General features: G+C 39.4%; 5 protein-coding genes across 6 annotated transcripts; 2 read left to right on the top strand and 3 right to left on the bottom strand.

The window, feature by feature from the left end:
- Positions 1 to 26,275: 26,275 nt before the first annotated feature.
- mrpl19 (mitochondrial ribosomal protein L19) lies at positions 26,276 to 29,241 on the bottom strand. Its single transcript, XM_014991846.2, has 6 exons — positions 29,118 to 29,241; positions 28,827 to 28,941; positions 28,600 to 28,718; positions 27,953 to 28,087; positions 27,120 to 27,301; positions 26,276 to 26,791 (listed from the first exon to the last, which is right to left on the bottom strand). The coding sequence occupies exons 1-6, from the start codon at positions 29,194 to 29,196 to the stop codon at positions 26,570 to 26,572; spliced, it is 852 nt and encodes a 283-aa protein (XP_014847332.1). The 5' UTR covers positions 29,197 to 29,241; the 3' UTR covers positions 26,276 to 26,569.
- Positions 29,242 to 30,511: 1,270 nt separating this feature from the next.
- On the top strand, positions 30,512 to 100,589 carry eva1aa (eva-1 homolog A, regulator of programmed cell death a). Its single transcript, XM_014991842.2, has 8 exons — positions 30,512 to 30,900; positions 51,754 to 51,977; positions 53,194 to 53,317; positions 55,222 to 55,374; positions 63,789 to 63,932; positions 94,966 to 95,094; positions 96,687 to 96,842; positions 97,972 to 100,589. Exons 1-8 carry the CDS (start codon positions 30,789 to 30,791, stop codon positions 98,349 to 98,351), a joined length of 1,422 nt encoding a protein of 473 aa, XP_014847328.2. The 5' UTR covers positions 30,512 to 30,788; the 3' UTR covers positions 98,352 to 100,589.
- Positions 100,590 to 101,218: 629 nt separating this feature from the next.
- efhc1 (EF-hand domain (C-terminal) containing 1) lies at positions 101,219 to 105,832 on the top strand. Its single transcript, XM_088002269.1, has 9 exons — positions 101,219 to 101,281; positions 101,915 to 102,127; positions 102,212 to 102,499; positions 102,613 to 102,771; positions 103,690 to 103,876; positions 104,042 to 104,259; positions 105,136 to 105,349; positions 105,504 to 105,656; positions 105,819 to 105,832. The coding sequence occupies exons 1-9, from the start codon at positions 101,219 to 101,221 to the stop codon at positions 105,830 to 105,832; spliced, it is 1,509 nt and encodes a 502-aa protein (XP_087858395.1).
- Positions 105,833 to 106,120: 288 nt separating this feature from the next.
- tram2 (translocation associated membrane protein 2) lies at positions 106,121 to 114,071 on the bottom strand. Its single transcript, XM_014991840.2, has 11 exons — positions 113,865 to 114,071; positions 111,779 to 111,842; positions 111,482 to 111,591; positions 110,505 to 110,621; positions 110,314 to 110,372; positions 109,291 to 109,375; positions 109,045 to 109,115; positions 108,752 to 108,856; positions 108,490 to 108,633; positions 107,013 to 107,170; positions 106,121 to 106,910 (listed from the first exon to the last, which is right to left on the bottom strand). Exons 1-11 carry the CDS (start codon positions 113,982 to 113,984, stop codon positions 106,834 to 106,836), a joined length of 1,110 nt encoding a protein of 369 aa, XP_014847326.1. The 5' UTR covers positions 113,985 to 114,071; the 3' UTR covers positions 106,121 to 106,833.
- A 395-nt stretch (positions 114,072 to 114,466) lies between these two features.
- Positions 114,467 to 121,206, bottom strand: xkr5a (XK related 5a). Of its 2 annotated transcripts, XM_014991838.2 has the most exons (7): positions 120,771 to 121,206; positions 119,471 to 119,654; positions 119,119 to 119,303; positions 118,822 to 119,034; positions 118,530 to 118,699; positions 118,213 to 118,324; positions 114,467 to 117,041 (listed from the first exon to the last, which is right to left on the bottom strand). In XM_014991838.2, the coding sequence occupies exons 1-7, from the start codon at positions 120,904 to 120,906 to the stop codon at positions 116,095 to 116,097; spliced, it is 1,947 nt and encodes a 648-aa protein (XP_014847324.1). In that variant the 5' UTR covers positions 120,907 to 121,206; the 3' UTR covers positions 114,467 to 116,094. The 2 variants fall into 2 exon arrangements, with proteins under 2 accessions (XP_014847324.1, XP_087857916.1); XM_088001790.1 differs by having other exon boundaries at positions 119,471 to 120,913.
- Between the last annotated feature and the right edge of the window lie 690 nt (positions 121,207 to 121,896).

Below are 121,896 nucleotides of genomic sequence, written 5' to 3' on the forward strand. Positions count from 1 at the left end.
CGGTCCAATTTAGCTGAGTTTGATGTATTTTTTCTATTTCCGCAAAGCTGGCAGAGACATACCCAAAAGTTTTTACTTAGGAGAGTTGAACACAAATTTGTGTTACTTATTTGCAAAAAAAAGAAAGAAAGAAAGAAAGAAAGAAAGAAAGAAAGAAAGAAAGAAAGAAAGAAACTTAGAAAAAAAAACCCTGAAAAATCATTGTCATTGCATTTTGTTATTGCAACTATGCACTACTTTGTGTTGGTCTAGCTAAAAACTCATTAAAATGCATTGAAGTTTGTGGCTGCAATGTGACAAAGCAAGAAAAACTCCAGGGGTATGAATATCTTTACAAGGCACTCTATGAGAACCTTTTTTATTTTTTTTTTTTCAAATTAAAAAGAAACATCGAGCGGCTCTCATTTGTGCAAATAAAACGTGATGTAAGGAGTATTTACTGAGTATTCTTCAGCACACAAACTGTCCAAATGTATTCCAGTTGCTACAGCAGCAAAGTAAAACCCTGACTGTGTGAAAGCATCTTTTGTGTGTTTCTCACTCCCGCGCTCTGCTACACCCTCTTTCTTTCTTTGAGTGTGTTGTGGCTCCTGTAGCGTGTTCTCCTGCTCTTTACGCAACATGCAGCGTCACAACACGACCTTGTGCCAGTTTCATCCACGTTTTGCCAGCCTCTCGCTCGGGCGGCCGTTCCAAACCCCAGTCTGCGCCGCACACACGCATCCTGTTCCTGACGGAACAGGCCTACGTGTGCGCCGATCACACCCACATAATCTTGGATAAAGACAGATAAACAAAAGCAATTATATATTTCCACATCCACACATTTTTTTTTGTCAGTTATTCTCCCAGACACACCTCTGTATACACAGACACACACACACACACACACACACACGCACGCACACGTGCAAACACACACGCAAGCACATCTCAGTGTACTCAGTGTACTACTTAGCCAGAAACAAGTCCCCTCTTTTACGACCTCTGCAATATGTTTATAAATAAGTGAGTTTATAGATTTGAGGGCATCATAAAAATGAGTGAGTATGGGAGCCGAATGCCAGACCTCAGGCTCAGTGTCTCTTAATTGAAAGTCTCACAGGCACACAACTTGTTTTCTCTGGGAATCAGCTGGGGAGAGGCTCTGGGGTGTTGCTGGCTCAGCAGCTGCATGCAGAAGCTTGCGCAAAAAGCCACCAATTATGGAAAAATTGTTGCGTTTTCATTTGGTTTTGATTCAGAACTCTCACTTAAGTCTCCCAGTAATACTGAACTATAAAAAAAAAGGCCTGAATAAAATGCATAATAGTACATTGTTAATAAAGTTGGTCCTCACGTGTAAGCTTGAGGTTTGTGGCACCATGCAGAATTTGCTAGTTCAAGTCAATTACAAAATCTACCCAATTTTTTGTTGTCTGTGATCAGATTAAACCGCTTGGGAAAACAGAGTCAACCGTGTGTGTAAATTAAAGAGATATGATAATCTCCGACTGGTAAACAGGCAGGTTTTCCCCTGGCATAGTTGACTATGGCACACATTCCCATGTTATCCACAAGAAGTCGTGACCTGTGATAATAAATGAGTGGAGTTTTCTAATTTGGCTTGGATTCTGTCAAGGGTCAGGGAGCACCACCTCTGTGCCTTTGAGCTCTTTCTTTGTGGGGGGTCAATAGAGGTGAGGGAATAGCCACAGGCGAGCTCACTCAAATGCAAACACACATTCATGAACTCACACAATATCTATATGTCTACAGACTTCCAGGAAGGTCAACAAAAGGAGGTTTTAGTGCTTTCCAGAGGTTTGGATTCATGCGTTCTTGGTCTCCAGAGGTCACACTCAGGGTCAGATGTAATTTTTCTAACTAGACACTGCATGGCACTGTACCCAGGGTCAGACACAGGGATGAGCTGAGCCACATCAAAGTTGTTCATCGTAGACCTAATGCACTTTGGGGCTTTTCATAACTCCTCACTTAAAGAGTGCGCCCCTATTGGGCCCCTCTGACCTCTGTGATCTGTGCGTGTACGGAACCAAGGCGGAACTAAACGGGTGGCTCCGGCGGCGTCATGAGAAGAGTCCTTCGTCATCTGTGCAGAATGTGTGTCAGGAGATTGGGTAACTCTGCCATGGGAGGAAAAGACAGGCAGCCCACACAGCACACTTTGTTGAAACAGAAGACATCTCACTTACAAGGGACATGTCTGTAGTGTGTGTGGAGGGGCCTGTGTTGAGGCATGAAGGAGCGTTTGTGTGTATGTTTGCATGTGATTGTATTGTATGAAGAAAATGTTCAGTTCCTTGCAAAAGTATTCATTGTTTTGCAACAGGAAGTTTGTCTTGGCTGTGAATAACTATTAATAAATGCTGGGGGCAATTATTAATAAGATGTGATTTAATCAAAATTAACAAGTCAGGGCACCACTTGATTATCAGGAAATAATAGCTTACAGCTCTCAGTCTCTGTCAGATTTTTTTTTTTTTCCCCCTGAATACCTGAATGGTGAGGTGAGGTATTTCAGAACAGTAAATCAGAGAACAAATTTCAGCACTGGTGTTCTCAAACAACAAGCTCTTCACACAGGATTAAACAACTTCTTTCCAAAATATGAAAATGTATTAAGAAAATATTTAAACTTAACTTCCAGTTAAGATACTTCAGGCAAGAATCTCTTTAACGAGGCACGTAAACATTCAGCTGAGATAAAATAAAAAGAATAAGGAGTCTATGTGGGAAAAAAAAATGTAGAAGTAAAAGATGAGAATAAAACTGAAACTGATCACCAAGAAATGATACAGTGATGTCACAGTGAGTTTATAGGACTCAAAACAAGGTTTGTGTTGAGACTCTCATTACTGAGAGTCCCAAAACGAATTAGAGTGAGATCAAATTAGCTCTGAAAGCTAATAAAGAACAACAGTTTCTAGGGGTTAAGAAGCAGTTCACAATGCAAAGCAGAATGAAAATAAAGCAATACTTTCACAAAATAATGTTAAAAAATATATACATTTTGGATAATTGATTCTTAATGTGCTAACTACCCATCAAAGTAACTGACTGAATGAAGTGAAGGACCACCAAGATGGTGATAAAAAGCAGATATGGACTCGTATTTTCCCAGACAGAGAGCAGGAGTGGTTATGTCACATCCAGAATTAGCGGCTCAGCTAACAACACAGAAAATAGCAGCAGCTGTGCCATTTAGCAACCTCTCTAAATATCACATGTACCTTTAAGTACCACTAATACAAATATTATTGTGTGTATGAGCGCTGGCAGTGTGTCACAGCCAGAATAGAACAGGCTGTCTAGTAGACACAGCAGAACTAATGGTGTCTAGTAAGCTAGGAGAGCTTTAGCTATAGTAGCTCAGATGTCAGGTACACTTCAGCACGTTCATAAGGATGGTGTGGACATGAAGGGAAAACCCACCACCTTTCCAGGGTGAAAACATGGAACAGCAGGCGAAGGTGATGGAGACACAGTAATTAATGGAGAAAAGAGATTCTTTATTCGATTCACAGACGTGAGAGAATTGTGCCAGCAGTGAATCCGGGAGGTTTAACAGGAGACAGGTTAAGGGAATGCATGAGAAGTCAGGGATCAAATTATTTATACAACAGTTAAGCAAAAATCAGAGGTCAGAGCAAATGAAACCAGGTCAATCCAGAGATCAGAAGCTTGGTAGAAGTCAGACAAGAGTAAGGCAAGGCATGCGAATTCAGGCAACAGAAACGAAGGTGAGGAAAAAAACCATTGGACATCTATTAGGAGCTTTCGATAGTCTTGCAAAAACTGGAAAGCTGGAGAGTGGTTTAATGGAGCACATCACAAGTGAGTGAAATCGCATTAGAGGGGTTGGAATGGCAGAGTGGAGACATCAAATCATAACCATGTTCCTGGAGAACATGATTATTTTTGGCTGCTAAACTGATAACTCAACATCACAGTTAACATTAATATTTACCCTGTAGATGACCAATACCTAAATTTCCTACAACTGCCACCAAATTGCTTCTCAGAAACCTGAGAACTACAATTACTGAGCAGTTCCTCTGAGATTGGCTGCATGTGTGTGTCCAAGCATGTGTGCATCATTTATCACCAAAACTTTGTGTTTACCTGCAGCCCTATCTGATGAGGCCACAGAGGAGGTCAAAGTCATAACGGTGTTCTGTTCGGTCCATCAGAAGGACAGTCCTGAAAAATAGGCATTACCTGTTGACTGCAAAGCAGTTGACAAAGCTAGAAAGCAAAAAAAATATATATATATATACATGTCCAAACCATTACTCTGATAGGTTTAGGGAGAGGTTTTCATTTGGTAACTGGATCTGGTCGTGATGGATTTGGTTTCATCCATCCACAGTCTCCCTTACTTGTTTGTCCAGGCTGGAATTACTGTTGACTGTCCCAGCGTAGTAGTGGCAGCTTGTCCTCAATTACTGCCCCTTAAGCACTACACTTTCTACAACCTGCCCCACTGAAACACACTTGATTGATTTTGATGTTAATGTTAGATGTATGTCTCATAACCAAGATACAGAGGAACTTTTTTTCTGTTGTGCAAATGCTGACATAAAAATAGGTTTTCATTTGTAGCCCTGCTTCGACTTAGAAGATTTTAGCAAAATGTTATGTTTGGTTAGTTTTTTTTTTTTACAAGGTCATCAATCCCTGCAATATTTGCTATAAAAAGTCAAAAGAGTTGTTTTTTTTTCAGTCCACATAAAAACAAAATATATAGCATGACACCTTTTATATTTCCAGTTGTCCCTCTATTTAAACTTAATTTTTACTCCTAACATTTTGAGAAAATACATGAATGAAAAGTTTTCTTCAAGAAGATCATTACATATAGGTAATAAAAGCAAACAATTGTCACAAATGGCAAATATTTATTCTTAAACTAAATGACAATAAATAATAATACAATGTAAAAATGTTCGAATTGAATTTCACAAGACCCACATTTTGAATTTCTATTTTTGTAAAGAGAGATTTGTCATATCTAATCAAAACTGTGGGTAAAACCACTAAAAGGGTAGCGACTTAATACGTCAAAGAGTTGTTTTACAACAGTTATGCCTATTTCTAGGAAAGCAGGCAAAAGTCTGTTGAGAATTAATACTTCTATACCTGAACATTTAAAATCTTAGACAAATGAAACAAACAGGAAGTGATCACATATCTCACTGCTGTTATGAAAGTTTGGAGTTTCAACACATGATTAAAAAAATACTGATGGTTTTGCAAAAGGAATTTGCCTATGACAGCACTTTTGACAAATTCAAGAATATTCTTTATTCCTGATTTTTTTGTTTTTTGTTTTCAGTGATGGGTCAGTACCTAAGCAAATATCTTTCCCATCTGTTACCAGGTCATTTTAAAAATGTTCACCATTTGCATTCTCATCATCATCGTCACTACTGATATCATCACTGCTGCCACCACCTTTAGCCATATCCGTTTACTCTGTTCCTCTCCATGCTAAAAGACAACGCGCATCCTGCCGGCACTTTCAGAAAAACCCCCATTATGGATTTCCTGCATCACATTCCAACCAAACGACCCAGCCGACTGATGCCCTGTGCGGTGTCGTTCTCACACTTAAGATAGCCGTGATTAGAAAACATCCGGGACCATATTGGATGCCCAGCGGAACACCGCCTGCCGCGGCGACTCCTCACGTCTCTGAGCCAGCTGGCTCACATAATCAGGAGCTTTGAGCAGGCACTCAGGAATAACATCAGTCCCTTGGATATCATTCGCATTCTCGTCAGAGCTGCTGTCAACATGAGTAAAAGGGGCTCAGGTTCAGCAGCAGCCGCGGTAATGGGATGGACAGATGTTTAGACGTGAGGGGAGCCGTCTCCCTTTGGGGCGCCTGCAGCAGCCTGACAGAAAGCAATAAGCTTGATGTGGAGGAAAAGAATACAGTACAGTACATTCACAAAAAAAAAAAGCTGCAACGTGAGCCAGGAGAGGGAGATTTAGATAAAGGGTCTGATGGGGGGGGGGGGGGGAGAAAATAAAGAGAAAGTGGAAACGGTTGAGGTACACAGTGCTAAAACAGCTGGTTCAAGAACTAGAAGCGATAAGTTCAGTAAATAAATCCAAAAATAGTTTCTACAGGATTTTGACTTGAAATATAAGTTAAACTTCCCTTTTCTGACATCTGAATTTGACTGTGCGAATATCCATGAAGGGGAAGAGAAAATAAAAGGAAGAAAAGGAGGTCCTGCCAGAAAAATTTATGATGTTGGCTGGACAAAAGATGAAAACAGCTGAGAGACTTTTGAGGGGCGTCCCCTGCTCTGGTCGCACTTTTATTTTGGTTGAGGAAAACTCGAACTCACTCGCTTGTCCCACCAACAAACATTCGTTCTCTTTCTGTCTCTCACCCCCCACTCCAGCGCTTGTCTGTCCTTGCCAAGTATTTTATCCTGGGAGGTGAAGTGAGTGTTTCCACATGTGGTAGGCCAGTGCTACCAGTTTGGCTTGTTACACTGATTCAACACAAAGACCCCTTATGGAAGCACAAAGACAAACAGTGAAGAGGCCACAATTACCTCATAGTGCTTACTTTTTTTTTTTTTTTTTTTTTGCTTGATTGCCCTGACTAAAAAGTTGGAGAAGGAGAGAAGGAAATAAAATTATAAACAATTATATCAACTGAAAATATCAACTTTGCTTAGCTTTTTACATTTTCTAGATTTGCAGTGAAATATGGAATAGGGAGACTATTGCTTGCCACGATCAAATGGGGATATGGACATCAAACATATTAGTGGTTATCAGTAATTTAAAATACAGAACAAATATCCTAAAAGCATGTTTAATGTGAGATTTAAAGGAAAAATCCTTCTCGAAAGAATCACCAAAGGTTCTTTACCTAAGTAGAAGAGGCAAAATGAATATTTTAGATGAATATAGTTGAGTGTCATCTGCATGTGCAAAGCTATGGTGCCGGTGGGTGCAACATGCAACATTACCAAACATTGTATTTTTAATAAGTATAGATGCTAGCAAAATTTTGTAACAACAGAAATGTTTTTTTTTTTGTTTTTTTTTACCTGCTTTTAGATCAACATCTACATCTGTACAGACTTTGGATTTCTGACAGGAGCAAGATCAGCATTGACAAAGTTTAAACTTAAAAACCTCTACAGCATGGCTCAAGCAGTGCTGGGATAATAAAGTTGAATGTAGTAGCATAAACCTTCTTGAAAAAGGTAATTTTGAAAAGAAAAGTATGTAGATAGACATATAATGTCTAAGTAATTCATTTCCTGAATCTTATTCAGATGTATCAGTGGTTGTGGATCTGTTACGTTTTGTAATGGTTGTGACTATTATGCTTCTAAAATTTTCTATTTTAGATAATCTGTACTTACACTACACCTCAGTTTTTATTTGAGATCTTTGACTATGCAAGTTGTGATAACTTCCTCATCCAAGATTCAAACTATATTTTGAAAATAAGCAAGATGGAATTTGCATTATTGTTAGGAAAATCTATGATCAGCATATCTGAAGTATTTTGTGAATGGCTGCTTGTGCTTTTCATGTATGTTCACACAGGAACTCCCAGGACATTCTGGGGTGAGAACTAAGGGTTGCTGAGTGTGATGGAAGCTGAGCTCGATAGAAATGGGGCAGCAGGCATGGAAGAGGGTGGTGATGAAAGAAAGTGAGAGCACACACACACACACACACACACACACACACACACACACTCTCTTTTCTCTGCCGTCCGTTACTGCCTGCCACCATCACAGTGGGGGGGCCGTGGCCTTTGCAAAGCCTAAGAATGCTAAAGGCTAATCCTACAGGAATGCTCCTGGAATGTGAAAGTTGAGTCAGGGATCGAACAAGAGAGGGGTGGAGAAGAAATGGTTGGGGAGGCAGAGAGAAAAAAGGGGGGCTTATAGAAAGGGGTTGCATTCAGATATAAATGAAATGAAAGAGGAAAAAAGAAAAGGGGAGTACTATGGGGGGGTTCAAAAAGAGAGGTGGAGGGCCATAAAAAAGAAAGCAGGGAAAAGGAACAAAAGCAGAGAACGAGGGCAAGTGAGAAACAGATTGGCTGGAGGGCTGATTGCAGAGTGTCTTGTTATAAGATAAACGGTGGGATGCGTTCGTTTCTTGAAGAGTAATTTTAAAAATTATTCTAGAAGCTGAGCCAAAACCTTGCAAATTCTTTTGTAAGACTCTGGTTCTGCAGGTACACAGAGATAACTCTGATGGTATCGCTAGGATATTGTGTGAGCTTGTCTTGTCATGAAACAAGAAACGAACTTTGTGCAGACTTTCGTAACAATGGCAGTTAGGCGTCCACCGTTGCAGCTAAGCTGTCAGAATGAGTTTGTACTTGTCCTTGCTTCCTTGTTCCTTTTACAAATATGGTTGTTCCACTTTATTAATGTACTGTGACGTACACAGATAGGCACAGAATGAAATGTTCCTTAGAGATGGTTGGATCAGTAACTTTTTTTTTAACAAAACACAGTGCTACTAAATCACGTTTGACACTAAAGCATAAATCTAATGACAGCTTAGTAGTTTCTGCTTCCATTGGCAAACGTGGAAAGAATAACTGATAAAACTTCGATGGCAGAGCTTTTCCTCATATCCTGATACCTGAGGGGCAGGTGTTCCCTGTGTGTGCCTGAATACCAGCTAGCGTTAAAACACACACACGTGGGAAAAGGATCTGTCTCCAAAGTTGTTATGTGTTTTTCTTAGGCTGGTTGTCGTTGAGCAACAGTAATTACAGCCACTGTTGCACTTTCAGTTAAACCTGCTGACAAAACTTGAAAGATGCAACTGCTCCATGATCCTTACTAATATTGTTTTGTACATGTCAGTGGAAATATGTGTGGGCCGAAAAAGAAACAAGAAATTACCAATGTGAGATGAAGAAACTTTTTGAAATACAACAGTTTTTTTACGAGGAACTGTGGTATTTCAATAGTCGTCTTACATCAGGGATGAACAGATCTCCATGAGGTTTCCAAGTCTTTGTCTCTCTTATCTCTCTTGAAGGGATTCTGCTATGTATTTTTCAGGCAATGTGCTACTTTACCACTGTGTTACTTTCAGTTGTTATGAAAATGCTCAATATATAAAGAGGACCTTAAAAGAAATTTTATTTTGCATCATAGTAATATCTGATGCCTTGAAAATGGCATCAGAATTGAAAGAAAAACCTTCTCTGACAAATGACAAAGTAAAAATGAATTTCTTTGAATTTCTAGAGAATCTAGAAAAAAATGCGCACTTTTATAGTGTAAACAGCTCATGACTCAATTATAGAAAGCTACTTGCTTGTAAAAGCAATCATCAAACATATGATTACAGATGGCCCAAAGCCTTCAAGGGTGCAAAATAGGTCAAGCGTGAAATGACAAGCGCAAGACAAAAATGTCACGACAATGCCTATGAAATGCTTATCAGTATAACACTGGGACTTTTTTGACCATTTAAATTACAGCCCAAATAAACACAGTGAGAGTAAACCAAGAAGAAGTGTAGATGTCATCTCTTTAAATACCACAGCACAACAGGAAAATCAAGAAAGGATGCAGGGTAACAATGACTCAGATGATTTGGCATATTGTGACGCCAGTTGTTCATGCCATCAAGCTGTCGTACAATCAAACTAATAATGTATCACAAATGATACAATGGATCTCCAAAGTGTACTGTTGTAATATCAAGTTTTGGTGCCTTAATAAAAAAAGAAAACCAATTTCAACCAAAACAAGCGTTTGACTCTAGTGTTAGTGGAAAAATGGCTAGTAGTCTTTTGCCAAAGTCAAAAGATAAATGTATATCTACTAAAACGTAAACCGACTCCTTTTTTTTTTTTTTTTTTTTTACTCTCACCGTGTGTCTTCTTCAGAGGTCTTTGTGTCATTTCCTCCAGTGGTTCTTGGTGCGGTGATGGCGACTCGCAAACCAAACCTTTGTCTGGTTTTGCTTGACACGGTGCAGTGTGAAAGCAACCCGCACCGGCTGAAAAGGTAACAAATGTAGGTCCCCAAACAAATCAAGTTTGGCAGACTATCAGGTGTGAAAACTCCCTTATTTGCCAAAACATTCAGATGTCTGCGAGAAAGCTGGAAATTAAGCGGTTTATTCTTTTTCAGCAATACTATTTGTCAAAACATGCATGCAATTCAACAAACAAAAATACTGAAAGTAATTAAAAATTTCAAAGTAATCTAGCATACATTCAGAATTAAATCTGATGAAAAAAATCTGTTGGTCTATGGGCAAGAGTTGTTCTCACAACCTGATAGGTTAGGAGAACTTTTGCATAGTATAATGGATGAATCCATCAAAATCATCACGAGAGACACACCACTACTGATATCAAATAAAATTATCAGTGTGACTGGGAGAACTAGTGATACATAGCAAACATTTGAACCCAAATGAGTCTGAGTGGGAGAGGAAGAGAGCAGATGGAAACTGAGGAGTGATGAGAGATTTTAAGAGGGTGGGATATGTGAAGAGACAATAGGACAGACGGTGACATGTAGAGTCATACAGTTTGGAGGAAGTCCCCTAATAAAAGCTTTCCTGTCTTGCTGAGAGTCCCTAGTCTCTGATGGCTTTTTACTGAGACCTATTTGACACCAATTAAACCCGCTTTGGATCTAAGTGAACCTTTCCCCTCAGGACACAGCTAAAGCGCAGACATGTGCGTGATGGATGGGTATGCAAGAGGACTTCCTATGCGGACATACAATGCACGGATGGACACAAGAGTATATGCAAACAGCCTCCACCAAGCAGACACACAGTGCCTCAATTAATACCAAAATAACTGGAAAAATGTCTTGTTCAGATGAGATAAGGTTCTAAAGTCAAGAAAATGTTTCTCATCTTTAAGCGATCCAAAAACGTTTACATGTACGTTAATGATAAGAAAAATAATAAACTATTGCAGATTGATGGCAAAGGATATTACACAGTATTAGCACCATTCAAATGAAATAAGAAAGAGAAAGTTGCTTTTGTGATATTGTGACATCCTGAATAGCTAAAATCCAGAAATACTTCAGACCTCTTCTGACAAAGTTTTAATAATTCAATCAACAAATATACCTTAATACAAGTTAATGAAGGAAGTGGAATCTGTCTTAGTACTACTGCAGAAGCTAACATCTGCTGTCTTCTGATTTTTGGAGTTCATCCTATCAGCAACAAGTATTATACATGTCACTCCTGGATTGCAAGTGATAGATTATTAATGAAGTTACTAAATTCTGTGTCTGACTATAAACAAGCAATATGTTTATTTAGTAAGAATTGATGAGCTTGCCAGTGCAGTGGTTTTGTCAAAAATCACATTTAACATTAATGCGGATTGTTTTCTCACTGAGTGACCATACTTACATCAAAGGTCTTCTTATTTTTTTTCTAAATTTTTCAGCGTGAGATAATGCCAGTTCAAAAACAGATTTATTTATTCAAAGCTTTTTTTGTTCTTAAGGGACAAATTAAATATAGATAGGTTTGTTTCCCGCTTTAGGATGTGGAGTAATTTGCCCTATGCAATTCAGCACTTGGATGCGCAGGAACCTGCTACTTTTGGACACAGTTATGCAAATTGTTCCTCTTTTCAAATTGATAAATATTCAAGAAGCCATATTGATCTGGAATGGTGACTCCCTTATATCATCCCATTTTTCTGTTTCTTTATTTATATTAAATAATCTACAGCTCTTGCAGCCTTTTTCACAATTGCCAGGTGCATTTGTGAAATAGAAAATTGAAAACCTACTTAAGAGGTTTCCATTTTTGGAAACTGTTCAACAAATGTAAAATTGGACTAAAATCGATTAACGGAGAGAAAATGTCTCCCTTTCTCAAAGTTAAGAAATGGACTCTTTTGACTAGCCTGAAATCTTACATAAGACACTGACCTTTCAAAATTCTCTGTCTGTGTGGCCCATAAATTTCAGGAGGACCCAGGATGATGCAGCTCAGGATAAAGGATTGAGACAGAGGATTACCGAAAGGGAGTAGGCTGGGTGAATTCAGGGGTTAGACGAATTAGAAATTGGGCCCAAATCCTGGGCACAGCATGCCACGCTCCAGGCTCCATCCAGCCTTGCTTCAAAGAGCCTAAAATCTCTCCAGAGCCACTCAGACAAATTATAGTAATAAACAACAAGTAACCCTCCCACATACACACACACACACAAAACACACACACATAGCAAACACGTCTCCCAGGGGGAAAACTAACAGGCTTGGAATCCCGTCGCCCTGGTGGCTCAACCTAACAAGGCTGCCCTGCTGCTGACTGCCTGTTTCCAACTTTGTTTGTTTGTTTACTCAAACACACCAGAGACAGCAGCAGAAGCGAGGAATGTTATCTTCACAGAGCTCTGGCTGAAAGAAGTTTGGGGGAAAAAAAAAAAAAAAACTTCAATTACATGTGATTTTGTGGGGTTGGTGTATTTGATTACAAAAGATAAGCTGGACTGTGAGAGGGCAATAATGATCCACTGACCTACGGGAAAGCTGGGTGTGCTTTGTTTAATTTTCCTTTTACTGTAAATGTCTGCAAAACAGATGATTGGATTGCTGCTTTACAGAACCTGGAATTATAAACCAAAGAAAAGGGTGTGTCATTTTATTCTCTTGTATATTGTTGAAAAATATAAAGAAAAGCTTATGGCTACCATCTTTGTTGAGTGAGGTGTAGGTCCCAGCTTAATCTATTAGCGGCTAATTGCTGTAAGAGCTCTGTTGTGGAAATCCAGGATCCCTGTGCTTATGTCCAACTCACTGAAAAGACTTTTCAGAGAATACGGTTAACATGTTTTCTGCATGTTAAGATTCTCACATTTTCTATCCAGAGTAGCTGCAAAACCTTAATTAAATCAAAAGAAATATAAAACCATCGGCTCATAGACAGCACAGGTAGACGTCTTTACCTGCCCTCCAAGGGCAGCCGCACTCACAAGGTGTGGAATTTGACAAGGCGATAATTCGCAGCTCTTTACTGTAGTTCACATGAAATTGTTAACAGAAAATCCCAGAAGACTCTGGGAGAAGGGTGGGAGATCTGTCACAACTCTCTTCTTTTATCTGGTTTAGCTAAGAGGAAGGATAGATAAACACTCTCTTGTGTCGTTCCTCCCAGGTCAATCCCTGTGTGAGTCTGAAGCCTCACCGAATATCTATGAGACAATTAGGTGACGGAGAAGTAAAGAACACGATGCATCACCAGAAAAAAACAGAGCAGATAGTCTAAAAGAAACAGAACCAAACATAAATGTTTAAGCTTAGGGGCTGAGTGGGTGTACTCCTCCCAGAACCTTTCTCTGGCTTATCAATCTTGGCGATATCAGACAGTGATGGGAGGAATGTCAACAGCACTCACCTCTAACCCTACGTGTGAAGGCACTAGCGGAACTGTGACCCCCTGTTTCTCCTCCCGACGACCTCCAGGCAGCCCCTCTCTAATGGAGATTTTATGGATGGTGTTTCACTTTATGGAGACTTTGGGCATGACTAGATGTCTCTGTGAGCCAGATGTGTTGCCTAGACAAAGGAGGTAAATTACTTAAGCACTACTTTTTTCAGGTACAAGCACTAAAATGTCAGTTGGATTTCACAGTCAATGGAAGGTGCTAAACAAATTTGATGCATCTGCTGCAGAATCAACAGCGTGGTGGTCAAAATATTTCTAAAAATATGGATCCCAAAGATGTATTTGCAGATGTTCTGATAATGTTCCTTTGAAAGTCCTGCACTCAGTAATATGGCACGTTTTTAATTTGCAGATCTAGACCAGCTCTCCAACCAAACCGAGTATTCAAATAATGCAATTTTCAAATAATGATTATATTGTTTTAAGAGAAAAAAGCCATTCAAACCAAACTGGCCCAATGTCGAAATGTAATTGTCCCCCTAAACCTAAAAATGGGTGGCGTCACCCTTGGTGAAAACAACTGTCATCAAGAGTGGACTTTGTCTAAGTCTAAGTCACACAGAGATGGACTAGCTAAAGCTTTGGATCACTTTTCGTTCTACATAACCCAAATACACTGGAGCTTAAGGTTAATGATGGTTGGATTATTTTCAAGAGCAGAATTGACAGATCCATCAATTATCTAACGAGCAATCCATGTTCTGAAGCAGCAAAGTAGTTTTTTGGGTTTTTTTCCCAAAAAAAAGTCTTGGGTGTCCTCCAGATGATTTTTGACAGATCTAAGGCCTTTGTGTTCATTTTGGTTAGCTGTAACTTTCAGGCCATTTTTGCCCACTCTCTCTTTGTTTTTGTTAAATCATGAACGATGACTGTTCTCAGTATCTTAACTGAGAAAAGTGGGGCCTATGGTGTCTTAGATGTTCTGGGTTCTTTAGTTACATAATCAAAGACTTGTTAATACCTTCTTTGTAAAGGGTAATGTACATTTTGGACCCAGAACTCACACTACGGCCCAGAAAAGATTATATTAATGACCAAACTTGGAATGGGCATGGACAAAAACTTCTTCTTTAGATCGGATTTCTGGACAGACTCTGTGAAATGGACAGAGTTGGAACTCAACAAACCCAAATCCTCAGAGATGGAGTGGAAAATGTCCTTTTACCAGTGATTATTTCACTGGTAAAAAGACCAGTACCGTATAGAACGGAACATTTTACAACATACAAGCTGAGAACAGTGACATCATGGAAAGTGGAAACTTGGTAGCAGGGTTGATCACACAGTCCAATCCGATGTTAAGGTTTGACCATGGGAAAGTGAGGGGTTACTTTGTCTGTAACCCACAGCTCAATGGTTGGGTGAAACAGTCCAGGTCAGCAACATGGCGGTCAGGGAACAGGCAGGGCAATAGTCAGAAGGCATAAAATAAGTCAGAAATTCAGATGTGGAATGCTCAAAGGGTGTGACAAGGATGACAAAAGTTGATCTTGCATTGAGTGAGTGAGGATCAGGAGTGTATATAGGCAGCGGCATCCATGGGAGCAATCAGCAGCCAACAGGTTTGGGAGGGGCAGATCAGTGAAGCAGCATGAAACATGATAGGAATAATTTGTTGATTCTACAGGCCTAGCAGCAATTAAACCAAGGTGTAGATATGGAAATCTTGTTAAGCACAACTAAATAATCATTTGAAAATAGACTCAAGATGATTTTGCATTATTGAGTGTAATCATTGTTAAAAAAAAAAAAAAAAATTGTATTCAAAATATATCAAGACACAACCCTACAGAGAATACCTTTTTATCATTTGAGAAAGCTAAACAGATAGCAAGGGTGAAATAGTGAAATGAATGATGGAGCAAGACAGACAGAGAGTTAGTAAGTAAAAAGAGAGAGAGAGAGAGAAAGAGAGAGAGAGAGAGATAAAAGGACAAAAAGGAGGCAGAGAGGGAGAGAAGAGAGATCAAGTGTCAAGTCCACTGTGGTCCATTTTGCCCGGAGACAGCTGCAGCCACAACTGACAAATCCAGAGGGGCCCCTTCCTCTATAGGCACCGGGAAAGCACCGGGAATTATCCAGAGTCTCAGCTCCCCTCTCCTTAGGGAAGTGCTCTCTCTGTCTTTCTTTAGTCAGCAGGGAAGACGAGGAGGAGAGGAGTGTCACATCCTGTCCCACATCCAGTGCCCCGGTGCCACCACCAAAGCTCCTGTTGTACTCTAACCCACCCCTTAGCACCATTACTATCCTGAAAGAGGATAGAGCTGGCAAACTTGGGGGGCAGACTCCTATCACACCTTTCCCCTTCTAGTTCCATATGTCTTTGTATAATGATTTGTATGTGTTTTAAAGGAATGTGGGGAAAAAGAGAGGTAGAGGGAAAGTGTGAACAGCTGTGACGAACTGTTATCCGGGGCATAGTATACCCACGCCATTAGGGCTCCATAACATCTGTACATAGCTGTGTTAAGTTGAATTTTTTAAACAAGCCAGTCACAGTTCAAAGAAGGCCACCGCTTGCTGGCAAATCCTGATACCCGCTGCGTCAGTAAAAGAAGCTGCATTTAGGGGAAATGAGAGCAGCTTACTGGTACAGAGAAGAAGAAAAAAACATGGGACAGGTTGCGGATATTAGCGCAAGAAAGGGGGGTACAAGGCAAAAATGTGTTGCTTGGAAAAAAGAGGGGGGGAGGGGATCAGTAGCTACAAGAGGGAGAAAGTTAGAAGAAGGTTTTGATGTTTGGGAAAGGAGTGCAGCAGGGGAGCACATCGTAATGTATCTATTGAAGTTCAGGCCTCTGTGTTTGATACAGTACATCTGCACCCCATTTCCCTCTTTTCCCCCAGCTGTACACTCTCACGTGTACAGGAACAATAAGACCCAGGACCATAAATTCCCTCACTCCCTCTCTCCCCTCGCATCCATCTCTCTTAGCATCCATGTTTTTTTCAGTATTTAGATCTTTTCCACAAGCTTTTCCCTTCTGTCTTTCACACCCCGAATAAGTCACTCCCCTTTTCTATCCTCTTCTGTTTTTGACATATTGCAACATTACTCAGACTGCTGACTTGGCTTTTGCTTCTTATTTCAGAGACTGTGCCATAAAAAGCTTGAATTAATTGATTTCCTCTTCGTAAGAGGGGTCATGTCTTCTGCTCTGGTTCCTGAAATCCTTTACTCCCCTCGTCTTCTCTTCCTTTGCCTCACACTCCTCCCGCTCCCCCATTACTCCCTAAGGACTATGAGTGCACCTCTTACCCTAATCCCTCCGCCTCCACCACCACTCTGGGATGCGAGAGAATGGAAGTATCAGTTGGCCCCCATCAGGTCCGCTGGGGTGTGGGTGCGCGGTAAATGAAATATGGTAGCTGTCGCATTAGGAAATCCATTGAAGTTAATGAGGGCCGGTGTTCTCTGCGGAACCACATCTGCTGCTGGTTAGGCGCCAACAGCCTCCTCTGCAGACACTACTATGGGGACTGGTCTGGGGCTCAAGAGGGCGTGGGGGGAGAGTGGGAGTAACATTGATGGGGAAACTGGACCTGGGGTATTGAGTGGTATTGGCCAGGAGTTGGCTAAGAGGAAACACTGAACGGTAATTTGTGATCATTGCTGGATGGGCATCGAGTAATGGATATCAAGATCGGTGTAGAAAAAACCGCAGAAATTAGCTTATTCATCCCCTCATGGTATGGCAACATATGATACAGACATAGAAATTGATATTCGTTATATATATTATGCTATATTCATATTGCAAAATATGATTATAGCTTTAATATTTCACAATATTAATAATGAATTAGTTTTCCTCCACACATTTCATTTTACCTGCTTTTTTTTGATTGATGTTCTCCTTGTTTGGCCTGTCAGTTGATTGCAATACCTTGTTAGGCTTAAGTTGTTCCATATTCATTCGATTTTTATCACAGATCAAACATTGCGCTGTGAGATTTTCAAATCTTGGGGTATTGCTTGATAACTCTACTCTGCTTTAAACTTCTCCACATCTTGATACCAAATCTGTTAGGGTCTATAGAAATACACTACATACTTTACTGATTTTATTTACAAAAAATTTGAATACTGTGTTGATATTTCATGCACAATTACACGGTACTCAATGTCGTTCTGTCATAAAAACAAAAGCAATTTTTGGTCGTTAAAGGAGAAAAAAGTTGACCTTGTGAGTGCTTTTGAAAGGTCCTTTTATTTATATGCTACTCTGTTGCAAAAATACGTCTAGAAATAACAGCAGAAAAACAATTAAACTGTCCTGTATTATAAGCTGGTAATGAGCTGTGAAGTAGATCTTTGTAATTTGATACTGTGGGCTATTGTAGGGTAATGGTGCATGGATTGAAGATGGCAGCTCCGATAGAGCAATCAAATTGTCTATGAGGCCTTACCATAAGTTTTAGGCTTTATTGTAGGCTCCCAATTTATAACAACTGACCTACATACCCCTGGGTGTGTGGGCTAGGGAGTGATAATGATAGCTAAATAATAAAGACAAGACAAGTAAACTCAGTGTGACAGGGTTAAGCATTACGTAGACAGTAGTCAGAGTTTTGTCAAATAGTGTCAGATGTGGCGAGGTCAGAAGTTTAATGATAGCGTCCAAGCGAGACACGGCGAATGGGTAGCATGTTGACACGCAGACAAACGGGCCAGAGCTGCCCTGAATGGCCCGTCACAGCTTTTTAAGACAAACTTTGAACGCTTTCAACTGATGGCTTTGGGCAGTTCAGATGAGGCCTTGGGCTTGTGTGGAATTTACTGGCTGCTGTAGAATTTGTTTTTATATCAAGACTGGGTCGCATTTGCTAATCAGTTCTTAAACTGCCTGAAGTACCAGATGGTGAAGAGTTTACTGCTTTGGAAAAGTTCAAAGAGTGTTTGGTAAGCTGTCAATCAGAGAGCTGTAAGCTGATGTTAGACTTTTTTTTTTGCTCAGCGCCCCAAAGATTTATTGGCATTCCTGGTAAACATGTGTAAAAAGCTTTAAATAAATACATCTTTCGGGGGGATTTTTTTTGCTGTAGCTTAACCTCCAACACAAAAGTAAACGCTGTAGTTTTTCAAACAGCACCTTTTGGAGATTTTTTCACTTCCTCTTATAACTAATAGTAAATTCTTGTGGCAGAATTAATTTGAGTTCTTTTCTAGACTTGTAATCAGGACATGTGTTTTGCCATTTTTCATGAATCAAATTGGTCTGGTCATTTACCGATAAGAACTGAGTTGAAAATATTTATTTTTAAAATGTTATTCAAAATAAATTTGTTTTAGTCAGAATGTATTCTATTAATCTTAAAAGCACAAAAAAGGGCTTCATAATTGGGATCTTGGTTTAAATGTCAGCTCATGAATAAAAGTGGAGGAGCGGTCTCTTAACCTCTGGTCAGATCACATAATAACCGTCCCATGGTTAGCGCTGAGCAGGAGGTCAGTTCATGCTCCAAGGTGTCAGACCATTTGTCAGCTACAGTCCAGTTCAGAGAGCACCTTTACGGAGTCATTTATCTTCACTGTGTATAGTAAGTAGGTAGTGTGTGTGTGTGTGTCTTTCAGGCCATTTGTCTGTTACTCACATCTTCATTGTTCTGTTTTTAGCAAGAGTCCTAAGTAGAATTTCTTTGTGTCCATTTCAGGTCATCAGGTGAATAAAGATGGTAACAAATGGGATATTTTCAGTCTATTCTAAGTTCAAACCAAACAAAAAATAGTTAAAACACAGTTTAACAATTTTGCCGCTAATCATTTCTTCATAAAGAGACTTAAGCAACCAGAATGAAACCTGCAGAATCAGACATTAGAGTGTGTCAGCGTGAGGTTATTCCTACACTTATGGCATAGGAGAAATATGTTTATATAAGCACATTGAAATATCCAGGTCAAAACAGGTGTAGTTACTGGAAAACGACACACATCAAAACAGGATCACACAAATGGGCAAATCAATAACTCAGATAAAAGATTTTGTCATTTACCTCTCACTTCTCAACTGCACTGATTTGCTCATTACAATAAGCCCTAAAAACATGAACTGAAGTCTGCCGCAGTCAAACGATGAAATGATTATACTGGAAAGACTATTGCATTGTAAATATTTCTACAGAGAAGAATTCAGAGTGTGTGAAAATCAAGTTGTTAAATATCTTCAACTGTTGGCTTACGTTTAAATAGACACAATGATTAACTTCCAAATACACTTTTGCAGCAAATACATTTACAGGGTTGAATTCTGAATGAATGTCAAAGATCTGTTACATGTTTATGTTGAGACATCACCTAAGGGGATCTACATCTGGAGTAAGATAACTCAGCAGCAGGGTTCTTGTTAACTCACAGGACCTCATATCAATTATTCAGTTGTTTGTCAACCTTTCTGGCCCCAGGCGTTCTAGATTAGAGTTCACTTGAGTTTCTTGTAAATTCTTTGGGTACTTCCTATAATCTAAAAGTAAACATTATAGTGAAGTTTTTTCTCTCAGGCAGAAGTTTTTTTTTCTTTTTAAATAAATGGAAATATTAAACGGCGTCTATATTTGAATTACATAATATAATACATGTGGTAAATAACTAGATGACCCACAGCAGTGGGGTTTGGCTTGGAATCAAATGATTGTGCGCCTCAGCTCCATCCTTGAATATCAACAGCAATTTAGGGTAAATTGCCTTTCAGCTGCTGTTTGATACGAGGGAATAAATGAACAGAGGCAGTTAGATTGAAGTTAGCGATACCCGGCCCCGTAAAGGCCTGCTTTGACTGCATACTTGGCATTAGATCAAGGTGAATCTGGTATGTGTAAGGGAATGAGCTCAGAAAGTGTGTGTGTGAGTGTGTGTGCATTTGGAGCCCTCATTAGTAAACTCCAGTCTGCATCCACAGACTAAATAGACCACTCCTCCTCTCCCCTTCACTCTCTGCCTCTCAACCAAATGAGGTTAATAAAACTCAAGAGTTTACTACCATCACTAACACCATCCCTCCTCCCATGCATTCTCCTTCATCTTTCTCTCTGTACCTCCACCTCTATGCACTCCTGAGCCAACAGCCCTCGATACCCCCTTCAATTCCAAAGCTTCCCTCCTTCTTTCATCTCAGCTGAAATGCCTTTTTCCTCCTTTCCTCACCTCTTTTTTATTGTCATTGTTGCAAGGCGAAAGCTCAGGGATTTCCTCCCTTTTTTTTTCCCAGGACAGAGGTGCAATTACAGCTCAGAAGAGAGGAAGGCCAGCTGTAGAGGGGCTTCTGAACGACAGCTGAGGGAAGACAAAGCTGAGGGCGCCCTTCAGAGGCAAGAAAGCCACACTGCTAATATGCCCACCACAGATGTTCACCATTGCATCAAAACAAAGTCATGCCTTTTAAACCAATGGTCTTCTGAAAGTACACAGTGGGGTCATTATGTCCAAACAGGAGTAGGGCATATTATGATTAAGAATGTACTGTGTTGTGACCTGGATCGCATGTCCTGACTCTTAAAGCGCAACTGAACTGGCTTTGGTAGCAGCAAGCACTGAGATGTGTTATGTGCTACTGTGTTATGAGAAGAATGCATCAAACAGCCTTGGGCGATGTCACCTTGGACGGCATATGTATACGGAGATCCTGAATGTCAAGAATGTGTATTAGGATGTGGAATAAATTCAGTATTCAGGCTGTGTCCTGTACTCTGGGTGGGATGACAGAAATATCGTCACTACAGTTTGCAAGTAAAGTAGCCGTGTCCTGTCAATGCGTCTTTATACTCATAATTCTAGCTAGATATTTTTGTCATTTTTCTGAACCAACATTGGCAAAGTTAATTTAAATGGTGTAGGTTACCAGTACAAACTTCTCTTTTTGGTATTATTGCACTGTTGGGACACACATTTGTGTGTATTTCAACCAGCTAGCTGTTCATTTCAGGTGCAGTTACAATATCTGGTGGTAGCTGTATGTCTACATCATGCTATCCACTTTGTATTACACCAGTGTTGCCGGCAGTGAAACAGACCCTGACCATGCTTGTAACTGGTACAGTATTATTCAATATGAAAGCCTTGATTCTGTGGAATAGGTGTGAGCAATTTCCTTACAGCCTGTTGTTGTCATCATGAAAAAAAAGTGATTTATTGCAATTTTTGAACAACTCCGATTGACATTCTTAAACTTCACAAACTGATAGCAAAACTGAGATTATTTTTGCAGCTTCAACTATTATTACCTTTTCTATTGCTTTTGTGAGAGCATTAATAAAAAAATAACTGTTCAGCATTGCTGAATTCAATAATTATCAAATTGATTGGGTGTAGAAACGTGAGACTTTCAGCTGCTTCCATTTACTGATGCTGTGTTTTACAATTAATGGCTCACTGCTATGATATATTCTGGAGAACAATTGTCTCTCACCTGTGCGTATCAAAGTAGCAACGCTGTTCAGAATCTAAAGCAGAAATTTTGTATTTATTTATTTGTAAAAGGTTGTGTAGCTGTGGTGAATTACAGCTATACTGTTAGCTGTAATAGGTGTTCAAAGCCATCATTGTTTGAAAGTTTTTGTCTTTATCTTGTTCTCTGTTTACAATAATAATAATAATAATAATAATAATAATAATAATAACAATAATAATACAACAATATTATTACCAAACTCAAAACTGCCAATATTTTTGATGTTAAACTGAAATAAAAGAAATGCTCAGGCTTTCATACTGTAACAGTGACACACATTTCCAAGCAGCATGTTGAGTTTTATTTGTAAAGCCTCTATTTAGTCTACTGAATATGTGGTGAATGACTTCATTGCTCTCTGTCATTGCTGTGATAAAATGTTTTTATTTTTCTCTCTTGTCCGTGGGTGGCTCTGACCCTGCTGTAATTTGTGTTGGAAGTAGAAATGCAGGGGAATTGCAATGCATGTGTATAAATTTTAGCATGTCGTATTGTGTTTTATTTATTCCCTTAACCTTGCTTCAGTGTTTTATGTAGGGCATGTTGATGGTCAAAGTAACAAATCTCCAGATTTTCCCAGAGAGGACATCGCTCCTCCTCCTAGAAGGCCTATTCTCCACACTACGCTAAGCCACCACAATTACAGCTTTCACAAAAAGGAGCTAAACCAGATGTGTTCCTTTTTCTATATAAAGGGACAAAAAAGTTATTGTTGTAAATCCATAACATTAAGCTAAGGAATAAATAAGGAAATTTGCATACTAAACAGGACAATCATATGCAATTCAAACAAGAGATATTGAAACTGTTTAAGCAGTATAATGGCTAAGGACATTTCAATTTCTATATATTTATAAAAAAACAAAATTATGTCAAATAACTGAGTGCAAAGGTTGTTAATTGTGTCTGATGTAAGAGGAGCTGTTTCTTGTTGCAAGTATTGTGAAAATCTAATGTATCTTTTTCTACAGGTCTTTTAAAAACTTTCAACTGAATTGTATTGCTGCCACTGCTAAACAATCTGTTTAACTATTTTTTTTATTGCAGAAGCAGAAGCTCTCACTAATAATGTTAGAAAATCCAAGCTTTGATTTAAATACATTTATTCAGACTTAATCAGTCACATCACAATTAGTGGCAACCCAAATGAAACCTATTAAAAAGTTGAAGTGCTTTTGTCATTTATGCTTATTGTTAGTTAATCAGGGTGTTTAAGAATTTAAGATGCAGAATTTCAAGAGTCAAAACTCGAACAGCTACATTCAGAAGAAGCAGGCTTCATGTATGGGGTACCCACTCTGGGTCCTTCCCAGTGATGATGAATGTTGTACTTTCAAAGAAATAATGGTATCACTGGAATTTGCTGGTAAATTTAGTCTTTAATAATTTGTCAAAAGTTAAAGGTGACCGGGCATGGACTGGTTAGGTATAATGAAGTTAAAAAAAGTTAACTTCTTGTGAGTGTGTTGGAGAGAATGTACTTGTTTCCAGCTGTGTGAACTATAAAGTAAGCCAGCTCCTCCCGCAGCTGAAAAAAAAAAAAAAAAAAAAAAAATCTGATTTTTATTGAAGAGAGAAAAGTAGCTTTTTGGACATATTTCTGATAGTGGTGCCACTTTTCTTAAGTTTTAAAACTACAGCTGAGAGAGGGAGCTTTTAGATAAAAGCTGGGTTATTCAATTTTAATGTTACAGTTCAAGGTTGACACACAGCGCGTCTAAGACAGTCTCATGCCTGCTTAGCACTACAAGTTGGTTCTCCTTTCAACTGCAAGAATTTCCTGGTTCCTCACTTAGGACCGCATCAGCGAAATAACTGCGGTGTGTGACTGCTCAGCTTCAGCAATCAGCTGCTTGCAATGTAATGTTTCCTAACAGCTGCTGCTCTGTCAGGTTGTCTGCGTGTCTCTAACAAAGGGAGAGTGATGGCAGCAGGAGCCCTAGCCAAGCTCGTGGGACAGTTGGACAGAGGAACAGACGGCAGTGTCGTTTCACTGGGAGCATATGGTGAAACTCAAGTGTGTAATCTGCCAAGGACCACGGGTGGCCCTGAGCTGCACGTACACACAAGTGCACTCGCACACACAACGACAGGGTGTAATTTACCTGTGAGTGAGGGGGGTTAGGGAGGGGGGTGTCTACGGGTGGCCCAGTATCCAGTTGCACTTGTCATACATGTAGACAGCTTGAACATAGTTCACACTAACACTGACAAGGACAGAGCGAGTGAAACTAATTTCCCCAGGCCGGGCAGGTAGAAGAGTAGGAAATCGCACGACGCTCCAAAGGACAAAGAAACAGAGGTAAAGACCAAACGTTCAGTCTGTGGGAGTTTCTTCACACACTGTATCACATCCTTTCCAATTCACCAAGCTGGCTCCTTTTCAAAGCCTGAGCTAACACCCCCCGAGAAAGAGAGAGACCGAAGAGAAAAGGTGAAGGCTTTGGAAGGGCAAGTGAAAAGGGAGGAAGACTGATTAGAAGAGTACATCCCTCCCAACATTCCTGTGTTGACCTTGAGAGTGGTGTGGCAATGGAGCTATCATCAGCCCACCATGCTTTACAGTGGGCCGCTATTGATGGGTGGGATTATTGTCACCACAAACCTGCATGCTCCACCCTGGTGCCACGGCAACCGTGAATGGAGCTATCCAGTTTCGCTCGGGAATTGACAGACAGGTTGCCCCAGACATCTACAGTTGGCAAAGTTTGAGATGTCTGGTTGTGGTGAAAGGTGATTTGATAGCCTGTCTGTAAGTTAACGAATGTGAGTGTGTGTGTGTATGTGCGTGTGTGTGTGTTTGATCTCGGTTCCCAGCCAAGGGGCTTTAACTTCACTCCAGGTGCAGAGGAGTCAACCGGAGGGCACGGGAGGCTCGTGCAGATGAGACGATGGGCCTAGATCACACACACACACACACACACACACACACACACACACACACACACACACACACACACACACACACACGCACACACACACACACACACAAGCACGCGCGTGGACACACAGAGTGGCAGGAAGTTTCCTTTGAGTAACCTTTTGGTTTAAACTGGTTTACCAGTCCAGTGGTGTTACTGTGGAATGCCTCTGAAGACTCTGTAATGTGCTTCAGGATAAACATTTCAGTTACTGCCTCCGCAAGAGAACATCAATCAGTACCAAACAGAAATACTGAGAGGGAGAAATGAGAAGGTGAAAGGGCCAGCTGGTTCAGTGGGTAAGGTAATGACAATGTGCAGGACAGCCACTTAAAAGCAGATGGAGTTGGCTTTCTTTGCTGCAGATTGATGATTGTGGGAGTAACTTAGCTGGACCCCTTGCATAACGAGACAACTTACTTAACAGGTAGAAAGATTCTTTAACAACCAAACTACTTACAAACATGCTCTGGGTTGCTGTTAAAGCAGCAAAACATAATCGCTCTCGGTTACTCCTCTGGATCTCGGCACAGCAGCTCTGTGTGGTCCATAATGAGCTCGGCAAACATCTGCTGCTCCTGTATTAGAGACCATTTTCTCCACGTCTCATCCTGTAATATGCAGAAATTAGAGTGCAGAGACTCATTCAGCCTGTTTATACACACACACACACATTCACAGGGAGCAGACATAACATAAGGAGTCCAAGTGTTTTTATACAGCTCGACTGACGCTCTAACATACCATCTTAACACCACAATTTTCCATCCACAGTAGTAAAACACTACCGGGTGTCTTTGGTTGCGCTCCTTGAATTTTTCTTTTTAAACGGCGAGTCTATTTTAAACGACGGGCAAACTGAAATAAATGCGTATCTTTCTTTCTTTTTTTTTTATTTTAGGAAAATGCCCCTTTTACCATTTATTCAAATAATACATAATTGTTTATTTTAGTTTGTAAGGTGTTTACCCTGTAAAAGCCAGTCAGACAGTTATGTAACCATTTACAGGAGCAATAATAAAAGTAGAACAGTGCCACCTTGTGACATTTTGGGAATTTGTGTTTCCCCATCTCCTTTTTCTGAAGTGGAAATGAATCTGTTGTCTCAACAAGCTCCAATAGAGGAAGGGAAGAGGAGATTTCAAATCAGTTATACAGGCACACTGCAATAAATAATAAGAAAAACATTTTTCAACATAGACATATTAGCCTAATTGAAAGTCTATATATGTGCTGAACAACTGAGTGTTTATATATATATATATATATATATATATATATATATATATATATATATATATATATATATATATATATATATATATATATATATATATAGCCGCCGCTTCAGACTCCTCTGTTCCAAACAGTTAAAAGTGAAAGTTTAATAGATGGGGGGAAAAAGCAATAACACGGGAAAAACTATATAAAGACAATTAACTCAAATCCAACATTTCAACAGTTTAATATTTTTAGGATGGTAACTTAATTTCTGTTTGGAAGGAGACAAGTTAGAGACCTGAAGGAACTCATACAGTAAAGTGAATACATACAAGACAATTTAATCCACTGACAAATATGAAATGTCCATGTTGCTTCCTTTTGTACTTATTACACAGTGACCTTTAAGCCAACTGTCACACACTGAATGAATAATTTCATTCAATCTATTTTCCAGTTATTCCCTGTCGCTGGAAATGTTTGCTCCCATGGTTGCACTGAGGGGTTAAACGGGACTCCGGTCACTTGCTCATCTCCTCCTGCACTTCTTTGAGGATCTGTTCCTCCAGTTCGGTGGTGTCGTACTCCCGCAGCATGTCATACTCCCTCCAAGGCTGCGCCCGTTTCTGGGCACCCGCCATCTGATTGGGCGTCATGCACAGATCGAAGCTGATGCCCTGGATGTTGAACTTGGGCCGTTCCCAGTGTTTGGACCATGGCTTTGGAAGCATTTTTACTTTGAGCTGGAGAACAGAAAGGGAGGGGGAAGAAAAAGGCTTAATTTTTTTCATTTTTTAACTGTTATTATTTATTTTTATTCTTTCTCAACTGTTTTGTTTTACCGCAGGTGATGTACAAGAAATTTGACGCCAAAAAACCTACACAAAGTAGCTCTCTGTGAACTTTACTAATTTATTACAAGAGTTCCGAAGAGCCAAATAACTTAATGAAGGTACATTTGCATTACTTAAACAAAAACACAAAGACATTTATTAGTATAAACAATTATACACAGCACGTTTAAGCTAAAGCAGAAATGATTCGACAGACCAACCTAAACAACCCACTCACCGAGTTAACAGGCACCTCTCCAGTAGGGGAGAAGGGCACAGGCTTCATTTCTGGGTCCACTGTGCTGTACTCAGGCAGAGCGTCTCTAAGGTACATAAGGTTATCGTCCAGTCTTTTCTCCAGCTTCAGGACTTCAATTTTCTGGATCCTAGGATTGTACATCTCGTAGCAGATCTCGACACCTTTGGAAACACACATTTTTTTGTCTGATGCTCAGCAGCCTCCTTCCTTGTACCAGTAAGTAGCGACCAATTAATCGGCAAGACAATAAAACTGGCACATTTTCCCCATCATTTCAAACTCAGCAGGAAAATCTTCTGGTCATTTCAGAAGGCCACTAAACAATTAAAGAATACAAATATCTGCACACTGATCTGTGATGCCGACAAACTACTGAAAGATTAGCAGGTTATTTGGGAGGCATGTCAGGAAAATGCTTTCCCCCCCTCTCCCCCTACAATCACAAAATGCAACTATATGGAGTTTGCTAGACTCTCCTGTGACTTTAGCTAGAACAGTTGGATGATTCTGGCATGAGGAGGATAAATATGTGGAAAAGCAAATTGTGCCTGTGAATGTTGGTGAATCTGCCGTGCAGTGGGTGCGTTGAGCTAAAGTATAGGTTTACATTAAAAGAAATTCAAAAAAAACATTATGCTAGTTTCGGTGGATGACCGAACACAGTCATCTATAACTCTTCCCACATTTGAATAGAATCTGTTTCAAACTACATCAAGGGTTTAAAGCTTTTAAAAATCCTTGCAGGGTTGGAGTGAATCTTAGATAACATCTTAAGCCAAACATGCTTCTTTATGCAGCATAACTAATCTTACCTTGATTATTAATGATGTTCCTTAAGACAAAAGTGGCGCCCAGGCCGTTTCCACCCCTCTGGATGCAGATACCAACAAAGCGGTTTGTTTTCCCACTAGCATTAGGATCAGCCATGGTCACTGCAAGAATGCTGCCTGAAAGACATGAAAATAATACTAACTTAACAAAGCTAATTAAATCATACATTTTTGCAATAATACTAATACCAACAACCAAGTGAGGACACATATCCGCTCACTTTTGCTAATATTTATTGTGATTGATTCTTTATTTTTAGAATCAATACTTGTTCCCAATCACTTTTTTTTTTAATAAAAAAAAAGCTGAGATGAAATGGGGAAAAAAAGTTTTGTGTGTCTCAGCCAATTTCCAAGTCCCTCCGTTTTAATCACTTATAGCTGCAAACCTGAAATTCAGCACTAGAAAAAACAGCTTTGCTCTTTTTTATTATTATTATTATTATTATTATTTATTTATTTATTTTTGGTAATACAATTACGTGTAAATGCAGAGAAAATAATCAACCAAGTAACAAGAAATACTTGGTTGATTATAACAAGTATTTCTGGAGTAGTGTCAGCAGTGATGTCCAGGTGAAACAACGTCAAATGTAATCCCAATCCACTTAAAACATTTAGTCCCTTACCAACATAGAATTCGGGAATGTTGAGCATTTTCCTCCTGCGAATCATGTCTTTCCTTTCCAAGAAAAACTTGAAAGGAACCGTCCTCTGCCTGGGAGGGACGAACTCTGGGCTCAGAAACCTGACAGAAAATAAAACAAGCTGAACCAACGCAGTAGCAAATGATAAGGTCACATCTTAAGCTTTAACCAACGAGATTTTGTTGTTTACAATGTAAAAATAATCTTACTTTCTCAGAGAAGTCACCGTTTGTGTTTTATCTACTATGACAGGCTTGGAAGGAGGGACAAACTTAGGTGGTTCGCTGTCTGCCGCAGGGCGACACATGGATGTAGAAAACAACCCTGAAAATAAAAAGGAAACAAGATCTCAAGATGAATTTCATTCTACGGCTAGCGAAGCTAACCGCGCTAACTTTAGCGACATCGGAACAAAATACAACTAAGAGACTATTTATTCCAAGAGTAAGAGCGAGTTATATAACATTGCAGACAATGTCAAGCTTCTTTAAGACACTTACGTTCATTCTGATGCTGCAATTTTCGACAAAAACGCAGCGTCGTAGCAAATTTACCAAGTCCTGTAGTGCAAACCGCCATGTCTGACCTTCTGTTGTCACATTGTACGGAAGCCGTGAAGGCCAAACGTTCTAAACGCGATTTGGGGTGTAGTTCCGCAGTTTACTTCGCAAGATGGGGCAATTGTTCTATCATAAATCGGCTGCTCTCTTTTAAAGCTTTCAAAAGGGAAAGTTGAGCAAAACGTGTTTTTCAATTGAAACTGAAACGTAAAAATTACGTAAAAGTTGATATTATTATGCCTTAGATGACAATCTTAAATAATCAGTTATAGGAGCTGGAAAAAAATAATAAATACACAACAAAATCGTCAAATACAAGCTAAGTAATAAGCCAAATTTAATACCAAAATGCCATTATTGTGGAGTAAGTTCTGGCATCAGTTCTTATCTTTAAGAAAGATTCTTAAATCTTTAAGAAAGATTCTTACACATAATGACTATAAAAAAGTATGTTCATTGGTATTCAGTCTATGTAAGTCTGCACTTAATACAACCACCTTTTATTGCAGGTATATCTGCAAGTCTTAGGGAATATGTGTTTTAGCCCTTCTTTGCAAACATGTTGAGGTATAGTCATATTTGACTGAGAGTATCTGTGAGCAGCAGATTTTTGGTCTTGACAAAAACTCAATTTAGTGCGCTTTGAACTGAACCATTGTTTTGCTTCAGAGTGGATCTTCACTCCACCTTCAAGTTTTTGAAGTCTCTAACATTGTTATTTTATTTTACTTGTTTTTTCCTGAAATGCCTAATTTTAACTCCATTCCTATTCCCACCAATTCCCTGTTATAGGAATACATCCTCTCAATATGATGCCACCACCTGATACGGTTAGGGACAGGGTACCCTACTCTGTTTTGAACTTCTCTCCAGCCTCATCCTTAAGTATATATTTAAAAAAAAAAAAAACCTATCTGCTCTTTCTAAGAAGTTAACAGAACAATTGTTAACTACTTAGGTGACTTCTCAACGAATGCATAGTTGCATGGGGATGAATATTTAAAAAAAACTATACATTTCATTTATTTCGTAAAATGCTGAAACCAATGTTTTTTTTTCTTATACCTTCCTTTAGTTTGCAGAACTTTAAGTTCTACCACATACATTCCAAAATAACAAATGAAAAAATAAAAGAAATACACAGCGTTGTTGTAATTTGACAAAACATGGAAAAAGAAAAATATGAAAATATTTTGCAAGACATTGTCAGTGAAGACAAAGCTTATGCAAAAAGCTTGCAGCATTTTCGAAGTGCAGTTTAATTCTGAATCGTGCAGCATAAATTGTAATTTCGAAACGGTGGTTTTGCCCTATGTGTTTCCCTCGGATCTTTGAGGGCATGCAGGGTGGCGCAGTTCCAGCAGGTGGAATGCCTCCTCCTTCCAAGCGCGGTTGGAAATAACACTCGGTGCACACACGGACTCCAAACCCAACCCTCGTCGATGCAAGAAGCATAGTGGTGGAGGGAGGATGATGGAAGTCTAGAAACATGGAATCGCACATCTCTTGAAACTGGAACTCGTTGCTGCTGGATTATTATTACTATTATTTTTTTTATTATTATTCAGTGATTCGGGGGGCGGGGGTGGAATTACAAACTTCGAGGTTTCAATGATGTTATTCTCAGACTGGACTATCTCAGCCGTCAATTTTGCGCTCCTGTTGGGAATAACGTGTCTGACCGTCATCTGCGATCTCACCAAGGGCTCTCCGGACTTTTCAGGTAATCATTTTGATTAAAAGTTTGAATCTTAAATAAAAATAAATAAATAAAAACAAACAAACGCGCTATTTATATACATATGTATGTGTATATAAAAAAACTGTTCTGCGTATTGGTTCTCCGCGTTTTACCTTGCATTTTCAGTTAGAACTTACACTATTACAAATAAATAATTGAATCTAACACAAAGCGCTTCTTAGGAAGCGCGTCTTTCAAAACAACGTTGAGGTGTAATTTCACTCCAGCGTCGCATCACGACTCGCGTCTCTGGCGTGCTACAGCATGCGCTCTCAGATGTTTGTCTCGTAAACCTTCTGAGATATACAACTCGAACACACGGAAAGGGAATAAAGAGCCAGAGTGCGCTGAACCTTTGGCCTGCTTTAGATCACTTTCTGTTGAACGATTCTACATGAACAAGTTCTTCAAAAAAACCGGGCATAAAGGGACTGTGAAGTAGTTTTACGCATGTTATTGGTGATGATTTGAATAATGTGGCTATGTTAGATACTATTTACTGCAGATACATTGGGGGGAAGCAGGATTGACACACTGCTTCATGTTTTCTTGTACCACCTTGAAAGCTAATACATTGCAGTGCCTTGGACGTGCCTGTTACTTTGGTTAGGTAACAAGCTGGGATTTTTCATCTGCTAAGGCAAATCCTTCATATTACTTAACAACAGTTAACTATTTACCCCCATGGAGATTTTCACTGTTTTTGCTTTGCTTGTCCTTCTTACATGATTCAGATCATCCAACTTTAGCTGTCAGAGAAAAAAGATAACATGAGGAAATACAAAGTGCAATTTGTAAATGATTATTTTTATTTATTAAAAAGCTATTCAAACCAACTTAGGACTGCGTGGAAATAATATTTAACCCCCTAGTTCATACGTGGTTGAGACCCGTTGGTAGCAAGGACTGCCATTAAGTGTTTTCAGTAAATGGATATAAGAATTTGACATTACTATAAAGGAAATTTTGTCTCTTTTTGCAGAGCTGTTTTAATTCAGACACAGTTGGGGGAGTTTTTAAGCGTGGATAGTGCTTTTAAGGCGATGCCACAACATGTTGATCTAATTTAAGGCAGGATTTTAACTAATCTATTTCAAATCCTTCGCATTTTTACATTTGGATCATTGTCCTGTCCTACATCCCAAGTACAGTTGAGACACTAAGTTTGCAGAGTTGTATGTTCAGGTAAGGAGAACACAACTTCTTTAAGGTTTTCTGGTAGAAATCAGAATTCATGGTCCCCTTCAGTTATGGTAAATTGTCCTGCACCAAACTAGAGCATCAGGGTAAAACCATAACAATGCCATCACCAAAAACCAACATGGTGACGATTTTTGGGACTGTGTTATCAGTCTTGGAGATTATCAAGATTTGAGACAATATTTTACTCTTTTTGCCTTGGAATTCTTCCATGGATCCCATTTTTGTTCAGTATTTTTGTCATTGTTGAATAATGGACACCGAGGCAAGTGAGTCCTTCAGTGGTTTCATTGTTCCAGCTTCTTTTTCTTGGATGAGTTGTTGATGCTCTCGTAGAGCAGTTTTGGATGTGGATAATCACAGTTATTTGTTGTAACATGGCCAGTAATTACTTTTTCTGGATGTGTCAGGGTGATGTAGACAGATTTATTTCCATTAATAAATGAAGTTGTGATTTGAAAACTGCCTCTTGAATTGAGTGAATCAAATTTGTTGAATGGCCTGAAGCGTCAAAAAAAAAACAACAACCCACAAACAAAAGGAAGGGAACCCAAAGAAAGTCAGAACACTTTTATTTACGGTGCTGTAAAACAGGAAGGAGGCTTTGTCACAGTGTTAATTAGCCTCTACTGGGTCTAATGGTTGGAAACAGCAGAGTGACAACATAGTGAGAGTTGCTAAACAACAGATGTGTGAAATATACCCATGCGTACCGTTCTTGATACTGTCTAATGAGCTGCTAAAGATCTCGGTCTAGGGATGGCTGGTAAAGCTGTAATTACCACACGTATGAGTGGGTGTTTTTTTCTTTTGTTTGTTTGTCACAAATAGTACTGCTGAGTGGACTATAAGGTGGTTAACTCAGCAAAAGGCTAAAAGATTTTAGATTTCGTCTGATTGGTCCAAGCTAACACGTGATGGTGCAAATTTTCGGTGTTGCAGGAATTCGATGATGCTCTTTCAGAACACTTTACTCCTGTGAGAAACATATTCCAAATGCCTCAGATGAACTGGAGCCGTTTATAATACCAAGTTACTATTCTGTGTCCTACGTGGTGGAAGATTGTACAGAGGTGCTGTTCAAACATTCAAAGATAAGTGAAACGAGGAAGAACCTGCCAGACAATGCCTCAGGGACAAAGAAGTCACATTCTTGACCAGCCAAAACTCCATGGAAACAGGAATAAGTTGTTTGGTTGACAGGTGTTGTTAACTCACTGGCTGACAGAAAGCGTTTTGTGTAACCCTCTTTGGTGTCAGAAAACACTTTAAGCCTTCTTCTTTGTATCGAACTAAGGTGGCAAGACAAGGTTGAAGTCAACCCACCATTGTTGTACCACTCATCTCACGCTGAACATTTATGTGATAAAATGTTCTGAGTCAGAACAGCCGACTTGACTATGAAAGTGGTCAGGAATCACAGGGATTCAGTGTGTTTAACCTTTCAGATTAAGACACTCATTTTCTCCGTAGCACTCTATCTCAACCTCGACAAGTTCCGCTACATGCCTCCTTTGGTTCTGCAATGCTGGCTTCATTTTGTGAATGCCTCTTCATTCATCACCAACGGGCCTGACAGGTGATGAATGAACAGCAGAGGCAGTTTTCATATAGGGGGGGTTGTTTATGAAGCCTTATGCCAGTCTGTGACTCCAGATTAAGTCTCAGTAGAGGCAAACTCTGCATATTTTTTTTTGTTTGGCTGGTCTACGTACCAGCCAAACAACTAGCTGGTACGTAGACAACATCAAATGCTTGTCTATATTTGTCGGTTTATCACGCAGCGCGCTTCAGAGACTTTTCTCTTCTTCAATTACCATCCTGCTGGGGGGTCTGTGGTGGGAAGACGGAACTTGGTCCTTTGTCACTTCAGTCACATCTACAGTATATACAACTCAAATAACCTCTGAGCTGAGGAGAAACAACCAGTGGGAATTAGTTGCAATTTTTCAAGCAGCAGAGGTTTATATTCTGCAACATATCGTTTGAAGTTGTCTGTGTGTGTGCTCGCATGTTGTATCAATGCTGCACTTTAATACATCATCAGCATCTTTTAGCTCACTGCTTGAAAACTATAGTTTGTTGGTGGGTAATTTGCCCCTGCTTCTGCCCCGTCATCTTCGTCTATTACAGTATACAGCTGCCTACAGAGATAATTAGAGGTGCAGAGTGAGCTGTGCAGCACTTAAGAGTCTTTAGGCTTACAGTGGCAGCAGTTAATTAATACTCATCTGTGTGTCTTATTGATGCTTTGTTAATTAATTTATAGATGATTCATTTTGATTACTACACTCCTAATGACCTCCTATTACCAAACGACAAACAGTCGTCTTACGACTGACATAAATGTTTTAAATATCTTTCAGTACGAGGATCACGCGATGTGTTTATTTATTTATTTATTTTTCCTATCTGGATGCCAACATGAACTCAAGCACAGCAGATTATCAACATGTGGAACGAAAAGCGATGAAATGACCTCAGAAAGGCCTAACCATAACAAGAACAGACTTCTTAAGTGTGCGGTTTTTTTTTTTTTTTTTTTTTATTAGATTGAATCATTCTTAGTCCAAGCAAACAAAACTCTGCCACATGTGTTAAAAACCTTTCATTGTTGTCCGGTCTCACCAGGAAAACCACGTTGTCGCCGAAGGGTTACTGTGAGGCCACTTTCGTTCTGTTTTCACCGTCATAAAACCCCGTGGACAAACCCCTCTCTAATCCCAGTCAATAGGATGAGAGGCTGTCGAGGGGCCGTGGGGTCAACTGAGGTCAACCCATAGTAACTGTGAGAGTGTGTGTGGTTAGAGGGGAGTTGCCATCCATCTTGCTTTTTGTTCCCTGCTGACGGCCCTTCTCTCGTGTTCTTTCCCGGATTGCAGAGGTTGAGGGAAAGTCAAGACAATAGCAGTCATTAATTTATGTCAGTTTTGAGTTTATTTCAGTCATAACAATCTTTTAACTAGCAGAAGAAAATGGATTTCATGTTTTGTAACTCGGACTCCTTTTAATAAATCATATTTAAGATTTTTTTTTTTCTACCCTTTTGTCTCTTTTATATTTTGCCATTTTCAGGCATGATGGGGAGGAGCCTAAACAAAATATTTTTAGTGACGGGACAAAGTAAACATATAGAAAGATTTAGTAAAAGCAGCAGCCATAGCTGTGTATTGTAAAGTGCAAACATGTAATTGCTGTAAATTGAGCCCCGGTATCATCACATGGAGTTTTTCCATGGCATCGTACTTGACTGTGCTTGACTTTTCTCCACTCACTGCAAATAGTTTCCTCTCAACAAAAAGGCTTCAGCTGCTTATCATCCTGGCACAATGTCAAGTTTCAGTGATATAGATGGAGGCTAGCGGGGGAACTGAACAGAAAATAAATGTAAGCTAGATGGATTCCAATGGGGCATTATTTATAGAAGAAAACAAAATCTGCATATTAGGCCATTTCCCGTGACTTTCTCCACAGATGATTTGCTTTTTGTTAGAAAGAGTGTTAGAGAGACAAAAAGTGATAGGCATTTAGAAAAAAGTGTGTAAATACTAACAATACTGTCACCAACATGAAAAATTATTAAAGCATTTTATCATCTTGTGTTAAACAGAAATGAAAAATGAGTGTACTTAGGGCAATTTTTTTTTTTTTTACTTTTTCTTTGGTTTGAGAATAAGCTTTTATAGTTTTTACATCACCTGGCACTTAATTTAAGTCACTTCTTATGATTGAGACAATTTATAAAGTTATTAAAACTTCTGTTTTTTTTTTTTTTCTATCAGCTACTTGTCCTTTCTTAAACTTACAGCTATGTAAAATTAATGTCATGCTTGCTATTGTGCTGTGTATTTTGGGATATCTAAAAGTTTCTATTACAATGGTCTAAAGAACAAAACAAACAATATCTAATATCGCCTGTGCTTTGGAATGAAGAGAGTAAAATTTACACCCCGCTAGTGATTGGATTTGTGTCTTGTTTTTTTCTCTCATATATAATTACAAACTGCTCTATACTCAGTCTGTGAATACTGTGGGCAAAAAATAAATAAATAAATAAAAATAAATAAATAAAAATTAGCTGACTTATGGAGCTAGTAGTAGATTAGTAGTAGATTATCCTTTATTTCCTTTTTTCCAGATGATTTTGGTTCATTTTAGCCAATACACTTTTTTTTTTTAACCAAGCTATCAGTTTGTTAATATTTGGGATTTTAGGCTTTTGAAGCCGCATGTAATTGTGACTGAGCAAAATTCATCCAGCTTCATAGATCGACCAAATGTTTTTCTATGCCAAGATATATAAAAGTGAAGCCAAGACACACACAAAGCCTAGAATTTCTCCTCCTCGGTTACTGCACAAGCAAGTCCTGGATTAGGCTTCTCACATACAAGCCCCTCCACATATGGCTGAGCACCACTCATTCCCCTCAAGCCTTTATCCGCTTTACTTTTTTTTTTAGTAGCCGTGTATATGGGTAACACGTCAAACCTCATGCTCTGCTCTTTGAGCCCCTTCCTCCCTTCACACACTCATTATCTCACCTCCGTCGTCTCCCAGCCAGCGCCACCCCTCCTTCTCCTCCTCTGTGCTGCCTCTACTCCTCCCTGGAGCTTGCCTGATCACTGTTTCTGTGTTTGCCTGTGTGCCAGGTGAGCTCTGTCTAAACAAATCCTGCCTCCCACTTGTTTTGTCTGCTTCTTTGCAGGCAGGCGGCTGGGCGGACAGCGAGGGCCTGGCATGAGGCTGCTTTTCTTTAAGAACTGAATAGGAGGCCTTAAGGAGCATTTTTTTTTACTGTGTTTTCATAGAGGTGAATAGAGAGTTTTGCTTCCACTAAGATCCTTTCAAAATTTCATCTTTTTTAGTTGTGTCTGGAACTCACAGCAGACAGATTTCAAAAGGAAATAGGTGGATTTATGGCATGTTGTGAGATTTAAATGTTGCTCTGAATCCGCTTACAGAATCTAAATTGTTGCAAATCCACTTAGGCTTAGTTTTCATAACATAAACTTCATGCAGTTGTTGAGAAAACAACTCTATACATGGGTCTGTCTAGCCCAGCAATTCCATAAGAAGCTACATTACAAATAATAATTTTCCAATTTGAAAAAAATAGAATGAAGATTTTATGAGTGGCATAGTCAAAGTCCACAAGTTAACCTAGTTTAAATGCTGTGTAAGGACCTTAAGCTGACTGTTCATGTTCAAAATGCTCCAATTTCACTGGATTGAATTCTGCAGAAATCAGCATAGAAAATATTTCTAGCAGGAACGTAGAAAACCAATTACCAGAACACACAGTTGATGGTAAAGGTGGTAGGATTGCTTACTAGGAGTAGGGAGCAATTACTTATATTTCCTAAAGAGAATTTATTTTATTTTAAGAAATTAAAATAATATAAAAATAGCATATCGTGTTTACTCAGGTTGTCTGGGATTAAAATTTCTTGATGGTCTGAAACATTTTAGTGCACCAAAGAAATCTGCAAACCTTTTCAGAGGCCTTTACAATTTTTCTTAATTTAACAGTTATGTAGTTTTGCATTGAATGACAATAGATTACTGTGAATCAACTGCGGTTTGTTCAATTAGGCAACACCAACCAAAGCTGACAATATTTATCTGCCGAGGTCTTGAGCAGTTAACAGCATTTCAATTGTTAAAGTTTCCCTCTTTATTTATTTATTTATTTTTTATAAGAAAGTGTGAAAACACATGGTGCTACACATAAATTGAATGCAGACAGTTCAGGGACGTAATAGACAGCTTCTGTCTCCACCAGGCGCAGGCTGCAGGGTGTGTGTGTGTTATTTCAGGAGGAAGTCTGACCTGGCACAACATGACAGCGATGAAAGATTTGTAAGTTCCTCCCTCGGGATACAATAAGCAGATATATACAAACACACATAAAGCAGAGCTTGACTTCATGCTGGGGGAACAACAAAGTGGTGTTACTGACGAGAGATGAGTGTTTACAACAGGAAGCTGCACTCGTTTCGGGTTCGACACGAGAAAATTAAGTCATCCCCATTGTCGTGCAGCAATGCGCAGACATGGTGGAAACAGCTGCTAAGTGATTTATGTTGGGATGTTTGGAAAGTATGAAGCACTTTGGTGTTCTTTGATTTTCCCCTTTAGCAAATCGGGCTTGGGATACACTAATTACCTATTTCTCCTTCAAACTGGGGAAAGAACACACCACTGCATTAAAAATTGACTAGGACGTGGATAGTTCTTCCTGGGTCTCGGAGAGGTCTGCCGGTGTTCACCAGGAACACACTGAGCTGCCCTGTGCATGTGATGGGGTGTAAAAGTCCCCGGACTTTTTTAAGCTTGCACAAAATTGAGAGTTTGGTGGTTTATCAGGGTGGTGGCAACACATGGAGGCCATGTGGAGGGTCCTCATACAACCAGCAGTAGTTTATTCACTATGCATGGATCTGTGTGACTGGTCACCCCAGAATTTGAAAAAAAAAACCAACAAAAAAAACAAAAAACAAATGGCCATACTGGCCTCATGTTAATCTAACCACAGCCACAATAGGCTGGCAGTATTCCAACTAACTTACGTAAATGTTTTTTTGTTTGTTTGTTTTGTTTTGTTTTTTTGCAATGCAACTGCCATGTAGAATATGTCACTGTCAACAAAAGGGACTTCCATGAACAGGAAATCCATATTCTCATAGAGGTGTGTGTTGAGAGAGCAAAGCCCAATGCACCGAGAGAGCAGTAGAGAGAGAAAATGTGTCGAGCACTAAAAGCTCTTTTGGGCCATGATTACCTTCCCACCGAAATGATTTTTTACTAATGTGCTGCAATACAGCAGCTTCCTGTGCTAGTTATTCTGAATCATGGACCACTCAGGTTGAGATTATTTTTATATAATCAGGAAACTGGTAGGATCATAGATAAAAGTTGTGGTTTGCGAGTATGTGCACACACAACCTTACAAATGCAAGCTGCCAGGTTGGTTGTACACGTGCTCTTCCTTTTATCCTTGATTGTATTCCTGTGTTTGAAACTGAAGTCAAATTCCTTTTTTTGTGCACATAATCTAGGTCAATAATTCTTATTTCTGAGTGCTGATAGTTTAAGTTATTATGATATTAATTTCTGGTCGAACACATGTTAAGGTTTAAAGGATTTAGAGTTGATCACACTAATTACTCTTAGTAATATCTTGGTCCCACCCCAAGAACATTCATGCGTGAGCCTGTTGCTGTAAAGCTAGGCTTTGATCTTCTCTCTTATTGTGTCCTTTGTTGAATTTTAGAAGCTTGTTGCGTTTTTGCTAGTAGAGATGCAAATTAATCTTACTTTTCAAGTTTCTTTTGACAACTTGAAAAGTTGTCAAAAGTTAGCTTAATACAATTTTCACGTGACCTCATTTGCAAGAATTTAGTGTTTTCGTAAGCAGGGTCGGATTTGAAACCTGCGAGAGTGCAGTTTTCCATAACGGATGAAGAAGTGATTCACTTTGTAAAGAAATACACGATTAAAAGTTGTGAATTTGCTGAAACTACAGTTATACATTAAAGGTGGATCATTTGTATAATTACTCATGGAAGAAACGAATCAAAATCTTGCTGGATTGAGCATAAAAATAGATCAATGTGCCGTAGAGTGCAAACAAAACAAAACACAGCATATACAGAATCCAATCCAAAAGGTTGATAATGGCTCGTTCTGACCCACTCTGCTAAGGGTTTGGGGTGGATTCTGGTTCATGGTGAATGTGAACTTACCTTACTTTGTGCTGTCTGCCTCTGTGTTAGGGGACGTAGATGTGGTGGACTTTAGACAGCTTTAACTAGTTACTTTAACTAGACCTATGGTCCGCTCAGGACAGCCTGGATAGAATCAGTTTTTTCTTTATGTTGCTAAATTCCCATAGTTCATCTTATCATATTGCTTTATGACTCATGAGTCATAAGTTAACCATTGCTGAGATTTCCCATGGCTTAAATTACGAAAACCACTGTTTAGCACCACAACAAGGCAGCCTAAACTGGCCACAACAGATAAGGCGATGCACAGTTATCACTTTATTTACTGTAAAGAGAAAGCAAACCTATGTCTGAGCAAAAGTAGGTGTCACTTTTTTTTTTTTTTTTTTAATAGTGTCTCATTTTGGGCTTATCTGTGTTGCTTTTTGAATTACTAAAATGTGCTGAGAAGGAAGTCTTTCTATGAGCAGCACTGGCTTCTAAATCAACTCTTATTACTGGTAGATGAGTGTCCCAAAAGCTAGGCCTCCGTGTGATAATCATTATTTTGCACAGCCTGCTTTCAATACATGAAACCACCCAAACTGCCCAGCCAGGTGTTGACTTGGATAGATTCTTTTTAGTAATGACTGTTATTGTGGTGAATAGAGAGGGAGTCTGATTCTTCAACCACTTACTGACAAAAATGTCAATATACATCACAGGTGTATGTTTGCACTTGCCCTAGACACTCCAAAGAAAACACAGGGAAACGTGAGGAATACTCTTCAGCGGAGATCGCAGCTGCGCTGAGAAACTATCCTCACATCTTGGCTGCTTCTGTTTAGTCAACAGTTGAAAGATTAGCAAAGAATGCTGTGTCATTTTTCATCCTGTGAGCGCAAAGTCGAATTCGGCAAATTATGGCGTCTGCAGCTGCAATCACAAAATGTCGTAGTATTCAGTTTGATGGTCGTAAGATGTAATTAAACAGAAATGAGATCGTCAGACAGCTCGGTGGGTGTGTACGTAGCCCAGTGATTCGCCCGGGTCCAGCTCTCCCATAGTGAAGGAATAAAACTCATTGCAGCGCCAATGACAAGCACATGCAGAAACTCATGCGCAGAACTATTTCTGCTGCTTTCAGACTGTCAGCTATGCTTTCATCTAACATTAACTTTTTTTCTTATCACTCAAGGCTTTCCAACTTATTTATCTTACCGTTTTTTAATAAGGGAAAGAAAAACAAAAGCGGCTGTAGTTTGATTAAACTCCTTGAGGCACACTGAGAGATGGAAAGAGAGATGGAGAAGCAGAAGCGCCAGGCTAAACAAGGCGGCATTGTGTAGCCCCCCCAACTGTGTCGGACTGACTGTATGCACTACGGCACACTTCAGCAAACGCCTTCCGAAATCACAACTAATCTGTAGCTAACCAGTATGGGAAGCTCAGGTAAATGAGGAGGAAACTAATAAGAAAGGCAGACAGTTTACCTTCTTGTTTTACCCTGTTCACACTAATTTCTTACATTTACATCCTAAATATATTGCCCCACAAGTCTAAATATATGTTCCTTTACATCAAATAGATTGCTTATAGTTTAAATATTTTTGTGCCAGAAAAAAAAAATAAAAATCTTGAAAGTATTATATAAATTACTATCCATGTTTTATTTATTTTTGTAAGTTCAGTGGGTCTCTTAAGTCAAAATGATCTGTTGTGAGAAAACTAGATAGACTTATAAAGTTCAGAGGTCAGACCTTCTTCTTGGAATAAAGTCTGAGTAGCTACAAAAGGATACTGTCAGTAAACTATCACAAGGAAAATACAGACTGATTTTGTACATAGGACTAAGACTTTCAGCTGCTTCCATTCACTGTTGCTATGCTTCACGCAACTGCTGGACAGATCACTAAGATAAAGTATCTGGTGTGCATTTATGTAACGCTGCTCTTCAGAACTGGATCAGAAATTACTGTCTACCTGAAGGCTGATAGATTTTCTTGTTTGTTTAGCTGAATTTTTTTAGTCATAAGTGATAATTTGTCATCATTGCCATTTAATCAATCTCTCTCTCCTCGCTACTCTTCCTCATCATTTCTTCCTTTTTTCTCAACCCAGGAAAGACCACTATATTTCTTTAACATATAAATTCACATTTGACCTGAAGATTTGATATGACTGGCTTCATCATATAAACCCATTGTTGTTATATTGATTCCCAAGGATGGTGCTACAAGTGTATTATCACAACTTTTCTGCAACTTTTCCTCACATGCTTAGCTGGTTTCTGTTTTCAGTACATTTTTTCAGCTTCAAACTCGGAAATAAATATAACTTTTATGAGTTGCAAACCCGAACCCAATTGAAATTGTGCATAAGGTCCGAATATACATATTCCGTCTCTTTCTATTTACGTTATTTGTTAGATGAATGGTGTACTTGTTGCTGTATAGTATATTAAAGGATTTATTGAAGTCTTTTTCAATCATCTGCCCCAGCCTTTGGCATAGCTAGTTTAGGTCTCTGTTTTTTTTCTCTCTCTCTCTCTTGAATGAAAAGCAGTGTTTGGGGATATCAGTTAATTAAAAATAAAACCAGATTATTATTATTATTATTATTATTATTTTTTTTTTTTTTTTGGCCAATCAATTTGTGGACACACATTTGAGACTTTAGAATGCATGCCAGATGAGCAGTGTTCTTTTGCAGCGTGGGCCATTGAAGGATTGTTTTTATTGGGCTGCTTCCCGAAACTTTAAATCTTAGCACAATTGGCATTTTGGCAGGTTAGATAAAAACATCTTCATTCTTTAGCAGTTAAATCACTAGTTCAGGTTGGGTCGTGTATTTACACATCAAGTGTACCTCTGCAGGACTATGATCCTTCATGTTTGTGAACTGAAATGTTGAACATGTCTTGGATAGGTTGTGTGAAGGAGAAAGATGTTCACAAGTGTCTACAGGCAGCTGTGTAACTTTTTGCACAGCAAAAGGCATTAACAAATTTGGCTAGTTAACAAATGCAGTGCAGAGCTGAGGCTGAAAGGAGTTTCAGTTGGTAACAATTGTTTTGGGCCCAGCTTAAGTGAAAAAAACTGGAAGTGAAAAAATAATTACATTTTGACCTTGAGACAGACTCTTAATAATTTGATTGAAAAACTTCAGAGTGACATCTTTTAAACTAAAAGATTTAGATGAATAACCACCACAGTTACAAACTAAAAGCTCCCGGACCGAAAGGAAACTCCCCCCACTTAAGTATTTAGGAAAAAGATCTCCCTTCTAAGTCTCATTGGACATGCTGCACCCCTCTTTTCATACTTTCTGTTTCACATGAGTGACTCTATTCCTTGTTGTCAAAGAACAACCCCTGAGATAAGCTTGTTAATTCCCCTTGAGAAGCTGAAGCGTCCCAATGCCCTCCCACTTCACTTTTTCTAAGGAAAATATTTCTCTCATCTTCTCCGCACATGTTTGAAATTTGCTAGAGGCTAACTGTCGTGCTGTTGGCAGGTTCAAACCTTTGTGGAAGGGTGTGGGTGGGCTGGGCCTGAGGATTACTTGAAGAGGTAAATTTCATTGTGCAAAGGATGGGTTCACTTCTATTAAATGTTGTTTATACCCAAGACCGTCAGAACACAATACAGACGATGGATGGATGGATGGATGGATGGATGGATGGATGGATGGATGGATGGATGGATGGATGGATGGATGGATGGATGGATGGATGGATGGATGGATGGATGGCACTGTCCATTTTCATTTTTCATTCTGGGTCGTTATTCGTCAAGGTTTGAAATCACAGGTTCACTTAGTCGTTGAGTTATTAAAATTGTCTTCTTAATGTAAAGTTTAGTTGAAAACAATATTTCTGGAGTTATTATTGTTCAACTTTTTCAACTGTAATGCACAAGTTTTGGACAATGTCTTGCTAAGACTTATATGGTTTACGGCACAGATTTATGCTGTTTAGACTCTTAAACACGATCCACTTTGAATGATTGAGAAAGACTCCATCTGTCGTTCACTTTGCAGCAATAAAAGCTGGAGCTCCAGTTAATAACGGACAGTCTGGTTTCCACCCACTTCTCCCAGGCTATAAAAATGACCATTAAAATGACTTATGTGTCCTTCTCTTGGCCCCTCTCTCAATCTGTGTGTCTGCCCCTCCATTAGACTCCGTCTGTGGGCGTCTGGACATGCAGGGGTGTTCCTGAAACCTTTCTGTCTCTTGCTTTTCACCCTTCATCTCCACAGCCGCCACCCACCAATGATAAGAAACCCACGGCACACATACTCAGAAACTCAGAGCAACATGTCCCCTCTCCTGGCTACCCTTTGGCCCTCAGAGGTCACCAGGAAAGGCACGTGCTAAAAGAGGTCATGAGTGGGCTTGGGTGGGACCAATGCTTGAGGATTCCCTAAGGGAGACTTTGCAGCCACTGTCAAGCTGTGGTGACAACTGTAAGCCAGCAGATGTTTTATACCTATTTACCCCTCGGGGAGAGTTTAGGCAACAGACCCACAAGTAGAACTTCCCTTTTTGTTTGTTGAGATTGCCTAATGTGTGTAAGGAAAAACATTTAGGCTTATTCTGTGATCATCGAGCTAGAATGTGTCCTTTGATGCCCCGTTGCAGTACTAGGCTTTCCCTTAAGACGTCTCCAGGAGGCATCCATTCCTTCCATGCTTAAATCACATTAACTGGCTCCGTTTAGTACTTTGCTGTAATTACTCTAGTACTCTGACCTCCACCAATAAGCCAGTCTCCTAAATCTGTCCTTTAGGGCACATATGTCAGAGTCAAGGCCCGCGGGCCACATCCGGCCCGCGAGAAGTTTTTTTGCGGCCCCTGGGATGATCTTGATTTATTATTAGAACCGGCCCGCAGACCGCAGCAAGCCGGCACGACGTCTGAAAAAAAAATCTTCCTTATTTGAACTGTAAGTAGTTCTTTAAATGTTCTGTGAGATGATGTACTTACCCATGTATCCATAACAACCGGAACTTTCAATATCCACCAAGTTATTGCCGAAATATACCGTCTATTAAACGAGTGCCCCCCGGATTAATTACATTCTCTGCAGCTGCAGCTGCGAAGTTACCGTATTAACCCGATACTTGCTGGAAAGTGCAACGTCTCCCCTTTCAGAAACCGTTGGAATTTTTCCACTTAGCGCTACGTGTGGCGGAATTACGGTACTGCAAATTTAGATGTGTCGCCAGCGACACATCTAAATTTGCAGTACCGTAATTCGCCGGCGACACATCTAAATGCCTTGACTCTGACATATGTGGATTAATAGATTTTTGCACTTTATTTTATTGTATTTCAATCCAATTATATTTTAAAAATATTTCAGTTGTGTCTGTTGAAAATTAAAGATTACTGACAGAGCCATAAGAAAATATTGCTTTATTTATCTGATCATATTGGAATATATTTGTTAGGTTTTCAGTAGGTTCAATTAGGTTCACTAGACTATATGCGTCATTTAAAAAAATTTCAATGAACATTCGATCAGTCCGGCCCTCGGCTTGTAGCTAAATTTTTTATTTGGCCCTCCGTCCATTTGACTTTGACACCCCTGCTTTAGGGTATCCAGAACCACTCCATAGAGGACACTAACTTTCGTGTTTGTACTGGGTCTCATTCTTTCAGGCAACACGCAAATATAAGTATCATTGTAACATTTAAAGTGTAGTAAATCATCAAGCTCGCCTTTTGGCTCAACTCTTTTCGTCACAACAGACTTAGAGTTACTTATGAGGGTTGCGGGTTATTTTGCCCTTTCACTATTTTGTATCTTTGCATGTTTTGCCAATGACCTTTTGGGTACCAGATGGTACCTTCTGGCGTGGGAGGTTTTGTTGCAATCAAATAAAAAAGCATGTGGACAGGAGGTGTATAAAGCATGGGTATTAAATGGAAGTAAGAATAGATAAAAGCGCAATGCATTTGTGCAAAATGAAGTGCAAATTGGCAAAGGTGCAAATTGACCAAGAGCCCAGTTTCAACCCAGGTTGGCATTTGCCATGGCCAGTACAATTCACTAAGTCTTTGCAATGATTGAAAAATCTAGATGTAGTTTCATTGACTTAAGAGCTTGTGAATAACAAAAAGAGTGGTTGTTTTTGACCTGCAAGGTATTGATTTTACTTTATATTGGGCATATTTAATCTGTTGATCCTATTCACTTATCATTTTGTTCCTAAAGATACATACCTATAACTTGTCAATATTATGCTGCTTTACTATCATATTAGTATACTTGTGGATCCTGTTTCTTTTTTTTTTTCACTTTCACTACCAATCTTTCTCATTATGTTCTTTTAAATATATTTCAGACATAAAATTCACAGTACAATGAGTCCAGTCTACAAGTCCAGGCCTTGCAAGCTGCTTCTCTTGGTTTCATACATCATGAAAATAATCAATGAGCAGCTTTCAGACAAAGTAGGGGCAGAGGCAGGGTTAGAAGTTATTTATGCAGAGCTGTTTGATGTCTGATTGCTTCTGTGTGATCCTGCTGGCTTATTTATGAGTGTCTGCTTAACTGTCTGTGTTGGCACAGGGGAATCATCGGATTGTGCAACAGGGGTGTTTGTGTTTGTGTCTCCAGTTTTAATGACTCCAATCTTCCCAGATTCTAGTCTCACTACAGTCGTTTGAAGGGAGGACTAGGTCCAGCTGGAAACTCCTCTATTCAAGTGAAACAGATCATGCACTGAGTATACTGGCACACAATATGTGATATACCTGTTTGGTTGCACTTGACTTGCTTTTAGACATCAAACCACGAAAATTATGTGTGCAAACTCTAAAAGGGGACTGTCTGGACACATCTGCTAATATCAAAGTAGAGATTGTTAAACTGCAAAGCTATGAAGTGGAATTTAGATTGATGACTTGTGTGCGTCCAAATTCCCCTGAAGTTCTGTTTTATGTTGTCCTGTCCAAATTTAAAGGCTTAAAGGGGACATAAAGAAAATCCACTTTTATAGTCCTCCACTACATTTTGTTGTGTAAGAATCTCTTGGAGTGCAGAAACGTTGAACTTAGTTTTCCTTATTGAAGCATAAAAATTTTTAGATTCTGTTTGGGTCAAATTTTTCAATCCATTCCGGAATGGATTGAACTATTATGTTTTTTTTTTAGCTAGTATGAACTGAATTTGCTGCAGAACCACTAAATGACCATAGTGGTGGTACAATGGCAATGTGCCCTTACTTGTGTATTTTAATTACATTGTCATTATTCTTTTGTAACACCTCAGTGTTTCAGTGTTGAAACATGACATCAGAAACCTGTGTCACTGGCACATGAGGATTGGACTTGAATGGCACTAGTCCAAAACACAGATGAAAAATTAATTGTTAGCCTGTGACCTTGGTTATACTTAAGATTACCTCTGTGTTTGAACATAGGACTCCAAAACAAAAATCCACTGCCGTTCTGATCAAACAGGTGGTTTCATTTTCATAGGTTTTAGCTGTAAAAGATGTGCAAGCATAAAATGCTGACATAGATGAAGCTTTGGGCCAATTTTCCTAAATGTTAAATGCTGCAGTATGAAATATTGACAATACATGCTTGTAAAACGTCTTGAATTAGAATTTTTAAGCACATCCTCAAGAACATCGTTTAGGTTATTTCCCCAATTTTAAAACATTACTTTCTTCCACCAAATTTTTTGAAGACTTGTCCCACAATTTGAAGCTGCAGAATATTTCCCATGCACATTCAGATTCTTATCAAAATCCTACTGGGCTTCACCGCATCTTAAAAGGGCTCTGAGTGAAGTATCCATTTTTTGCAGAATCCCCCCCCCCCTGTGCTTTCTTTGCCCCGTAGTGTGATTAACTAGAAAGTAGGCTAATCCAAGGCGTGACTGTAAGAGCAAGACTAATTTATTGTAAGGAGAAGAATGTTGTGTATTTTAGGAATGCATTTTTTAGCCTTCAATCTGAAGAGCTTTACTGTAAGCATTGTACTCTATCTGTAGAAAGGCATTCGGTATTTGTCATTATCATTTGAAAACGTGTTACTGTTGTGGTAATAGTGGAAACTTTGGTTCTTCACTTTTGAGCTTGTGGTTTAATGATGGAAAATTCATGTGACGTCTAAAAGATGCATGTATTGTTTTGATGCTACAGTGTGTTCAGCCTTCTGAGTTAAGAAAAGTAGCTACTTCAAGGTTTAAAGTTATGACTTTTAGAAAGTTTTGTCATTATCTTTACAAATGCAGATGCCTTTTTTTTATTCTTTCAGTGTCTTAATATCTCTTTTAGGGATTTTAAATTCAGTTTTCAGGCAGTCACCTACATGCTTGTTGTAGCCATTTTCTGCCATGATAAAGTGGTATAAGTTTTACTTTTCATCCCCCATCTCTCTAAAACTGTGGCATGTGTCTTTCTTTGAGTGGTAATGCTTCCTATAAGTTACCACTTGAAGGGAATTCTTTCTCCCACAGCAAGCCTGCAGCACAGCGTCTTGGAACCTTTCATGGTTTAATGGCTATAATTTGCTTAAAATAATCCCAATAAATTTATGAAGCTGTAAATGCTTAAATGTGGCATGATGGTACGTAATGCAGGCTTTGGTTTTTTTTGTTGCTCTCGCAAAAACGAAAGGATTTCATGGCTTTTAAATGTTTTGAAGTATAGTTAATGATATGTTGTGCCTTGGAAAAGTATTCGTACCCTCTGAACTTATTCAGATTTCTTTTTACGATTCAACACACACTTATATGCTACTTAAACCATGTGTGGAATGCATGCCACACATTTCAGATTATTATTGTTTGTTAAAAATTTTGAAGACCATATACAAATCACTTTCTACTTCACAATATGTTATATTTTGTGACTGTACTGTGACAACATTTTAAAAGATGTTTGAGGGGTATGAATGTTCTCGCCCGGCACTGCACTTGGACTTTTCCGCCTAATCTTGTAGTTTCTGCAGCCTGTTGAATATCTCTAAGTGTGAATGTAAATACCCATATTTGTGGCATTATATCAGGTTTTAATCTGTTAATATTCACCAGAGTAATACATTAGTACTGGGGGCAAGAAGGTTTACTTTACATAATAAACTGAGTTAAAAGCCTAAGCTCTTCAATAAGATTCTGTGCTAAGCTAACACTGTAACAACATGCCAGTTATACCTAAAGCTGCTGCTATTGTTCATGCACTGAGGCGATAGCCAATAGGAAGAGACTGCATCTTTCAAACAGAAAACTAGACTCTCCACCTGGGCCAAGAGTGTTGTCAAACCCACGTTTCTCTCTCTCTCTCTCTCTCTCTCTACGGGCTTGGCAGACTCATTATGAGCAAAGACAACAATCTGAATGAACCTGGACCACAAACTGAATTAGTCAAAGCCCGGCTGACCTCAAAGGCGAGACAGGTGACGTTGTGGGAAAGCTGCGAGCTTGAAGGAAAACTTCTCACAGCAGCTTCCTTCTCTGTTTTGTTGACACAACACAGTAACTCGTCACTAATCTCCATCATACCTGACCTCCTCCCTCACCGGGTCAGACTTAAGGGTCCTCACATGACCACAAATGAGAAGCTAAAGGTCCAGTTATACGGTCTGTGAGCTGAACACCCGACTGACAGGTTTAATTGCGTCACAGGAAAAGGTCCCGTCTCGGTTGGGCCTTAAGACACAAAAGGCAGGTGCAGCTTCGTCTGTCTTTGTTTATAATAGATCCAAGTGGTCCCTCTATTGAGATTAAACATGTTAATATCAACAAAGAGCTCAGACAAAAGTGACCTGTTTGTACAAGAGCAGCTTCTCCACCGCAGCCTCCTGTCTTTTAATGGCAGAACAAACAAACCTGTAGACAAAATAGCGTGACAGCTTTTGTTAGGGGTAAAGGGCAGAGATCTAGTTAAAGAAGTAGTTTGAAGCCACATGAAAAGAAAAGGGCGGAGGGAACGGGAGGAGGAAGATGCCTGGGTGTTCCTCCATTATTGTTAAGCTGTCTGCCTTTGAGGGACACCTGTCATTGGCCGTGGTGTCCACACAGCCGCCCGGTTTGCTGGTCTTTAAAGCAGCCCTCATTCAACAGGTAGAAGGAGGACGAACAATAGGTATGTTCCTGAAATAGCAGGAGGGGAAAAAGAGACAACTTGGAGTCTTAAGAAAGCACCTGAGGGTTCTTTGGAGATAATCTGTTTGTTTTTTCTTCCCTCCCTGCCCCCCCTTTCTGGGGTGGAGTAAGGCCCATCACAGCGGTTATAGTGAAGAAACTGTTGCACAAGGACGCCTCTTTGAAGAAACCTCCAAATGGCAATTTCTCTAAGCTATCTTAATCCAAGTCTGTTTCACTGCCTTCCTAACCCTGTCTGTTTCCTTGGTTACACAAATGCGCTGTTATACCACGATAGGGGGCTCTGCCAGGAACCAGCTTCGGATAATGCGATACTGTTACAACATCACCAGAGGTCCCATATTCAGGAGCCAAACAGGCTTGTCCTGACCACATTGTTTGTGTTGATGTTTTGTTTCTTTATGTGTGTGTACGCCTGCGTGTGTGTGTGTGAGTGTGTGTGTGTGGTCCTGCTGCCAGGGGGAATGCCAAGTTCCCTCTCACTCTGGAATGTGGCAAGAAGTAGACAGGGGGTGTATGCAGTTGTGGGAGATCGTAGTGGGTGGAGGTGGAGGGGGTGGACCAGCAAAGCCCAAATCATTAAAACAATCACAATTTGAGAAACGATGTCTTGATGAAATGTCCAAGTCACAAAAGTGCTGCTCAGACAGCCTTTAACTTGAGATAATGTTCATGTTAATTTGAATTAGATAGACAGTTCCTACAAGTATCAGAAATAATATATATAACAAAGGCAGGTACTGTTGTTTTTTTGGGGGGGGCTTGAACTTTTAATAACTTGACAGGTGTTATACAAATCATTCCCACATAAATACTGACTGCATATTCCCTCCTTTTCCATTTTCACATCTAAAAATCTGTTAGTTGGTGAAATGACTACTTCTAAAAGCATCTCTATTTTAGAGAGAGGCTGACCTTTCCAAGCCCTCAAATGTCTCCTCTGTTTCCTTTCCTCCTTTTAACTGTGGCCATGGTGATAAGGGGCCAATGTATGTGTGAGAGCGCCTTGTTCAAGTGTTTTGTTGTGTGTGTTTGGATACACCGTGTGTGTGTGTGTGTGTGTGTGTGTGTGTGTGTGTGTGCGTGTGCGTGTGTGTGTGTGTGTGTGTGTGTTCCTTCCTCTTTTATACTGCTGAGCAAATAGGGATAATTGAATCGCGCTGTGTTCATGTTGAGTTTATGTGAGTTTGAGTGTATTGACTTTTTGCTAAATGTGTTTGCAGTTGGAATGAAAGGAAGTTTTAGATCAGTTAGATGTATTTAGTTTGTTGAATAATGATCATTTAAATTAGAATGCGCATGGCTTATTTTGCAGTGTCTTGCAAGAGTATTACACATTAATAGTCTTACGTTTTTTTCTCATTACAACTTCACTGTAATTTATTTGGAACGTTTTGTAATAGACTAGCAAAAACATGTTATTGCTCTACATTATTGCATGTATGATTCTCAAAATATGACACACATTTTAGTAAAGTGACATGCATATTTGTTAGTTCATATGACTAAACAGTTTTCAAACCTCTTTATGTTGCAATTTCAGCTTCGGGTACCTTGGGGTATATCTTTACGTTGCACTTCTGGAGAATAAACATTTTATATGTGAACATCACTTGTCAAATATGAAATTGCTAAAAGGGTATATATATATATATATATAATATACATTTTCAGTGAGCTGCAAATTATGTTTGATTTTTCTATTTGTTGCAGTTTAAAGGATTAAAGTAGAGGAGATCCAAGAAAACATTTGCAATGTTTTGTAAAAATGCATCTGTGCTGGCTTCTCTCTGTTTTAAAGGCGGCCTATCCAAAGTTTTGAGGAACTACACTGAACAGGCCTGCGACGGAGAGTTCCTGTCTGTTCGTTGTCCCCTCCGTACCACCATAACTGTCCAATCAGCTTTCTACGGTAGAAAAAGGCCCTCTGATCCTCGACAGTGTCCTCAAACTTACCAGGCACTCCTGAGCTCCTACCACTCCCAGGAGGATGATCGACATTGTTCGGTGTCCACCGCGCTACAGGTAAATAACCAGGACAAAGTGATAATCTGTAATGTCCTTCTTTAGTTTCTAATTCTGATTTAGCTCTTTTACAAATTCCAGTTTCATCCATGGCATTGCTCACCTGTTAGTCCCGTTTTAGCACGTAAACAAACTTCTTTTTCTCTCCAACTTTCTGTGGCAGAATGTGTCCCACAAGGTGGTCAAATTGGACAAGGGTAACTTTTTTGTGAAGCCACTGATTATGTAATGCTTTGTTGGGGTGTTTTCCGCCAAATTACCCACTTTAAATGGGAAAGAGGCTTGTGTATTCCCACGGCACAATGCAATTTCATGGAGTTTTTGCTTCAGCATCCTTTCCCAAATTAGGATGCGGTGGGACTAAAACCACCGCTTTGCAACGCAGACACAAACACATATTGTTAAGCATTCATTCAGTTGTTAGCTTCATTCTTGGTTGAATTTATAGATAACTGTGTTGAAGTTTGTTGTTTTGTTTAAATGTCTTGTTAAGCCAATGCAGTATATATAAAGTTAAGGCTAAATCTGCACAATTTAAATGTGTATACAATCTTTTATTGCTGTTTAAAATTATTTTCTCTAAACTTACTTGAATGTCAAAATGGACACTTTTTTTGTCTTTTAATATGTGATAATTTTTATTTGATATTGATAAAACATTACAAAGAAGCTAAAATAGGAACTTATTTAACTCTTGAATAATTCACCAGTTTTTTGTATGTTTAATCAATGACAGATTTTCGTCTTGCTACATGATAAATTTTTTCCTGGATATTTTTTGTTTTAGGCAACAACATAAAGTTGGTATATTGGGAGACATACATAAAATTTCTCCCAAATATATCCATATTTCACTGCATTACTAAATTCTCACATTGACAAAGAAGCTTAGATAACAGACTAAGTTTACCCTGTCACCTCACACTGTGCAGAGGAACTCAGGGGGCGGGGGGGAAAAAATAAATCTAGGATACTGTTGAATGTTCTCACCTGGGATGCAGATGACGAAACCAGAGCATTAAAAACAATACCAGGAAATTACAAGAGTGGAGTTTCCCAACGTTTTTTCTTACCTTGGCTTTCCATGGATATAGCCAGCCTGTTTGAAGTGGGTTTAGGTTTGCAGGGTCCCGATTTCACCATCATTTTTGTTTATTGTTCTCCCTCTAAAGCTGCCTTTGGTTCTCTCCTGCTCTGTGTCACTTTTCTTCTTTAGAAAATGTTGGACGAGTGCCAAGACAGAAGGAGCTGTCAAGTCCTTGTCAACAGCCGTGTGTTTGGGATGGACCAGTGTCCTGGCAGCAGTAAATACCTCATTGTCTGGTACAAATGCAGACCTAGTAAGTCCATCATCGCCTTCTCTGACATTTTTGTCCCTCCCATGTGACCCTTGGACCTTTTTTTTTTTAAGTCACCCGTACAGAGAGGGCTTTTAAAAAAAAAAGAAAAACGTCTTTGCCTCATTTGAACTTTTTCACACTTTGCTTTATTGGAATTTTATGTGATAGATCAATACAATGCAGTGACAGGAAGGTGAAGGAAAAATTATGAGACGTTTACAAAGTTTTTACTGATAAAAAAATAAAATAAAATAAAATAAAATAAAATAAAGTAAAAATGGGGCATACATTTGAATTTGAATTTAATTTAATCTCTCCAGTGTAATATCTGCAAAACACAAGTAAAAATAAAAATTACATTTGCTGCTTTTCGTGACTTTTAAAGATGCAGCAGAAATACTGGCTAGGAGTGACATAAAGCATGACTTTTCACATCAAACTGGCCACACGTAACACGCTGTGGTGATAGTCAAAGTTTGGGAGAACATGAATGAAAATTGGCAATTTGAGATCATGTTAGAGGATTCTGTTAGAAGCTTAAAATGATGTGAGACTATGACAAAGGTTCACCTTTCTGCAAGGCAAGTTCGAAATTAAATGGCGTGGTTTATATTAAAGCAAGTTCAAGTGTCAAAGTGGCCTTGCCATTGTCCAGATGTATGTCTAATTTGCGGTGACACTATTCACCCAACCCGACCAAGCTTTATGTATTTTTCAAGTAACAAGGGAAAGTAAAATGTGACTCCAGATGTTCAAAGGTAGGCATATCCCAAAACATTGGTTTTACAAAGTATTGACTCGGAGGTGCTGAATAGATGCTACTTTTGATGGACTTCAGAATTTTGAAAACCATACATGTTTTGCCATCTACTACAGAATTATGCATCAGTGTGTGTTGACTTATCACCTAAAATCTCAATAATATTGAAGACAGTTGTTGTTGACTGAGACAAATGAGAAAAGGGGTTGCTAAAGCAGCAGAGCAGTCTCCTTTTCATCAGTTAATTTCCCTATAATGTAATCTTTCTGTATCTGTTGAGATCTCTTCTTTTACTTTTAAAGAAAAAGTCTTTGCGTTTTTCTCCCATTATCACCAGTGAGCCTGTGAGCCAGCAAGTTAAGAGTATCACTTCAGAGGTGAGCTTCAACAGTGCAGTAATCCCACCCAGATTTTAGCATCCATTCAAATCTAAGAGCTGTGCTGAGCCAAGCTGCACTGAGCTGTGTAAAACTTCTCGCTAGAGTGACCACAAGTGAGCAATAATCCACTGATCCTTCTGGTGCCCCCTTCCTCCCCAACTCTTTCTTTCTGCACCGGACGCCGGGGCCAATCAACAGCTCTTTGTTCGGTGTCACTTAACCAATGGCTTCTGTGCGGAAGAAAGAAAGGCCACATGGGGCGTTGGTGAGGTGCGACAGGCAGGTGTCACTGCTTCTGAAAGGAAAGTCGGATGGAGGGCACCTCAAGTGAAGAAAAACAGAGAGGGAGAGAAAGCAAGAGTGAATCCATCACCAGGGAATATCCTGTCCGTTTTGTCTGCCGTCTTCAGCCGACATTCCTGTTCCACTCCCCACATGGACGGAGACGGGGCTGCCGTTGTGTTTTCATTTCAAGGCCAGTGGATCTGCTCCTTGCTGTCACAGGTCACTTTGGCTGGGTGTGTCTGAGGAATTCCTCTGCGTGGCTCGGCACGTTAACTCATTAATTTCCCTCTGCATGTCATTGTTCTCGAGGAATTAAAAACTCAGTTTCCTGTTACCAGAACATATGCTTAACCTATGAAGCACAATTTGCGTAACGTTTTATTGTTTTGGGGAAATTTTTAGAGGAGATCTTAGTGATAACTGAAAACATTAATAAAATTGTGAAACTTTGTGTGATTATTTCTTCTCCCTGTCCACAGATGAGTATAAAAGTAAGGTTGTCTGTGAGGAGGAGCAGATGAGGCTCAAATGCAAACAGGGCATGCAGATTTCTGTTTACTCCGCCATGTTTGGTCGAACTCAACAAGGCACGCTGGAGTGCCCCCCTCACGACCGGAGGCCCCCATCAGTGGGTGAGTCACATTCTCAGTGTCAGCTTTCGTGATGCACCACAGTTAAGGCTGTTTGGTAATTCTCTTTTCACACTAATGGATGGCAAAGCTTTTGGTGGATGTCATTCAGCACACAATGCTCATACGAGGTTCCGTTGATAAAACTGCTTTTTTTGTTGCAGATTTGTTCATTGTTAGTCTTTATATCAGATATCAAGTTTTGTTGTTTGTTGCATGGTTAGTAGTTTTCAAAATGTCTTCTGCTGCTCTACTCCAATGACCAAGATATGTCTGTATGACAAAATGTAAAAGAATCAGTTCCCTTTCACTTTGGTGTTTGAAACTTCAATTGATGTTTTTTTCTTCTCCTTCTTTGCTAGCATAGTATTGTTTCCCTCCAAAATGCTCACATTTGTAATAGGTTTAGTCATTTTTTGCAGAGGATTGTGGGTCAAAATTTATCAGTGGTGATGTTAAAGACTCACAACGACACCACCACAGGTCGTTGTCGCTAACCATTCATTTTACTGGCCAATATGTGTTGATGTTCTCAGTGAAATTGGTCATGAAACTTCATCTCATTAGCAAGATGTCTGTTACCCTTCCATCTATCATGAAAGGTCATGCTTGTCTCTATTGAAAACCTAGAAAAACTAGAACCTAGAGCAAACAGGAAGAAAATAAACTAAACCCATCTGGAGGAAGATTCTTGCTGCTGTGTTCTCAACTAGTCTTATAGAGTTTTAAAATTCAGTTTCTTTACTGTAAGACTAAACAAGTCTTAATTTATATTAGCATAAAAGTGCAACATTTATGCAGTATTTGTACAGTTTAGTAGAGTTTAGTGGTGACCCTCTTTCTTCACAACAACACTTTTGGGTTAATTTGAGATCATGGGAGAAATAAACACATGAAGAGACGAGCTGTGAATACTATCGGACCTATGTCCTTCAATCTCCTTAACTGCCCAGCTTATTTTGTCATACATGTTTTCTTTTTACTCTTACAATTACTGTTTTGGGAATTGCCAATAGCATCCTTTGGCAGCCTTGTGTAAAACAAAAGTACAAGACATCATTCCTAAATGGAAAATCCATTGATTTCAATGAATTTAACACGTCAAAACTTGAACTTCTTTTAACTACAAAACAAAGTGCCTGTTGAATATTCCCTTCATTAACTTCTTTCAACTAAGAAGATATTTCCTGAACGGGGTTCTTGTGGTTTCTTAAGGCCTCATAATTTCCTATGATGCCACTAGCTTCAAATGATCTTGAGGAAACATCCTGCACCAGCTATTTAAACCTGTTTATACCTGCCCTGCAATTTCTGGGTGATTAAAAATAACTTTTGACACAATATACCACCTTGCCTTTTATACACTTGTTTTGAAAGCGTTTTCAGATAAATAAATAAAAAAAAAACATCTCTCAGGGCAAATGACGAAAGACGCAGTCAAACATGCAAACACTGCCAGAGGACTGGGGTGGAATGCAGATCAAATGTCATCCAAAGTGCACATTCTGGCCTGTAGAAAAGGGGACATATTGAATTCCCGTACATGCAAGACTGTGCAGTGGATGTGCGCATCTGAGCACTTGGGATCTCCAGATGTACACTTGTCCTTGTTATAGAGGAATGTTAATGACTCGAAGCTGGGACCTACTCTGAGTATTAGTGCAGCTACTGTGGCATTGGCCCAAAGCCTCATTGCTAACTAGCTAATTTACTTTGCTCCACCTTTATTTTTGTCATTGCACTGGAGGAAATAATGACAGAGGATTTTAGTGTGGATGCACCTGTTTTTCTACATCTCCCTTGATCTGAAAGCTGGGGGCCATTTTTAGATGTAGGGGTTAACATAATGAGTTTCTGACAAAGGTCTCAGCTCAGCGTTGACAGCCTGACAATGGCGTCATTCACCGAGTCATCATAGACAAATGTACAGAACAGCTTTGTGTGGGAATGTCTACATGTATCTATGTCCTTTTGTATATACATGAGCACTGATAGCTGCGTTGAAGGGGTCCTCGCACAGGTGGACCGAAAATGTGCAACAGGTAGCAGGCGACTTTAGGCGCCTCAGGATTTGGTTTCAAGTTCAGACCCAAATACAGTAGCTCCCAACACTGAAAAATCCAATCACAATAGAGCAGAGGAAGACCAAGGTCTTTCTCTCTAACACTGAGTCACTGTGCGTGTGTGTGTGTTTGTGTGTGTGTGTGCTTGTGAAATCAAGCCATCCATAACCATCTCCCGAGGCTGTTTCTAAAAGACTTGTGGTACTGTAGTGGGATTTCCCCTGTCATCTCTGCCTTTGATGTGGCTGCCATGTCACCTGGAACAGGAAATAAGGCTGCCTCAAGTGACAGCCTAGTTACGCAGTATTAATTCTTTCTAGATCACAAAGTGGCATGGTGCCTCTTGTAACTCTAAATGATTTCATAAGTTTGTTTTGTACCCACAGTAATTTTTAAATGTGTGTGCCAACAGCAGAGCTTAGGACAGTCTCCCAAAATACATGGACCTAGTAAGTTTAATGTTGCCTGAGGTGAGTTCACACCATATCTGCACCTGCCCAGGTGTGCTGTTTATTATGCATGGAGACGTAGAAAGTGATTCACAGATTCTCATCTTGAATCAGGTGTGAACTGTGACAAGGGTACCTTTTATTCTTGCTCTGTTTGGATGTTTTGGGTCGTTATTCCGTTTGATCAAGTAAACTACAGGCTGCATTGTCCGCCGTCCGTCTTCCCATGAACACTGACCAGCTCCCTGTCACATGATGTTACCACCGCCAGTTTTCACCCTGCTTTATTCTTGATTTGTGAATGCGTGACTAATAGTGGTCCTGCTGACAATTTATTCCACCTCCACCCACACGACAAAACGTGGAAAAGTTCAAAGGAGTGTGAATACTTTTGCAAGGCACTGTGCTTGAAGTGTGCACATTGACTGCAATTTACTGCTTTTTAGATCATACATCTGGCCGCTTGTTAAATCTCGAGCCCTGAAAAATGTAAAAGATAAAGACGCAAGCAGGTACATGAAACATGCGCACATAACTAAAGCCTCTTTGATCCCATCTTTTTTTCTTGGTTTTTGGGGGGAGTGAGGGAGCGACTGGCAACCTTTGGTGGTGAAGGAGAATCCTCAAAGTAAAGGGGCTTGCCTCAGCTCTGCTCTCTCATCTGCCACATTAACATCACACACACCTCTTGACATCTAAATAGGCCCCCATGCCTGGCATGCAGGATTTCAGACATTTTTTCCCCCTCTCTTTGGGGAGACCATTTTGCTTTCACTTTTGAGTGGCTGCTTCAAAGAAAATATTTAAAATACTTAAACCCAGGCTTATTGCTCTCTCAGGCAAAGCGCAGTTACTTTTAAGATGAAAAGAATTCTTAAAGGCGAATTTGGTGGAAATTTGAAAGTGAGATCTGTGGTCATATTACTTTATTTCTAACAATAGAAAGAAAATGAAGAACATCTAGGGGATAATTTTAGTTGTTGATGATTCAAACTTTTTCGTATACTATAAGCCCATCACACTGTGTGGCTGTTTTTCTTTCCCATCGCTTATGGACATGAGTGGGTGTACTCAGGGGCGGAGCCAGGGGTTGTACCAGCGGTTCCGCCTAGCCTTAAACCCCCATGCCTAACTGAGTACTGCTGATGATTATGTTCATTTCTTTAGAATCGCAATGCACCTATCTCCTGATAGATGCACCCAGCAGGTTAATGAAACTTGTCCCACAAATCATCTCAAGCCAGTTAGTGGAACTGGACAATGAGTTGACTGTACTCCAATGTTTTCCACAGTTTCCAGTTCTGAACCCAGTTGAGCAAGTTTGAGATGTGGTGGAAGAGGATATTTATATCATGGACATGAAGTAAGCAAATATGCAGAAAATGCATGAAATGATCATGTAGATATGGACCAAGATCTCTAAGGAACGCTTTTGACACTTTTCTCAGTCTGGACCACAACTACAACCATTTCTACTAAACGAGGTGGTTAGTTCATGTCCATTTGTTAGCTTGTTTAAGGCATTTTCACAAATGCTCACTTTGAGCCTCCCTTTCAAGCAGCACTGTGTGTAGTGGAAAGCAGGTGAGTCAGAGTGAAAGAGGAGACGGGGATGTATGACGGGCTTCTCCGGCCATTGTTTTTAAATTCCAGGAAAGGTGTGTGTGTAGGTGGAAAAAACAGGGGTGTTTTGGAAGTTGCTGCGGATATACTGATATGAGCGTGTCTGTTTGTATATCTGTTTCCTCACCGAATCAGTCAAGAGGTCTTTTTTTTTTTTATTGAACCAGAAAGCAGGTTTAACTCACAGCCATCCTAAAAAAAATATACCAGTATATACCTTTCCAATGCGAAAGCAACGTTAAGCGTCAGTAGGCACAAGGTTGTATTTGATATGTTATTGTTCTGGTGTGTTATCATGTGAAAAGATGGGAGCATGTTAAAACAAGAAGAAGGTGGGGGAAGCTTGTACACAATCCAGCATTGATACTTGTAACATGAGGTGGGAAGGTAAAAGTTTCCATTTGATGTGGGACATGGCTAAAGGTGCAAACTGTGATACTGCTGATACAGGGTGTCGTAGCAACAGAAACTTTGGGAGGACATAAAATGGAGCTGTAGCTGATTTGTTATTTCACTCTATTAGTAGATGCAATCAGAAAAAAATGTTGTTTCGCATGTGACACTTGCTTGATTTGAAAGTACGTGGGTGTAAATGGGTGTGTTTTGCCTGGAAACTCCTCTGCCTGTCTTGGCTTTTGACCTTCTTTGCCTGTACAATGGTCCTGTCCTTATTTTGTTTAGAGGATAAAATGGTGGTAGCACAATCTTGGGAAATTGTTAAGGGTAAAGGTTAGAGGCCACTAGTTCTTTTTTTTTTCTTTACATGCCTTCTTGTGTTTGTGTGTGTATATAAAAAGAGAAAGACTGCATAATGCTGTATCCTTGTCAATCTATGTTAATACCACTAATGAGAGCCTGCAGGACAGACCCTTTTAAACTAATCACTCTGTGCGTGTGCGTGTGTGTGTGTGTGTGTGTGTGTGTGTGCGTGGGGGTGTGCGTGTGTGTGTGTGTGTGTGTGTGTGCGACTGTGGTAGAAGACAAAGCACGCATGTGTTTCTCTGAACCTCCTGCACCTCAACGTCTTCGTCATTTTCTGAACCCCGCAGACCCGCCGGTGTTCGGTGAGCCCTGTGCCTCACTAATCACCAGGAAGAGAATCAAAGCTTCAGCTAATGGGGAGCTGTCAGTCAGGGGGAACTCTCTCATCAGGGAGGATGTTTTCAATGTAGCATACCAGCTTAAACAAGCCCTTTTGGAGGAAAATGAATGACCTGCTGCTTTTGATTAAAACAGCGGGTCACCGTAGACATGTTTATTAAAGCTGGACAAAAAAAAAAAAAAACAAAAAAAAAACGCAGCATAAACATTGTGTCTTTACATATGCATGATCACCTACAGAGAAATCTTGAATTATAAGGTTCATGTCTTGTCATTTCCCTAATTTTGGTGTTAGAGAGTAGTGCACCCTGTCAGAAATCAGAGCGATTGGAACTACACACACGGACAAAATCGTTAGCAAGCCTCCTTCGACGACCGAAAAGCCCACGATGAAATACTTGCAATGAACAAAAGTGATAAACAAAAACTTACTTAAAATTAACCAGTGAAACTCAGACATTGTTTTTGAATTATGGTTCAACAAAATCATTTTAAAAGGGCGGAATATTATGCACAATCAACTTTTCTTTTAGCTTTATATTATTTCATAATGTAATTTCCTCGTCAAAAACATACCTGCAGTGTTGCTTTGACTTTTTCATGCATGTTCAAGACATCCTTGGATGTCCTGTGGCAACCATTTGGAAATGCTTTAGGGTCGGCTCTGGCAATGTATCACCTATTTCCACAAAGGTCAGCTTTGGAGCCTCATTCCCCAACTGAGGCTCCAGTTGAAGTGCGCCTTCTCCAGATCTCAAAAAGGTTAATGGAGGGTTTCTTACGATTGTTCTTGCCACCCGTATCAAAAGCTTTATCAACTAGCCATGCATTAGTCTGTCAGAGGTCAAAACCGCACTTATTCACTGATTCTGAAGCTGTGTTCTTGCTCATGTACTGCCACCCAGTTCTGTTAATAGTTACACTCATCGAGGTAATCTAAAAGTTTTAGAATGTCACCAGCAGTGAAGCAGTGAAGTGAGCTGTCATTTTCACTAAATGTGTTACTCTGCGAAGAAATGTTTGCTGCCAATTGAGTGGGTCGTAGAAAAGAGTTAAAAGACACATGCACCTTTTTTTTCCCCTCGCTGTCCACAGATGAAGTTAAGCTTCTCACGTTTTAGGTCAGTTAGAATTACTTAAATGATTTAGATTTTCTAAATCCCTCAATAATGAGAGAGAGAGAGAGAGAGAGAGAGAGAGAGAGAGAGAGAGAGAGAGACGATAATTTACGAAACTAAAATCTTCAAAACAGCTTAGGGCAGCTGTTAAATTTGCATTGATGTTTCCCCATTTCTTGTCTTCCAGCAGTGATTCAGACGTCTTTATTCATTGTAATGCAAATGAGCATGTGAGTCTGTGTGAGTGTGTGTGTTTGAGGTGACAGAGGGAACTGTGTAACCTCTGAGGTGAACAGCTTGTTTCTGGATCTTCTTACTGGTTCCCACAGGGTGCCATCTTGCTTACCTTAATGCACAAATTATGACTTGTTATTACATTAGTTTATTACACACAATTCTAGCTTCCACTAATGTGGTTTAAATTGTTCTTTTTCTTGGTCATAAATCAGGATGGCATAGTTAAAGGCAGTTTTTTTTTTTTAATTCCCTATATTGACACTATACATATCTACTAGATTGCCCTTCGCGGTCTTCCTGACTGTGACATTTGACCTCTGACCTTCGCCGTAATTTGTTGCGGCCTGTTGACGTGTGAGCCGAGTTTTAACCAGCCTTTTCTCTTTACCTTTGGCTTTTTTTTTTTTCCCATCCTCTATTTAAGGCCCACCAGGGGAGACAGTGAGACAGCCAAGTGTCCACTTTCAAAGGCTCGTTTCCTCCTGTTGTTTTAAGGGGTTTCGGTGAACCACGGAGGCCCGAGAGGCATCCATGCGAAACCAGGAACCATTCACGCTCCCATTAGACACACAGCAGGAGTTTGTTCTGACTTTATCTGTACTGACGCGCTTTTGTGCTATTTTGTCGCCGTTTGTATTAAGAAATGAAGCACACACACAAAAAAAATAATAATCCACTGGGGGTGCTTCAGTAAATCACAATTGGTTGTTCATTTATCTAGCGTTGTGCTAGATAAACGGACAGTTAGCCGGCTTCAGGGTGAACGCCTTTCAAGCTCGCGTCGACCTAATCTGTGCAGTCACGCTTCCCCCGTTGATGAGAGCTGCAGATGAGAGGTTCACGAGGAGATGGCAGGTGCTTAGTGATGATGTATGAGAGACCCGTCCGTCCATTCCTTTGCCTCGTCTCCCCACACGAACACACACAGATGCTGGATCATGTGTCCTTTGGACAATTTAGTTGACGTACTAGTTAGTGCACTAGTAGAGACATGAATACTGAAGGAGAGTGACTGTTTTCTTTTTTTCCTGTTCTGTTATTGTAACAACTGAATATGAAGTAGGAGTTTGCAACTTTGAATGCGACTGAAATTTGTTATAAGTGAAGAATTTCACTTACTTTTATTTGATTACATTTATCTTTCTATCTGATACACATCAAGCTGATGATTTGGTTCTCCTATCTCTTCTTATTTTTGCTAATATTTATGTCAAAATTTAATTGAAGACGAATTTGAATCATGTAGCTTTAAAGATAACCAAAATATATATATTTCTGCATTTACTAAATCTATATGTGAGTGTGACTTTAAAAAAAAAAAAAGTTCTTTTATGTATAAAAATGGAGGTGATTTTATTGGTTTACGGAGAATGAAAAGATAATTCCTTTTGAAAATGTAAAAAAAAAAAAGTAGAAATACACTGATCTTCAAAAGCTGCAGCTCATAAAACCCAGTTCCTAATAATTTGTTCTAACCTTTTGTGTTAAGTTTAGTCAGAACTTGAGCAACAAAATTATAGTGTCATAACATGGAATAATTACAGTTTATTTATTTATTTATTTATTTATTTATTTATTTATTTATTTATTTATTTATTTATTTTAAGAATATATGGTCATTGCTTTCAGGCTCTATAGGTACCCATTTGTGCTGAATGTCAGTTTGGTTACTTTGGTCTTGTGGAGAAAGCAATCAGATCTTTTCTATCTAATTATGTAAACTCTTCTTTATAATTGTTCTTCCATGAATGGGAGTAACTAATTTCGCTCGTTTTGAACAGGCTGGTTGGCTTAAAAACAAACATTCTTTCCTTTTTCTCCCCCAGACTGCCAGGCAGCCACGGCCCTCCAGGTCCTTACAGCCCGCTGCCAGGGAAAGAAGAGCTGTCGGGTCCAGGCCTCCACCAAAGAATTTGGAGATCCGTGCTACGCTGGCACCAAGAAGTACCTCAATGTCATCTATACATGTGGTGAGCCCAGACAACACTCATCCCATTTTATGTTCCTGCCACCAGGGGGTAATACTTGCTCACTTATAAAATGTGCATGTTTCTGTTAGACTTTCTTTTTTCTTCTTTGCCTCTAAAGTACACCCCAAAATAAAAGGCCACAGCTTTTGAAACACAACAATTCAAACTTCATATGGCTTTTCAAAGAAAACAGTTTTCTTTCTTCCTTTATTTCTTTATTCCTTTCTTTCTTTGTGATTGAGACATTTTTTTTTCCCTCTGAGTTTTCCTTTCCTCCTTACTCCTGTTTTAGCTTTACATCTGTGGACGAGATAAATAGATAAGCAGTTCCGTCTTCTATCTGTTCCCTACCCTCAGGTTAATCCTGAACTGTCAAGAATGTAATTCATTAACCACACGTTTGGTGGTATGCTCAAAAGGTCACGCGTACACACACACACACACACACACACTCACACACTCCCAGAGGCGCCTCCAGCACCATGAATCGATCAGTGAGCGCTGTGACGTGGAGCTTTTCAAATCCACAAGAACATTAGCCTCAGAAACCCCAAATTAGATGAATCCAGCTCCAAGGCTTGGCATGTCAGTGGCATTTTTGAGTTCTAATTTTAAGGACTGCAGTTTATTTCATCTTAAACTGTTCCCTCTGGGCTTGAGAGAGAGCCTTTCATGCACTCATTTGGTTTGCAAGTTTATCTGTGCGGATTGCATTTTCTCCTGCGTTCTCAATCAGTTCGATGTGGTCATCCTGCGCCCCAGAGTTCTGCTGCTAGATTCTGGTGTGCTGTCTGGTTTTCAAGACCCCCCTCCCATTCGTCACTAATCACTAAACACCATCAACAATCATTCAAGAAATCCATGTAGCCTTTGTCTCGATGACAGCCTCCCACTGCAGACAAAAATACACAGACTGTTCAGCTGTGTTTACGCAGTCATTTGGCCCAAATCTCTGTCTGACCTCCCTTATCCGTCGCTGATAACTCAACAGTCATCCTCAAAAGCCCCGGTGCTGCAGTTTCTAAATGAGTGCCTGTGTAAAAGCCTTATAGACGGGGCAGAAAGGGGAAGGATACGGGATGTTAGCTCGCTATCTTTACAGCGGTTAGGATTGTCGCGTCTGTAAATGTGCAGCTTGTTGAGGGGAGGCTGGGGGGTTTGCGGTTGAAGAGGGAGATGTTTGAATGTGAGTAGATCCACCATGTATATGAAGTCACTGGTGGCTCTGGGCTCAGGCAACGTGGTAATTAAGGGGGATCCTCTTTCATTGGTGGTTGAGTGTAGGGGCAGCGCATGGAGACTGGCAGTCCACCCCTGGTTTGCAACAATTTGCATTCATGTTTCTGTCTTTCCGTCTTGTTCCTTGGGAGATGTGAATGAAGTTGATCATTTTCTAGTAGCCTCAATGATCTAAACAGGGAATTTTGCGTTTAAGAGTTCTGCATAAATATTTATAGCCCTGAACGTTTAAAGTTTTTATCTTGTGAAAATTTGCAAAATCATATTAAAAGGATATGTTTTTCAGTTTATAAAAGAAAATTTATATGAAGAGAGTGACATAAATTGCTTTTACTCAAATACCTGTAAATAAAATCCTGTGCAGCCAACTGCCTTATAATAGTTTGAAGTTGGCTGCATGTTTTTATCTGAGCTGTTCCATGAAGGGCTCAATGATTTGTTAGGAAAAATGGTGAACAAATCTGTGTCAAGACTGGAAAATTGATGTTCACAGATGCTCTCCATCCAGTCTGACTGAGTTTGAGGTATTGTACAAAACTCCCAGTCGTCAGATCTGCAAAGTTGGAACAGTAATGCTCCAGAAGATTTTATCTAATGTTTTGGCTTTCTGGTCACAATCAGAGGGTAATTTGTGTTGGTTTATCTATCAGATATAGATCCTCTCAATTGCATTGAAGCCTGCAGTTGTGACAAGGTAATATGTGAAAAATTCAAGGTCTGTAAATACCCTTGTAAGGTGCTGTATTTCAATTAGGGAATTCGTGCAAGTACTATTTTGATTTATGACGAAGACTCTTTATCAGGCCCGGCCTACCTGTGATTTATGGAGCTTCACAGCTTCTTCTTCCCTTAGCTCAAGGGATGGACTCGCTGCTTAGAAATAACACAGGTGCAAATGACCTGGAACTCTCCGTCGGTCTCCCTGCAGAATACACACACTCCACGGCCGCCGCTGCCAGGCTTCATTTACATTTTCTCCCTCAGGATGAAGCCCCTGTGACTTGTTTGTCCCAGAACCGCTACATGTATCTATGAGTAGAACAAACGTAACGCCATATAATTGGTGAGACTAGGTTTGAAAAGAAATATTTAACTCTAACAATTGTTCACAAAGTAAATATTTGCTTCCAGTGTAGCTACCTGAGACGGATAAATGGGTCTTCTATGGAGCATTTGTTTATCACAAAGCGACCTTTTGGCGTTTCGTTTTGCTTATGTTTAGATATATTGAAAGGTTGACCTGTATTGAAAGCCTTTTTTGTCACTATGACATATTTCTATTCTTAGAAAACATTTTTTAAAGCATTGTGGTAAATTCAACCCAATCTGACCCCTAATTCAAGTTGCTGTTTGTAAAACAAACGAGTAAATAATGTTTTAATTATTTTTTTTAACGAACGGAACATACAATATAACAAAATAAAGATTTACATGTAAGGACCTGCCAGAGCATTTATGCTCAATGTAAAATGTATATTTTGGGTCATATTAATGAAATGTTTATCTCTACTTGAACCTTTTTTCACATTTTTTTTTTTTTGTAGCGTTAATGTTCTCCCACACGCAGAGCTTTTTGCATGTCAGCCAAAACCTCGGTTCTGGTTAAAAACCATATATGATTTTCCCTCTGAGAATTAAACATGTTAAACTATAACATAAAACCAAAAAGGAATCCATTTAATTTTGTGGTTCTATTTGTAATGACATGTGAAAAATGTATTCATGGACTGGTAAATCTCTTTGCGCTGCATTGTCATTTATTTATTTGAAGACCTCCATGAAATAACTTTGTATTTATAACTTTGTATTTTATGACATTCCCGCCACATGTAGGGAAGCCCAACGGCTACTCTGTTCTACATGAAGTCGCTATAAATTGAAACTGAAGTTAACTAAACATGATCTATGAACAGTCATTCTAATCATATGAACCCAAAGCAAAAAGAAAAAAAAAATCCCTCCTTCATGTTTCTGAATCAATCCCAAAGACATTTTCTTCTTTCCTCCCGTAAGAAGCATTAAAGCCTTGGAACTTATATCAAAATGAAGGAGAGGCTTTTCCAAACTCTCCTAGAAGGTTTTACATCTGATCTGCTCTATGTGGGATAATAGATCAAAACCGTCACAGCCTGTTTTGAACTCTATACCACACACTGTTGAGGAGAGTCAAAGAAAGCTGAAATAAACTGATTCAGTTGCAAAAAAGGAAATAAATTCATTGTAGTGTTCTGTTGGTTTTCTTGGAATTTTTGCTACATTGCCCACCAATTTCCAGCCTTGAGTTTGTAACCTCCGAATGGAAAGAAGATCACAAACAAATGCCAAGTGTAATTTAAGCATAATGTATGTACTCATACATAAAGCCTTTACTACTGCTTCCACTTTAGCATGCAAGAAATCCCTTTACCACATTTCTGTTGAACTATATAAAACAGAAAAATCTTACCTAATAGTTAGGGTCTCTTTAGAGCTTTCAATCATAACTCTCTAATGTTAATCTGGTTTCTACAGATCTTGGGGCAGAAATGCTGTGATTCACCATGTTTTTCTCTTTTTTTTTCTTAAAGAATTAACACTGAGTCATTTTAAACTTTGTAGGTCTGTACCATTTATATATTTAAAAAAAGCCTTAACCTTTATATCAAACATATTTCTTTAAATACAAAACAAATAAAATTGGGCAAAAGTGCAAAAACATATAAAATGCCTGTGTTTTTATGTCTGCACATATTTTAATAATCTTTTTTTTTATTGCTATGCTTGTCAGATAGCAAGAAAGTATACCTCTATGATATTTGGAAAGCGACAGCTTGTCAAGGTGATGTTAAGCATTACTGTCAGATGTTTTACTCATGAGAAGTTGAGTAGATCATGCAGCAGCGTCTATGTTTTATCCTCTGCGAAGAAGGTTGAACGGTAGCTTTTCCAGATGTATTACATGGTAGACAAGGTGACTGTGGTGCTTGTCAAAAGCAAAAGAAATAAATAAAAATACAGCCTTGATTTATTTACAGATGTACATGCTGCATACCTGCTGGTTGTAAATAATCCAGGGGATGAAAATACACAGGAAAAAGGCAGGAGTTGTTTGATAAAATCCTTCATACAGTGGCAGATTTACTCCAGTTGTCCAGAACAGACATGTCCAGCTCACCACCTGGCCAGCCGCCACGATGCATATTTTTCATCCTCAACTCTTCAAACCCCAATAAGACTTCATATCGTTATTATTTTTAAACTCATTGTCGTTATTGGGAGAACCACATCAACACTTATCATCCTTAACGTATGATCATCAGCAATCTACAAACTTTGTTTTGTTTTGTGTTGTCTTGGCTACAGTATAAAGTGGTGTGTTTGTAAAGTAAGCCACTTTGGATTCTTCCTAATACACAGCAGGAACCAATTGTGTAAATGTATTTGAAAAAAATAAAATAAATAAATAAATATTTCTGTAGGGTCCAAATATCAGTATCACAGAATTAATCTAAGAAAGACAAAAACAAGTTAGAGCATGCGAAAATTAGCTGCATATGTTAGGTAAAACTAATCATTGCTTTATCATTTTATTTGAGTGTTTTATCTAAATGTGTTCAGTTACCTAACTGGCTCTGACCAGTTATTCTTTAAGGTTCTTTCTCTATCTAGAACGTAATTTCCTACTCAAGGGGTCCATCTGTTTCGTTATCTCAGCATTGTTCTGCTGAAGAAGGTCATCATAATAAAAGCCAAATCCAAGCAGAGTTGAGCAGAGCTCACCAATCTTTGATCCCGAGCGGGTTAGAGGTTGTAGATCTCTCCCTTTGCAAAGGAAGGCATAAAAACCTCATTGGTCTTGTGTCTGGTTCTTCACGGGTCTTGAGCTAATTTTAAAAACCCCAACAACATATTTTGCCAACGTAAATTAAATTACGTTTCTCCTTCGTAATTTTAGTATTTGTTGTGTAACTGTTCCTTTTGCCTGTGAAGAAAATTTAGTGAGTGGCAGAATGATGGACCCTCGAGTTCACAGCCAGTGTTTTGAAGCGGAAGACAAACCCGGTGTTGGAGCCTGTGGTTCTTTAGATATGGCTGCTTTGGGGGATGACTTATATGTAACTGGGGAAAGAAGGAAGATAAAGATGTAACTCAGACACTTGCGGTTTTGGATAGTCACAAATGGTTTTGCAGAAGTGGTCCAAGACACATAGACACAGGCACCCATGAACAATAATACTCCGCCTACTCGCGCACATTCATTTCATGTCAGCAGAGGAGACTGTGGGGAAAGATGTTTATTTTGGCTCAGTTGTATGAAGCTGCTGCCCAGCCAGGCAGACAGTGGCTGCTGCTGGGACTCATCATTCTCTCTCATAGCTCGTTCTATAGCTGGATTTTTGGTCAACGTAAACCCCAAAACACACGTGTTTTATAGCGTGTTCACTGAACCATGTGCTTTTTTTTTTCTTCTTCTTTTTTTCAGGTATCTACCATTTTACACACATGGCTGCACACACATCTGTGTATGTGACACAGCGTTTTACACAGTTATCAGTCAAAAGAGGACTTTCCGTTCTTTATCTCTAATCTCTAAAACCCGTTTAGCGTGGTTTTTATCAGTTTTTTGTGTTCCAAATGGAACTGGGGTGGCCAGACTTGCATGTTGAACCCGGCCTAGCACATGATAACTCGACTCAAGACTCAGGTGACTGAAAAATGTTCTTGCATCATTAGTTTGTTAGTCACGTTTTGGGCAAAGAAAAATTGCCAAGATGTTGAAAACAGTCTATCTCAATGTGGAAGCCGCAGAATCCCCGCGAATTCTATCCGCTCTCGTAACACAAAGCTTACTCGACAGAAATTGAGAGAGTTTTTTTTCCCCCTCTCCTGTCACGTGGCGGCATAATAAACATGAGTCCTCCAATTTCTAATTGTTTCAAATCCAGCAAATATTTGTCTGTCTGCACAGTAGATACAGGAAAGTTTTAGTATGCGGATGTTTTATTGTAATTAGATCAGCACTTATGAAGGTCAATACACACCTGCACTATATCAATCAATCAAATCAATCCAGTTTTATAGCACATTTCAGCAGCAAGGCATTTCAAGGGGCTTCACATCATCAAAAAACAAAATAAAAACAGCATGTGGCTTTGAATAAACAGTAAGAAAGAGGAAGAGATTTTGGGAAAAAAAAAAAGATTTAAAAAAAATAAATAAAAGATAAAAACATACTTTTGTTATGGAATTTAAGCACCTGTCTTCGCCGGACTCCGCCATCCGTTTAGCACGGGTATTATCCAGGCCCCGTCGCCTAACAGGACAAGGTCTCCAACCTTCCAGCACCAGGCTCCGTCCACCTATCACTCGAATTTTTGCGCTAGGATTTCGCCGTCCTAGTATACACAGAATTTTGTGCTCTATTTTTACATGTTAGAGTCTAGAATTTACAGGGTATTTCTGTGCGCGCAATGACCCTCAATCACTCGCCACTTTTACATAAATAGATTAAAAGTAAAGATAAAAACATTAAAAACATCGAAGACATCAAAAACCCGCACTCTAACCCCATATGCTGGCAAGTTCATTTGTCTTACCCATTTTGAAGAGTGTTGAAAAATATTTACTGTATATATAGAGGGAAACATGGACTTATAATTCAATGTTTAAAGACACTTGGATCATATAAAATTAAAATATAAATTAGAAATATGTTTAGTGACGTGTATTTTGTGGATTGTCAGGGTTGACAATCACTGTGGCACAGATTATTCAATGCATTGCTTTCTTTGTATGGGAGTTTATTTCTTGCAATGAATAAACATACTCAAGAAAAAAACAACATTTTAATGATGAAAGCAAACAGAACAAAAATATATTTTAAGTGACTTTAAAATATTGTGTAAGCAGGGCTTCTTTATGTACATAACCTTTTAAAACTTAATTTGACAGCATTAATTGAGTTAATTGAGATTGAGTTGCAATACTCAATCTGAGTGTTATGATTGAGATTGAATCGGAATAGAGTCAAATTTAAGTTTGTCCATACGATTGATTTCTATTGGTTTGATATGAATGGAAACTGATTCTGTTATGGTCCATTGAATTGATTCCCAAAATTTGAACTGAATATCTTTACCGAAGATGCTAGCTATATTAGCACAATTTTAACAGTCTGCTTGCTGTCCAGCAAAAATTAAAAAATAAAATAAAAAGAAAAATAAAGCTATCAGTACAATCTGTGGATAAGGTTGAGGAACATCAGGTGAGTTTCTGTGTTTTACTGATTTGTAAGATTTATGCTTTGCCAGGATATTCAGTCAACTGATGTCTGAACAGTTCAGTAATAACAAACATAATAGTCCTCCTTGACTTTAATGTTTCCACACTTGACATTACAGAATGCATTGCAGTCATATGTTTCTCATTAAGCCAAATGCCTAGTTAGTGTGATCTCAGCTGAGAGAGGCTGTTAAGTTTTCATAAAAATAAATGAATCATGGAGCAGAAAAGGTGTTTTATCACCTCTGATCTTTCCTTTTGCTCACCCTGGCAGATATCCCATGCGACATTAAGCAAAAATAATCCAAATTTATCATTATCAACAGGTGGTGACGATTCATTTTGTGTTTTTCCTGTCTATTCAAATGCTAACAAAGTGTTTTGCTTTACCACAAAGTGCCTGACTAATCTGAGTAATCAAACGTCATTCAGTGTTTTGTGTCTAAAATTAGTCACCGTCACATGCATCAGCAAAGCAAGTTAAGCTTATGTGCCCAGCATATTCCATCCCTTACTAATAATAATACATGTGTGAAATAGAGCATTTATTTTTAACAAAAAATAGTATTGACAGAATTGCACCAATCAAGAGATTTTGTGGCTGATTCCCGATCACCAGTTTTGCAAAGCTCTGGCTCTTTAATTGCTAAACATAACCCAGCTTTTTTGAAGCTGCCAAAACTTCCAAGGCCGTCTTTGTCTTTATTTGTGGCATTGATCACATCATTTTCCATCTGACTAAATGCTAATGGAATTATTGCGGGTGGATTCGCTCTACTTCCTGCCCGCTGTTGTTTTTCTTTATAATGCTGTCAACATCATCATAGCCTTTAAGGAAAAAAATAAATCCTTCTGTCCTCCTGCTCATCCCATTATTTCAGCAATAAGTTCCCTCTCTGTTATGGCTCAAAATAAGGCCAGGTTTCATGTTAACAATGATGTCTGTTACAACTGGTGAGTTCTCCAAAGACTGAGCTCGGAGCCAGAGCCACTTATGTCTAAATAGCCATTCCAGCGCTGTGCATAGGAAGCTCTTTCCAGAGTGGAGGAATGTTCTGCATTCAACCCAGTAAGCCATTTGTCTTCTTTAGACAGGTAACATAATAGACAGAATCTGTTAACATTCACTCAGTCACATGTGTGCTTGGATGTAAAAGCAAATGCATTACTCAGCACATATAAAAATTGACTTTTTTTTTTTTTTTTGCCAAATGGGCCTCTGCTCTTCAAACTGCAAAATAGGCAAATCTGGACAAATATTGACCAAATTTGTCAAATTCAACAACTGTGCGTTGTTTTCCCCAAATAGTACACACATCTTTTTCAATCTGTGACTCGTTCTTGTTTTCATTTATATGCGGAGAATGTTGAATCAGAAGACCGAGGGGGTAGACTAATGTTTTCCAGTCTGTGGCTGGTTTCAGTTTTCTTCCTGCAGAGGAAGAGGGCCTCCTTATCCACTGCAAAGAGAGAGAGAGAGAGAGGGATTATGGGACAGTGAGCAATATTTGTGTGTGTGTGTGAGGAGAGGAGCTGTCTGGGAGTAGGAGTCAAATAAGAACAATTAGTTTGGAATTTTTGGCGTTTTGAAGTTTTTAGTTTGTTAACTTCTTTCAAAGAGTCCCACAAGGAATTAACTCCACTGTTCAGCTTTTCTGTCATCAATACAGCAGCTTATTTTATCTTTAAAAATATTAACATGGACATTGAACAGTTTAAGGCAACAATCCACTTGACTTGTCAAAGCAGGTGATTAGGATAAATACCGTTTGGAATGATTTGCCTTCTCAGTACATGTTATGTTTGGCCGGTTCAGACGAAGCCCACATTGGCCAAAGACCATTTTAGAGAATATATTATAAGACGAAAGACCTGTCCAGGTTACAATGATGTTCTATTGAGCTGTTTATGGTTTTACAAAGACTATTTTACATCTGATATCATGTCCAGTTTGATTTATGCATTGTGCAACTTTGTCCAAAGGCGAGTGGAGCTGTTGTGCTTCATACATACGGAGGTGTACTGAAAGTCCTTCACCACACCATACTCTATGTCTACGTAGCCATTGTTTGTTGTGCCTCATTGTGCTTCTTTGGCTCTAAACGCCAGAGATCAGCACCAAATGACATATTGAGAAAAAAAAAAAAACCACTGTCCTCTCAACATTAGAGTAAATGAGTGGTTATGTTTCTCCCAAATGTCTGCCTACTGCAGATCTAATAATACATTTGTCCTAAAAGCTAGATGTACTGTGCTTGGAATATCTCATCTTCGCATCCTGGCGTTGCCGTGTGTCTTCGATTACATGCAGCTCCCAGCAGCATGTTCCAGCTCACTCACATCCCGCTTCCAGATTTTCCAGGATCAGTTGAATGAAATTCTCGAGTCATTTCCCGGAGCTACGCTCTGACATTTCTCTTTGGTCTCCGTCTCTGTCTGTCTTGTGCTCACTCTCTCACATTTTACACTCACACCAGCCCCCTCGCCTTCTACGACTTGCTCTGTCCCTCCCCTTTGTAATTCTGTTTGACTGCTCACTCACATAGCTGTGGAGGTGGACACTACACATGTCCCACGTCTCCCTCTGCCCGTCCCTCCCTCTCCGGCTCATTCTCTCTCGCTCTCTCTCTCGCTCTCTCTCTCGCTCTCTCTCTCCTGCTGTCACATTCCAGTTGTGTAAAGCCGGGTTTAACTTTCGCTCTCGCTGAGAGTAGGAAGGAAGGCAGAGCTTAAGAGAGAAGAATCCTTATTCTCTGGTTTGGAGGAAGGAAAAAAAAGAGGTAACTCCCCTTGTACTTTATTTGGCTAAAAAAAGGGGGAGTCACCATAAAGGACCATACCTTCTTAAAGGGGCTATTCTTTGTCATCCTCCCTCCTTCCTTCCTTATGTTTCCTTTTTTGGCTCACTCTCTCTGATTCTGCTCAGACCCGCAGTGGACTATTCACGTGAGCATTTGTTTTTACGGCCAAGATAGTTGCAGCTCTCGTGGCAGGGCAGAAGAGTGGTCTTTAACACGCCAGGCAGTCTCCTAAGCTCAAAGAGAAAGAAGTTAACCCTGGAGGATTTTTCATTCAACAATGTGTGTGTAAGTGTGTCCCCTCGCCTTTTGCCTGAACACGCTCTTGAATTTCTGTTTCTGTCTTCTTTTGAACTGAAGTTGTTGAAGGCTGGGGGTAAAGATTGACGCGACTTTTCCTATCCTCCAGACTTTAAACTTGCTTGATTCTGAAGGATATTTCATAATGTAAGAATGTGTCAGAGGGCTGAAATAATTTTGAAGTGAATGTGTCTCTTACTATTCCTATTGTGCTTTCCTATTCCTGAGAAATATGATCAGAGGCTAATTTGCGAGCTTAAAGTCTTGTACTCGTGTGGACTGTGGATTCAGGAACAACTTGCCAGCATGCAAACATGAACATGACATAAACTGACAATCTCTCTGGACTGCACTGTTACATTGGTAGCTACGCTATTTGTTTACATATTTCAGTGTGACTAGAGGAGATCAGCAGTCTTTCCTAATGAACGAACTGATTCAGCTTGAGTTTTTCTTAACAGTGGCGTCCAGAGTTGAATAAAAATACCAGAGGCAGTGAGATGTTCACAGCAAATCTGCTGGCTCAAAACCGTACATACTGACTGAAAATGTGTGACTGAAGCTTAATTAAAGTACTTCATTCTAAAAAAAAAAAAAAAAAAGAGAAAAAAAGTCTTATTTCAGATGTTAATCTGAAATAAACAGCTATCATTTTAAAGACTGACAATTTTGATGACTTTTGTTGATGTGCTAAATCAATTTTGTGTTAAAAACCATCAGGCCAAACTAGACAACTTGTCAGTGGAAATTCTTCTGAGTCTTTAGTGACTTCTAAACAAGCCCGAATGTAAACCTGGGGGGGGGGGGAATAACTAAATAACTAAATAAATACAAAATCATGTTGTTTGTGAAGTTAAAATTAGAAGATTTAAGGCATAAATATATTTTTTTTCTGTACTAAACGTTCAATGTATATTAATATGTTTTTCAGACACAATTACACCTTTTTTGTCTGATTTATTTAAGAATGTCAGGAATGGGGTATTTAGTATTTAGGTAACTGATTTATTGATTAAAATACTGACATTAGTATCATTCCGGGATTACAGCCCTTAAGGTTTGAAGTAACACTTACCTATGTTACTATTTCTTTATTTTTTTATGGCTCAAAATTGGAAATTTTATGTGTCTTAACTGTTTCTTAGTTAAAAATTCCAATTTCAAGTATAACAAGGTCTAGCAAATGAATCAAAATTATATCTGAATTTGAAAATGTGTCACTTGGTATGAATTTTCTGTGTAGTTATTAAGTGTATTGCTAATTTTAGCACTGCTGCAAGACCACCGGCAAGTGATGTCCTACATCCTGGTTGATATCTCTTCATAACGCTGTCATAGGACTGTTGCGGTTTCTTTTGAACTTACTCTTAAGTCCAAAAGACAAACAACCATTTTGCTCCTACGGTGGTTCAACCACATAAATCAATACTTTTGTCACTTTATTTCACTATTTAGTTTGCTATTCTCATTTTCACTACTTTATGATGTGATAGCAACCAGAAGAATTTAGTATTAATTATAAAGCTCATGACACAAGTTCATCCAACAATTATATGCTAACAATATTTCCTGTCAAAATAAAGAGTGTCCCTTGAGGAGATACCCAGGTTGTGACGTTGCCTGGGCTGCTGTTGTGGGCCCCAATATGTCTTAAGCTTGATACTGTGTTGTATTTGTGTTTCAGACTTGTATTTTGGAGTTAGAAAGGAGACACTTCTTGTGGTGACTCAAGGTATCTACAAGAACAGAGAAATATGTGTATTCTCAGGGATAAGGATGATTTCTGTTCAGGCTAAAAAAAGGCGATCTAGATGAAAGCGGACTCATATTTCTAATCTATCCTCCAAAAATTTTGAGTGCATTGACCCCTGTGTTTAGTACAATCTGGATAGTATTGCGCCACCGCTACTGAATTTTATTGCCAGGTGTCAGCTGGATACTGAACTTGCCTCCATCTGTAAACAGTTGTGACATTCGCATGCGCAGAGGTGATCTCAAATATTTTAGATTCAGCATTTCTTCTTGCCACCAATAAAATGTGAAGTGTTGTAGGCTGGGCACAAAATATTTGCTTAGCAGTTTTGGAGCAAGTTGTTTATATTGCTTCCAAATGGTCTGCCTGTTTTATTGCATGCTGCAAACAAATGTGAGCCGTGCATAGATGGCGAAGGCATGAGAATCTGCTACTCCAAGCATGAACCCACACCTACCCCTCCCTGCCAGTCAGGTTTGCTTCTAATTGATGCACGGCTGTTCCCCCTTAGTGCCAGTTTGCAGTGTCGGCCTGGACCCTCCCAAACCACAAGGGACTCTTTGTTTGTAATTTATGAATTAGTGTGTGGTTTGTGTTAGCAAAAGAGGAAGGGGGAGGATTTGTGAGGCAGGCGTTTTACAGCACAGACACAGGATTTAGCCCAGCAACTCAGGATGTTGGTTTGCCTCTGTTTGTTATTCCAGATTAGTACTTTGCATGCGCTTTGTAGATGTAGGGAGAGATTGGGAGGGCAGCGAAAATGATTGTTAATAGGCAAACAGAACATGTTTCTCTATCTTTCTGTTATTCTTTGTCTAACCTTTTGTAGCTCTTTCTCTGTGACTTTGTGTTCCACGGTGCTGCCCTAATCAATCTGGATTCGAGTCTGGTCTCTAGATAAGACCAATGGCTCAGTTCTAAAAGCAGAGAGGGAGCAGAGTCGGAGCATCTCTTCATCTTAGTGGAGCCCCGTCTCTACTGCACCTACTACCACCCTTCTTTGCTGCTTTCAATCAAGTGGGTTCATTTACCCTGTCTAGTCTGAATATAACCTGGCACTGTACTGAGCTTTGGTCTGATTCTCTCACAGAAAGAAAGGCCCTTTTTGACCCCCTTTGTTTTTTTTTTCCCTCTACCCTTGATTTCGTTTTTATCCTTTCCTTCTCTGTTCTCTGTTTTTGCAGCCCAGCATGCATTCCTCAAGGCTTCAGTTCTCCTTAAGAAGTGTTTTCTTTTTCCATCCTTCCTCTTACCTTTTTCTTCACACTTCAGTTGTAATTTTCAAGAAAATATTTTGAGATACCTTTATGAGAGGCTTAAAATTCTTTTAACACAAACATGCATCTACATGTTGGTTTTTAGATAGACTGGTCATTACAAGTTCATGTGCTATTTTATTGTATGTCTCCATTGTCAAACAATATCTAATATTTGCTGCTAGGAGCCACACAATCAAGTTTTATGTGCTGCATTACTTACTTCGGTTCTTTTTCTCTTTAAGGTAATTTAATTGGAATTTCTTTCCTCTTTGGCCAGTTCTTTGTACTCTGCCACAATTGTTAGGTCAAAGAGACTTTTTCTGTCCTCTTTTAAAAAAAAAAGCACCTCTGCTTTTGTCTTTCCTCTGATGTCCGGGTTACTGCCTGGACTGGTTCCATATTAAGGGATTTATGGGGACCTCTATTGCTGTAGGCAATAAATTATCTCCCAGTAAAATTTGCAGGGTATGTCGTCCAGGTTTAGGTAGAATTCAAGTCACTGAGGTAAGACAGTGAAAGGTTACTGAGGCTCACCCACACAGAGTACAGAAATTCATCACCTTAATGCTCTGAAGTTACGTTTACAAGTCCCAGTTTGTTTCATCTTGTGCTGATATGAAGATTCAGATTTTTATCTTTTGCCATCCTGCCATGAGTGGATAGTGTTTTATTTTTGTAACACCATTTGTGAAAGAGTGTTGTTGTGCTACAATAGGAGTCTAGATTTGGCTATGATTAACTATAAATGATTCCTTAGGTCAATTATTAATAAAACTAGTAATTTTGATCAAAATTACAAGTCAGGGCACCATGTATATCAGGATAATAACAGCCAGACAGTTCAGTCTCCGTTATTTCATTTAAATACAAGCCTGATGTGGTTTAGGTTTTAAAATGATAAATTAAGTAATAAGTTTTCAATATACTTGAACAGAAAGATATTACATGGAATAAATACAGACTACTCTGCAACATACACATTTATTGACCAAAGAGTTCATTTAAATACTGTATTCAACAACCTCATTGAACTACTAACACTCAATAACCTCTGAGAAAAAAAATAAAGAATGATAAAAATATAAAAACAATGAAAATATTAAAATTTGTTTTAAAAAATAACCAAAATAAATCATACAACGATGTTACAGTTCAGCATCAGCCGTGAATGTTGAAAAACCAGGTTCATTCAAAATAAAGCAGTCTTTATTAGTTTTGACTGAAATACAAATCAAACTTTTTCAAAAATTGATTCGTAATCTATCTATTTTCTTATTCATTTAGTTACTTACTACTTCAGTGACTGATTGATTAATAATTTGGAACACCAAGAGTGTGGCTTAAATGCACAGAATCTGACATTTTGCTGTTAAAACGATCTCTTTTAAGGCCATAGCACTATAAATAACAACATCAATGGTTAATTGTCAGCAGTTCATTGTGGCTGACTATGCGAAGACAGAAAGCTTTGTCTCGGAAATGCCGTAGCCCTTAGCTACCAGTGATTCTTGAGAATAGGGACAAAATGGGTTTTAATTTTCCCATATTTTTTTTTTATTTCTCAACCTTATGTATGCAAATATGACAAATAATGTTTAGGAAATGTAAAGATGCTAAGGTACAGGCTCCCAATTGCAATTTTTTTTTTTTTAAATTACATTTTTAATCGACCTGACCTAGAATCTTGTCATCACTATCTGACAAAAATAAATGAAAAATCATTTTTAATGACCCTAATAGTGATATTTTTACTCATTTTACATATAAATGCTTCTCAAGAAACAAAAGAAATATTATTTAAAACCAAAAACAACAAAAAGTCCATCTGACGGAGTTGACAGTGCATGACGGAGTTGACACAGAACTGAAGGTGGTGACAAACTAGTGAATAAAATGAAAAACTTGGTACATGTGAAGTAATGCAATTCATGTAAAATACATTAAAATGAATTAACTGCACATTTAAGTGAGATTTGACAACAATTTCACTGAAAGAGTCAGAAAAACTCTGATGGAGTTGACATCTGACGGAGTTGAAAAAAAGCCAAACTACCTCAATTTATATGATGTTATTCTGAAGGAGGCCATATTGTAGCTCGTCAGGTCCATGAAATATTTACATTATACCAAAATTAAGCTTTTATTTCACAAAATTTTATCAAAGTTTTGTAAATTATCAGTTATGGAGTTGACACATCATGGTTGTGACAAGCAACTTAGAAATAAAACAGAAGAAAAAACTAAAGAATAACTTAAGCTAACCAGAGCTAACTAGCCCTCCTAGCAACGGAAGAGGAAAAGACGACGTCATGGGGTCCTCAGAAGTTCTGGTGCCCCCCAATAATGCCTGTTTTTTTTTTACATTCTTTTAATTTCTGACGGTGTTGACAAAAAATAGGGACAAATTTCAATGGAGTTGGAAAATATATAAAAATGATTTTTAATTCAATTTATTGATACCTCTATAATTATTTATATGACTACTTATACTTAATTGTCACAATATATAATTTTAGTATTTCTTTAATTATTTTAAACTATTATAATGTATTGAGTTCTGCTCCTGGACAAGGGCTTTTACAGGCATCATCCACCAACTACAATGTTTAAAATAAAAAAAAAATTCAGCAAATACCAGGAAATTATACATTGTTGTGCTCACATGGACCAGGTTAGTTGAGTCAGATATTTGAAAAAATTATATTTTGTGTATATTTTATTCAAATTTTGTGCTTTATCCATAGGACCTGTTTTGTCCCTATTCTCAAAAATCACTGGCTACATTTAGCTTAGATGGAAATTGTTTTAAGAAAATGGGAGAATGTTTTTGGCACCGTTTTATATTTAGATTAAATACCAAAAAGGGAAGGAAAAATACCCATGAAGGAGAAAGTCGTCAACAACAATCTTAGGGAACCTGTAATTATCAGGTTCCTTCTACAGAATTCTGAATAAAACCACAAACAAGGTGTATTCCTTTGACTGGGCCAAATATAATAGAGCCACCTGAATATTTTTGGATCCAGAGGTCGTGATCAAGGAGCAAAGCCTTCCTTCTGCCAGCGAGAGAAGGGGTCTCATGTAGTGCACTTGTTTCCCCCTACGTCACAGTAAGGAAAGACCAATAAAAGAGAGATAGTTACTTTGGTGTCAATTGTAACATCGTCACAGTTTCATGCATTGAAACTCCTCCTCTTGTTGAAACTGAAAGTAGGTCAATACAATGCATTGTGGCATTAATAGTTCTCACGCCAACCTCCAGTATTCAGTTCTTCATGGCTGACATGACTGCAGTGCAACAGTGATGTACGAATATAAAACAAACTGTTATGGAGTTGACATTTTAAACTTATCTTTGTGATACTTTCTGTTAACAATTAGCGTGATCAGCAAGGTTGACATTAATAACTGTATACAGATTTCTGTGTGTGTGTGTGTGTGTGGGTGTGTGTGTGTGTGTGTGGGTGTGTGTGTGTGTGTGTGTTCCCAAACTTACTCATAATTCTGACATTTTATAAAAAAGCTGATGACATTCCGTAATATGCAATTGTCCGTGAAAGATTTGAAACATCACATTGGCAGTATTGATATCTTCTGAAGTTGGAAACTTCATAAAACATCGCTGGGCAGAAATTAATTCTTTGTTGGACAGTGACTTTTGTTTCTGAAAATATTAAGCATGAAATGAGGAAAACGTCAAAGTATGAAATGGCCTAAGATAACTCCTTGTGATTCTTCAGCACTGAAAGAAGTGTTGTAGCAGCTCGACTGAATGTATCTCAGTAGAAAATACAGTTTCTCTTCAAGTCTTTGTTCTTCCTCTGACATTAACTGTACCTTTTCCAAGGCCCCATGTTGAGGGTGAAGGACACAGCTCTTTTGCAAAAGAATAAATGTGTTGGCAGTAGAAGACCCTTAACAGTAGACCAAGTGATTAAACCAAAGCTCTGCAGCATGAGGTAAAGTGGAAAAAGTCCAGTACTGAGGCCCATACCTTCTTTGTGAGTATGTGTTAGGCTTTTTGCTCAAGGTGTGTATGTTTGCTCACTTCCCTGTCTGACCAAGTCTGTGTATTCTGGACGCTGGTCAACAGCTATCTGCCAGTTACTGCTCACATTAAATTAAATGGGTGCCTTTTTGATACTGGCTTCTTTCCGGGGGGGTAAACACATGTAACATCATGTTTTGTTCTCTGTAGCAATTTTGTCCCACAATAGTAGAAAAAAGTAATGTGCATTTGTTAATCAGAAGTGCAACTTTTAGGAGATTACTAAGTTTGTGCATTTTATGCATCTAAATAAAACAACACTGTACCAACAGTATTGGTTTTTAAAGTTTGTTTGCAGTTCACTTCACTCTTAAAAATTTAGATAACCACTCATGTAGTTATATTAAGTTTTGTAAACGTCTGGTTGGCCCACGTATGTCGATAAGGAAAGGGCATTTAACCCTGTAACCCCCAAGTGAGGATGTCAGGATTTTTACATCATTCAATGGGAATCCAGAATATCGAAGACAAAAAAAAAAAAAAAACAACATTTATACAAAGTAATAAGTATATTAAACCTTTTAGTTGGATGTGTTCATTTTGCTGTTCTGTTCTCGACCTGAATACTGGTGTAGAATACCATGTGGTGTTTTTACAGCCCTCTTTTTGCTTTCCTCTCCCCACTGTCACCTCACCCAGTCTCACCCCTATTAAGCTCAATTTGTTCTGAGAGGCAAAGATTGATTTGAGCCAAGAAAACACTCGTTGAGTGAGCAGAACAAAGTTAAAATTTGTTTCAGACAAGTATTCAGTGTCTGAATTGAAAAAAAAATAGAATGCTTATTGAAACTGAGATTAAATAAGAAAGGAGAGACATTTGCAATTACTTTTTAAATAATTGTTATGGAGTTCAATTGCAGTACAAATAAATGAACTGATGTTATGCCATGCTCGCATGCCAACAGAAAGAAGGAAGAGTCGTAGAGGATGAGGTAAAGTGTTTTTATATTTTAGCTTGCCTGTCTGTTTATTAGAAGCTTGGAGACTTTTGAAAAGCCTAAACAACCCTGAACCAACCACTAAGATCTCCTATAAAGCTTGAAATGTTTTGAAGCAGGATTACAGAGTGCGAATTTAATGAACATTCATTAGAGGAGAGGTTTCTATCTAAACATGTGTAAGTCAGGCCACATGAAGCACGTTTTTTACACCTTAACCATGGGTTTTGGGTTGCATTTCGTCAGTAGTTTTATTGATGGTGTGTCACAAGCTTTACAAATTAACAGACAAGTTTTAAAAATGGCCTCTTAAGTTCGTATAATTAAGGATATTTCACAAATTATGTGTTAAATCTTTTTCTGCACACCTCCAGTATTTCAGTTTTTTTTAACTTAAATAAAAGCATGCTAAATGTGATTACATTATCTCTTTGTTTTAAGTCTTAGAATGTGAAAACTACATTGAACTGTTTAAAAATTTGACTCAATCTTCAAAAATTGTTATTTTGTGACCTTTGATGCTCCACATCCAACTGATAATCTAAATCTACCAAAGTTCTTGTCTGAAGGACCAAGATTTCCTAAATGTTACATGGTCTGTGAAGGTTTTGGTGTGAGCGCTCTCTGTTTTGTTGATAAAGATCTGACAATGGCAATTTGGGCAAAACACAGGACGCAGAAACATGTGATGGATGATGGCCTGAAACAGCCGGGGTCAGTCCACTTATCACGTGGCGGATGGCTCTTCTTCAGACAATATCGATCTGTAATTGTTGTTTTCTGGGTCAAAGGTTATCTACGTTCTGTTGCTTATAGGCCTCATCTGTGTTCAAGCAAAGGCCACATAGGGTTAAGCAGGAGGAAGTAAACCTAACACACGCAGCCTTTACTACTTCTGAGTGTGTAACTTGTTACCTAATGTTGCAAGCAGCCTTTTTTTAAAAGTGGAAGTAAAGTGACAGACTCAACATTATACCACAAACCTTTAACACCTTACTTTGTGTATTTATTGGAAATTTAATGTGAAAGACTGACCCAGTGGTGTACAATTCTAAGATGTAGAGGAAAATATGCACGGCTAGTAATTTTGTTCCTAAAAATAAATCTTTTTCAAATAGGTTAAGGTAAGTTAAAGTGGATTGAGACCATCTGTGAAAATCAATTTTAAATCCCCAATTTTCAAACAGATTTGTTTTTTGATTTAGGTCTAAACTTTGGCATCAAACAGCATGCTCCCGCCACCACCAAATTTCACCCTGGTGATGGTGTGTTTTGGGTGGCGTTAGGTGTTAGTTTGCCAGTCTAAATTTTACAATTATGCACTGTTTTGTGAATCGCATAAATTCCCTAAGCAACATTAATATTTGTGGTATTCGAGTGGCAGAATTAGAAGAATTTCAAGCGATATACTTTTGCAAGGCACTGAAGACTAAAATTAGTTTTTAATCCTTGGTGTGAATGTCAAGCGTATCTCTGGATAATAATATTTTTCGCTAAAGGCTTCAAATCTATTTTCTCCCACTGGTATTAGTCCCAGAGTCTGTCTTAAATAGCCTGCAGGCTCAAAGCTCCAGTGTGGCTGAGTACAGTGCAATCCTGCAGGATTGATATTTATAAAATCTCCCAGAGAACATCCATCACTCTGATCTCGAGCCAGAGCCCACTGATCTGCACTCTAAGCACCAAAGCGGTTGTACTCCCTTCCTTTTCCCTTCAACAGAGATGCGAGCGATGATGGAAGAAGGAATGGCAAGAGAAAAAGTGGGAGGAAAAGCAGTTTTGTGTCCTTGTTTGGCATACTTTTTTCTACTTTTTTTTTTTTTTCTCCCAGTAGGCCATCTGTTTCCTGCCTGCAACATGACACCCAGTGCCAGATTGGGTTCTGCTAGTTTTGGGGAGTGTGCGCTGTTGTGGGGTTTATGATTAACTGCTATGCTAACGCTGGCAGGCTTTTATGTTGGTATGGAGCGGCCCATGTGGCTGCATGTGATTCGGGTGTGACATAATAAACGTGGTTCATCAAAACAGTGTGGGAACCACTTTCTTCTGCAGCACTGATTCATATGGAGCATGTTACTTTGACATGTTTGATTAAGTAATGGGGTATTTTATGTCAATTTGTTAGGTACCCAAGTTTTCCATTTTATTGTTTTTCTGTATGCGCTAATGGAACAATGCTTGAAAAATGTCTGGTTTTTTTTTTAGATACATACTTCAGTCTTGTATGTGAGAAGAAAACTTTTTTGAAAACACTTTTTGTAAAAACTCCATTTGACTACTTTTGGGTCTTGAACAGTCCATAAGCAGCTTCATTTGAACTTCTCTTTAGCTTTTAATGCACCTGTCCTATAGGGAATTTTCCATCCACAGGCCCACACTGAAAAGCTGGCCGCTTCTTTCACAGTGTTTGTTTTTTTGTTTTTTTAATCAATGTGCATAAATACATGCGTCAGCTAAAGCTCAGCTAGCTTTCTGAGTTGCACCTGACTTAGCCACAGTGTAGCCAGGACTCTATGGGACTGAATTTAGCTTCCTCCAAATTATCTGGATATTGAGATGGTATTTTTTCACATTTGCAAGATTTTGCTAACTTAAGAGACGGGTCCATTGTACCCTGTATGCGGTCTGACAGGGTTGCACTGACCCCGCGTGTGCTTCTACAAGGCTTTTTTTTTGTTTTTCATTGGCATGCTTGTAGTTTCGGGAACTGATAAATCAAAAACTTGATGCTCATTCTTTGTACATATTTTACCTTTTAGCGAGAATGCATGCTAAATGTTTGAATTACAGAAGAAACAACAGACGTGTTGTTTGTTAGGAATGCATTGCTGTGGAAATGGAACAAATACTTAAGCCAAGTCATATTAAGTCTTATATGACATCTCTGTAAACACACAATTGCAGATCAACTTTCTCCATTTTCATATGCATTTCTTTCCTGGTGCAAATTCTCTGCTCAACAAAACATCTACAGATATTAAATGTGGTTTAAAGCCAACTTACCTCCATCACTCCTTCGAGAAAGTCAGTTTTTCTTTTTTCCACAGTAAGCCACAGTTGCCTTACTTCTTGTCTTCCCCTTGCTCAGACTGGCAGCTGAGTGCTGGATATTTACTCTGTCTCTTACAGCTGAGCGTAATGTGTCAAATGGTGACATTTGCGGTGTGTATGTGCTTATGCAAGTCTGGCTTATGTCAAATCAGTAGAAGGGATTGTAAGAAAAGACCATCCTTGCAGATAAAATTGCATTTTCTTCCTCTGTCAGCCACAGTTGGCTGCCCATCTGAGGTCGTTTGTAGTTTTCAAGACAACAGAATTTACAGTTGTTGTTAAAATACTTGACTGTTCCCTGTAAAACTTGCACAAATCTAATATTGTTATTGAATTGCTCATGAGGATTGTTTATGTGTGGGGCTATGTGCAGGTTCTCTGGCCTGTGCAAAGCGCTTCAGCTGCAGCAGGTGTTTATTTTAAAGACTGTTGTAAAAGTGTCTGGAGCTGTCTCTGAGTCTCTTGTGCTCCGTCTTTCTGCTCTCCTAACCCCGGGGACATGCCTCCACATCTGTTTGGTCTCAAGCTGTTTAAAAGCCATGGCTGTGTCGACTGGAGTCACCGGAAACGGCAGCACACATACTCGTTGTTTTAGACTGCAACACAGACAACCAGAACATCTCTGCAGTGTGAGTGGAAACACGTCGGACATAAATTTGAGTCTTTACCTTGATCGGTTGACCCAAGAACCATTGTAGGATCTGTCTAAAAACTTTCTCATTCCCCTTTGAAATGAAGACAGGGCATGTTTATAGAGGCTGTCCTGGTCTCTTTTACTGTCTCTCCTCTCTGTTGATCACAAACAGCTGCTGAGTGCATTCTGTAGTAACACCTGCCTACTACTGTCTAACTATGGATCTGGTTCTAATAATAGTTGACAGTAGAATCATGTTAGAAATTCTTTGCTGGGAAAAGATTAGTCTGGTAATTGCACCTGGTATGTGGTCCAAATGCATTTGGTGGCATTACAATGTATCAGTTTTGCATATATTCCTGGTCTGTAGATGTGGACTGTTTCCTATGTGGGTCCAGATGTGAGGAAATGAAGCAGCTTTTAAGCAGCATGGTACAAATGCTGGATATTACATCACAAATGCTAAAATACAAGACTTTTAAGTTGATGTTTAAAGTTGATTCTGGACCTTTATTTGTCTCAAATCACAAACCTTTATGCGACATACAAGAAATATAGGAAGCTTAGGTGTAATTTGATTTATAATAATTTCAATGTTTAAACAGTTTCAGTGTTAAAGTAAGTATTACTTAACATTGTAGGTAAGGGCCCCTGAGTTCGTTAAACCTATTAACTTACAAATAATAACTCTAATACACTCTCGTGTTTAAATCTATGTTGAGTTTCACTCACCTTAGAGTAATAATACACCAGTACTTTCTATTCTTTTCACCCAATAATACAGCCCTCAGTAAGAATAATAACTTCCAAATACTATTCTATTAAAATCAAACATACACACCTGTATGAGATTTGAACATATATTAAACACAATAATAAATTCACAAAATTTCAAATGTTTCAGTCTTGGTTTCACAAAACCCATGGTAAGTTAATGTAGGCCCACACTTTAATGTCCACCTAGGCCGGCAATGATTAACCTGTAAAGTTGCTTTGCTCTACATCACTTCCGCTTACAAACATGAGCCCTTCAAAGTAAAATATGGTGACGATTACTTTTCTATGAAACGGTTTTAACTACATATTTCCTAATATACCATATAAGCACAGCTTTTTGTTAAAACTTATTTATAACAATTTCAAAATATTTAGGCAAACATGTTTAACACATTGTAAATTATTACACCTTCCATGAACCTAACTCAACACAAAACACCTTTATTTAGGACTGGGTTACATATCTATTATCTGCATCATTTAGGTTTGTGTCCCATCACCTAGTAATAGTTTACTAATTACTACTCCTGCTTTCTGTCAGTAATTTCTCCTTTTTTATGCCCACCAGGTGTTTCCTTTATCCTTGTCTCTATTTTTGTACTCTGTTCTTCCTCTTACCATCCACCCTTTCATTTCCATTACTGCGTAACAATTCCTTCTAAAAGGGTGTTTTGGACAGTTAAAACTCCAGCATAGTGTTTAACGGTAGACTAAACAAACGTTGCTGCAGTTTTTCCCATTATGTAATCTCATGTGCCTTATGATTAGACAGATGATAAACTTAGACTGAGCCAGGCCTCGCTATCAGTATCTCTTTCCAGAACCCACCTCTAATGTATAACTCCCTGTCAGCACTTGGCGGGGGGGAAAACAAAACGTTCCTCACATTTAGATACGCACTCCCACGCGGCTGTTTTAATGTGATGATGCTTAAGTTATCACGGATTGTCTGTTTGCGTAATACAGTAAGGTATTACTTATCTGAGATCTGGTGGCCGTAATCATTCTCACTTATGGTTTATGTAATTGCTTGACGATGACAGAGCACAGTAACGCCAGTGATATACAGTTTACACACATAAGGCAGGCGCTGGTGTTTTTACCTGAATAACGAACAGAATGAGATGTTCCGCATCAAATCATAGAGTACATAATGATGCACAGATGCTGGAAGAAGATGCTTTGTGATGCTTCTATAATTTTCTCTTCTGGTGTCTAAGACAACAGCTTGTAATTTAATTCACTTCTGTTGTGTGTTTACTGAAAAGCCAGTTAGTTGTCGGGAATCTCTCGTTTATCTCAACTTGCGACAACGGCTGCTGTGAAATCAACTTTTTAAAGGAAAAGCTTGAAAGGTAGAACAGGTTTCCCTTAAATGTTTGCTTTAATTCTGTCCATCAAACTCAAAATCAATGCAAACATCTGATAATAAAGACGATCCTCATCAGATGCTACTTCTGCATGCTATTATTGTATTATGTTGCGAAAGCTGAGATTGCATTGTTTTCTTCCATTGGTAGCTGTGAAAAGCAACAGTTAGCTAGCATACACACTGAGAGAAGGACATGTAAATAAAGTCGTCTTGTCATTTTGTAATCATCAGTTCTTCTAGTTAATTTGTTCATTAATTTTCCTAACTGCAAATGCTGTACGTCAGTTTGCTGTTGGGCGTTATGGGAAATAAATTCAACAGCGGTTAATCTTGGAGCATTATGCACCAGTAGATTTCTTTCAGTTGATGTTATTGCCGCCTTCGTTCAACCAGTTGTTGTCCTCAGCTAAAGATAGCACTATTGTTCAGAACAGCCTTGACAGTTGTCAGGGCATGCTTCTCGCATGCTGCCTTTATGTCTTATTTTGCCCAAACGCATCCTGCAACATATTCACACTGAGACTTCTCCCTTTTATATCAGTGAGAACAAATGACACGTCTGCATCTTGGTGGTTTGCAGAGGATTCAGTCATTTGGTGACCTCAGCTGCTGCGTGGGCCTATGAAAACAGCCCCCATGAGCTCATAACTCTGATACGAAAGAGTGAGTTTAGGCTGGTGGATTTGGTTTGATGATTCAGCATTGGGTACATCCTTGTTGACCCGCAGATGGACACCAGATAATGATGAGCTTTGCTGATTTCAGCCTCAGACAAGTTCCTCTTGCTTTCGGCTGATGAAAACAGCCACATGAGCAACAGAGATCCAATCTGCTTCCTGCGACAACATTTCTAGTCCATATAAGAGTTTAGCACATTTATTTTTGATTTATTAGCATCAGAGATATAAAATAATTTATATGTTTGTGTGGGATCTGAGGTAGAGTACCAGAATAAAGTCTTTCTTACATGATTATGACCCTATTCTGTCTATTTCTGTCACTGCATGTATATTAATGATACCCTGTGTGTGTGTATGGGCTTGTGTTGAGAATGTGGAGCATTTAAATAGTTAAAACAGCTGGGGCTGTGGAGTGAAACGAATGGTTGTGGTGAGGTGAGAGCTATCACAATTTGAAGCCAGTCTGTGGAGTCTTTGCGTGTGTGTGTGCATACATTTACATCCATGTGTCTCCCACAGAAGGTGGGATGTGTACTATCCATTAAAATCGTAACTGCTGCGTTTTGGAGCTGAATTTGGGCATACAATAGAAGTGAGGCTGTAGAGAGTGAAGCTATCTTCTCTCAGGATTGTATCACCATTTGTCTTTTTTTGTGCTACTATCACTCTGTAAACCTGTATTGTGATAAAAAAATAAAAGATGCAACTGTAGGACAAACTCGTTCTAAAAAAAGAGAATTTCTTGATTTCACAAAGTGTCAATTATTAGTTCTCCTTGTCTTGAATGTAAAGTAGCATTTGTGACATATTATGTTTTTTTGTTTTTTTTTTTTACCATAAAACACAGAATAATAACTCAAGATTTCCACACCTATTGGATGTGTCAATATAAAGGTGTTCAAAGAGCCGTAGAAATTCACTTTAAATCAGTTTTAATTTTGGCCGAACTTTGAATTTCAAAAGTAATTTTTTAGCACATCTAAATATTGTTTCAAGACTTTTTGTATGAGATTTTCTAAGAATAGCATTTGTTATAGTTCTTCTAGATGTCCTGTTGTGGACCATAATTAGTTTCTGTTTTTATAAGTTTTCCATCTATTTGCTTCCAGAAGAATATTAGAGGTGCCATTTAAATAATTAGTAACAACCCACAAACCAAAGTTTGTTCTGAAGAATTGTGGTCCACTTTATGTTTTGACCAACCAATTATTCAAGGTAGGTCACAAAAATTTGTTGTCAAAATCTAACTTCTTGGTTCATGTTGGTCCAGTCAGTGACAACTGCTATAACCTAAGTTGCTAACTCATTTTTTATGTATCCTCTTTTGCTTTAGGTTGATCGCAGTGTCTCCTAACTTTTAATCCAGGATCTACAGTTTTTTTTTAAGGACTTTTGTACACACATTTACCGAGGACGTCAATATTTGTGGAAGGTGCAAAAGTAAAACTGTTGAACCAATTGGCCTTTTGCTTCAGTACTCCTCTAAAATTACCACAATGATAGTGGTGTGTAACTCTTTCCTAGCACACGCTAAACGCTAAACTCTAAACTTTAAACCTAATAATAAAGCAATACAGTAATTTGCATGGCTTAAGCTAGCAGAAAATTGGAGCAGAACCAGAAAAAGGCCTTAGCACAGACCGTCAGTCCCCCGGTGGTGTTCACATTAGTGCTGTTAAACCTGATCTGCTTTGTATACACAAGACAAGAATGAGTGAGTTAATCATGCCCTCTGACATTCAGACCCTAATCTAAGGAAATGGATGAAAACTTAAAACAAGTCGACAGTTTTTAAGCCATTTATTCCCACGGATGGAGAGTTAGCATCTCTGTTTTTTTTTTGTTTTTTGTTTTTTTTATGGTGGTAAATAAACTTTTCCAGCCTCTGGTCTTTTAGACACTCATGCCTACTCACATATATAAATATGTGAGTTCAATTCATGGACATAACACAGTTTAACTGTGTTATGTCCATGAATTGTGTGTCTCTCATAAGACGTCAAAATTGACACACATTCGCACTCAGCCTCAATAAGGCTGTTGTCATCTGGATACTGTTATGGCGTTACACTGGGGGAGGGAGAATTGAGAAGCTTTCTCGACACCTTCAGCTTCTGCCCTGCTCACCTCGCTTGTTATTCCGCAGGAATGCCATTACCTAAGTGAAAAATGACTGTGTGTGTTTGGGTTTGTGGATGAGTTCATGAATGCGTGCATGGAGATGTCTGTCTGCGTGTCCGTGGGAGGTAAGAGAAAGGGCCAAAAGAGAATAAAACACTTTCTTGTTTCCATGCGTCAATAAACATTGAACAGATTCACCGAATCGTTACCCTGTTGTGTGCATGAGTTGAGTTTTGAGCTTTAATCAGCGCTTTATTGATGTAGATTAAGTAGGCACTGGCTGTGTGCTAATTAAAACCAGACAGTTTATTCTCAGACTTCCAACAAGATGCCAGCACATTGTCTCAGTGTGTTACCCCCCCCCCCCCCCTTAAACACACTACATATGTTCGGCTTCAGAGCCAAACAGGGAATTTAAAACAATGCTGTAAATGTTTATTCCCCTGCAGCCCCCCGACCCCCTCAACCCCTCCACTCTTGCATGTTCTCAAGGGCTACATTACACTAAAGTAATTGGCACAGTTTTGATCTCACCTCAGATAATTAGGCTCTAATATTTCATTATATCCCCTTCGGCTTGCAGGGTTTTGCTTCGAATATTTTCAGCGTTGGTCAGCCCAAACACCAACACGCATGCACACGCACACTGGTCTGCAGAGCCCAGCGAAAACAAAGCTGTGCTCTGCCAGTGTAAACAAGGGTCATTGTTATGAGGGCTCTTTCCCGCCTCGTATCTTCGCTCCCTGTGGCAATCCAGGCCTCTGAGAGACACGGCTTCGGTAGAGAGGCCTCGTTTGGCAAAGTTATTTTTAAGAATCGCGAGGAATCGTTTGCCCTGCATTTATGTGAGCATGTCATTATAATGCAGGCTTTGGGGTGTGATTTATGTGCTCGGTTTTGCTCCCTTTCACCCCCTTTTTCCTCCTGTTTTACTGGTTCAGTCTAACGGTCTGGGTTCCGAGGGGTGGTTTTGCGGCCATTTAATTCACGAAGTTTGAGCTTTTTTGACTTTTTTGATATTTTTAGACGAGCTGCGGCCAGTGCAACACATTGCACTCAAGCATGTTTTTGTAGAAGGTAATGCAGCCATGTCTCATTTGGTGCGCTTGTGCGTGTCGCACTACGGTGTCTCTTCGCTGTGAACGCGGGCCACATGTGCAGTCAATTAGGATCAATCAGAAAGCTGTAATCAGGGCGGGGCGTGGGGAAGATGGTGGTGTGCTATTGGGGGCATTTTGGGACTTGTGATTAGTGGGTCAGATAGATGAGGAAGAACACAGGGTAACTTTAAGGTCAAATCTCATTTCTCAACTTTGCTGTTTCTCCTACTTCCAAATTTGATATATTGCTTTGGTTTGCCACATGACCTGGTACAATTACAGGGAAGTATTTAAATGTAAGAATATATGCTTCTGCAACTGGAAACATGGTTAAAACCATTTGGAATTTGAGTGAATAGCGGACCGAAACAAATACGGAGTCAATAACTGTCTTTTAGACCCCCTTGTGTATACATGTACATTTATTCAGGCTGCATCGCTGGTCTTTATTTCTCTAGTGAGTTAACTGGTTCATCTGAAGGCCAAAACCTAAAAGCATTCTAGTTTATGACCTTTCACATTCCTCTGACTAAATTTAAACAGCCACTGTTTCCACCAGCTGGACCACTGTGACTGAATCTACCGTTTTATCCGCTTTTCCTCCAGTTGGAAAAATTCATTTGTAAAGATGATCATTTTTGACAAACGGTTGCACCATTACACACCACTATATATATATATATATATATATATATATATATATATATATATATATATATATATATATATATATATATATATATATATATATATATATATATATATATATATATATATTTTTTTTTTTTTTTTTTTTTTTTTTTTAACATCAATTAATGTTTCGTTTGCCAAGACGTTTAAAGAAATATTTGAAATCATATCAGGTGTGATGCTACACATTGTTTCTGAACCAGAACTTTTGTGGGGGAAAAAAACGGCAAATTTAAAACACACAATGTCCTCATGCAACAATAAGCGCTTATACTCAATTACAAACATACGGTATAAATTACCTGGTTTAATTCAAACTTGACATCACTTTTCAGTCCAGTGCTGCCAGATTGTTCCTTGAAATGGTGGTAAAGTTCTGCAAAGAATCTGCTCACATTTTACCAACCCTTATAACCATTATATTTTCCTCTGGACACCAATTAAAGCGGCAGTATGACTGCTTTTTTGGAGGTCACTTGGGACAATTGCAAATAGTTTGGAATTCAGACTGCTGTTCCCTTTTAATATGATGTAAATCTAATTATTATTAAGGCAATGAAATGTTCTCCAGCAGTTACACAGTGCTGTACAGATAAGCGCATAACTCTGCCAAACAGAATTCCCAGAGAGTAAAAGCTTTGAATGTCAGTGGTTATATTTTCATTATTGCTTGCAATTGGAAAAGCCTTGTAATATGTCTAGGGGATAAGTATCCAGTGACTGGAAGGAGTGTGGTCTGCTCAGCTCCTTCCTTAGTTTTGATTGGCTTTTGGATCACAGCCAAATGACAACCCAGGAAAGTATATTTATTTCCCCAGATTTTAAACAAACTGGACGTTTTTGTCTGTTTTTTCTCTTTCTTTTTTTTTTTTCGGCCTCAATCACGTGTCAGAATCTGAGTATTAGGAGAGCTGATGATGCCTGCAGTAACACGGAGCAAATCTTTCCTCATCGTCCAATTGCTTGTCCAGAGAGATGAACGCGAGAGAACAGCAGAAAGCCGGACAGCCGTTCATCTGTGGAGCTGCAAATCACTGCAGATACAACAAGGGAGATAAACAAGGTGACCGGAGCGTGGCCTGGTCTGGAAAAACCACATTTGAGCGAACAGGAATGTATAACCCACTGCATTGTGGGTTTGTGTCTGGGGGGGGAAAGAGTTCAGACTCTCTGACTCACGGGGGGCTGTTAGGATACGGGGGTAGCAGTGGTGGCAGGGGGGCTGCAAAGGGGAGATGGGGGAGCTAACTTTTGGGAATCGGTGAGTAGCACGAGGAGGAGTGTGAGTCATGGCCAGGATGTTCTCTACATCTGTCTCCTTCGTACAGTAGCTGTTTAATGATTGTTTTTCTTTCGTTTTTAGCTTTAATGAAACGCACCAGGCATTAGGGAAACTCTCAGTCTTCATCAGCAGCATCTGTTAAGCATCTCTGGCGTCTGCTGTAGCCTGTCTTGGATCTTTAGTTTCATTGAAAGATTAGTTCCGAATAAAAAATGGAAATCATGGCTTGCAATTGGAAAAGCCTTGTAGAGACTAAGCTTATACTTAGTCTCTACAAGGGCTTACAGAGCTCATGTAGAGAATACTAAGCCACAACTACAGGCAGGTATGAGATTCTCCCTGTACAAGTGATGCATCAGGGGTTTTACCCAAAAATTCAAAACTAAAACAAATAACACAATCTACTCGCTATTTTTGTGAATCGAAAACCAAAACGTATTCTTACTGCTGTTAACAAACTGTGTTCACTTTCTCTTGCATCTTATTCACGAGTCTACTTTTTTTTAAGGTGGGAAATTTGCTAATTTCTTTCATCATTGTGGCTTGAAGCAGTTATATTAAGCTGCAAATACCTATGTAAGCCACTTATCTATAAGGCTAGCATTACATTAAATATACAGAAGTTGTTAAACATTTATTTAGTAGTACCTTAGGAAAAAAAAAAGATATTTTTCTTTAATTATCTGCTCCTTCGACTAACTCTTTAACTTTGCTTTTCCCTTCTTTGAAGTGTCAAAGAGACTGCTCCAGGAGCCAGGCCGCAGACCACCGGTGTACCACCCACCCTCTGCCACCCGTGACCCCAATGTGGTGGGAGACGGGCCTTCTGGGGGAAGTTCAGGCCAGAACACTGTTCCAAGTAAGCAACAGAGCAAATGCACAAGCTGATAGCTCCAGACTCAAACGTTCAGCCTTTTAAAGAGAACACTTGAACAGTCTTGAAGCCTTCCAGGACTCAAGACCAATCATAATTTATGGCTCAAGTTTAGAGGTATGTGTATACTAAAAAGTCACATGTGTAACTGTTTCCATATGTGTCGAGTTCACGTTGTGATCAGTGGCCTTTCAAACATTAAGCATTCGGGGATCCACTGATTAGCCTGCATGTAAGCATAGTCTAACCCCGTCTTATAATGTCAAACATCCAGGGAGGTAAAAAGACAGAGAAAGACTGAAATTGGAAAAAAGTGGAGAGCCTGGCAATGAAGAAAACTCAAACAAAGCTTCATTCTTTAGGGACACTGGCTCACATCCAACACTCATTACTCTGCTCAGCTACCGGCACAGTACTGATCAGGAGGATGCTTGAATGAACAAGGAGTTAATAGAGAGGGGGCGGGGGGGAAGCACAGGGGAACTGGGAATGATGCAGCACTGACAGCCTCTGACTCATGAATAGATTCACTTCCTTGAACAACTTAAAAAAAAAAAATCCTTTACGAGTTTATCGGGAAAAACCTGTTTTTATCTCTAATGTGACTGTACAATGGCAGACAGACGTATGTCGCAGGAAAACAGTTACAGGATTAGTTATCACATTAAACAAAGTGTATGCAAACAAAGTATTTATAATTAATATAAAGTGGTTAGAACAACCAAATAGATTTTTATATTTTAAGATTTTTTTTTTATTATTGAAGCAACATTCTTCTGTTTCCTGTGTTTTCTGTTCACGGTTTTGTGGATATTTTAGTGTTTGATATAAAGAGAGATACCCAGGTTGAATGTTGGACTTAGGTGCTCGCCACATTAATGGGTCCAGGTGGAACCACTTAACTGCACGGTGAGCAACCCCAATCTAAGCTGTATTTATCAGATAAAAAAGTCTGACACACCTTAAGAAACCTGCAATTAGAGGTAAGACAGTTTACCAAAGCCTGCTTACCTTCACCAAACAAAAAAGTCCAACCGTAGTAGCATGACAGTGTAACCACACTCGGATGCATCTCGCATCTGTTTTTAGGTTATTTTTCTGGAGGTGCATTGTTCATTCATGGAGATCATGTTCTGGCTAAAAAGAGCAACAATTACACCGGGACATAGATGACCAAAGGCAACACAAATAGAAATGACGAAAATCCAGAGTAGCAAAAAGCTGTTACTTTTTATGAACACAAGCTCCTGAGACATAGGGGGCTAGTTTTGAAATGTTGCCAAACTGAAAACTATTTCCATGTGGTTTTCTGTCGCTTAAAGTTTTTGAGTCAGAGTAAATCAAACAGAAGCAGATGTTGTTCCACCTTCTGAATTTCTCTGTGCGTCTTTGACAAAACATAGCGAAATTCTCCTGAGAGGCCTTAGGTGACTCAGTTTTCTGACGGATGTTTGCACAATACGCACTTGTTTTTGCCATAAATTACCCTCGTAATGATGAATTGCTTGCACTGAACATAATGGGCTCGAAGTTGAAGCCTCGCGGTGACTTACTGCTTTTAAAACTGCAACCTTTAGCTCGGAGCCCCGACAAGAAGAAACCATCTGACACCAGAAGAGGCGGCGGAAACAGTTCATCACAGCCATCAGGCATGAACCCTGTGATCAACTCCACCTCCAGAGCCAACATGGCCCTCATCAGCAATGCACTGGCGGCGTACACCTACATATCAGGTAGGACGCTGTTGGCGAAATCTAATGAGGCATCACAGAATATCCAGATGTCAGCCGTAGTGGTGATTGCACTCATCTGATATCATGAAGGAAAAAAGGGCAAAAGGAGGAGAAAAACTTTAGGTCATCTGAACAGACTTTATTAGAGGGTTTTATATCCAACTCTGTGACCGAAAAAATTGTTTATTTGCAACGAAATGCATTGTGTATGCATAAAAATAAACATCCAAGAACATTAGCTCGCACAAACTAAAAACTTTCTTGCGTATTTAATAGTAATAATATTTTATGATCAAAAAATGTTTGCTGCAGAAGTTACGCCACAGTCAAAGAATATGTTTTCTTTTTTTATTATTATTATTTCTTCTTTAGTTGAAACTTCAAGTGCATAAGTGAGTGTGATGATGCAGTTTCAAAAATGCTGAGATTATTTTTTTCTCAGTGTAGTCAAAAGATCATGTGGATCCATCGATTTCGCCGCAGCGGAGCTAAATGTAAACAACCAGTGAGAGCCAAACCACGGAGATGATTGCAAAGTGGGATTTCTTCCTTGAGGACAAACAAAATTCTCAGAATTTGGAGTGTATTTTTTGCAAAGAAGAATCTGAGATCTGTTCTCTCAGGATGACGTTTTTCTTCATTTTGTGCTTAGACCAGCTTGTTTCGCTCACAAGAGAAGAGAACGTCTGAAATGCTCGCAGAAATGTGGAAGACTACCAAACAGATGCTCCATACTTATTGATTCATTCATTTCAATTATTCTTAATGCAATTATCAAATTGAAATTTTTGGAAAACATGACCTTCAAACACATTCTTTAAATGGTTAAAAAATAAAAATAAATCTACGTTGTATATTAATTATTTTTAATAATGGAAAATAGTTCAGTCCAAGTTTGTTCCATCTCCATATTGTTGTCCGCCTGTGTTTTTAATGCTTTTAAAGCCTGAAAACGTTTTGGCATGCTGTTTGTTTTTATAAATATAATATAATGTTTACATAAATTCCCAATAGGCCTACTTAAATTAGATATCTAATTAGGTCTAATCAAATTTTTGCCCTGTTTCCTATTAGAAACCCACTAATTTGGAACTTTTCCTCTTCTGATGCTCCTTCTCTTCAAAAACAGATCATCCCGAAAGGGCCGCGCTGTTCTTCGTCTGCGGTGTGTGTCTGGGCCTCTTCCTCACCCTCTTTGCCCTGGTGGTCCAGATCTCCTGTCGCACAGACTGCCAGTCTCGGAAGCGGCCAGCCGTCAAGAAACCGCCCCGCCCCGCCCACTCATCCTCGGACTCCAGCGACTCGGACTCGGACTGGGACACCACGTCGGACCTGTCGGCGCGGAGGCACAGGCGCTTCGAGCGCACGCTCAACATGAACGTTTTCACGTCAGCGGAGGAGTTGGAGCGAGCCCAGCGGCTCGAGGAGAGGGAGCGGATCATACGGGAGATCTGGATGAACGGGCAGCCCGACATCCCAGGGACACGGAGCCTCAATCGGTATTACTGAGTGCCGCCTTCGGTCGTTCTTGTTGAAGACTTCCTTGAACTAAATCCAGGAGGCACTTGGTCATGAGGGCAGGAACCGGAGAAGGCCGGCACGGAGCTTTGGAAGCAAGCATGCAAATGCAGCTGTGGACTCTGAAAACAGAGGGGAGGTTTTTTGCAGGCTTGTAGGGTGGTCTGCGTGTTCCACTGGGTGTCATAAGGTGCAGCCCCCCCCCCCCCCTCAGTCAAACAATAAGCTTGGGCTCCGCACGGCAAGCTTACCTCACGGCTCGCCCTTACTGCCGGAAGTGAGGGGTGAAGGGGCAACACCGACTCTCCGTTGACTTCAGCAGGCCTTTTTGAAGTCGGGATTTATGGGTTGGTTGCCTTGGACATACACAGGCCTGCAGAGACTACATGGAGGCCGAAGGACCACGGCCTCACAGGGGTCTATTACACACAGAACACTTGGCAGCTGGATGAGACTGTGAAACTTTGAGCGTTCTGCTCTCTACTCTCCAGTATTCAGTATGAACTTCAACAAAGAAAAGAAAAAAAAAAAAAAGTGCGCTTGACAATGAGATGAATTAAGACAATCTTTCCACAGTGAACCATGCTGCCTTTGAGCTTCGTAAAACCAAAAGATTTTGTGTGCGTGCGTGTGCTTGTGTGAGTGCGAGGGATTCATCTCAATCCTTATGAGACGTATTTTATAATATTTAATAGATGTTGACCTTTTGCTCTCAAGTATGGTTTATTTTTTAAATATTTTTATACGTGACAAAAGTTGTCTGGCACCTCAGGGATGCAATCCTAGTGTTTCTGTGTTTGGCTGATGCGCTTTCTTCCTAAAAAAAAAAAAAAAAAAAAAAAAAAAAAAAAAAAAAAAGTGGGGTCATCAGCAGACCAAATAAATTCTTTTTTTTTTTTTTTTTTTTAAGGCATTGAAAGAAAATAGCTAGAAATATGATGCAAAGAGCCTCCAAGAGGTTTTTAATGATTTATAACCTTATTTTTGATACAGTAATTCACAGATCAGTGCCTTTTCCTAGCTGTGGAAGATAGTTGGTAGAATTTAACAAATGTTTTAAACAGGTGAGCTAATTAACTCGAAATACTTCATTTGCATGCCACTATTACAGTAAAGTCGCAATGGTAAGGTGAAGCTTGTGTCACATCTGAATGTTTCTATTTAATATTGCACTTGCTATGTACTCTGACGGATATGAAAATTACAACAATATACCAGTTTCGTACCAGTGGTTTTGCTTGAACGTTTTTGTTTTTTGTTTGTTTTTTTCCTGTTTTGGTCTTCACTCCTTAAACATTGTGTGGAGTGCTGGGCTACCGCCAATTGTAAAGCTAGAGGTCCTGAGCAGATGTTTGTGGCTATCTGAAGAAGGAACCAGCTCTGCACAATAAACAAGTAGGCTACAAGCAGGTATAAGTAAATTAGAATGCATTGAAAAGTTCATTTGTACAAGTCAATCCGTTCAAACATGAAATTCAATCAGAGTGGCTTATTTCAAACATTTGTTTCTGTTAACTTTGATTAATATGAGGTGCAGCTAGTAAAAACACAACATTCAGTTATTGAGCAAATTTTTAAGAGATAAGACCAATAAAAACACTTTTTTTTTTTTTTTTTTTTTTTTTTTTACTGTTATCTTACACAATCCTCATGTTATTACACAAACTGCTGGTGCAGAGACTGCTGTCTTCAAGCGTATTAACATTACGTTTAATGGATGGATGTATTCCAGGAGAAGTTCAGACCAAGTCGAGCAAATTTAATCCATGGAACATGGGCATACAATTCATTAGGCTAACATTTATGCATTCAAAAAATTTTTTTTTTTTTTTTTTTTGTGGTTTTTTCTAACTAACCTCCTGGTTATTTATTAGCTGTAAGCCTTATTCATCCAAATCAAAAAGCTTAAGCTCTTGCTTTTGAATTCAGCTATTGTCATGAATGAGTTATTTGATGATATTCTAATTTATTGAGATGCACCCCCCTAGCTGACATGTAACCTGCTTTTGTTTTTCAGTCACATTGCCAGTTTGATAACATAAGCTACGGCCTTTGGCTTTGTAATATTTTAACAGAGTTTTGTTACAGAACACACAGGGCATTTCAGAGATATTATTATAACGGACCAGTCCACATGGACTATTATGCCTATGTGATAAATAAATTAAACTTTGCTATCTGTCAGAATAAACTATGTCATCTGTGCTTTAAATAAACTGTTCAAATTAAGTGATCATCCACATTGTCTTTTCTTTCTTTTCTTATTTTTCTCTTCAAAAACATTTAAATATGTGCTCTTTACCACATAAAACTCAAGTACTTTTGGTCTTCATACACTGTATGTTGTTTTTCTATTTTGGTTTGTAGCCAGGTCATGTTCGTAAATGAGAAGTGGTACTCAACAGCGTACCTGGATAAATCAATAAGTAGGAGAAAAACAACGTAATCATATCTTTAATAATAGAAGGAAACAAGCAGCACAGTGCAACTCAAGTCAGCTGGTCTCAGTCAGATGTGAGCTTTGTTGCCACCTGCTGGCTGAATAACAGTTATGCAACTTGTGTTACACTGAAACAAACTTCAGGCCGCTGTGATAAGAAATAACAGTTTTGAAATCCGTATTGATTCATCAGCTTGGATGAATCTGTCTCGTGTCATTTTCGGTGTGGTTAAAAAATAATTCCGCATTTTGCTTTAAAATTGTTGTCGGCTTACGGTTTCCATGGATACCATAACCTAAACAGTGGAAGTGTGCAGCTGCTCGAGTCAAAGAAAAAAAAATCCTTTTAATTTCCTAAAACAGGGAATTACCAGGCTTTTAGAGTGAAGGAAATTTCAGAAGAAAGTCGATACAGAAAATGTCCACCGAGTGGAATAACGGATTACCATTTATACCTGGATACACATTTCGGGATCTGGCGGTAAGTTGTTGAACATATTTTATTATTATTATTATTTTTTTTTTAAGGATTTAAGGTCTTGTTTAAGAAGTTCAATTTTATTCGTAAAATAGCTATGTGTCCCCCAGTAATGAAAATGCAGCTACCGCATTCCTTTAGACAGCAAGTCGGGGCTCGTTTAACTTAAAGGTCCGAAAAAACAAACGAATTTCAGAGCTAAGACATTTTCCCCTTAACATACGAGTATGTGAGAATTTCTGGCTTCAGCGACCCAGTTTTCAGCAAGGGTGTCCACGCAGAATGGTAAATTCAAGACGTTGTCAGGTCTAGATTAATATAAAGCGATTATAACCTTTACAATCCAACAAGCTTTTTTTTACTCTCAGTCCGAGTAAATAAAACTTGTTTAGAGCCATGAATCCTACTTAAATATAAAAAAAAAATGTCAAGACCCACCACTTTACTCCTTTTTTAGGCTTTAAACTAAATATATTTACAGCGAATGTTTGATCCAGCAGCTACATTTTTTTATATCATTGCTGCTCATACTTTTCTATTTGTGTTGATGAACATGCTTAGTGTTGGTAAGTCCAGATTTACACTGTGATTTGGCTAGGCCTTTGTTATTGACTTCTCAGTGCTCCGTGTGTGCAGAAGACAGCCTTCCATCGGTCCCAGACACTCGGCTATAAGAATGGCTTTGCTCTGTCTTATCGTCCCTCGGTGGTCATTGGGAAGGAGGTTCTAGCAGCAGAGCCATTAACTCACCACGAGATTGATAAACTGTGCTTTGAGACGCCATATACTGTGTATGATAAGCCGGAATATGAAGAATTCATCCCAGCTCATGTGGCACTCGATAAGAAGGTCTGAGATCGCGAAGAAAAATATCGATACAGGTTAGCGTGTACTTTTTTTTAAAATTCCTTTTACTTGCATGCCATGTTTTAGGTTCTTCGCTTCTATGGACACTTCAAGGAGGAAATCTTGCACTCCCCTGCAGAAAGTTACCGTGTTCGCCCCGTGACCATTTACTATTACCTTGAGGATGACAGCATGTGCATCATCGAGCCATCAGTGGTGAACTCTGGGCTACCACAAGGCAAGCGTATCAAACGTCAGCGTTTGCCAAAAAATGAGTTTGGGAATTATTACAACTGGAAAGATCTCAACCTTGCTATGGACCTGGAGGTCTATGGGACCACGTACCGCATCTCAGACTGTGATTTGTTCACTAAGGTACAGTAATTACCACCTATGCGTACCTCACACAAAAAAGATGCAGTGGCATTCATAGGTCTGCTTTTGGAAACATGCACACTCTTTGTCTATATCTCACATCCTCTGAACAGGAGTTCATGGAGAGTGAGGGCATCGTTTTGAATGAGCCAGAAAATACACCAGAAGATCCTTACATCAAACGCCGTAGTATCAAACCAAACCAAGAACATGTCAACAAAAGCCCTGCAAAGTTCGAGAAATTATACCGCTTTCTTCATATGGACTCCATGGTAAGTTCAGGGCAGATGGGCGGATTACTTCAAGATGACGGAAAGGGAAGAGCTCAAATAACCATTTGTTACAACCAAGAAATGCTACAGAAGAAGAACACACCAGGTGCCATGCCTGTCAACTAAGAACAGCAAGCTGTCGCGACACTTCACACAAGTTCACCAAAAAAGGACAATAGCAGGACATTTTGCTTGGTTTGATAATCCTCAGTTCTAGCTAGAGCATGTTTGTGTCCCTTCCTTGGATTAACTGCTGCTGGTGATGGTGTAAACATGTGTTTTAGATTTTCTTGAAACTGTTTGGGTGCCTTGGTATATTAATTGACCTTTATTTCAATACTGAAACTTAAATTGGTACTTTTGCTGTCTATGTCCATCCCTTTATGAGCACACTATCTATCTTCTTGGGGAGACTTACAGCAAGACGGTGATGCACCAGAGTAGGAGACTGGACCAATCAGTAACTGTATGGTGTCAATGTGGACCAATATCTCTGAGAAATGTTTCTAACAACTTGGTGACAATATGCCACAAAGAAATAAGACAATTCTGAAAGGGGGATTTACATTCGTTACGTGGAGAGGGTGCCAAATAAAATCGCATGCAGTTGCATTACAAGGTCCGACAAAGCACACACAATAATTTCTAGAAAGACAAAAAAGGGTAAAGTAGTTTGAAATACACTTCTCTTTTTCATGTTTCAGCAATAATTGTAGAAATCAGTCTATAAAACATGTCCATCTTTCAAAGCGGTATTCTTGAATTCAGTAGTGATACAGTTCTCCGTCTTTGAATGGCAAGCATGAATTTTGAGTGCAACTACTTAAGTTTTTTTTAGAAGGCGTTAATATGATCTTCATAAGCTGTTTAATTAATTAATTATATCTTAACTCCCTGTTTCTTCTGATTTATGGTCAGGTGCTCCGATTCTACGGCCAGTGGGTCGAATGTGATGCTTATCAGAGTCACACCTGGCCTGTCATCATTTACTATTACCTGGTCGACGACACTGTGGATGTCAGAGAGGCTCATCAACGCAACAGTGGCCGCGACCCTTTCCCTCTTTTCATTAGCCGACAAAGGATACCCAAGAAAGTCAAAGAAGGTAGGATGCTTTAAGATGTGTAAGCGACTACGCAGCTATTGATATATGTAAATATTTCTTCATTTTATGTCGAAATATTTTCACACTTAATTTAAAAAAAAAAAAGCTCAAACAATGAACTACTACATAAAATGAAGATGCATGATTAAATTCCACTCCTTTAAGAGACCTTCCCTAGCATTGTGATGGAGATCTCCGACGACCTTGTAGAGGAGTATATTTCCCCCAAAGACTTCCAGCTGGGTCAAAAGATCAAGCTCCTGAGCCATCACTTCTTTTTGTACGACTGCGACGGCTTCACTAGAGAATATTACCAGAAGAATTACCCAGACATGGACATGAAAGCTGTAGAGATACCAAAGATGGAAGACAAATCAAAGAAGGTATGGCTTTGCTGATTTGCAGAAAAAAAAAAAAAAAAACATAAATTCTGCATTCTGTTGCTCATCAAAGATCATACATCTTTTAAATTATCTAATGCTAAAGTGTGTTTGTTTCCCTCCAAAGGCACAGGTGATTCCACCCTACAACGGATTTGGCTCTCTTGAAGACTCTCTCCAAAATTGTTATTCTTTAATTCCTGAGCCTCCCAAACAAAACATATTGAAGAGATTGGTAAACAGCAACAAAAAGCTTCGCTACGTTGCCAAGCTGGTGAGATTCCACTGATGAATAATAGACTCTGCCGCAGTAGTATCAACCAAGCATACAGTGCTGCTCAGAGTTTTACATTCGCTCGTCATTCACATTGTTGTCCCATTAATTTCAGGCCTTTAATGAACAATGTGATCTTTTGTTTATCAGAGTGAAATATTTACAGGTTCGAAATAATAGAAAGCCTCAAACGTTCACTAATATTTTCCTAAATTTGCCTTAGCAAGTCAAAGAAACTGTACTCATAATTCGTAGCCGTGTTCGTACTCCTGGCGCGAAACTTTGACACAACTGAGAGTTTCTACAAGATAATGGTGTAAAACTGATTTTAAGTAGGCTACAATTAATTTCTTGAATTTTAACCCTTTGTGGATTAGAGAAATTTTGTAGTCAGCTTAATTGAATACGCAACTTTATTTCATTGAAGCCGTTTGTCGTATAATTCTTTTAACCTGGAAAAAGAATGGTAGAAAAATGCTTGTATGTCACATTCTGACTGGCACTGTAAGTCAAACAGTGAACTACATTTACTTGTTATGGTACATTAAGGAGACACTTAACGCTTCAGTCCCTCCAGACTTAAGTTTTCCTTCACTGTCCCTCAGGACTCCCCGTACCCTGAAGACAGAGACCGGCGTTTTATACTGTCCTACCACCTGGACACCGACATGATCAGCATTTATGAAACGCCAAGGCGTAACTCTGGGATTATTAGTGGGAAGTTTCTGGCAAAGTGCCAAGTCGCCAAGCCAGGCTCCACTGTGGATAATCCTGTGTACTACACACCTGCAGACCTTGTTATTGGAGCCACTGTGGAGGGTAATCCTAATTTCAGTCCTGAAAGATTGTTATGAAGTCGTGCAAATGTTACAAGTCTTGCTACAGCTGTGCTGTAAATATGTCATACATGGACCGTGAGATCTGCCCAATAAGCCAGTTACAAGACAGTAACACAGAGCTTACTGTTTATCAGTTTTCAGCCACCGCTTCATTCTGATCAATGCAGACCTCTACGTGCTTAAATACTTGGAGTCCAACTCAGATCAGGTCCCTTCTCAGACTCTGGAGTCACTGAAACAAACGGTAGGAGCAGAGAAGGAGAGCGGCATGGCAGTGGAGCAAAAAGGTAACCATTAAATCTGCCTTTTTTCTTTTCCTGTAACCTTTTAAATTGACCTCAGATTCTACATCTGTCTGCTTGTTACGTCCTCCTTACATGCAGTAGGTGTCGCTCTTTCCACATAAGTTCAAACAAATTAAGACTTAATGCGTCTCCTTGTTTTACCAGGTGAAGAAAAATAATCAGCTCCATGACCTGAAGAAAATTCTGGATATTTTTTTTCCCCCCCCCAAAGGCAATGAATAAAGTATTATGCAAATAAAATGAAACTGTGGTGCTGTGTTTACTCTAAAGTCCTCCACTGAAATGCAAAAGAACTCTCAGCTGGCTACAAACCAGCTTGGTGTCATTTCAGATAATTAGTGAAATCTCAGGCTTCATGCTGACAGGGTTTCAGAAATACACGACTGAAAAAGAAATCCAGGAAACATTTAAAAACAAGAATAATAATTTTAAAAAAAAAACATCTGTTTCAGACCTATGTATTTTTTAATAAAGTAAATGATAAACAAAACAGAGAGGGGTAAAAAAGAAAAAAAAAGACATGAAATGGCATGCGGTAACATCCATAATATATACTTGATACAAATCTATTAAGTGACCAGTGACAAATGCATGATGCATATTTTTTTTTCTTTTTTTTTTTGCTGGTTAGTTCATATCGTTTCATCAACAACGATTTTCTGTCCCGGCAGAGCAGAGTGGAAAACAAAGCCAAGCCAGCTCACTAGTATGAGCTGAAGTACAGTACTTATGTTTGAGAGTATGCAAAAACACATTCAACATGGACACAAAGATAACATGTGCAGCACACAGTACTCACTTTACTTTTTTTTCTTTTATTTGTTGTTTATGAATCACTAACGGTGTGCCCTAGTGTTGGATCACAGGCTGTGTGGACGTACAAAAAACAGAAAAAAAAAAAAAAAAAAAAAAAAAACAAATACTGATACAATGAGAGGAATAAATGTCTGTTGGGCTCAAAGGATGTCCTTGGATTTTCATATTCCAGCATTCAAGCCAAAAGTCTTTAGTCACCGAGTCCCTGCATCATCATCACAGGACATTCTCAGCCAAAACTTTGTGACCGGCGGCAGCTCTCTCCCCCTCAGCTTCCCTGCTGTGCTGATGAGAAACCTTAATTAGGGATGAAGTCACCATTGAGGCCAGGAAGTGTGCCACCTCAGGGGGATTTGAGCTTCTTTGTCCGCTGCGAGACTCCATTATCGGCTTTAAGCACCCCGTTCTCATGATGACCGACTGGCAGGGAGACAGAGGGAGAAAAGTTTGAATATTCTCTGACGCGTCATAAAAGTTAGAGCGAGACATGAGGAATGAAAGAAAATCATCTCAGGAGCTCACATGTGTCCCTCTTTAATTGCCGTACGGGTTGCTTCGCGGTAGCCTTCTTGCGGACGGCTTGTTCGTGCCTGAACTCCCGCCAGCGCCTCAGCTGGAAGCGGATGAACTTCCAGAGGAGCCAAGATTGAGTCAAACACACCACCAGTAGAACAGTCATCCTGAGCAGGCCCAAACGAGAGAAGATTAGAGCTGCTGCCATTCACTCTGACATTCTTTTTTTTTTTTTTTAAATAGGCCTGGTAATATTTTCCAAAAGACCTGTTTGTGCTGGGAGTCTGGTTTGAAAATTGCAATGTTCAAACAGATTCAAACTAGCAGGCCGGTTGTCATAAATACTCAAAATAATAATAATAATAATAATTAACAAGGCAGTAAATTAACCTGATGCTAGCATCTCAATACACCAATGTTGGATGTTGCTCAACTTTTATCAATTTCTTATTAAAAGAAAAACAAAATTGAGAAATTAACATTTCAGCCACAAACTTTTATCAAGCCCACACATTATAAAGAACAGAAACTCTTTTAATAGGAACTGATTCTGTCTGATAAATAACATCCTGTTGTCAAAAGGCTTCAAAATCACTCACACCATCTATTACCCATAGACTCACTTGAAGAAAAAAGATTTACAACACATTATTTCATAGTTAGAAATATAAAAATGAACATCCACAGAGATAATATATTATCATCTCTGTGGATATTTAATTTTGAAACTTTACAAGAACTCCTGCTCTATATTGTTGGTATAAATGCAACAAGCCTCATTTTGTTGAGTTTTCAAAGTAAACACTGCCATTAAAGAAGGGAATTTATGTATTTTATGCAGCAGTTTTCTTTTTAAATTGAAAAAGATCTTCATATTTTATTGGGGACTAAAGGGGAACCTTTCAAAACAAAACACAGCTCAGGTTCACATGTTAAAAAAATGCTGATACTTTTTTGGAAAAAAGAAAAAAAAATGATGATAGTAGCAGAGTGAACTTAAAAGTGAGCTTTTTTTTGTTGGTTTGGTAAATAAATCAGGACAATTCTTTTTCAAAGTTGTTTTATAGTGCTATAGGAGTTGGCTGTAGAGTGGCATGTTTTTCTCAAACAATAAAACTGACTAATAAAGAGGGAATGTTTAAGTAGAGTAAACATTGAGTAGGCTAAAAAAGAAAAAAATAACTTGTCTTTTACCCGCATCTCCAAAAAAATAAATAAATAAAAAATATGACTCAGCATTTTTGTCTACTTTCACAATTAGATGCGATTGCTTCATACACTTATAACTACTTCCTGTTTAAGAGATGTTCTAATCATTAGATTGTAGTTTCCAGAAGGTCTGATCCAAACATCACATTATACATTTTTCAGCCAGTCTTGTACCAGGCACCCATTTCAGTTAAAGATGTACAATGTTTATTGAGATCATTCGGGGTTTTTTTTTTTTTTTTCATATTTGTCAAAAAAAGCCTAAACAAGGGCTCACCTTATCAGAACAGTGTTGAAGTTCCCCGTCTCTATGTCAAGCCCCTGATTCTCAGAGCGGGCCAAACCAAAGCCCACGGCGAGGAACATCAGGGTCAGAGTGGCCATCCGTGTAAACACGAAGCTCACCGCCCACAGATCAAACCTGAACCAACACAGCAACGTGGCGTTTTTCAGATTCGCCCTGCATGCAGCTGCATTAATGCAAATGAGCCTTTTACAGCTGAATGACTTGGAACCTATCTGGGAAAGAAACCCCTTACATTTTTTGATGATTCTCATCAGTGAAGTACAGGAGCCTCGCAATGTGGAAGCCCAGTTCTGACACGTACTGGAGAAAAAGGAGCACCAGGCCCACACGGCTCAAACTGCAGAAGAGAGAGAAAAAAAAAAAAAAAAATCAACTTGAGGACGTACACAAGCAAAACCACAAAACAAACAAGCGGGATTATCTTAGCACTTTGCTCTTATCAGAACTAATGCAAACTTCTTTCGCAAACCTTCTTACACTTCACTATCGCATTAACAATCAGCCCTCCTCCTCACGGACACTTACTTTAACAAATAAGCTACAGAGATGTGCAGCAGATAAAGGCAGATGTACTGCAGCTGACGTGGAATCTCCTCCTGAAACAAAGAGCAGAGTTATTTTTAGAAACACAACAAGCTCTCATATCTTCCATGAGGCTGCCCCTCATTCTGTTTAGCACATCTGCAGGGAAATTATACAAGACGTCCACAAACGAAGCTTATCTAGTCCCGCTCCAGAGCTCCCCCTGTTCCCAGGGCCTCCTCCACTGACCTTGCGTACTTTCTGGAAGTAGAGCTCCGGCAGAGCGTGGAGCCAGTAGGCCAGCTGAGTGAGGTAGAAAAACTTCACCTGAAACCTTGAGTGCAAACACGGAAGAACGGTGGGAGAATTAAACGGAAGCAAAACGGCTGCAAAGCATTGTGTTTCGGAACAGCTTCAGAACATGTTTCCGTTCTGAAGCTGTTCTTTGGGTCATTGGCGGCTTCTTCTTTGAAATAGTACTTTTCAGAGGGGAAGGAGGTTTTTATGTGTCGTGCAATGAAAAAGGCTGAACTCTGAATTGATCGAGCATAAAAAAAAGGATGCCTAAAATATGAAGGACAGCTAACCGCTCATGTTTAATTTGCACTCGTGCAAAATCTCTTTTCATTTCTTATTTATGTTTTCATAAAAACACTGTTTACAGCAGGCCGTGTATTCGCCAGTTTCTACATAATTGAAAACTACCGCAAAATATTTAATTACTAAGATGTAAAAAATAAAAAGAAAAGAAAAATAAATAAATGATTTGTTTATACAAAGAAGAAAATTATTTAATATGCTGATTGGCTGCACTGCGCTGCACTTATGCACTGGGGCCATTTTCCTACATATAACATACGACTCCTTTTCAACATTTTTATTTTTTCCACTTTTAATTCACTTTCAAAAATTTGCCTGCAAATGCGGCGACCTTCTGATGACCCAAGCCAAAGCAATTCGAACTAAATGGAGTACATGGATAATTTAAATTACACTCCTACTTGACTTCAAACCAGGTCATGTCTCATCATAAAAAAACAACAAAAACTGTCAATTCTCGACAGAATCTAATTTGTCAGTGCATCTCAGATATTATACAGGTGACCAATTATGAATAAAAATAATCTGAATGCATATTTTTTCAGCAGGACTTTACTCAGTTAAATGTAAATTCTTATGTTTTATGACTTCTGCTTAATATTCCAGTCTACCACCATAAGAACACGCAGCTCTGTATTTATTTGTAAAAGAGTAAGCCTTGTAAATATCTACCTGAGATGCGAATGGGGGTAGTTTTCCCAAAGGCTGCTGGGGTGCAGAAGATATCCTTCCTATTTAGAAAAGATCATAATAAAGAACAAAATGAAACCCTCGAACTGCCTCATTTCTACATGCCAAAGTTCAGGAATATTTGTGGAGTATCAATAAATAAGAAGTTGTACCAGTTAAAATCTTTTACTCACTGTAATGAGGATGTAGAAACTCCACACACTCGACACTAAATGGAACACACCCAGCTGACCTGACTCATTAAACTTGGTGTTTTTGCTCTTGGACAGGTGAAGGCGGCGGTTCACTTTCTGCGACAGGAACAAAACAACAGATAACGTGAGTGACACTGGATCCTGTCACAATGATCTCGTCACCGTGGCGCACCAGGAAGTGTCACCGATACAAAACAAAAGAAAAAAGCAGGGCAAGAAGAGACAGGCGATACCATTTATGGCTGCTGCTGACAAACACTCCTCTAACAGTGCATTCCTTTCAAGGCAAACGAAAAGCTGTTGGAAGGTGCTAAAATAAAATTCATTTGTCCTTAGTGACTGGTTGCATTTTAAGACAGATCAAATACTATGTGACTTTGCTACACACAAGCAGCCTTTTCCTGTGTTGAAAATGTTTGTGATGTACTGTGACTCATCATGATGTGTGCAAATCCAGCTAGGTGAAAAAAGTTTATTTTCTGACCTTTGGATAGACTTGAAATACAATCTTTCACACTTGTCATAATCACATTACTCCTACCAATTTGTATGGAGCCCAAAACGTTAAATTTCATTTCTGGTTATTCTTTTACCTGCTCCTCTCAATCATGCATATTGTGTTGGCCTGTCACATGAACTCCTGATCAAATACAATGAAAAGGTTCTATGAATACCTGTTAAAGGCAGGCATTTTTGCATTTTTAAATGCAAAACTTGGTGTTCGAGAAATGATTTCATTTGGCAAACCCGGAGAAAACTTATAATATAAAGGCAAATGTTTGCAATTTTATATCAGTAATGGAAGAAAATACTTCTTCCTGTATACATTAATGTGGTACAGTTATGCACATAGATAATACAGTGAGGTTTTTGTTGCACCTTGCAACAAAGGTAAGGAGACACTATATAATGCTGTGATTTGCAAATGCATTTTGCTTGGCAGTTTAGGCGCTTACATCCAGAAGATACTCCTGAACTACAGCATGGAGGATGATAGCGATGAAGAAATAGAAGAGGATGGTGGCACAGTCCTTCCATCCATAATGATACGTAGTCACCTCTCCCTCTAAGCACACAAAGGAGGGGAGAAACACACAAGACACAGTCCGGCTTATTAAAACATCCTGGAGAAGCCGACTGCCTTAATACACAATGACAATAATGCTGAATATTCATACAAAGGAATATTCTGCATTTAAGTTAGAAAAAAAAAACGTGTTCAAGGTCATAAATATAATTTCGTCACCTCTTACCTAGTGATAACGTGGTGATGTTGTACTGGGGCTGAATAAAGAGTATGGCTGTCTTTGCTGTTGCCTGAAAAAAAAAAAAAAAAAAAAGGACAAAACCAAGTGAGTGATCTGAGTAAAGCAGCTCCAACAAACTGGTCTTCAAAGTATTTTTATAGATCAAGACAGTGTCAACAGGAGGAACAGAAAGAAGTAAGATGAACTAAATTCCTACGGATAATATGCTTGTTAAAGAACGTAATCAGGAGTAATGTACAGGAAAGACCAGATACTTGAGGATTTTTTTGTATGTAGAATTTTCATAGTCTGATTCTGCCACCATGACGGTGGAAATCCTGTGATATTTATGTCATTTTAACATTATCTGATAAGATCACCTCCTTACACATGTTTGGATTGTTCCATTGACATGGCCTGTGGCAAAATACAAACAGAACTTCTTAATGCTTTCGTTAAAACAATTATAGATAACTGGCTTAACACGATCTGAATCCGTCTATACAACTGAGCTGTATTGGAATTATTCAGACTAATATGAACTGAATTTGGACCCAACTGTGATCGGCACAACTATTCTCCACCAATGTAAAACCATTCAAACACCATGATGCTGCCATCATGTTTTACAACTGAGATGGTGGGACTTGAACCACGTACAGTGTTGGGTTTCTGCCACTCATGGTGTTTCGACTGAAGGCCAGAAAGTTCAGTTTAGATCTTCTTTCCTACGTTTGCCGATATGGTCTCATCTAAACAAAGTATCCCAGTTTCACAATCACAGGGTCAGAATCTGACTGTATGACTGGGAGTCAAAGAATGAAAAGAGTGGATTGGAATTTGGACAAATTACACATGTTTCCTAGTCAAGTGCCTTGAGATAACATTCATTGTGAAGTGGTGAAAAGTCCAAAAGCAAGCCTCTTAAAGGACATTATTTGCTTGCTTCTGTTTTAAGCAGTAAAGGCTGCCAAAGCACACGGACTGTTGAGAAAGACTTGGTGCTCTGCCATCGGATTGACCATCACAACAACTCACTGCTTTTGTTCTGTTTAGCAGAGGGTATTTGACCTGTGGGAACAAGATCTGAAAAATTCATATGAAATTTACAGTTCCCCTTTTCTTCTGAAACCAGAAAAAAAAAAGGAAATCCCCCTTCAAGTTATTCTCAACGCGACCAGCTGTGTGTTCACAACCAGAATTCCGGACAGAAACTTTAAATACCCGGAGGTGGGGAGAAGATGGCTTTAGAAGGGTGGTAGGAGAACCACCTCCACTATGACCCATCTAGCTGAGTGTCCTTGCCGAAATAGCGGCTGGTCAAAGCGGTCTTTGGAGCTGCTAAGGCCAGAGTGGCCACAAGCAGCGGATCAGAGTGAGACGTGGCAGTTAACTTAACAGATAAAGTGCGCGGCGGAAAACAAAGTAACTTCCGCTACTGCCTTTCAAAATAAACAGGAGCGGGTTTAATTACGATAGAGCGAGTGCCGTGCTTTTATTTTGAAAATAGGAACAGCCAAATTTCCTGTATGATTTTGGGATTTTTGAGACAGTTCCTAAAGTTTGTTACAACACAATGTATACTGGAATGAAGCACACGTTAAATACAAGAAAATCTATTCATCTTGACAGGAAGCAAAGCAGGTAATTACGGAGACATTTGGTTAATGCAAAAAAAAATAAAAAAAAAAGAATCCAAGAGCGCTGTTAAAGATGTTTAACACTAAAAGTAAATATGCAATATTTCACTTTTTAAAAAACAGCTCCCATGATATGCCTTGCAGTTTTGTTAAACATTTATGTAAAGAAGTTTTAATTCGTGTATGTCTTCGACCAGAAAAGCAGTACTTACTGGCAACAAAAGTTGTAAAAAAAAAAAAAAAAAAAAAAAAAGTACATGAAAGAAGGTGATATTCTCGTTCTTATCGGTCGGTGTGAACGAACCTCTGATGCAGTCTGCAAGTAATCGACAGAAAGAGCTTTTTGAGCTCACACATCAGTGCAGGAACGCACAGACAGACCTGCATTCTTAAAACAGCTGAGAGACAAACAGAGACGAGGGAAGAAAAGAAAGAATCAGAGTTCATCTCACCTCAAACATCAGCCCGATCAAAATGAAAATCACCAGGCTGAACACGATGTCGGCATGGTTCTGGATGAGAAACTCCTGGCTGAAGAACGGGTAGCTCTTGTTTCTCCGACGAAATGCCATGTCAGCTCACTGACTTTATAAATCAGAAAAATTTTTCGGCTGTGCGAAGTTCAGGAGTTAACTTTCCCGGCGGTTTGCGCATGCGCCACGTCTTAAAGGGCGAGTGTCATAAATACCTTTAAGGCCATTTAGGTCTCACAGCCTCCTGGGAAAAAAAGGTAACTTGGGCATAAGTCTCAAAACTGAGGCTGTTTTAACAACCTGCATTGTTTTTTTTTTTTTACACCTGAGCAATGAAAAAGATTTGGCTAAAGGTTACAAAAACGCAAAAGAAAGATAATATTTACTTTTCATAAGTAGTATGCGTCAAATATTTCAGCCTAAATCTGCTTTTCCTCCAGGAGTCTCTTGTATTTAGCTCCACCCACCATCAGCTTTAAATAACTTTCCTATTAATGCAGGAATAACATACAAGTCTGGGATAATTTCATTAATTTCCTAAGAAGTATCTTTAAAAAAAATGAAATAAATAATAAGTCAACTCAGTGAAACATATAGGCTGTTTATTGCGTATTTCAAGCCACCAGTGGCCTCAGACGTCATATTTTAAAATGCCACACAGGCATTGTTACACTGCTTTCCTGTCTCAGAACAGTGCTTCGAATAAAAGTTTGTCACCTGAAAAGAGCAATCAAGAGCAAATAAATAAAAAAAAAGTCACCACAAATGTCTCATATGCACACGATTCATTTTGTCTCACAGTAGATGAATTTGTGCCTGAGACGTTATTGTTGTTTTACAACATAATGTTAGTTCAATAAGTTATTTAACAATTACATGGTCAACATGTAACAGAAAAAAAAAAAAGATAAAAACATCACAGTTTTCTGCTCAATGCCAATTAACACCACATGAGAAACACAGCTTATTAATATCACATGTATGTAGTGAAGTCTTATTTTTTACGTTAAAGAAAGAAAGAAAAAAAAACAGCATTGCAGCAGAAACAGATGATACTGAAAATAGTTGTGCTTTTAAGCCATAGAAGCTATGGCTTACATTGTGATAGGTTCAGAGGTCAGATGCTCCACTCACTGCTAGATCTATGCACTCTGTCATCAAATAGCTGCAGTGATACGAATGTTTCAGTATGACTTGCTGAAATTCGCTCGTTTCAGAGCCGAGTCGCTGCATATGATAAAATGTTTTAAACCAAACTAACGTGTACAGTGCTTTGAATAAATACTCACACCCCTTGAATCTTTTCACATTATGTCATCCTGCAACCACAAATTTCAATGCAGTTCATTGGAATTTTATGTGACAGACCAACTTTTTTTTTTTTCTTTTTGCAAATAAAAATGAGAAATGTCTGCTGTGCATTTGCAATCACACCCCTTTAATATGTGTAAGAAATTCAAATGACAACAAAATGAATATATCCTGCAGCAGATTACCACTGCATTCAGCCTGAAAACATCGTCCTCACTGCGAAACACGGCGGTGCTAGCGTCATACTGTGGGGATGTTTGTCTTCAGCAAAAACAGGGAAGCTGGTCAGAGTTGTTGACACTATCAATGGGTAAAAGCAAATCACACGTTCCTGATTTTTAGGTGTAAAAAAAAAAAAAAGGAAATTAATAATAACTTCACAAATCTGTACACGCATATAAAATCCCACAAAAAGAAGTTTGTGGTTGTAAACTTTCAAAATGCAAACAATTTCAAGGGGTATGCATACGTTTGCAAAGCACTGTGCTTTCATATTAAGTAATCACAGTCATGTGGAAGCAATATTTCTTTTTTTTTTTTTTTTTTTGCACAGTATAATTCCAAAGTTTAGCTGCCAAACAATAGTATAAATATGAACTGAAACTGGGGCTGGTGGCGTGATCACACACCATTACTGTCACTTGAATGTCAGATTGTCCTTTAAAGAAAAAAGAAAACAAACATAGATAGTTTCTGTGTTTCCAACATTTAGAAGCAATGCATTTTTAAGAATGGTTAATGTTATGAGAAAAATAGATGTTATTTTAGGATTATTTTAGGTTCCCTACTGCATGTAGTGCTCTAACCCCTACGACTCTTATAAAGCTGGTGTTGCTCCGTTAACGTTGGATAAGCTGCTGCTACTCTTAACTCGTTCCCTGATTGTGCCACCAGACAGCTAGAAGGTATTATCTTCATCTCTGCGGGACAGTATGAGCTGCCTCCTTGGACCAGTGAGATGCGGGACGCTGGGGGGAGAATCCGACACCCCGCAGTCCAGCTTGGGAGTGGAGGTGCAGCGTGGCCCGACGCGGCTCATGAGTCCACGCACGTCTCTGTGCAGGGCAGGATCACTGGGGATGGAGCTGAGCCGAACCCCCTGTTCCAGACCCCCGATCTCCCGGTCCAAACGGGGGTTGCTGGCGCTGCTGGGGGACTGGGGATCAGCACTGAAGTACAAGGTGGAACTCGATTCAGTAGGGCAGTAATAAGGCTCCGGGCTGTCTCCGAAAACCGACTTGCCCTCCGGGGAGCTGCGTTTGAAATCCGACGCGGGCGACTCCATGGGGCTTTCCATCTCCAGACTGTCGTCCTCTCCCTCGGGTCGCTCGGTCGACGTGGGCTCGCTTACGCTCTGGAACTCGTCTTTGCAGTCTGAGAGCGGAGCCAGACCCTTTCCCTGGGACTCGGAGGTGGACACCCCTTCACAGCTGCCGCCAGCCGTAAAGGTGATGCCCTCGTTGCTCTTGAACTCCTGGTTGTACTCCTCCATGTCCAGTATGGCCGCCGGCCCACCGGCTCCGTACGCCCTGTTGATTTTACAGAGATCGCCGGTTTTCAGGGCCAGGCGGATGAGGAGCCAGTGGTGGTGGAAGCAAAGGCAGGAACTGTTAGAGTGGCCTTGACAGTTTCCCGGGTGCTCCAGCAGGGAGCCAGCTACGCCAGACAGGGAGAAGCTGCCGTGATTCTGGACAGAAGATGCCGGCAGACTTTTGTCGCCAAGAGAGAAGGAGGACTCGCCTTGCTCTATGCATGTGCTGCCCATCTGATGCCGGTTTGTACCTTGGGAGATTTCTGTGGACTTGGGATGGAGGAACCGGTAGTACAGGACCAGCGAGGTGGCTCCTTGGAAGCAAACGAGAGAAAATATTAAAGTTTAGTATGTATTTCTTTCCTGAGCCCCCCGACTGATTGGCACCTCTGTTAGATTGTAGTTTGCGATAGTAGGTAAACACAGACACACTCCCGTCCTACTCGGGTTGTATGTTTGTCTTTCTCATTTTGAAGAGTGGCAAAGAGAAATGGGCCATGAATTATTAGCTGTCTTCTGTAACTTTGCTCAACCTTAGGAAGAAAGTACAAATAAATAAATAACTGCGTTGGCTTATTTTACAGGAATTATTTGGGTTGCAAATTGGATCGGCACCAGTGACTTAAAAAACTAAAAATGCCTCGGTGCAAGATTTTGTCCATATTTAATAACTGTGTGGTAACTGAGGATCTTTTGCATTTGTTGTTCTATGAATTTATCCGAATGCAACTTATATTGAATTTTTTCCAAAAAGGTCCAAAAGTCAGTTAATTAACACTTCAGTCAGAAAAAGCTTTATTCGCCAAGTTTGTGCACGCAAACAAGAAATTTGACTTTGGCTCCATTTTGCACTCAGTGAGAACATTTTAAATATAAATATGGAACTATTACAAAATATGTTTTTCTAAATATGTGCATATACAGTGTTTTTACAAAAGAGGAAGACAAGGTTGAGTTAGAGGAAGGTGAAGGTACGTATCGATGTGGGAACTCCGACCGTTAAGGGTTCATTAGAGGGACAACCCGAGGGAACAAAAGCGTCTCTCTCGGCGGCTCATTTTTAAAATAGTAGCGCCAACCTGAAGGTAAAAGCCTTGAGGGTTTGAGTCCAGGATGTGTGGGGTGTGCAGAGATTGTAACTGCCTTTTTCCAGACCATATACCTGTACAAGACCTGGATGGAGGGAAGGTCAGTCATGACAATAACATCTGCAGACTTAATTGTTTGTTCTATCCTCTTTTGTGGAGGAGTTCAACTACAGACACACCACACCAGTGGACAAGACTCAGTGTTGTGTATTTAAGAAAATTTGGTATCATATGATCTTAACAGTTTCATACTTTTCAGACTATCAATTTTCTACCCTGGCAACCGTATCGTCGTTTTTCAGAGTTTTGATTCTACACCCTTTGTAATCATTGTTATTATTAACAGAATCGGACTGGTTTGTGCCTCTGTACAGATGCTGCAGACAAAATGACTCACCGAGGAAAAAGCTGCACAGCACAGAAGTGGGAAGGGTCATGCTATCCCATGATGCTTCGCTCAGGAAGTCGGAGGCGGCCAGCAGCAGAGTCACATTCTCTACGAGCATGAACTAACGGAGGAGGAGAAAGTCACACCATCACTCATTTTCCAACAGCTTTACGTCACTGCAGGCTGAGGACACAGAGGTGAGGATGACGGTGCAAACTTCTTGCTTTACATAAGCGCATGTGTCCTTGTAGGTCGCTGCGTGGGATGACACACCCAGCGGAGCACAGCGCATGAAATGCTTTTCTGTAAAACAAGTCATTCCTTACTGCATAGAAGCTGGCCATGCGAAAGCGCGAGGGTCCGTCTTTGACGTTGAGGAAGAGGAAGACGTGGATGAGCCCCAGGACGCCGTTAAAGGCACGCCAACACCAGTGACCAGTGCAAATGTCGGGCTGCTGTGATACCAGCCAGAAGGAGGCTGTGAGCCAGTGAAAACCTGGAGATCAAGGCAAAAACAGACCGAAATCAGAGATTTGTAGCCCAAAAAAGCAAACTACGGTAGTTTGTTTTTGGGTTGTGCCTGAATGGCATCGGAGGACCTTCCCTCTCCGTGCTCACCTGCTACTCCGCAGACCCACCAGTTGAAGACCCTGGCGAAGAACATGAGGCAGGTCACCCGGGCTCCCAACATGCCTGCTCTCCAGACCAGCTGGCACAGCAGGGCTGCTGGTGGCATGGCCAAGTGGCCTGGCCGTATCAGGCAGCAGGCTCGGCTGTACAGCACCAGGGCCCAGGAAATGGACAGCACGCATAGTCCACAGCAATATGCCACTGAGTGTTAAATGGAGGCAAAGCATCAGACAACAAAGTCATGCCTCAAACGAGAGCTAATAACTGACACGGAGATGGGCTGACCTGGTGACATTATCCCCACATCTGTAGATACGACCACATACGCCTGCAGCAAGCTCTGAGGCAGCGTTAGGACAAGCGCCTCCAGCAGCCACAGGGCAGCGACGTCTGCCTGCTGCATGACGGCAGCACCCAGCTCAGCCACCGAGTCCTGCATGTGCAGCACGGACCTCATGCAGTCCCACAACCTGCCAGCAGAGGGAGACAAAGACCTGAACAGGGATAACCTTCTCAATGACGGAATGATGTCAAAAATCCCTGTTCTGCTCTTTCAGGAGTGTCACATCTCACCGAGCATGCAGGCTGTGCTCACGTGCAATAAAACCCCAACATGCTGGGGTTGCACAGACCATACCTTTTGAAGATGCCCAAGTGTAGCACGTGTATGACGGAGAGGTAGCACCGCCTTTCATCCCCGTCATCATAGTACCACTTCACACTTAGCAGCTGGACTGCTGTCCCAGGAAGAAAGAGGCCGAGTGTGAGGCCTGCCCACTGCGTCTCCTCGTTCCAAAGGTAGAATCCTATACAGTAGATCACTGATGCACGCACGCAAACAAAAGACGAGCAGAATGCAGGTTTTATGCAAGAATTTAAAGTGCAAATGGAACTTACAGAGTGCCAGAATGAAATGAGGTAATAAGAGGTTATTATGCACAAAGCATGCTTTATCAGTGGGACAGATTTCTGCATTTTTTTTTTTTTTTAGCCATTTGGCATTACAAACTGAATTTAACTGCAATGTTTTACAACCAGGATGGAACTGGATTTGAATATGTGAACGGTTTGTCTTTTCATATACCTGGAAATGTGTCTTGAGATGACATGTGTTGCAAATTGGCACTACATAAATAAAAGTAATTGAAGTCAACTGTATTAAAGCATTGCATATGTTCGGATATATTGCCAAATGCACAGAATGCGACGAGCAAGAAGATCCCCCACGAGTGCAGTCATGCTGTCTGTCTACCAGCTTTGATGCAAACTTCAAATATTTGTTACATAAACTGATGTTGCTCGGAAATGAGGAATCGGCAGAAGTCCAGCCGGCAGCTGAGTATTTTTATCTTCAGGGAATGGTATACCTGCAGAACACAAAGTCACACTTTGTACAGATCCAGTCATCTTTCTGGTATCCTGACCTTGGGTCATTGATCCGCTTGTTCAGGGAGACTGAGCTGACAGATTACAGGTGGGATGAGAACAGCACGAAAGCTAATTTTGTTTAATATATGGACTAATTTTTTTTTTAGAAATTTTAAGGATTTTAATAATATATATGTTTTTATAAACGCTGTTTGTGGTGAGTGGTAGGATGTAAATAGCCTTGGATGATAGGTGAAGCTGTTGGGGGACACCTTCAGGCGTTCACACCAGTTTCCAGCTGTGGTAAACAAAGCCTCGGCTCTCTGTTCACACTAGTAATAACAGCTTCACCTTGTGTTTCCACCTGAATATAAAGGTTCGTGACAGTGCTACAGAGGCCACACTTCCATGAATGTAGCTAAAACCTCCACGGTGTAATGAAACTTGTCGTCTTGCTATTATTGTTATTTATTTATTTATTTATTTATTTATTTTTTTTCTTTTTTTTTTTTAGATAAAGCATTAACTTGGGAGCGCGATCGCCACCGGTAAGCTAGCTGCCCACTTACGTGCGCTCCGCTCGGCCACGATAACCAGCGCCGACACGCCGAGCAGGATTGCCTGGCACCAGGCTATCCAGCAGCCGCTCCGGCGGGCCGCTGACGGCATCCTGCGGGCGAGCGCTCCGGGAGCGGCGTTCATCATGTTGCAGATATGTGGGAGCGAGGAGCAGCCGGGGACATGATCCTGGTCATCCTTCTCTCCGGGTACATCCGCTCCCTTCTTCTTCTTCTTCTTTTCTCCCGTTGCCCACCCCCTGTCAAAAAAACATGACGTCAGTGGTCGCTTTAAAGGGGCATCAGTTACCGAGCGACTGATGAGACTGTAACTGTAGAGAGTTTATGGCAGGCCATTGTATCATTTGATCCCCGTCATCGGCCATAACATTATGACCACTGACATTCGAAGTGAATAACATTGATTATATCTTCATCCTGGCATGTGTTGTTGGTTGGTTGATATATATATATATATATATATATATATATATATATATATATATATATATATATATATATATATATATATATATATATATATATATATATATATATATATATATATCAAAAACAACTGCTGGAACAACTGGCAACACTGGATGAATAATGTGTGCATGTGGGAGGCAGGTGTCTTTAAAATGTTTTCTTGTTTAATACGGGGCAACGGGTTGCACTGTGGAAGGCAGCAAAAGGTTGTGGATGTTATCATGCACTTAACCTCAGAGTTATTCATTCACATTAGATCTCAGGTTGGAAAAACTTCATGCCAGATAGGACAATATAGCTTTATGAGGACAGCTATTATGAAAAAGATGGAGTGTTTTTATCGATTAAAACTAATTTCATAATTTGCTACCGGAACATGGATGTGGTCTCATTTTCAAGTCCAGCTACAACTACAGAGGTAAATGCATCTTAGCATTTTTAATTTGCTAACAGCTGATACTAATCGTTTTTTGGCCGGTAAAGTGATGTGGCTGATCGTCAAGAATCATTAGGAAGTTAAAAAAACATATATGTCTGGGTGATAGAACAACGGTTTTGTATCAGATACCAACCACCGCTTCATTAGCTTCCTGTCGCATTTCCTTACACTGTGCACATCATGAAGTTCATTCATCATTGAGTGAACATG

Source organism: Poecilia mexicana, unplaced genomic scaffold (assembly GCF_051168715.1).
Source record: "Poecilia mexicana isolate PSO_F unplaced genomic scaffold, ASM5116871v1 scaffold_21, whole genome shotgun sequence".
Lineage (NCBI taxonomy): Eukaryota > Metazoa > Chordata > Actinopteri > Cyprinodontiformes > Poeciliidae > Poecilia > Poecilia mexicana.

Excerpts from the sequence above, each read along its gene's own strand:
- mrpl19 (XM_014991846.2), bottom strand. The coding sequence starts at position 29,196 with ATGGCGGTTTGCACTACAGGACTTGGTAAATTTGCTACGACGCTGCGT. Across the intron at positions 28,942-29,117 it reads ATTGCAGCATCAGAATGAAC|GGTTGTTTTCTACATCCATG; the intron begins GTAAGTGTCTTA and ends TTTTATTTTCAG. Across the intron at positions 28,719-28,826 it reads ACGGTGACTTCTCTGAGAAA|GTTTCTGAGCCCAGAGTTCG; the intron begins GTAAGATTATTT and ends ATTTTCTGTCAG.
- eva1aa (XM_014991842.2), top strand. The coding sequence starts at position 30,789 with ATGATGTTATTCTCAGACTGGACTATCTCAGCCGTCAATTTTGCGCTC. Across the intron at positions 51,978-53,193 it reads CGGTGTCCACCGCGCTACAG|AAAATGTTGGACGAGTGCCA; the intron begins GTAAATAACCAG and ends TTTCTTCTTTAG. Across the intron at positions 63,933-94,965 it reads CAATGTCATCTATACATGTG|TGTCAAAGAGACTGCTCCAG; the intron begins GTGAGCCCAGAC and ends CCTTCTTTGAAG.
- efhc1 (XM_088002269.1), top strand. The coding sequence starts at position 101,219 with ATGTCCACCGAGTGGAATAACGGATTACCATTTATACCTGGATACACA. Across the intron at positions 102,500-102,612 it reads ACTGTGATTTGTTCACTAAG|GAGTTCATGGAGAGTGAGGG; the intron begins GTACAGTAATTA and ends TCCTCTGAACAG. Across the intron at positions 102,772-103,689 it reads TTCTTCATATGGACTCCATG|GTGCTCCGATTCTACGGCCA; the intron begins GTAAGTTCAGGG and ends ATTTATGGTCAG.
- tram2 (XM_014991840.2), bottom strand. The coding sequence starts at position 113,984 with ATGGCATTTCGTCGGAGAAACAAGAGCTACCCGTTCTTCAGCCAGGAG. Across the intron at positions 108,634-108,751 it reads GATGAGAATCATCAAAAAAT|GTTTGATCTGTGGGCGGTGA; the intron begins GTAAGGGGTTTC and ends GTGTTGGTTCAG. Across the intron at positions 106,911-107,012 it reads GCAATTAAAGAGGGACACAT|TCGGTCATCATGAGAACGGG; the intron begins GTGAGCTCCTGA and ends TCTCCCTGCCAG.
- xkr5a (XM_088001790.1), bottom strand. The coding sequence starts at position 119,808 with ATGCAGAAATCTGTCCCACTGATAAAGCATGCTTTGTGCATAATAACC. Across the intron at positions 119,304-119,470 it reads CACTTGGGCATCTTCAAAAG|GTTGTGGGACTGCATGAGGT; the intron begins GTATGGTCTGTG and ends CTCTGCTGGCAG. Across the intron at positions 117,042-118,212 it reads GCTGTGCAGCTTTTTCCTCG|GAGCCACCTCGCTGGTCCTG; the intron begins GTGAGTCATTTT and ends TTTGCTTCCAAG.